The 138,102-nt window shown below is 53.1% G+C and overlaps 3 protein-coding genes across 4 annotated transcripts; all 3 read left to right on the top strand.

Annotated features, from left to right (window-relative positions):
* The first annotated feature begins 33,293 nt into the window (after positions 1-33,293).
* KIAA1671 (KIAA1671 ortholog) lies at positions 33,294-110,781 on the top strand. Its single transcript, XM_009909631.2, has 11 exons — positions 33,294-34,945; positions 35,944-36,037; positions 37,111-40,308; positions 42,171-42,293; positions 94,283-94,401; positions 102,234-102,489; positions 106,568-106,742; positions 107,589-107,716; positions 108,801-108,934; positions 109,445-109,527; positions 110,551-110,781. The coding sequence occupies exons 1-10, from the start codon at positions 33,342-33,344 to the stop codon at positions 109,521-109,523; spliced, it is 5,910 nt and encodes a 1,969-aa protein (XP_009907933.2). The 5' UTR covers positions 33,294-33,341; the 3' UTR covers positions 109,524-109,527; positions 110,551-110,781.
* Positions 110,782-118,505: 7,724 nt separating this feature from the next.
* On the top strand, positions 118,506-122,125 carry CRYBB3 (crystallin beta B3). Its single transcript, XM_054172984.1, has 5 exons — positions 118,506-118,607; positions 119,885-120,003; positions 120,124-120,256; positions 120,366-120,508; positions 121,960-122,125. Exons 1-5 carry the CDS (start codon positions 118,533-118,535, stop codon positions 122,123-122,125), a joined length of 636 nt encoding a protein of 211 aa, XP_054028959.1. The 5' UTR covers positions 118,506-118,532.
* Positions 122,126-130,016: 7,891 nt separating this feature from the next.
* CRYBB2 (crystallin beta B2) lies at positions 130,017-133,343 on the top strand. 2 transcript variants are annotated; one of them, XM_054172983.1, is made up of 5 exons: positions 130,017-130,087; positions 130,772-130,890; positions 131,730-131,862; positions 132,307-132,449; positions 133,060-133,343. In XM_054172983.1, the coding sequence occupies exons 1-5, from the start codon at positions 130,031-130,033 to the stop codon at positions 133,226-133,228; spliced, it is 621 nt and encodes a 206-aa protein (XP_054028958.1). In that variant the 5' UTR covers positions 130,017-130,030; the 3' UTR covers positions 133,229-133,343. The 2 variants fall into 2 exon arrangements, with proteins under 2 accessions (XP_054028958.1, XP_054028957.1); XM_054172982.1 differs by having other exon boundaries at positions 131,730-131,904.
* Positions 133,344-138,102: the final 4,759 nt, after the last annotated feature.

Genomic DNA, 138,102 nt, shown 5'->3' with positions numbered 1-138,102 from the left:
GGAGGTTAATCCTCTGGATTCAGGTGTTGACTTGACTTCTATTTCTGTGGTGTAATCCGGTGATTTGCATTTGTGAGTGAGGAATGGCATTAGGCGGCATCGCGCTCGGCAGATGGTGGAGCTCTCCCGGACCGCTCTGAGCGACCACAACCCTTCCATCGTCCCCAACCCCCCGGATGGGATTCCTCAGAGTTCAGTAACAAATTTCTGCTCAAGTATTGCTCCCGATGGAACGTTGGAGGGATTGCAGCCCCCAGCAGTGGCTATTTTGTCAGGAGTGATGTTTTATTCCACGCTGGTAACTGCAGCCCAGCTCGCCTGGTAGGCTGAAGAGGTGAACTACGTTTCCAGGGTAACTGCGAAGTTGTTTAGCTTCCTCCGAGGTACTTCGTGCCAGGAGTGAAGCTTTGCTGGTATTTTCTTTTCTTTGTCCCTCCTCTAGAAACGGGGAGGCTTCACATCTCTTTTGTTTTGCTAGCACATAAAAAAAAGAACCCCTTCCCTTTCTTTGTTTTTCTCTGACGTTCTCAGGGTGTGGTGGGGAAGCAGACAATGTATGGCAGAAATGCTCATAAACTTCCCTGGGCAGCTTCAGCTCACCTAAAGGCTTTCCCCAACAACTCTTGCAGCAATTTCTGTTGATAGATGTATATTTAAATTGGGTAGGATTTTGCTTCCCTGCATGCTGGGGGGGGGGGGGGGGGGGGGGGGGCGGGAATCGTTGAGGATCACACAGAATCACCAAGGTTGGAAAAGACCTCTGAGATCATCCAGTCCAACCTGGCACCCAACACCTCGTGGCTAAACCGTGGCACCAAGTGCCACCTCCAGTCCCCTCTTGAACACCTCCAGGGATGGGGACTTCACCACCTCCCTGGGCAGCTCATTCCAATGGCTAACAACTCTCTCAGGGAAGAACTTTCTCCTCACCTCCAGCCTGAACCTCCCCTGGCACAGCTTGAGACTGTGTCCTCTTGTTCTGGGGCTGCTTGCCTGGGAGAAGAGACCAACCCCCACTCCCTTCAGGGAGTTGTAGAGAGCAAGAAGGTCTGCCCTGAGCCTCCTCTTCTCCAGGCTAAGCAACCCCAGCTCCCTCAGCCTCTCCTCACAGGGCTGTGCTCCAGACCCCTCCCCAGCTTTGTTGCCCTTCTCTGGACACCTTCCAGCACCTCAACATCTTTCCTAACCTGAGGAGCCCAGAACTGGACACAGGACTCCAGGTGTGGCCTAAGCAGTCCTGAGTCCAGGGGCAGAATGACTTCCCTGCTATATTTCAGCCTGGAGAAGAGAAGGCTCCAGGGAGACCTCCTGGTGGTCTTTTGCTGCTTGAAGGGGCCAGTCACAGGAAGCTGGGGCCAGACTTTTGAGCAAGGTCTTATTGTAACAGGACAAGGGGTGAGGGTTTGAAACTAAGAGAGGGAGATTGAGACTGCAGAGAGGGAAGAAGTGTTTGACACTGAGGGTGGTGAGAGTCTGGCCCAGGTATCCCAGAGGTGGGAGATGCCCCATCCTGGAAGCACTGCAGGTCAGGTTGTTTGAGGCTGTGAGCAACCTGCTCTAGTTTCTGATTTCCCTGCTGACTGCAAGGGGGTTGGACTGGATGAGCTTGTAAGGTTCCTTCCCACCCAAACCATTCTATGACAATAAAGTTCACGTTCAATGTGGAGCCATCTGAGCCTTGAAACTCAGATAGTTTGGATCCTTCTGGCTGCTCTCAGTTAAGCTTTTAGTTTCTCTTCAGTCACAGGGGAAGCTTTAGTGCAAGGTGTCCCTGCCCATGGCGTGGAGGCTGGAGCTAAATGATCTCTAAGGTCCCTTCCAACCCAAACCATTCTGTAATTCCAGGCTATTTATTAGCCCAGAATATTTATTAGCCAGTAAATCTCTGAATGCCTTTCTCCTTCAGAATAATTACAGAGGTAGGAATCCTGAGTAAACAGAAGATGCAACCTGTAATTAGCTTTTGATAGCTGTACAGTTTGGTGCAAATAGACTCAGAAGCTTCATTCTCTTCTCTTTCAGACCAGGCTCTGGTCTTAATTCTAAGCTCAATGTTTCTTTTCCTGATGCATGCAAGTGACTCAAGTGCCATTGTATGGAAGAGTCCCTAAAGGGAGTCACAACACAGGGCTGCTTTCTGGCTGGGATCCTTGGCTTTGTCGTTCTTTGTTACTGTCTCCTTTTATACACAGCAGTAAACGCTGTGGACGTTGCCAGCCCAAGGTTTGTGCTCACGCTGCAGTTCTGGGGCTGAGAGGGCAGAGTACCTGCACCCTCCTGACCTGGGCTCTGAAATGACCAGGTCCCACCTCTTGAGGGGGAGGAGGTGGGGGGGGAAGGTAATTTCTGATGATGATTATGGTCTTTGGTTGTTTTTATTTCTTGTTTGTATCCTGTTCCCATCCGTGTGTCATCTTGGATGCTAATGGAGCCCCTCGTGTGCCTGCAGGCTCCTCTGGCAGTAGTTATCATGCTTCCTGGGTGCCTCATTTTCCCCAGAGGAGAACAATAACATCAATTATCACTTGGAAATAGATATTATTGAAAGGCTTTGCAGGCTCTGAGGGCTTGTGGGGGGGAGAGGCTTGCAGGGTCTGAGGGCTTGGGGGGGGAAGCTTGCAGGCTCTGAAGGCTTGTGGGGGGGGGAGAGGCTTGCAGGCTCTGAAGGCTTGGGGGGTGGGAAAGGCTTGCAGGCTCTGAAGGTTTGTGGGGGGGAGAGGCTTGCAGGCTCTGAAGGCTTGTGGGGGGGAAAGGCTTGCAGGCTCTGATACCTGCTCCATGAGCTGTAGGTGAGATGTAGACCACATGTGAGAGAATCAAGTCCTGCCCAGCAGGTCCCTGGTGGCAGGCAGGCAGAGCTTGGGGGTTGCACCTCCCGGGAGCCTCTGCAGGGCTCTGTGATTTTGCTTGGGTGTTGTCCTGGACTCTGCTCCATTCAGGGCTTCTGTTTCTCCGGCTACTCGATAATTTTGAAACCAGTCCTGTCACCTCCCTCCTCTTTCACACGTGCTTGCTTGCTGTGAAGTGAAAAAGGAGCTGGCTGTCCTCGGTGAAGAATGTGCTGCTGCATTCCCTGCCTGCTCCTCTCCTCGGGGTTAGTCCTTGCTGGCTCTTTGGCCACGGAGCTCTGTCCTTTCTGGCAGCTTTTGCAGGTATTGTCAGAGTCGAGCTTAGAGACTTGTCCTTGAGGGGGGGTAAGAAAACTTCCTCTGCTGCTGGTTCCAGGATGGTGGTGTTTGTAGGGAATGCTCTGCAGCTGAGGGACACCAGGGCTCAGGATGCCCTGGGAGAGGCTGGCTCCTTGTGTGTCAGTCCCAGGGACACAGCGCAGCTTTGGCTGCGCGGGGGGGGGGTGAAAAAAACTGTCCTCAGAGCCTCAGAAAGATTTTAGTTTGTTTGTTTATTTCTTCTTCCAAGGGCTTGGCATGTGTTCTGGAATGAATATTCCACAGAAAGTGGTAACTTGGCGCTGGGGAATTTCCCTCTGGCAAAGGGGTTTGCCAGGCTGAGCTTTGTGCTGGGTGGTTCCGTACAAATGTGAGCAGTCAGAGGAGGGGGGGCATGCCTAAATGTGCCAGCTGTGAGTGAGCTGCATCCAGGGACATCTCCTGCCACTGGTCTGCTCTTATTTTCAAGCTGTGTCTTCTTAGAGGACTCTGTTTTTTCCTGCAGGAGGAGATGGTTCAGCATAGAATTGTTAGGGTTGGAAGGGACCTCAAGGATCAGCCAGTTCCAACCCCCCCTGCCATGGGCAGGGATTCCTCACACTAGAGCAGGTTGCCCAGAGCCACATCCAGCCTGGCCTTAAAAACCTCCAGGGATGAGGCTTCCACCACCTCCCTGGACAACATGTGCCAGTCTCTCACCACCCTCATGGGGAAGAACTTCTTCTTGACATCCAATCTGAATCTTCCCATTTCTAGTTTTGCTCCATCCCCCCCAGTCCTGTCACTCCCTGGCACCCTACAAGTCCTCCCCCAGCTTTCTTGTAGCCCCCTTCAGACACTGGAAGGCCACAAGAAGGTCTCCTGGGAGCCTTCTCTTCTCCAGACTGAACAGCCCCAACATCCTCAGTCTGTCCTCACAGGAGAGGTGCTCCAGCCCTCTGCTCATCCTTGTGGTCCTTGGGAGTTGTTCTTTTATAGCTGTGTGAACATGGCACTTTGGGATGTAGTTTAGTGGCCATGGTGGTCTTAGGCTGACATTTGGACTTTATCTTGGAGGTCTCTTCCAACTGAAACAGTTCTGTGACTCTAGGAGCTATCCAGTGAGATTTTCTGCTGTTTTGTGTGATTGATTTATTTCCTAGCACAGGCACAGCCTGTTGGGACTCCTTGTTCAGTCCTTAAGTAGCAGGCAGCTTTGGTGGGGGGGAGGAAAGGACCTTCCCTGGAGTAGGAGATCATCCAGTTTGTTTGTGAGACTGAGGTAAACTCCTGAATCCTGCAAGCCCAGACATGAAGCCTGCAGAGATGCTGTGAGCACAGTCTGGATCACCTCAGAGTGTCTGATGCATGAAGGTGACTGGAGCCTGAGAGTGTTGCAATGGTTTAGGTGTGTGTTTTTTGATTGCTTTGCATGAGGGAATCACAGGGGAAAACCCCCACAGACTTGGTGCTTTTGCTTCAGCAGTGCATGTAGGGGAGTGCTCCCCTGCTTGCTGTAGTGGCCTTTGCAGTGCCAGCCACCGTGTGGTTGCCTTGGGTTGGCAGCCAAAGAGGTTGGAATCACAGCATCAGGAGGGCTGTGGAATCCCCTGGGCAGCAAACTGCCCTTGAATCCTAATCACAACCTTCTGAGTGACCACAGGCCTGGCAGATGGAAGAGCTCAGCTGGAAGACCTCATGCTTGAGAAACTCCAAATGCACCTGCCCTGTGCTGCTGGATGAACAAACTTCTCCTTACAGATGGACAGGAGTTTGTTGTTAGGCTCCCATTTATGTGCTGCCAGTGAGAGGTGGCTGCTGGAGCTGATTCTGGGCAGGTATTTGCTGCACTGAATAGACTAGAATAGAATAAACCAGGTTGGAAGAGACCTTTGAGATCAGCATGTCCAACCCATCATCCAACACCATCTAATCAACTAAACCAAGCACCCCATCCAGTCGCCTCCTAAACACCTCTGGGGATGGTGACTCCACCGCCTCCCCAGGCAGCACATTCCAATGACCAATCTCTCTCTCTATGAAGAACTTCTTCCTAACATCCAGCCTAAACCTCCCCTGGCACAGCTTGAGACTGTGTCCTCTTGTTCTGGTGCTGCTTGCCTGGGAGAAGAGACCAACCTCTGCCTGTCCATGACCTCCATTCAGGTAGTTGCAGAGAGCAAGAAGGTCTCCCCTGAGCCTCCTCCTCTCCAGGCTAAGCAACCCCAGCTCCCTCAGCCTCTCCTCATAGGGTTTGTGTTCCAAGCCCCTCACCAACTTTGTTGCCCTTCTCTGGACATGTTCTAGCAAGTCAACATCCTTCCTAAACTGAGGGGCCCAGAACTGGACACAGGACTCAAGGTGTAGCCTGACCAATGCTGAGTACAGGGGCAGAATGACCTCCCTGCTCCTGCTGGCCACACTGTTCCTGATATAGACCAGGATGCCATTTGCCTTCTTGGCTGCCTGGGCACACTGCAGGCTCATGTTCAGCCTACTCTCAACCTGCACCCCCAGGTCTCTTTCTGCCTGGCTGCTCTCAGCCATTCTGCCCCCAGCCTGTAGCGCTGCATGGGGTTGCTGTGGCCAAAGGTGCAGCACCTGGCACTTGGATGTGTTCAGTCTCATGCCCTTGGCCTCTGCCCATCTGTCCAGCCTGTCCAGGTCCCTCTGCAGAGCCTCTCTACCCTCCATCAGGTCAGCTCCTGTCCCCAGCTTGGTGTCATCTGCAAACTTACTGATGATGGGGTTGGTTTTCAATGCATCTGTACCAGAAGAGATTGCTGACAGGGATTGTCACAGTTCCTGAGCACCTTAGGATGATGTTGAAACAACAGGAGTTGAGTTTGCTTTTGATGCTCTTGATCTCTGCAAAACATGCTTGAATTAGCTTTCTGTACCCTTCCTCTCTACAAAACCCTCTTGAGAAGAGGAAATGAATTTGTTCTTAGGCTTGTGTGATGGTGCTGATGCAATTTAAGCAGCCTGGAACTACAGATGATTATTATCCCGGTGTTGCTTTGGTGGTGTTTTGAATCACGTCCCATGAACACATGCACTTAAAACACTGGGGGGGGGGGCAAAGGGGGAAGGGGGGCAAATCTGGGCTCCTTTAAACCACTTAGAGCCATTCATTAACAGTTCTTCTAAGAATTAAGTGCCCAAACAGGCAGTTTTGGGCTATAATGAATGTGTTGCACGCCTGAAGGCAGATGAGTGTGGGTCTCGCAGCGGTGTGTGAACTGGGAGCTTCTTACTACTGTAGTAATTATGAGTCAGGATGTTCATTAAGCCTGCTGCAACAAGGAGCACAAGATAACCAGACCTTGAGCAGCTGAATTGTTGTCAGCAGTGTTCACTTGGAGGGAAAACTGCTGTGTTCCAGCAATTCTCCAAAGAGTCTGTGTCTGCAGCATGCCAACAGCTCCAGCTTGGGGGTCACTTTGGGCTGAGGTTTCCAGCCTTAGCCTAAGCTCCGATGGGGGTTGTAAGAGATGGGGCTGGGTAGTCTAAGCTCTGATGAGGAGTGGCAGGAGATCTGAGCCTTTGTTTTTCCAGGTCAGAATACCCCTTTGATTTGGCTGGGGGCTGGGGACAGCATTGCCATGATCCCAGCAGCCCATTAAGTCCAGAGCTAGCCGTGACCCACTTACAGTCCGCCAGCAAAGTCCTGGGGCTCTGGCATTCCCAGGAAGCGTGTGTGTGTGTGTCTGGGAGCAGGCAACTGCAACTTGACTGCAGAAGCAGGGCTTGGAGACAAAGAAGGTGGATGCAAATAGGGAGGAAAAGGGACTTGGCTGCATTTTGGCCTTTCAATCTCAAATAAGTTGGTTTGGCTCACGGGAGGAGAGGCGAGGAAGGCAGCGATGCTCCCTTAGCTTTGCTTTAGGGGTTGAAACCAACTGTACCCTTCAGAGCTTCTGAAGGTCAAAAGCTGCCAGGGTTTCAGTGAAATATCAGTGAACATTAGTGAGTTTAGAAATAGTGCTCAACTCTTTTTGGAGGACTCTTTTTAGCCCTCAGAGTTCCTAAGGGTAAAAAGCCAGCAGCGTTTTGGTGAGATCCCTGAAGGTGGCATCTTGGTGGTGTCCTTCTTAGTGAACTATTTTACCCTTTCTTGTTTCTAAGGGCAAAAAGCCATCAGTGTGTTAATGAAATACCTGAAAGTGGCATCTTGGTGGCATCCTTTTTGGTGAACTATTCTACCCTTTCTTGTTTCTGAGGGTAAAAAGCCAGCAGTGTGTTAATGAAGTGCCTGAAAGTGAGCTTTTTGGTGGCAAATTCTAGCGCACTCCTTTACCCTTCGTGGTTTCTAAGGGCACAAAGCCACCCCAGTACCTGAAAAGAGAATATTTGGATGTGGTGTTAGTAAACTAATGGTGAAGTAGGGCCAGGAGGATGAGCAGAGGGCTGGAGCTGCTCTCCTGTGAGGACAGACTGAAGGAGTTGGGGCTGTTCAGTCTGGAGAAGGCTCCAAGGTGACCTCATTGTGGCCTTCTAGTATCTGCAGGGGGATACAAGAAGGCTGGGGAGGGACTGCTCAGGATGTCAGGGAGTGATAGGACTAGGGGGAATGGAATGAAGCTGGAGGGTGAGGAGGAAGTTCTTCCCCATGAGAGTGGGGAAGCCCTGGAATGGGTTGTCCAGGGAGGTGGTTGAAGCCCCGTCCCTGGAGGTGTTTAAGCCCAGGTTGGATGAGGCTCTGGCCAGCCTGATCTAGTGTGGGGTGTCCCTGCCCATGGCAGGGGGGTTGGAACCAGATGATCCTTGTGGTCCCTTCCAACCCTGACTGATTCTATGATTCTGTTATGCCCTTTGCTGTTTCTAATGGGTGAAAAGCTCTCAGTGCTTTAGTGAAATGCCTGAAACCAGAATATTTCTATGTGCTGTTAGTGAATATTAGTGAATATTAGTACATTTAGAACTGATAGGTAGTGAAAACTAATTTTTTTTTAGCAAAGTCTTTTGCCCTTCACTGCTCCTAAGGGTAAAAAGCTATCAGTGGTTTAGGGAACACCCTGAGAACAGAGTATTTACAAGGTGTTGTTGATGCCAGCAATGTTGTTGGTCCACACATGAGCCCCTTCTGTTGATTATTTTCCTGGCCCTGTTGGTATTTTCCTAGTGGCTGTTTGGAGCACAGCCCTGTGAGGAGAGGCTGAGGGAGCTGGGGTTGCTTAGCCTGGAGAAGAGGAGGCTCAGGGGAGACCTGAGCAGGCATCCTGGCCTGCAGCAGGAACAGTGTGGCCAGCAGGAGCAGGGAGCTCATTCTGCCCTGTGCTCAGCACTGCTCAGGCCACACCTTGAGTCCTGTGTCCAGTTCTGGGCCACTCAGTTTAGGAAAGATGTTGAGGTGCTGGAAGGTGTCCAGAGAAGGGCAACAAAGCTGGGGAGGGGTCTGGAGCACAGCCCTGGGAGGAGAGGCTGAGGGAGCTGGGGTTGCTTAGCCTGGAGAAGAGGAGGCTCAGGGGAGACCTTCTTGCTCTCTCCAGCTCCCTGAAGGGAGGTTGTAGCCAGGTGGGGGTTGGTCTCTTCTCCCAAGCACCCAGCACCAAAACAAGAGGACACAGTCTCAAGCTGTGCCAGGGGAGGTTTAGGCTGGATGTTAGGAAGAAGTTCTTCCCAGAAAGAGAGATTGGCCATGGGAATGTGCTGCCCAGGGAGGTGGTGGAGTCCCCATCACTGGGGGTCTTTAGGAAGAGCCTGGCTGAGGCACTTGGTGCCATGGTTTAGTTGATCAGATGGTGTTGGGTGATAGGTTGGACTCGATGATCTCTGAGGTCTTTTCCAGCCTGGTTAATTCTCTTCTCTTCTATCCTAAATGCAAGCTTTCTGTGCCTTTCACCAAGTGGCAGTGACAAAAGTGAACTTCTAAACCTCCTCATTCCTCCTGTTGTGCAGCACAGATCTTTATTTGAGGGCAGTGATGAGAGTCTGAGAGACATAAATAGGAGTGGAGTTGAGGCTGGTGTTTATTCTCCCCGCTTTTAATGAGCTCAGACGTCAGCTTGGATTAATTCTGGCTGCTTTTCCCAATTCATAGTATCAGTGACTCCTGGTAGGCAGTGAGCTGTGCCAGGACTCAAGAGGGATGTTTCTGTGCTGCGAGGACGTTCGACCATACAAGGCCTCGGGTGCACGGAGCTGTCTCATTCGGCCTGGGCTTGGAATCTTTGGCCACTGCCATGGTGCTTGATGGTTCATGAGAACACTCAGAAGCCCTCATTGAGCAAAATGAGCACAGAGCAGAGAATCCTAGAACGGGTTGGGTTGGAAGAGACCGAAGGATCATGTAGTCACAGCCCCCTGCCTATGGCCGGGCACCTCCCACTAGCCCAGGTTGCTCAAAGCCCTGTCCAGCCTGGCCTTCGACACCTCTGGGGAGGGGGCAGCCGCTGCTTCCCTGGGCAACCTGTGCCACTGTCTCCCCACCCTCACTGCAAAGAATTGCTTCCTCATCTCCAGTCTAAATCTCCTCTCTTCCAGCTCAAAGCCATTGTCCCTCATCCTATCACAGTGTCACTAAGGTTGGAAGAGACCTTGAGGATCATGGAGTCCAACCTGGCACCACAGACCTCATGACTAGACCATGGCACCAAGCACCCCATCCAATCCCCTCTTGAACACCTCCAGGGATGGTGACTCCACCACCTCCCTGGGCAGCATATCCCAATGACAAAATCACTACAATCACTACAAATCCTTCTAAAAAGTCTCTCCTCAGCCCTCCTGTAGTTCCCTTCAGCTACTGGAAGGCTGCTCTAAGGTCTTTCCAGAGCTGCCTTATCTTCAGGCAGAGCAGCCCTAACTCATTTAGCCTGTCCCCATAGAGGAGGTGCTCCAGCTCTCTGATCATCTTCCTGCCCTCCTCTGGACCCTCTCTAGCAGTTCCACATCTCTGTTGTGTTGGAGGCCCCAGAACTGGACCCAGTACTCCAGGCAGAGTCTTATGAGAGCAGGTGGGTTCGCACCGTGGACAGGTGGCGGCAATAGGCCAACCCTGCAGCAGGCAGAGGACAGGACAGGAGTGGAACAGAACACAACAGAACAGAATTAACCAGGTTGGAAGAGACCTTTGAGATCATCCAGTCCAACCTCTGACCCAACACCATCTAATCAACTATATATCATGGCACCAAGTGCCTCATTCAGGCTCCTCTTAAACACTTCCAGTGGTGGTGACTCCACCACCTCCCTGGGCAGCACATTCCAGTGGCCAATCTCCCCTTCTGGGAAGAATTTCCTCCTAACATCCAGCCTGAACCTCCCCTGGCACAGCTTGAGACTGTGTCCTCTTGTTCTGGTGCTGCTTGCCTGGGAGAAGAGACCAACCCCCTCCTGGCTACAACCTCCCTTCAGGGAGCTGTGGAGAGCAAGAAGGTCTTCCCTGAGCCTCCTTCTCTCCAGGCTAAGCAACCCCAGCTCCCTCAGTCTCTCCTCCTAGTGCTGTGCTCCAGACCCCTCCCCAGCTTTGTTGCCCTTCTCTGGACACCTTCCAGCACCTCAACATCTTTCCCAAACTGAGGGGCCCAGAACTGGACACAGGACTCCAGGTGTGGCACAGCCAGCGCTGAGTCCAGGGGCAGAATGACCTCCCTGCTCCTGGAGAATCACCGCACCGGCGCTGCTGGTCCCAGATGCCTTTAAGCTGAGTGTGCTGAAGCTGTGGAGCTCAGCTGGCTCATGCTTTTCCTTGGAGACCTTCAAGAAATGTCATTTCTGTTCTTTGTTGTCAAACAGTGCTCTGCCTGTGGGCACCATCACATGCCAGGTATTGGTAGGAATGTTTTCATCAACACAATTAATCAACTTATCTAAACACCAGCCTGTTCTGGCAGTTCACAGCTACACATGGCACAGGGTCTTTCCTTTCCCTCTTCAAGCCTTTAACAGCAGTCATGGCCAAGACAATAAATCTCTTGATTTATGCAAGTAATAGTAAGTGTTTTCTGAAGCATGTTTGAGTTTGCCTAACACCAGTGCAGGTGGCCATGAGCCAGCAATGTGCCCTTGTGGCCAAGAGGCCACTGGTGCCTGGGGGGTGCAGGTAGAAGAGCGTGGTCAGCAGGTTGAAGGAGGTTCTCCTCTCCCTCTACTCTGCTGTAATGAGGCCGCATCTGCAGTCCTGCATCCAGTTCTGGGCTCCCCAGTTCAAGGGGATCAAGGAACTACCAAAGAGAGTGAAGGCTCTGACGGTGCTGAGGGGCCTGGAGCAGCTTTGTGAGAAGCAAAGGCTGAGAGATCTGAGGCTGTTAAGCCTGGAGAAGGGCAGCCTCAGGAAGGATCTTCTCAAGGCTTGGCAAGAGCTAAAAGTTAAGGGAGCAAGAGAATAGGACCAGATTCTTCTTAGTGGTGCCCAGCAACAGGACAAGGGGCAGTGGGCACAAAGTGGAAGCCAGTAGGTTGCATCTGAATAGGAGGAGAAACTTCTTTGGTGTGAGGCTGCTGGAGCCCTGGGGCAGGCTGCCCAGAGAGGTTGTGGAGTCTCCTTCTCTGCAGAGCTTCCAAACCCCCCTGGCCATTGTGCTCCTGGGCAAGCTGCTGTGGGTGCCCCTGCTTGAGTAGGTGGGGGTGGGGGGGTTGACTGGATGACCTTCAGAGGTCCCTTCCAACCCTCACCATGGAAGGATTCAGTGATTCTCAGGGGCCATTGTGGTGTTCAGTTTGTGTTCTCCACAAAAGGGATGTGGAAGAACAAATTCCCTGCAGCTCCTGCAGGGAAGGAGAGGGCCAGCGAGTTGATGTGATGACAGGGGAGTTTCTGCTGCTTCAGACCTTTTGCTCCTCAGTACAACTTTACCAGGTAGGAGGGAGATGCTTGTGGTTTCTGTGTGGCTGTGTGCAGCTGCAGGAGAGCTCTGCTCTCACTAAACCTGCCAGGGCAAGGGCTATTTTCTTGCCTACTTCTCGGAGCTGAATCACAGCTCGCATAGGAAGGGCTCATCAATAGCTCCAGATCAGCATTTCAAGAAGGTCAGGGAAGCTGGTTTCTGCCTGCTGAGCATTATGCTAATTGGGCTGTTAAACATATTGGGACTGTGCTTCCTTTTGCTTCTGCAGCGCTGGCAGATTCCATCAGAGCCTTTGCTCTGTGCTCGGGGTGCAGAGGGTTCGCTTTGGGCAGGGAGAAGCTTTCAGCTGTCTTCTGCCCTGTGTTGTAATCATGTGTGAGACATGTCTGCAGAGCTCAGCTGGCATGGAGCTCTTCTCACCAGGTGTTTGCTTCCCTTGGGTCACTGTCCTCTTGATGCTTGTTTCTGAAGGTAGGGTCGGAGAATTGTTTGGCTCGGGAAAGATCTCCAAGGGTCGCTGAGTCCAGCCCAGCACCACCATGGCCACTAAACCATGTCCTGAAGTGCCATGGCTGCAGGATTTTATAGACACCTTCAGGGCTGGTGACTCCACCATCAGCATGGTTGGAGCCCTCCCACAAGTTGTTGGGCTAGGGCAATTTCTGCCCTGCTGGGGAGCTCAGGGCTGCTGGGGAGCTCAGGGCTGCTGGGGAGCTCAGGGCTGCTGGGGAGCTCAGGGCTGCTGGGGAGCTCAGGGCTGGTGACTCCACCTCAGCATGGTTGGAGCCCTCCCACAAGTTCTTGGGCTAGGACAGTTTCTGCCCTGCTGGGGAGCTCCTGCTCAGCATGCTTGGAGCCCTCCCACCAGTTCTTGGGCTAGGACAATTTCTGCCCTCCTGATGAGCTCCTGCTCAGGGCTGGTGGAGTCTGGGTTCCTCTTACTGCTTTAAAACCTTCGTAAACTGGGATCTGCTTGGGTTTTGCTTCTTGTGTAGGCTCACTCAAATGCTGAGGGGAAGCTGTCTCCTGGAGATCTGCATCTCAGCATCCTGGTAATTACACTGGCTCCAGCAGGACCTGGTTGTTGATGGGAGGGTGGAAGAGGCCTGTGTATGTGGGAGGGGCACCTAAACCTGGCATTTTGAGAATGTCTCTGGGAGTATGGAGAAGGAGGTGGTGAAGCAGATGGCAGGTCAGCATCTAGAGAGCTTCAAAACTGATCACAGCCTGTGCTGGAAGGCAAAGGATGCATTTGGACACTTGGCTGTCTGGCAGCCCCCTGCTCAGATGCTCCTCCTTGGGAGGGGTCACTGTGAGTCCTTGGCTTTAAGTCTGGTGGCCACTGCCAGGGCTTGATGGGCCCTGGTTTGGAGCTCTCTGAGGTTTGTGAGACCAAGGGTAGTAACTGCTAATGAAGCAGAGTCAGTACCTGAACTTAGAATAGAATAGACCAGGTTGGAAGAGACCTTTGAGATCATTGAGTCCAACCTATCACCCAGCACCATCTGATCAACTAAACCATGGCACCAAGCACCCCATCCAGGCTCCTCCTAAACACCTCCAGTGGTGGTGACTCCACCACCTCCCTGGGCAGCACATTCCCATGGCCAATCTCTCTCTGGGAAGAACTTCTTCCTAACAGCCAGCCTAAACCTCCCCTGGCACAGCTTGAGACTTTGTCCTTTAGTTCTGGTGCTGCTTGCCTGGGAGAAGAGACCAACCCCCACCTGGCTATAACCTCCCTTCAGGGAGTTGGAGACAGCAAGAAGGTCTCCCCTGAGCCTCCTCTTCTGCAGGCTAAGCAACCCCAGCTCCCTCAGCCTCTCCTCCCAGGGCTGTGCTCCAGACCCCTCCCCAGCTTTGTTGCCCTTCTCTGGACACCTTCCAGCACCTCAACATCTTTCCTAACCTGAGGAGCCCAGAACTGGACACAGGACTCAAAGTGTGGACTAACCAGTGCTGAGCACAGGGCAGAATGAGCTCCCTGCTCCTGCTGGCCACACTGTTCCTGCTGCAGGCCAGGATGCCATTGGCCTTCTTGGCCAGCTGGGCGCTCTGCTGGCTCCTGTTCAGCCTACTCTCAACCAGTCCCTCCAGGTCCCTTTCTGCCTGGCTGCTCTCCAGCCACTCTGCCCCCAGCCTGCAGCACTGCCTGGGGCTGTTGCAAAGAGAGACTGGAGAAGGAGTTGTTGGCCAGATTGGGTGGCTCTGCTTTCCATCACATCTGCAGAGAGGAGGCTGAGTGAGAAACTGGAGGCACGAGTGTGTGTTTCAAACAGAGCAATTAGCAGGAGGTTGTTTATCCCTCTTCAGCCAACGTTGGCTTTCGCTCAGCGCTCAAGACAGCGTGTGCAGTCGCTGGGGCTGGCTTTGCTTCGGCATCTCAGTCTGCAGGTTTGGCTTTTCCCTGCAAAGCAAACGGAGCACAGTGCCTGGGCTGTGGCTGGATTGGGTCAGGCAAGGTCCAGCTCTTTGAGCCATAGAACTGTTGGGGCTGGAAAAGCCCTCGAAGCACAGTGAGTCCAACCACCAGCCCAACACCACCGTGACCCTCAAACCATGTGCCAGAGTGCCCTGGCCACAGGTTTGTTGAACCCCTGCAGGGATGGGGACTCCACCACCTCCCTGGGCAGCCTGTGCCAATCCCTGACCACTCTGGCAGCAAAGAAATTTTTCCTCATCTCCAACCTAACCCTCCCCAGGCACAATTTCAGGACACGATGATCTTGAAGGTCTCTTCCAACCTGGTCTATTCTGGTCTATTCTATTCTATTCTGTTCTATTCTTCTATCACCTGATGGTAGGGAGATCGATTGCCCTGCTCTGCTCAGCATTGGTAAGGCCACACCTCAAATCCTGGGCTCAGTTTTGGGCCACTCTGTGGTGGTATTTAAACTTTCTTCACTTTTGCAATCCGTTTGTCTGAGTGTTTTATTCCTGCCCGTGGTGGGGAGAGAGGGGGCTGCCTCAACCCAGCACATTCTCACTTCAAGAAGGAGCTGGAGTGAGTCCAGAGAAGAGCAATGAAGCTGATGAAGGGTCTGGAGAACAGGGCTGGGGAGGAGCAGCTGTGAGAACTGGGGGTGTTCAGCCAGGACAAGAGGAGGCTGAGGGGAGACCTCATTGCTCTCTACTGCACCCTGAAAGGAGGTTGCAGTGAGGTGGGGTTGGTCTCTTCTCCCTAGTATCAGGTCAAGGGGAAATTGTGCCAGGGGAGGGTTAGGTTGGGGATTATTTGACCTTTTTTTATCCTGCAAGAGTGGTCAGGGATGGGAAGAGGCTGCCCAGGGAGGTGGCACCGTCCCCATCCCTGGAGGCGTTCAAGGGATGTGTGGCCATGGCACTTGGGGACCTGCTTTAATGGCCACGGTGGTCCTAGCTTGGTGGCTCAGCTCAGTGTCTTTCCCAACCTGAACAACTGTATAATTGTGAGGCAGCAGCAGAGGCTCCTGTGGCACCAAGCCCATTCTTGACAGGGGTTGGCTTTTTCTGGGTCTGTGGTTTGGGGCAGATTAGTGCTGCCTGATGGGTGGTGGCGCCCTGCTGCACGGCCCTGCCCTCCCCACCTTAATGATGCCTGGACTGTGCAAGGAAGACATCACAGAGCTGTCTGCAGATTGCTCACAGCCTGAGAAGGCAGAAGGATTAACTTCAAAGTGTGTAATTGTGTTGCAGGGCTGAGGATGACATAAGGAGGTTTGGCCCAGAGAGCCATAAATGCCACCAGGCGTTTGGCTTTCATAACAATGCTTTATTTGACTCCACACAGATCCACCCAGCTCTGCTCCAGTGCCTCTTCCACTAGTTATGGGATGTGAGTGCAGGTTGCAAAACTGATGGTGCTGTCTGTTTAGAATAATCAGGCTGGAAGAGAACTTTGAGATCATCCAGTCCAACCTATCACCCAACACCAATCAACTAAACCATGGCACCAAGGGCCTCATGCAGGCTCCTTCTGAACACCTCCAGGGATGGGGACTCCACCACCTCCCTGGGCAGCACATTCCAATGGCCAATCTCTCTCTCTATGAAGAATTTCTTCCTAACATCCAGCCTAAACCTCCCCTGGCACAGCTTGAGACTGTGTCCTCTTGTTCTGGTGCTGGATGCCTGGGAGAAGAGACCAACCCCCTCCTGGTTATAACCTCCCTTCAGCAAGAAGGGAAGCAAGAAGGTCTTCCCTGAGCCTCCTCTTCTGCAGGCTAAGCAACCCCAGCTCCCTCAGCCTCTCCTCCCAGGGCTGTGCTCCAGACCCCTCCCCAGCTTTGTTGCCCTTCTCTGGACACCTTCCAGCACCTCAACATCTTTCCTAACCTGAGGAGCCCAGAACTGGACACAGGACTCCAGGTGTGGCCTGAGCAGTGCTGAGCACAGGGCAGAATGAGCTCCCTGCTCCTGCTGGCCACACTGTTCCTGATGCAGGCCAGGATGCCATTGGCCTTCTTGGCCCCCTGGGCACATTGCAGGCTCCTGTTCAGCCTACTGTCAACCAGCACCCCCATGTCCCTTTCTGCCTGGCCCTCTCCAGCCACTCTTCCCCCAGCCTGTAGCACTGCCTGGGGTTGCTGTGGCCAATGTGTAGAACCTGGCACTTGGATGTGTTCAGTCTCATGCCCTTGGACTCTGCCCATCTGCCCAGCCTGTCCAGGTCCCTCTGCAGAGCCCTTCTATGAGTTGGAGCATTGGAGCAGGCTGCTCAGGGAGGTGGGGGAGTCCCCACCCCTGGAGGTGTTCAAAGAACCCCAGCAGATGTGTCACTTTGGGACATGGTCTACTGGCCATGGAGCTGTTGGGTGGAAGGTTGTAGCTGATGCTCTTAGAGGTCTTTTCCAACCTTGGTGTGAGTTTTAGTGGCTCAGTTGGTGCAGTGCAAGGCAGAATTGGAGTCCCAGTGATCCTCTTCATGGCTGTTAATAATTGACTTAGTCCCCACTGGGTCATCTTCCATGTCAAGCTTTCCAATTGCTGCTGCAGGAGGAAGAGCTTGGGCAAAGGAGGCCTTTTATCAGACAACCTGCCCTGCACCATAGGGAGTGCTGGGTAGGAGCAACTCAGGCTGGTGTTTTCCACGTGGGGGTTGGCCACCAGCACTGGTGCTGAAGGTGGATTTGGTCAGGTTGTTGCTGAGCACACTGGAAAATTTCCCCCATGAGCTGGTGCCAAAGCTATAAACCCAAGTCCAGCTCTACTCTTCCCTCCACTTTGCCTTAAGTCTGTTTGGGTTGTGGGGACACATCCAAAAGCTGTGTCAGGATCTGCCCCATCCTCTTGCCCCCCACAGGTCCTTTAGCTCTTGCTGAGCATTGAGCTCTAGATCCCCTCTCAGGCTGCTCTTCTCCAGGCTCAACAGCCCCAGGGCTCTCAGCTTTTCCTCCTCACAGAGATGCTCCAGGTCCCTCAGCATCTTTGCAGCCTCCACTGGACTCCCTCCAGTAGTTCCCCATCTCTCTTGAACAGAGGAGCCCAGAACTGGACCCAGGACACCAGCTGTGGCCTCAGAATGACAGAGGGGGAGGAAAACCTCCCTTGCCCTGCTGGCCACACTCTTCTTCACCCCAGGAGGTGTTTGCTGCAGTTCCATTCCTCGAGTAGTCCTTGGGACAAGTGTCTATGGGCTTTAGTGTAGCAGCTTGTTGACCAAGTTAGACCACATGCTTTTGTGATGACTAGCACAAATACTTGGCAGGTAGACTGGTGGACTGAAAGGGGACACTGCTCCTAGGCAATGCTGACTGTCTGTACTGGAAGGAAACAGGTTGTTAGCAGCAACCCCCCAGAGCTGCTGAACACAGGGCATGACTTCTCTAAGCAAGCAAGTGGAAATCAGCCCATGAAGACATCAAATGGCAAAGCTGGGAGGAGGGATGGAGCAGAACATAACTGTGGGTAGCAAGAGGCTACTATGGCAAAGTTCTTTTTAGCTAGCTGAGAGCTTAGAAGCAGCATAACCATGACAGCATCTCTGCATGAAGTGTTTTGTCTGTAGGTGGCACATCCTGTGCCAAATGCTTCTTAGTGGTGCCCAGCAACAGGCACAAACTGGAGCCCAGGTGGTTCCATCTGAACAGGAGGAGAAACTTCTTTGGGGTGAGGGTGCTGGAGCCCTGGAGCAGGCTGCCCAGGGAGGTTGTGAGTGTCTCCTCTGGTGAGCTTCCAGACCCAGGTGGGCACTGTGATCCTGGGCAGGCTGCTGTGGGTGCCCCTGCTTGGGCTGGGTGACCTTCAGGGGTCCCTTCCAACCCTCCCCATGGAGGGATGCTGTGAATGTGTGGAAGAATGTATGAGAGACTTGGCATTCAGGAAGCAGTGCTGGTGATTCCAGGGCAGCCACAGAAGAGCATGAGCTGGTTGCACTTTTTCTGCAGGAGGTTTACTGTGCCAGGGCCATAAATGAGTTCTTCCAGCGCTGGAAATCCTGTCAGAATGTGAAGAGGCAGATCAGAGGATTAGGAGCTTTGTCCTTCCTTACAGCCTCTCCTGACACAAAAGCACCTGCCAGGCATGAAGGCAAGCAGGAAATGTCTTCTCACATCCTGCTATTTCTGTGGCACAGTCACCTCCAGGAGCTCCATTGACATGCACTGAGCCATTCCCCTGAGTCCTTCCTGGGCTCAGGGGGTGGCATGTCAGGTTTATTTCTGAAGCCTCCATAACCTTTGCCCACAGGCAGCAGCTCTGTGAAGCCACTTGCCTATTTTTGTAATTAGTAGGTGGATTTGCTTCACTTCATTTCTTTGTTGAACTAAACCAAAGCCCACAGGATCTGTTCCACGAGATACTGTGACTTGCATGTCACTCCAGGTCAGCAGCAGCCTTATCTCCCAGGGGATTAAGAAGAATGTCTTCCCAGGGAAGGGCTCTCAGGCACGTGGAACAGGCTGCCCAGGGTGGAGTCAGCATCCCTGGAGGTGTTTCAAAGACACATGGATGTGTTGCTGAGGGAGTGGGTCCAGGGGAGGCCAGGAGCACCTCCCCTGTGGGAACAGGCTCAGAGAGCTGGGGCTGTTCAGCCTGGGGAAGAAAAGGATCCAGGGAGACCTTTAGAGCTGTGTTTCAGTATCTGAAGGGGACCTCCAGGAAGGCTGGGGAGGGACTGCAGTGATAGGAGGAGGGGCAATGGCTTTCAGCTTGAGGAGGGGAGAGTTAGACTGGCTATCAGGAAGAAATTCTTTCCAGTGAGGGTGGGGAGACACTGGAGCAGGTTACCCAGGGAGGTTGTGGATGTCCTCTCCTTAGAGGTGTTCAGGGCCAGGCTGGATGAGGCCTTGAGCAAGCTGGGCTAGTGGAAGGTCTCCTTGCCCATGGCAGGGGGCTTGGAGCTAGCTGATCTCGAAGGTCCCCTTCCAACCCAAAGCATTGTGTGGTTCTCTGTGTGTTTTGCTGCCCTGCCTTGCCCAGGGAGGAGTCAGCATCCCTGGAGGTGTCTCAGAGACCCACGGATGTGTTGCTGAGGGACGTGGTTCAGAGGCAGGGGCTTACAGGAGCTGGTGGGATTGTGAGCTCTGGCTGAGTGGTCTGACTTGGTGACCTCCAAGGTCTTTGCTCTGTGGCTCTGTGAGTGCTTGCACCTTTTGCCATTCTCTTTAGCCCTGCTTGCTCCCCGCTGTGGCAATCCTCCTCTGGGGGCGTTTTCTGAGGAGCTTCCTTTTAACTTCACATTCACTCCAGGGGGTAAACAGTTCCCCTCTCAATGCCCATGTCATGGGCAGTGTTTGGGGAGGAAACTGCCCCCCAACACATCAGTGCTGCTGCTGAAGGGTTTGCAGCAGCTGGTGGCTCTGGAGGCACGGTGAGCAGAACAGAACATCCAGACTTGGCATCTGCGTCCTGTCAGCTCTGAGGCTGGAGACAGTTGTCCTTTGTCTTCCCTTGTTGCCAAGAGGATGAGAAGTACAGACAGCTCCAGGACATACTTCCAGGTGTGGGTGGTTTCTGAGCTCCTTTTTCCCTGGTGAGGCATGGTTCTGGCTTTGGTATTCTGCAGGGGAGTAGCAAGTGGAAGAACGCCAAGGTGTTGGGGTGGGTTTTTTTTTCCAGCCCGGTATTTCTGTGCTGCAGGCAGCTGGCTCATGCATCTCCTTGCTCTCCTTCAGCTGTGTCCACGGTGTGCCTGCCAAATTGACAGCATTCCCACCCAAAGCTGGAGCCACTGGAGGGAGTCCAGCCCTGCCTTGCCTTTACGGGCTTCAGCTAGGAAGGGATGGTCCAAGGGCTGCCTGCTCGGGGTCAGGGGGATCAGCAGCTGTTTGATGTGTTGCTGAAACAACCAGGAGCCAAATGTCACCCCTTCTACAGCAAGGTCACAGAACCAGGGAGTTGTTTCCTTTGGAAAAACCTCCCAAGTTTCAGTCCAACCCTCAGCACCACCATGGCCATTAAACCCTGGCCCCAAGGGCCATGGCCACAGGTTTCTGGAACACCTCCAGGGATGGGGACTCCACCACCTCCCTGGGCAGCCTCTTCCCTGTCCCTGACCACTCTTGCAGCAAAGAGTCTCCAACCTTACCCTCCCCTGGCACACTTTCAGGCCATCAGTCTGAACATCCAGTCTGAACCTCCCCTGGCACAGTCCTCTTGTTCTGGTGCTGGTTGCCTGGGAGAAGAGACCAACCCCCACCTGGCTACAGCCTCCCTTCAGGGAGTTGCAGAGAGCAAGAAGGTCTCCCCTGAGCCTCCTCTTCTGCAGGCTAAGCAACCCCAGCTCCCTCAGCCTCTCCTCCCAGGGCTGTGCTCCAGACCCCTCCCCAGCTTTGTTGCCCTTCTCTGGACACCTTCCAGCACCTCAACATCTTTCCTAAACTGAGGAGCCCAGAACTGGACACAGGACTCAAGGTGTGGCCTGAGCAGTGCTGAGCACAGGGCAGAATGAGCTCCCTGCTCCTGCTGGCCACACTGTTCCTGCTGCAGGCCAGGATGCCATTGGCCTTCTTGGCCACCTGGGCACACTGCAGGCTCCTGTTCAGCCTACCATCAACCAGCACCCCCAGGTCCCTCTCTGCCTGGCTGCTCTCAGCCACTCTGCCCCCAGCCTGTAGCACTGCCTGGGGTTGCTGTGACCAATGTGCAGAACCTGGCACTTGGATGTGTTCAATCTCATGCCCTTGGACTCTGCCCATCTGTCCAGGTCCCTCTGCAAAGCCTCTCTACCCTCCAGCAGCTCAAGAGAGTGTTCATTTTTCTGTCACTTAGTAAAGGATCATCAAGAATCCATCACTGAAAGCCTGAAAGGTGCAGCTGAAAGGAGAAGAGTAACTAACCTGCTCTGCACAACAGCCAGAGCAAACCTGCCTACATCCAACCCCCCCTTTCAGTGAGTCCTGTTTGCAAATTCCACTGCTGGCTGTCAGTCCCTGGTTAAACACCCAGCTGGGGTTTTCCCCCCCTCACCCCCTCCACCCCTAATCTCAATGATTGCAATTTACTTTCCATGGCAAATCTCCCTTCTGTGACAAGAGCCTGGGGAGTGCCACCCCCGAGGAGCTGACCTTCAAACTGCTGATTTTCTTCTGTTCCCATCAAAAGATGACTTTGGCCATGACAAAGCAGTTTCCCCAGGACCTCCCCAGCAAAGGCAGGAGATTAGCTTTGGGCTTTAATTACATCCTTGCTGCAGAGACAAGGGGAAAGCAGCAGCCATTTGAATTTCAGCAGCAAGAATGGAGCTGGGATTTTTTTCCCCCCCTCCCCCATCAAAAGGATATTTCATCTTTGTGAGCAGATGCAGGTGGCTCCAGAAGGTTGGATTTATTTCTTCCCCCCCCCTCTTGAAGAGCTGCTACACTCTGGATGGATTTTTTTCCTAGGAAATCCATGCCAGGAAAAATCCTCCTCCTTCACTCAGGTGCTCAATGTGTTGGTGCCACCCTCTTGGCTACTTTGGGACAGGCTTTGAAGGGGGGTGGGGGGGAAGTCTTTGGGCCTCTCTCACCTGATCCTGTTTGATGTGTGTTTACCCAGAGCCTCCAGAACAAGAAGTGTTGGCATCCAATGGCCTGCAGGGAGCAGTGGTGAATTTAACACATCCAAGTGCCAGCTGCTGCACCTTTGGCCACAGCAACCCCCAGGCAGTGCTGCAGGCTGGGGGCAGAGTGGCTGAGAGCAGCCAGGCAGAGAGGGACCTGGGGGTACTGGTCCATGGTAGGCTGAACAGGAGCCAGCAGTGTGCCCAGGTGGCCAAGGAGGCCAATGGCATCCTGGCCTGCAGCAGGAACAGTGTGGCCAGCAGGAGCAGGGAGCTCATTCTGCCCTGTGCTCAGCACTGCTCAGGCCACACCTGGAGTCCTGTGTCCAGTTCTGGGCCCCTCAGTTTAGGAAAGATGTTGAGGTGCTGGAAGGTGTCCAGAGAAGGGCAACAAAGCTGGGGAGGGGTCTGGAGCACAGCCCTGGGAGGAGAGGCTGAGGGAGCTGGGGTTGCTTAGCCTGCAGAAGAGGAGGCTCAGGGGAGACCTCCTTGCTCTCTCCAACTCCCTGAAGGGAGGTTGTAGCCAGGTGGGGGTTGGTCTCTTCTCCCAAGCACCCAGCACCAAAACAAGAGGACACAGTCTCAAGCTGTGCCAGGGGAGGTTTAGGCTGGATGCTAGGAAGAAGTTCTTCCCAGCAAGAGAGATTGGCCATTGGGATGTGCTGCCCAGGGAGGTGGTGGAGTCCCCATCACTGGAAGTGTTTAGGGGGAGACTGGATGGTTGGTGCCATGGTTTAGTTGATCAGATGGTGCTGGGTGCTAGGTTGGACTGGATGATCTCTGAGGTCTTTTCCAAGCTGCTTTATTCTAAATCAGCAAGTTTGCAGGGGATGCCAAACTGAGTGGTGTGCCTGACAAATCTGAGGAGCCAGATGGCATGCAGGGGGACCTAGACAGGCTGGAGAAAGTGGGCTCAGGACAATCCTCAAGGACTGAGTATCTATAAGGCAGAGTGCAAGGCCCTGTGTGTAGGTCAGCAAAAGCCTTGATACTGGTCCAGGCTGAGGGATGATGAGATTGAGAGCAGCCCTGCAGCAAAGGACTTAGGGGTGCTGGTGGAGCAGCTGGGCATGAGCCAGCAGTGTGCACTTGCAGCCCAGAAGGTCAATGGCAGCCTGGGCTGCATCAAAAGAAGTGTGGCCAGCAGGTCAAAAGAGGTAATTCTGGCACTGTACCCTGCTGAGACCTTACCTGCAGTGCTGTGTCCAGCTCTGGGGCACCCAGAGGCCATGAACCTGCTGGAGTGGGTCCAGAGGAGGCCAGCTGAGGGCTGGAGCACCTCTGCTCTGAAGACAGGCTGGAAACATTGGGACTGTTCAGCCTGGAGAAGAGAAGGCTCCAGGGAGACTTCAGAGCTGCATCTCAGTATCTGAAGGGGACCTACAGGAAGGCTGTGGAGGGAGTGTTTAGAAGGGGCTGGGGGGATAGGAGGAGGGGCAATAGTTTGCAACTGGAGCAGGGGAGATTTAGGTTGGACATCAGGAGGAAGCTCTTCACAATGAGGGTGCTGAAAAACTGGAACAGGTTGTGCAGGGAGGTGGTGGAGTCCCCATCCCTGGGGACAGTCAAGGTCAGACTTGATGGGCAGCCTGCTGTAGCTGGAGATGTCCCTGCTGCCTGGAGGGAGGCTGGGCAAGGTGACCTTTGAGGGTCCCTTCCAATCTGATGCATTCTCTGATTTTTGTGGTTCTAAATGGGCTTATTTGTGGATCCTGTGAAATATTGATGGGAATACTTGAAAGCAAAGCCAGGACCTTACCCTCCTGAGTCTGCAGCCTGGAGCCAGCTTCTCTGCACACCACCACCCACCCCCCTGGCACGGTGAACTGCAGAGGTTTATTTCTGTCCTCTCCTCTCTCAGGCAGGCTGATGAACTCTCTTCACCTTCCCCCTTCCCTTTCATCTCTCAATCCACTTGAGATTCCATCTCTACTGCTCCCATGCTGCCTTAGTCCCCTCCGGGTCCACGACCTCTCCTGGCCAAAATAGTCACCTAACCCAATCAGCTTAGCAGAATCAATCTGTCCTTTCCACAGCCTCACAGACCCTAATGAAATTGCCCTCCCTCTGCCACTCCTTGTGCTGGGAAATGCCATCAATCAATCCAATCACAGCGCTCACATTCCCCGGATGCAGAGGTTTGGTAGAGGAGCAGCGCTGCTGAAACCAGGCTGACGTCCACAGGCGACTCCACAACCCCCCCAAATGAAGCTGCAAACCCCAGCATTTCTTGCAGTGCTGGAGAATGTTGTGGATTGATTGATTCTTTTTGTTTCCCCTCCTGTCATTCTGTGGTGGTTGGAAGAGGAGGAGGAGGAGGCACAGAGCTGCTTACGTGGACTAAGGCTTGATCCTCAACGGAACGCGGCGCAGGGAGTGTGCAATGTGGGACAGGGTCCTGGCTGACAGCACACAACTTGTTGCTCCAGCCAGCATTCCTAACCCACAGCTTACCTCTCTGAGATAGCTGCATGGTTCATTCTTAGGATCATAAAACTGTCAGGGTTGGAAGGGACCCCAGGGATCATCTAGTTCCGCCCCCACTGCCATGGGCAGGGACGCCTCGCACTACAGCAGGCTGCTCACAGCCACATCCAGCCTGGCTGCAAAGCCCTCCAGGGATGAGGCTTCCACCACCTTCCTGGGCAACCTGTGCCAGGCTCTCACCACCCTCAATGCAAAGAATTTCTTTCCAATCTCCAGTCTCAATCTTCTCTCTTCCAGCTCAAAGCCATTCCCGTTGTCCTGTCACTACAAGCCCTTGTCAAAAGTCCCTCCCCAGCATTTCTGTAGCCCTCTTCAGGAACTGGAAGGCTGCTCTAAGGTCTCCCTGAAGCCTTCTCCTCTCCAGGCTGAGCAGACCCAATTCTCTCAGTCTGTCCTCACAGGGAGGTGTTCCAGCCCTCTGATCATCCTATAGAATCATAGATCTGTTAGGGTTGGAAGGGACCTCAAGGCTCAGCCAGTTCCAACCCCCCTGCCATGGGCAGGGACACCTCACACTACAGCAGGCTGCTCACAGCCATATCCAGCCTGGCTGCAAACACCTCCAGGGATGAGGCTTCCACCACCTCCTCCCTGGGCAACCTGTGCCAGTCTCTCACCACCTCCTGGGGAAGAACTTCTTCCTCACATCCCATCTCAATCTCCCCATTTCTAGTTTTGTTCCATTCCCCCCAGTCCTAGCCCTCCCTGACATCCTCAAAAGTCCCTCCCCAGCTTTCTTGTAGCCACCTTCAGATACTGGAAGGCCACAAGAAGGTCTCCTCAGAGCCTTCTCCTCTCCAGACTGAACAACCCCAACTCTTTCAGTTTGTCTCCACAGGAGAGGTGCTCCAGACCATAGGAGAGGTGCTCCAGATCTTACATCTAGCCCTTAAATAACATTTAACTTGGAAGTTTGGACACTGAGGTATGACACAAAGTCTGAAGGTTGAGCTGGAAGATCTTCAAAGGTCTTTTCCAACCCAAACCAGTTTGTGATTCTTGTAGAGTTTCTCTGCTTCCAAGCAGCTCTTTGGTGTTGCAAAACTTTACTGATGAAACTTCTTAATATTGGAGATTTAGTGTAGTTTTAAGGCTGGTTTTTAGGATGAGGCTTCCACCACCTCCCTGGGCAACCTGTGCCAGTCTCTCACCACCCTCATGGGGAAGAGCTTCTTCCTAACATCCAATCTCAAGCCACCCATTTCTAGTTTTGCTCCAACCCCCCCAGTCCTATCACTCCCTGACACCCTCAGAAGTCCCTCCCCAGCTTTCTTCTAGCCCCCTGGAGGTGTTCAAGAAACCTGTGGCCATGGCACTGTGGGACGTGGTTTGATGGCCATGGTGGTGTTGGGCTGATGCTTGGACTCAATAACCTTAGAGGCCTTTTCCAACTTTAATGAAGGGGACCTCCAGGAAGGCTGGGGAGGGACTGCAGTGATAGGAGAAGGGGCAATGGCTTTCATCTTGAGGAGGGGAGAGTTAGACTGGCTATCAGGAAGAAATTCTTTCCAGTGAGAGTGGGGAGACTCTGGAGCAGGTTACCCACCTCCTTAGAGGTGTTCAGGGCCAGGTTGGATGAGGCCTTGAGCAAGCTGGGCTGGTGGAAGGTCTCCTTGCCCATGGCAGGGGGCTTGGAGCTAGCTGATCTCGTAGGTCCCCTTCCAACCCAAAGCATTGTGTGGTTCTCTGTGTGATTTTGCTGCCCTGCCTTGCCCATCAGCCACACACAGCCCCATTATTGACCTCACTGCTAATTCCTTTAAGCCTATTAGCACACCAGCAGCAGCAGCCTGCAGAGGATGTTTTTTCCACCCTGCATCACGTGGTGCTCCCCAACTTCCTCTCTCAGGCATAAGGAATCATTCGAATGCCACAAAGCAAAATGATCTCTAATCAGCCCCTGGCCCTTCCAGCAGATAAACAAACCCCCCCAGTCTGTCTTTGGTAGGGGTGGGATGCATAAAACTTCCACAGAGGGAAAAGCCTTAAAGCCATAACCCAAGCAAACAACAACAACAATCCAATGTATGGCATTGGAAAGAAGCAGAAAGTGTAGCTCCAGCAGGGACTAGCCCTGCCTGGTTGAACTAATCATCCCCCAGCAGAAAAACCACCCAATAAACACAAGGCATTTGTTCTTTAGGCACAATTTTACCAGCAAGTCTTCCAAGCAGTGTATCTATATCTTAAAACCGTGCCTCCCTCAGTGGGTAAATAGAGGAGGTGCAAACACAGTGATCATTATAGGCAGCACGAAGCAAGCCAAGGTTAAGTTCATGCCTTTGGTGTTTAAAAAAAAAAGGCTTCCCCAGATTGGAAGTGATTCAGCCTTTGAAATCACAGCTTTGTTCTTTGGGGTTTCCTTCCTCTCCTCTCTGACCACATTTGAGACTCTTGAAGGTGTCCAGAGAAGGGCAACAAAGCTGGGGAGGGGTCTGGAGCACAGCCCTGGGAGGAGAGGCTGAGGGAGCTGGGGTTGCTTAGCCTGGAGAAGAGGAGGCTCAGGGGAGACCTTCTTGCTCTCTCCAACTCCCTGAAGGGAGGTTGTAGCCAGGAGGGGGTTGGTCTCTTCTCCTAGGCAAGCAGCACCAGAACAAGAGGACACAATCTCAAGCTGTGCCAGGGGAGGTTTAGGCTGGAGCTGAGGAGAAAGTTCTTCCTAGGAAGAGCAATTGGCCATTGGGATGTGCTGCCCAGGGAGGTGGTGGAGTCCCCATCCCTGGAGGTGTTCAAGAGGGGATTGGATGGGGTGCTTGGTGCCATGGTTTAGTAGTCTGGAGGTGTTGGGTGACAGGTTGGGCTTGATGATCTTTGAAGTCTTTTCCAGCCTTATTGATTCTATGATTCATTCTGGCATCAGTCAATCATAAGGCCATTAAGGTTGGAAAAGGCCTCCAAGATCATCCAGTCCAACCATCAGCCCAACCCCACCATGGCCATCAAAACATGTCCCACAGTGCCATGGCCACAGGTTTCTCGAACACCTCCAGGGCTGGGGACTCCACCACCTCCCTGGGCAGCCTGTTCCAATCCCTGACCACTCTTGCAGCCCAGGAATTTTTCCTCATCTCCACCCTCACCCTCCCCTGGCACAATTTCAGGCCATTTCCTCTCCTTTTATCACCTGACACTGGGGAGAAGAGACCAACCCCCACCTCATTCCAACCTCCTTTGAGGGAGCTGTAGAAAGCAATGATGTCTCCCCTCTGCCTCCTCCAGGCTGAGCAACCCCAGGCCCCTTCCCAGGTGCAATTTGAGGCTGTTTCCTCTCACCCTGTCACTAGTTACACGGCAGAGGAGACCAACGCTTGCCTGGCTACAGCTTCCCTTTGGGGTGTTGTAGAGATCAATAAGCTCAGCATCCTTCCCTCCAGGAGAAGCATTCTGTTGCTGCTTCTTCCAGCACTGGGGAGAGTCACTGATGGGATCAGCTCTCTTAATTACTTAATCCAATCACTGACTGTGCACCTATGAAGAGGAGAGTGACTGGGCCACGTGTGTGAACCCCAGCACGAGCACACGGCTCACTACAGCACTGTCTAAGTAACAGAGGGAGAAGGTACAGCCAAGGGGTGCAAAGATGCTGAGGGGCCTGGGACTTCTCTCTGAGAGGTGGTGGTGGTGGAGTCACTGTCTCTGGAGGTGTTCAAAAAGGGATTGGATGTGGCACTTGAAGCTGTGGTTTAGTAGCCATGAGGTCTTGGGTGACAGGTTGGACTGGATGATCTTTGAGCTCTCTTCTGACCTTATTGATTCTGTGACTTGGGGCTGTTTAGGCTGGAAAAGAGCAGACTGAAGGGGGATCTCATCAATGCTGATCACTACTCAAAAGGCTGGGTGTCAGGAGAATGGGACCAGGCTTTTTTTTGGTGGTGCCCAGTGACAGGACAAGGGGTGACAGGTATAAACTGGAACATAAGAAAGCTGAGGAGGAACTGCTTGAATTGAAGGGTGAGGGAGCCCTGGAGCAGGCTGCCCAGAGACATGGTGGAGCCTCTATCTCTGGAGACATTCCAAACCCACCTGGACATGTTCCTGTGTGACCATCTCTTAGGTGCCCCTGCCTTGACAGGGGGGTTGGACTGGATGACTTCCAGAGGTCCCTGCCAACCCTTCCCACTCTGAAGGTATGTGTTCTGCTTCTCAAAAGTTAAAATTATCAGGTTGAGAGGTAAGAAGACATATTCCAACTCTCACATGACCAAGATCTTGCCATGGTCTAGTCATGAGGTCTGTGGTGGCAGGTTGGATTCAATGATCTTTGAGGTCTCTTCCCACCTTGGTGATACTGTGAGCTGCAGAGCTCCAGTACTGCTGTTCCAATTGCAATGTCCTTTCTCCATTCCCCTTGTGAAACCTACTTTGACTCCTCTCGGGGTTTGGATGCTTTTCAAAAGGACAAAGTTCTCTTCTTCTGTATCTTACAGGCCCAGCCCCATCACAAGGGTGAAATACTCTGCTCTGACATTTTCTCCCACTACAGAGGAAGATTAGTGTTTTGTTAGAGTGCCCAGCCTATAAATAGCAGCCTTTACAAGCACTTGTAAAGCTCTAATTGCTCCTGCCGGTGCCATTGCGTAACCATCACCGCTCCTCAGAGCTTCACCCAGACCTCAGGGTGCACTGGAGAGCAGAAATGATTTCAGCAACCCTTGTGAGTCCTTTGCTGCCACCTCAGCAGAGGTGAAACTTTCCTACCTTTGTGTTTTCATGCTCCTGGCACTAAGGTAAGGCACTTAAAAGCCAGGTGTTGGAACAGGCTGCCCAAGGAGGTGGTGGAGTCCCCATCCCTGGAGGTGTTCAAGAAATGAATCCTAGAACCAATAAGGTTGGAAAAGACCTCAGAGATCATGGAGTCCAACCTGTCATGAAATGTGTGGCCATGGCACCTGGGGACATGGTTTGGTAGCCATGGTGGTGTTGGGTGTTGCTGGCCTGGATAAGCTTAGAGAGCTTTTCCAGTCAAAACTCTTCTGTGGTTCTGTGAGGGGTAGTGAATCCTAAAGCACCACAAAGCAATTCAGTATTAATTCAGTGATTAATTGAGTTCAGTAATTACTGAATTACTTCAGTCCTGAGGCAGTAACATTGAGGTGCTGGAAGGTGTCCAGAGAAGGGCAATGAGGCTGGGGAGGGGTCTGGAGCACAGCCCTGGGAGGAGAGGCTGAGGGAGCTGGGGTTGCTTAGCCTGCAGAAGAGGAGGCTCAGGGGAGACCTTCTTGACCTCTACAACTGCCTGAAGGGAGGTTGTAGCCAGGTGGGGGTTGGTCTCTTCTCCCAGGCACCCAGCACCAGAACAAGAGGACACAGTCTCAAGCTGTGCCAGGGGAGGTTCAGGCTGGATGTTAGGAAGAAGCTCTTCTTAGAAAGAGAGATTGGCCATTGGAATGTGCTGCCCAGGGAGGTGGTGGAGTCACCATCCCAGGAGGTGTTTAGGAAGAGCCTGGATGGGTTGCTTGGTGCCATGGTTTTGTTGATTGGATGGTGTTGGGTGGTAGGTTGGACTTGATGATCCCAAAGGTCTTTTCCCAGTCTGGTCTGGTCTATCCTATTCTATTCTAGTCTAGTCTAGTCTATTCTATTCTAACTTCTGAAGTTCCCTTCCAACCCAAAGCATTTCATAATTCTACAGCAAGCCCAGCATTCCATGTAAAATCCCCTGGTGTGGCCACGTGTTGGACAACATAAAATCAGAGAATGGTTTGGGTGGGAAGGGACCTTAAAGATCAGGGGCTTCTGGAAAGACCTCCAGAACTTTCTGCCCTCACTTTGGGAGGCAGTCATGCCTGTTCTACAGATTATTAAGGGCAAGTACATCTTTTGTCAAGATCAACTTGGTGAAAACTGGGCTCTTGGTTAGGGCTTTTCCTCGTTGTACCTCATTGCCAGTGTGCTTTCCTCAAGAGAGAGATCCACCACGAGGAGAGGCTGCAAGAGCACGTTAGGCATTTCCTCTGACCTGCACAACCACCTCCTCACATCTTGTTCTTCCACAGTTCCCTTCTCCACAGCCCCCTCACTGACAGGACAAACTCTTTATCCCTTCCAGGTTTCCCAGAGGGGCTGATCTGGGTTTGTTGGGTATTTTTTTGGGGGGAGACCTGGCTAGAACAAAGCCTTAACAAAGGAAGACTGCTTTGAGCTGGTGGTGAATCCCCATGTTGTTTTTGGTACCAGATGCTCTGCCCCCTCACCCTCCGGAGTGAGTCACCTCTCCTTCCCAGCTAACACCCTCCACCAGGGATTCCACCCGGCTCCTTGGTGGGTGGGTATGTTCAGAAAGCCCAATTCTTTTGGCAGCTGAAGGGAAGAGCTGCAGCAAACCCTTGATTTCTGCCAAGGGAGGATGACATTCAGCAGGAACAACACGGAATTGCTGGATAGGGCTGGAGCCAAGCTAAAAGCCTGGCTGTGTGGAAGGTTGGGCTTCCCAGGAGACCTCAGAAAGCGCTGGTTTGCTTGCTTCTGTCATCAACCATTTGCTTTTGTGGGCAGCTTCAGCTCCTGTTAGGTATCATCCTCATAAATTTCACCCACAACCCAGCTCTGCAAATAACTTCCAAACCCCCCACCCCCCACCCCAACCATTAAAGGCAGTTTAGCAGGAGAGAGAAAAAAACCAAACAGGCATTCCAGAAACAACTGCATTGCGTGCCAGATGAAATATTAATGCTCAGGTTTGGCTGGGAGCAAGAAAAAGACACTGAAAACAAACCAAACAACCAAAAAACCTGAGTCTGTTGGAGGAAGACATCCAATTGTTTGAGGCGAGGCTCTCTGTTTCTTCTTGCAGCTCTCCCAAAGGTCAGCAGGGTTTACCGCCCTGACGCCACCCAGGGTGGGTGCTTCCCATTGCAAAGTGGCCAGCTGCTTCTCAGAGCTTTGCAGAATCGCTCTGAAATGCCTGGTTTGTTTGTAGCAACAGCAGGGGCTGCTGGCAAGAAGCTTGGCTTCACCTGTAGCTCTGGGGTTTGGTGAGAAGTTTTCTTCTCCTGCGCAGACATCTGCGAGGATCAAGCGAGCCCCCAGCTAAGGCTTTCTCCTCCTCTTATCCTGCACATCACAAACACAATGTAATTAATGACACACTGATTTATACCTCTTCTCAGCATGAGAACAAGTCTTAGGAGGAGCAGCTTGAGGGAGCTGGGGTTGTTCAGCCTGGAGAAGAGGAGGCTGAGGGGAGACCTCAGTGCTCTCTACAACGCCCTGAAACGAGGTTGGAGTGAGCTGGGGGTTGGTCTTTTCTGCATAGTATCAAGTAGAAGTGACCTGAAGTTGTGCCATGGGAGGTTTAGGTTGGAGTTCAGGAAAAATTTCTTTGCTGCAAGAGTGGTCAGGGATGGGAACAGGCTGCCCAGGGTGGTGGTGGAGTCCTCATCCCGGGAGGCATTCCAAGAAACCTGTGGCCATCCCCATCCCGGGAGGCGTTCAAGAAACCTGTGGCCATGGCCCTTGGGGACGTGGTTTAATGGCCATGGTGGTATTAGGTTGATGGCTGGACTTGGGTGACTTTAGAGGTCTCTCCCAAGCCAAACAATTCCATGGTTCAGTGAAATGGGAGTCAGCTTGTGTCCTTAGTGCTCAGGAAAACCGCCTGACGTGGTGTTACCGGCGTGGGGCTGGGTGTGCGCCGCGCTGGAACCTGAACGCTCTTTGTTTCTTTGCAGGAGAGCTCTGAGCATTGCTGCTGAAGCAGTTGCTTTCCCCTCACCTTTTCATGTCTTCTTGGTGACCAGGATCTTGCTTCCACTATGAGCAGTGAGTTGGGTTGCACGAGTTGGCTCCAGCAGGAAATGCGCGTGATGGTAAGTGGCGGCAAAGCTGTGTTTGAGATTTGGAGGATCTTCATTTGTTTCCCTTGTTTGATTGTAGACCTTAGCTAACAGAGAACAGAGAGGGCTGGAGCACCTTCCCTATGGGAACAGGCTGAGAGAGTTGGGGTTGTTCAGCCTAGAGAAGAGAAGGCCACAGGGACACCTTAGAGCAGCCCTCCACTACCTGAAAGGGGCTAGAGGAGAGCTGGGGAGGGCCTTATTACAAGGGGTGGGAGAACTAGGACAAGAGGCAATGGCTTTGAGCTGGAAGAGGGGAGTTTAAGAGTGGAGATTAGGTAGAAATTCTTTCCAGGGAGGTTGGGGGGACAGTGGAACAGGTTGCCCAGGGAAGTTGTGGATGCCCCCTCCCTAGAAATGGTCAGGTTGGATGGGGCCTTGAGCAGCTTGGGCTAGTGGAAGGTGCCCCTGCCCATGGCAGGGGGGTTGGAACTTAGATGATCTCTAAGTTCCCTTCCAACTCAAACCATTCTAGGATTCTATGAACACTTCCAGCCCCATCAATCTTGATATATTTTTTATTAGCTTTTCAACTACATTTTCACTGCCTCTGGCCAGCTGCTGTGAGAGGGAAGCTGATGTCTGAGTCAAAACCAAAAATGAGTTTTCTTATTTTGAAGTATCTCAGCCTTTGGAGCTTCCTCAGCTGAGGGGAACTTGGTGCTGTCCAGATGTTCTTGCAAGTTTTGGGTTGTATTTTCTGGTGGTTCAGCCTAATCAATGTCACCATCCCTGGAGGTGTTCAAGAGGGGATTGGACGTGGCACTTGGTGCCATGGTTTAGTAGTCATGAGGTGTTGGGTGACAGGTTGGACTTGGTGATCTTTGAGGTCTCTTCCAACCTGATTGATTCTATGATTCTAATAATGGTGGGGTTTTTTTGGCTGTGTTTTAGAGGAGGAGGAGGAACAGCCTGTCTTTCATCATGATCCACTCTGTAAACAGCATGTCTGAAAGGCACCTTAATCTGAGCTGAGCTGCCGTGTGAATTCAAATTGGAAGGATGTTGGTTGGTGCTCACGCTGCCTGTACATCAATATTTGCCTTTTCTTCTCTCTTTCTTTGCAGAGCCTTTTCCCTGCTTGGGTTTCTGCAGTTCTGCTGCATGTGTAATCACAGCTATGGCAACAAGAGTGGAAATCAATTCCACTTTGGCGTCGTTGACGACAGTGCCTGACTTGAAGGAAATCCGGAGCGAGGAGAAAGCGCAGCGCGTGTATGTCAGCGTGCTCTCAGATGCCAGTAACAAGACAAAGGAGGCCTCAGCATCACTGGCTCTTGAAGAGAGCAAGAAGTTTGGGAGTGCTTTGAGGTCTGCAACCATGCCATCACTAGGCTCCAGGCCAAGGCTCTTCCCAAAGCCTTTCTCTAAGGAGAAACCTTCAGATGCTTTTGCGAACGTCAAACCTCCCGTCCCAGCGTTCAGATCCAGTAGTCTGCTAAGAAAGGCCCCTGAAGAAACATCCTCTGCCAAGGGATTAAGTGGAAACATTCCTCCATTAGTAGATCAGAGAGTGATTGAAAGTGAGAATAAGGCTGGTGGGGAAATGGTCACCAATGTGACTTTCTACACTGGTCCCACTGCGAACACTGTCATTCTGTTTGAGGCAGCGGGCGCAGAGCAGTCCAAGGTGAGCCTGGCCCAAGGGAAAAGGGCGGCTGAGGACTGCAGGGTGTTTAGTTCTGTGCACACAAAGGAGCTTCAGTGCACCACGAGGCTGGAGAAACCATCTGAGACCTCCAGGGATGCCGAAGGGTCTCTTCACAGGCAGGTCTCGTTTTGCTCCAGCCTTAGGCCGGTCACTTGGAACTCCCTCAAAACCGGTGAAAAGAAAGATGCTCACGAGGCTCATCCAGGGGAGAAAAGCAAGGAGGAGGGGAACAGCAGCAGCAGCAGCAGCAAGGTTGATTTCTCTGCTGATGTGCAGCAAAGGCCAAAACACAGACCAGTTTCTGCTATTTTTCTGGAATCCTTACGAGATCAGAAGCACCGCGCCGGGGAGGCTCCCGAGGAAAAACCTCCTGCAGAGAAATCCTGGGCTAGAAAACCGAGACCTTTGTCCATGGACCTCACAGCTAAGTTCGAACAGAAGGATCCTCCTTCTTGCAAGAAGCCTTCTTCCCCTCATGAGAGCAAGGAGAACGTCGCCGTCGTTGCTTTGAGTGACGTGGGTGGTCACGGTCAGTCTGAAACGGGGCCAAAGAGTGAGGAACCTGAATTAGCTAAAAGCGGCTCTTGTAGAACCAGTTTGAGGTGCAGCAGCCAGGATGTTGGCATCCTAAATCATGGGAAGTACACATGGGAAACGAAGCTTCCATCCAAAAGTGAGCAAAGTGAGGCAAAGCCAGAAGTAACGACGAGCTTGCTGGGGTCTGAAAGGAGCCAGGAAACCACTGGTGAGAGCAGAGCTACGAAGGGGGGGAAAAGAGCAGATCAAAAGGAAACCTTCTTGTTTCTGGGCTCTGAAAGCCCTGCAGCTCCCTCAGAGAGAGAGAGTAACGCCCCCAGAGGCAGTGTCAAAAAACACCTTGGTCTGTTTGCTACAGAAAATCCCAGTGCCCCAGTGGATGCAGAGCTTCTCCCATCAGCTGCTGAGAAAGAAAACAGATGTGTGACCATCCAGCAGAGAATCAGAGAGCTGACAACAGAAACCGCTGAGGTTAAGCCAGGAAATCTGCGCAGGTCCCTTCAGTCCCGGCCACTTTCTGCAGACTTAACCAAAATGTAGGTTGCAGAGAAATTCTCTTTGATCCTCTTAGCTTCATTCAGTAGAGCTTGTGCAGCAAAAGAACTAAGCAGTTTGGTTCCACTGCATGCAATGATTCTTTGTGCTGTTGGTCTTGAGACGTTGCCTGGGTTCGGGTTTGGGCCCTTCGCCCCAAGAGGGACATCGAGGGACTGGAGCAGGTCCAGAGGAGGGCAACAAAGCTTGTGAAGGGTCTAAGAGAGGAGCAGCTGAGGGCACTGGAGTTGTTCAATCTGGAGAAAAAGAGGCTGAGGAGAGACCTCATTGCTCTCTACAACTCCCTGACAAGAGGTTGGAGGGAGGTGGAGGTTGGTCTCTTCCCCCGAGTGACAGAATGAGAAGAAATTAATCACACACTGATTTGTACCTCTGTTGAGCACGTGGTTCCCCATGAGAACAAGCCTTATGAGGAGCAGCTTGAGGGATCTGGGGTTGTTTAGTCAGGAGAAGAGGAGGCTGAGGGGAAGACCTCATTGCTCTCCACAACTCCCTGAAAGGAGGTTGCAGTGAGGTGGTGCAGCGGGTTGGTCGTGCACATTAACTGAGCACGACTAACTCGGCTGGAAGCGAATGGAAGATGGGTCTCTTCTTCCTAGCATCAAGTGATAGAAGGAGAGGAAATGGCCTAAAATTGTGCTGGGGGAGGTTTAGGTGGGAGGTGAGGGAAAACTTTCTTTGCTGCAAGAGTAGTCAGGCATTGGAACAGGCTGCCCAGGGAGGTGGTGGAGTCCCCATCCCTGGAGGTGCTCAAGATGTGACGCTTTGGCGTGTGGTTTAATGCTCGTGATGGTCTTAGGTTGATGGTTGGACTTGATCTTAGAGGTTTTTTTCTTATCCAAGCAATTCTATGAGTATGAAATAGTGATGGTTTTCCTTAAGAAATGCAATTTATTGGATCTTTGCTGCCAGCCTGCTTTGGTAGGAAGCAGTCCTGCTCCCTAATAGGACTAGGAGTAACAGAAGTCTCTTCTCTCAGGTTTTCAAGTCCAACGACAAGCAGTGAAGCACAGCCTGAGAAAGCTGCTGAGACCAGGAACAGCTCCACCAGTGACATGCAAGAAAAGCAAAAGGTCAGAAAACAGCACCAGGGGATGTGGTCTCCAGCAAGATTTGCATCCTGTGTCATTGTCCATCAAGGCCTTCAACCTGGGTCTGGAGAGAATGAAGAGTGACATAATCCTAAGAGGTTTACTTGTGTGAGGCTATCTTTAGGACATGCCTGGAACACAGGGGAGTGTCATCTCTTGAGAGTTTATCAGTTAAATATGCAGTGTGGTGGCAGAGAGTGCAAAGTATTTTATGTCCTATTTTAAAGGGACTTTTAATGCCTGAAACCCCTCCGTGCAATGACTGTGGCTGTTTGTGCAGCGATTAGCTTTTATTTGCCCTGAGTTGGAGCATTTCTACACCTAGCTCACAGCTCCTTGTTGTAGGGCTCATGTCTCTGTCCTGCTTAACATTTAACCTAGGAATCCGGACACTGAAGTATGACACACAAAGTTTGAAGGCCCTTAAATGTCTCTTCCAACCCAAACCAGTGCATGATTAGCCTTTATTTTCTTTGAGTTAGAGCATTTCTACATCTGGCTCACAACTCCTTATCAAATACCTGTTCACAGAATTCTTAGGGGTGGAAGGGACCTCAAGGCTCAGCCAGTTCCAACCCCCCTGCCATGGGCAAGGGCACCTCACACTAGAGCAGGTTGCTCATAGCCACATCCACCCTGGCCTTCAAAACCTCCAGGAATGAGGCTTCCACCACCTCCCTGGGCAACCTGTGCCAGTCTCTCACCACCCTCCTGGGGAAGAACTTCTTCCTAACATCCAATCTGAATCTCCCCATTTCTAGTTTTGTTCCATTCCCTCCAGTCCTATCCCTCCCTGACACCCTCAAAAGTCCCTCCCCAGCTTTCTTGTAGACCCCCTTCAGATATTGGAAGGCCACACTAAGGTCTCCTGTTCTAATCAGGATTCAGGAGCTGGAGCTGCTCGTTTGCTTAGGTGACCTGAGTGGCCAGAGAAGGTGGGTCAGTTCAACTTGTGCAGGCTGTTGCACAGAGTAGGGGCAAGTAAGGCTTAAACTAAACTTTTGTTACTCCTCTTTTAGATGAATTATCCTAACTGTTGGATTTTCTCCTTCCAGGGTAAGGAGGTCAAGCTGGCACCTGGCACGGATGCCACCGAAGCACACGCTGCCGGCAACCCGTGGAAAGCCCGGCAGGTTTTGAAGATCACAAACAAAGCTGATCCCATAGAGAGGAGAGGAAGCTTCCTTGGGGATGGGCAGCATTTTCCTCAGCAAGGTGAAACCCCTGCCTCATTCACAAGCAACCTGGAAAAAAGGTTAAAACCAAGCCCCCTTCATGAAAAACCCTGCGTTAAAACTGTCCGAGCCACCATGTTTGACCACAATGTTCAGAGGCACAGCGTTGCTGCTGGTCATCCTGGGACTGATTCTGCACTGAAAATGGGCAGTGAGCTGGAGGTGAAGCCTGAAGTGGTGACTTTGGGCCACAGCAGGCGGGCCTGGATGGGGGATGTGGAGGAAAGCACCAGTGTGAAGAAGGAGTATCACAAGCAGTCTGGTTCATTGAAACATGCAGATGTAGAAAGAAGTGGAAAGCCAGCTTGCTCAAGTGAAGACAAGAAAATGACTTCTGCAATTCTCTTGGAGAAACCTTTGGCTGAGAAAAGTGAGAAGCCCCCAACTAAAACTGCTGAGGACTCCATTGTTTGCCAGAGAGTTGAGCCCAGATACGAAATCTTTCAGACGTGTGGTGAAAGAGCTCTGAGTGAAGCCATTGCAATGGCTCCTGAGAAAAAGGCCATGACTCTCAGAACCAGAAAGTCATCTGTGAGAGAGAGCAAACTGGATGAGGATATCCTCCACGCTGGCCAGTCAGGTAGGGCAACTAGTAAAACCCTCTATTTGAGGGAGGAAAACATTATTTCAGGAGCTGGAGACACAAAGGTGCTTACGAGCAAGTCTGTGTTGAGAGAACCTAGTGATTTGTTCTCCAGTGAATGCACTTTACCTGAGCAGAAGAAAGACTCTGATAGGACTGAAGCTGGCCCCTTACCAATAGCTGAGAGAACACCTTATTCCACCAGCAGAAGTAAATGTTTGGGAGTGAATGAGAACGTGAGCAAACTGCCTTCTGAAATGAAAAGTGATCAGGGTGATGTTTCTTCCATGGAGAAACCAGAGAGGTCTAACATGATGAAATGCTCTTCTGAGAAAAGGAGTTTTAGGCCAGGTGGGACAGAGAGCTCTGAGTTCAGAACCAGCCTGGACTGGGAAGTTCTCTCAACAAGTGTGAGCAAACACGTGGCCCAGTCCTCTGCAGTGCTTTCCAGTGGGCAGTTCTGTAAATCTGCCAGTAGCCACCATCCTGAGCCGAAAGTTCTGCTCACCAACAAAGAGGAATCCAGGGCCTTTGGTTTAAGGAGAAGTCTGGAGTTAAATCACAAAGAGCAGGACTTCAGCTTAGGTAGCACAGCCCATGAAAAAATCAGGGTAATGGATCCAGAAGATAAACTCAGGAGAAGCAGAAGTAGTGTTTCTGACTTGAAGATTTCTGAGAGGTGGAGGAGGAGGACCTTGCCTCAGGATTCTGTCAAGACAGAAGAAGTTGTCTGGCTCGCTTCTGAAAACCTCAGGAGGCTGAGCCAGACAGATTCACTGCAGCTGGATGAAAGCTCACTGAAAAAGAGAAGCAAGAAAGGCAAAGAAGGGCTGGAAGGGCATGAGGCAAACCAAGCCCTTCTTGCAAGTCCTGATGATGGCTTGAAAAACCAGAGCTCTGCCTTTGAGCCAAAGGCAACTTACTACGCCGTGACTTATCAGCCCCCTGGTACCAAAAAGGAGAAAAGCCCTGGTGGTGCTCCAAGTACAAGTGAAATGAACTCAGGCTCAAGCGAGGGAGCAGCAACTCACCTGGAGCTTGGTTTTGCAGGGAGGTCCAAAGCTTTATTGCAGCACCCAGCTAAAAATGGGACGAGTACAAACTGCAGGGATGACTCCAGGGAAGGGCATTTCAGCAAGGATCGGGTTAAGGAAGATGACAAAGGCGATGTGCTCTCCAAGAACCTTGCACTGGGTAGTTTCCACGTGCCTAGGAAAGATAACCAGCAGTATCATGAAAGAGGTCTGGATCATTCCAAAGAGAACATTATAGATGTTGATGCTTTCCTCTTGAAACAGGATCGGGAAAGCACAACTCCAAGTGACCTGAAGAGTAGCAGAAGAAGAGTCTCCTCTTATCATGAGCCCAGGTCCCCTCCATGTTTTGCACAGTCCCCTAAAGACACTGAGCTGGTCCCCCAGAAAAGGAGTGAAAATGGTTGTGATTTACCTGGGAAGAAGGCCGAGGATGGGTACAGATCCCAAATTCTTGACATCGACGCGCTTATGGCAGAGTATAAAGAGGAATCGGCGAAGGCCATCGGCGGTCAAGACAAGCTCCCTGCAGGGCACAGTTCACTGAGCTGGGAGAAATCAAAGAACAAAAGAAATGTGTCAGATAGGACGAGTTCATCCTACAGCTGGAAAGAGTGGAAGGGGTCAGATCACTCTCCTGTTGCTAACAAGCCAGGGGATTGTGCAGGAGACTCCCACAGGCCGGAGAGAGGAATTGTGACTGAAAAGAGCAAGGAGAGGCTGGAATCCTGTAGCCCAGACTTTGAGAAACAGAAGTGCAAAGACAGGAAGTTCAGCCCTCCTTACTGGGGGAATCCCAGCAGCTGTTCTCCAGAGAAGCTTCTGAATCCCCCTGTGGAGTTCACTCGGAAGAAGACTTTCATCGTCGACGAGGATGAAGAGGTGAACCTGACGTCCAGGACTCAAAGCTCGAAGTTTGTGATTGAGAAGGTCCAGCCTGTCAAGCTGGTTGGCACAGACCAAAGGTGGGAAGTTAATTTTGCTTCCAAGTTGTCCATAAAGACAGATGATGGCCACTTCCAGAAGAGGCTGATCGCTACAGAACAGGCTTTGGAGGTGTCTCCAGAAGGCGACCGGAGCAAAAGCGCGTCGAGGAGCTCTGTAGCGAGGAGCAAAGACGACGTGAAGAAGACAGCCTGTGAGAGTGACTCTTCCAATGTGAAGGGTAAAACTGACTGGAGGAGCTACACAGCTGCTTTGGGAGGTGCCCCCACGGATCTGAGGCGTTCCTACTCGGAGAAGATCCGGCAAGGAAAAGACAGCCTGCCGCTCGGGCAGGAGGTGAGGGGAAGGAAGGAGCTGCACCGCTGCAGGCAGAGCCTCCCGCTGGAGAGCGTGGACAGCGGCTGGAAGCACAAGGTGTCCCCTCCCTCAGAGATCTTCTTCCAGGAGGACAAAAAGGTAACATTCTCCACAGTGAGGGTGTTGAGGCACTGGAACAGGGAGCTTGTGGATGCCCCCTTCCCTGGCCAGGTTAGATGGGGCCTTGAGCAACCCTGGGCTAGTGGAAGATGTGCCTTTGGCAGAGGGTTGGGACGAGATGAGCTTTAAGGTCTCTTCCAGCTCAAGCCACTCTGTGATTCCATGATTCTCTTGCCAGCTGGTGTCATAATTGCTTCCTGTAACTGGTGACAGGATTTAGTGCTTCCTTCAACTAGTGACAGGATGGGAGGGCATGGTGTGAAGCTGTGCCAGGGGAGGTTTAGGTTAGATATTAGGAAGCACTTCCTCGCAGGAAGGCTGAGTAGGCACTGGAATGGACTGCCCAGGGAGGTGGTGAAATCACCATCACTGGAGGTCTTTCAGAAAAAAGACCTGAGCAACCTGATCCAGTGTGAGGTGTCCCTGCCCATGGCAGGGGGTTTGGAACTAGATGATCCTTGAGGTCCCTTCCAACCCTAGCAATTCTCTGATTCTAAAAGATTGGCTGTGGCCCTTGGTGGCACGGTTTAGCTGATGTTGTGGTGTTAGGTCATAGGCTGGACTTGATGATCTCAGAGGTCTTTTCCAGCCTCAATAGTTCTGTGATTCTGTAAAATGGGAAGTGAGAAGCAGCTTTTCTTGTGTCTCTTTATTGGCTTTGCAGCTGGGAGCAGATCTGTGGAGTGCAACAGAGCTCATTTCTTTCTGGGTTCTGTTATCTGGAGGAATTTGGTCCTAGATGACCAGATTTTAGGTGTATAAATATTTATTGGTGTTTCCATGGAGAGCTTGAAACTAGTCCATGTTATTTTGTTCATGCTGCCAACCTAGGATGTGAAACTGTGAGCTCTGCAATTGGATAATGGTTTGAAAGGAAGCATCACAGAATCCCAGCGTGGTTGGGCTTCCAGTTTGTGCCCATTGCCCCTTCTGCTGTTGCTGGGCACCATGACAAGGCTCTGTCCCTATCCTTTTGCTAGAGTGGGCCCTGTAGCTCTTGCTGAACATTGAGCAGATCCCCTCTCAGGCTGCTCTTCTCCAGGCTCAACAGCCCCAGGGCTCTCAGCCTTTCCTCCTCACAGAGATGCTCCAGGCCCCTCAGCATCTTTGGAGACTCTGCTGGACTCTCTCCAGTAGTTCCCTGTCCCTCCTGAACTGCAAACCCAGTGCTCCAGACTTGGCCTCTTCAGGGCAAAGCACAGGAGGAGGAAAACCTCCCTTGACCTGCTAGCCACACTCTTCTTCATGTCCCCCACGAGACCATTGACCTTTGTGGCTAAGAGGGTACATTGTCGGCTCATGGTGAACTCGTCCAACATCACTCCCAGGTCCTTCTCTTTGGAGCTACTCCCCAGCAGGTCACCCCCTCCCTGGTACTGGTGCAGGAGGTTATTCCTCCAAAGGGGCAGGACCCTACATGTGTCCTTGTTGAATTTCATGAAGTGGCTCTCTCCCAGCTCTCCAGCCTGCCCACTTAACTTGGGTTTCATTTCATAAGCTGTCACCAGTGATCTTTCTGAGTTCTTTATGGCTTGTTTTTCATTGTTGTTGGTGGTTTTTTTCCCTGAGGGATGCAAATTATGACTTTTCTTTTTTTTTTTTCCCTTGGGTGGATGACCTTCATTTGTCCCTAGAACAGCAGATGGTGCAGTGCAAGTGCTGCCCTTAGCACAGTGGCACGTTAATGCTTTGAGGCATGGCCAGCTGGACCTCGATGGCTCTAATGGTTTTCTCTGTTGTGTTTTCCCCTTTGGACCTTCCCTGGTTTTTGATCTCAAGAGGACATTTTGTGTGTGTGTGTGTGTGTCAATGTGACAGCATCCATAACTTCATTTTAACAGGCTCCTAGGAAAGAGTGGACCAAGCAGAGTTCAGACAGACCAGAAGGAACAGACTTCTCCTTGGCCTCTACTCCGAGGAGCCGCCACAGTTTCTACAAGGAGAGGAAGGTGGACAATGGGACGGTAGGTGGAGGAGGCTCTTGGGCAGGGCTAAGGGAGCTGCAGCCTGGCTGGCTCCCTTCAGCACTGTTTTCCTTTCACAAATGGCTGGGAAAGAAAAATGTGTGTCTTCTGGAAGGACCAAATGCACTTCTCGTGGAGTTTAACTTCTGCCTGGGGTTCCAGCACCCTGCTCTGTGCCAAATCAGCAGACACAAAGCATTAAGCATGAAGTGTGTTGGTTTTTTTTCCCTTTCTAAGCAAAGAATTTTCCTCCTGAGCTCTGAAGAGGGGTTTAGATCATTATGGGGTTTTGTTTGTTTCTTGGTGTAGATAATGCAGAGTGGTTAGATTCTTCCAGAAGATCTTTCCTGGGAGATTGTGTGGACAAAGAGAACCTTGTCATAGTCTGGTAAACAATGGAGTTAATTTCCTTCCTAAGAGGGCTCTTTGTGTGAAGAATCACTGCTGATGTTCTTGATGATCTCATTTGTTTCTGATATACCTAATCTGTGTCAGAAGCTGTGGAAGCTCCAAGCCTGGAAGTCTTCAAAGCTAGGTTGGATGGGGCCTTGAGCAACCTGGTCTAGCAGGAGGCGGCCCTGCCCATGGTCCCTTCCAACCCAAACCATTGTATGAGAGATATATTAAGGGGAAATTCCTGCTTTAAGTTGTTGGGTGATACTGTCTGAAGTTGCAGAAGGATGCCCTTGACTTTAGGGCAGATGAATTTTACCTTGGGAATTAGCCTCCTATATCTACATGCTCTGAAATGCAAAGCTAAGGTCTAAACCTTTCCCCCTCATCCCCCCCCCCCCAAAAAAAAAAGCTACATGGTAAATGAAATCCCAACATTTTCTGTGCAAAATGAAGGATTTGAAACTCTTAAAACTGTAGAGAGAATGTGAGAACATTGCTGCTGCTGCTGCCACTGAAATCCTTTCTCACTGGAACAACTTGTTTGAAACCACTTCCAAGTGCTGCAGGGTTTGGGGGTGGTGTTGGTGTTGTGTGGTTTTGGCTTTATTTTTGATTTTGATTTTTTTTTCTCTTTGGTTTATTTTACCCTTGAGCATGTTAGAATAGAACAGAATTAACCAGGTTGGAAGAGACCTTTGAGATCTTCCAGTCCAACCTATCACCCAGCACCGTCTGATCAACTCAACCATGGCACCAAGCACCCCATCCAGGCTCTTCCTAAACACCTCCAGGGATGGGGACTCCACCACCTCCCTGGGCAGCACATCCCAATGGCCAATCTCTCTTGCTGGGAAGAACTTCCTAACCTCCAGCCTAAACCTCTCCTGGCACAGCTTGAGACTGTGTCCTCTTGTTCTGGTGCTGGTTGCCTGGGAGAAGAGACCAACCCCCACCTGGCTACAACCTCCCTTCAGGGAGCTGTAGAGAGCAAGAAGGTCTCCCCTGAGCCTCCTCTTCTCCAGGCTAAGCTTTGCTTAAGGTTTGCTACAGCGGAATAATGCTGCTGTGACCTCAGAGTGCACTCTCTGCTACCTCTACACTTGCACGTTTTCAGTTGCCCCACATCCTTTCAAAGCCCTTCCCCTTGTGTGCAAAAGAGGTGACTGAAAAGCATCCCCATCCCAGCGGTCCCAAGGTCGAGCCTCCTCTCAGTCTGCAGCACACTCGTGTGGTGACTGCCGTGTATTGCTCTCCACAGCAATGGATGTGCTCCAAACCAATGGGTTTGGAGTTCCTGAAACTGCTCTTTTAAGAGAGAACACACAAAAGGAGCAAAAAAGGATGGAACTGAGTGAGGGTTTTTGTTTTCTTTTCTGATGAAGGGGGTGGTGGTGGTGGAAATCCCACTCAAACCTGTCAGGAAACAGGCTCCTGTTGTTTCAATCCCACTCTTAAAACTTCATGGGAGGTATCCAAGGGTTGGAATCTCTTCTCTTTCCCATTCCTAGCATGGACTTCAGGTTGGGGGTTCACCGTGAAAGGAGGTTGAGGGCTCCTCATGAAAGGAATTTGAGGGTTCCTCCTGGAAGGAGATTGAGGCTTACGTGCAAGAGCAGACAATTATCATTCAGCCCCTAAAAAGTGGTTGTGTGCCATCAGCTTACAGTGTGAATATGGAAAGGTGGTTTTGAGAAGGTGGAATGTGTGGGAGGGAAGTGCTGTTAGAAACAGTGCTGAGATCATTGAATTATTTAGGTAACCCTTCCTTGAATAAATATGAGTGGTGTTCTCCAGCCTGGTTGTTAAGTCTGAGGTTACTCCAAGCAAACCTTTGTCTTCATCCAGGGGAGCTGGGAAGAGAAGGCTGTCAGCCCCATGAGAAGGGAAAACTCCACATGTTCAGCACCCACTGGAATTCAGGAGGCTCCAAGGGCTTTGCTCCTTTGTATGGCTCAGGAAAGCCTGATCATGGTGTACTTACTGCTCTGCTGTGCCATGGGAGCAGAAGCTCATCCTGGCCTTCAAGCAGATAGATCCTAGAATTGTTTTGGTGGGAAAGGACCCCTAGCATCAAGTCCAACTCTCAGCCTAAGACCACCATGGCCATCAAACCACGTCCCAAGGTGCCACATTCACAGGTTTCTTGAACACCTCCAGGGATGGGGACTCCACCACCTCCCTGGGCAGCACATTCCAATGGCCAATCTCTCTTGCTGGGAAGAATTTTTTCCTAACATGCATCCTAAACCTCCCTAGGCACAGCTTGAGACTGTGTCCTCTTGTTCTGGTGCTGGGTGCCTGGGAGAAGAGACCAACCCCCACCTGGCTACGACCTCCCTTCAGGGAGTTGGAGAGAGCAAGAAGGTCTCCCCTGAGCCTCCTCTTCTCCAGGCTAAGCAACCCCAGCTCCCTCAGCCTCTCCTCCCAGGGCTGTGCTCCAGACCCCTCCCCAGCTTTGTTGCCCTTCTCTGGACACCTTCCAGCATCTCAACCTCTTTCCTAAACTGAGGAGCCCAGAACTGGACACAGGACTCAAGGTGTGGCCTGAGCAGTGCTGAGCACAGGGCAGAATGAGCTCCCTGTTCCTGCTGGCCACACTCTTCCTGATGCTGGTCAGGATGCCATTGGCCTTCTTGGGCTTGGGCACACTGCTGCCTCATGTTCAGCCTACTCTCAACCATTACCCCCAGGTCCCTTTCTGTTTGGCTGCTCTCCATCCACTCTGCCCCCAGTCTGTAGCTCTGCATGGGGTTGCTGTGGCCAAAGTGCAGCACCTGGCACTTGGACTTGTTGAATGCCATCATGTTGGACTCTGCCCATCTGTCCAGCCTGGCAAGATCCTTCTGCAGAGCCCTTCTACCCTCTAATAGATCAACTGCTGCTCCCAGCTTGGTGTCACCTGCAAATTTACTGATGCTGGACTCAATCCCTTCCTCCTGATCGTCAATGAAGATATTGAACAGGATAGGGCCCAGCACTGATCCCTGGGGGACACCACTGGTGCCTGGCTGCCAGCTGGCTGTGGCACCATTCACCACCACTCTCTGGGCACAGCCCTCCAGCCAGTTCCTAACCCAGCTCAGAGTGCTGCTGTCCAAGCCAGGGGCTGCCAGCTTGGCCAGGAGTCTTTCCTAGATCCTAATGGTCCCATCCCGGCTGGCACCGGTCATTAATTCGCTGACGCTGGCTTTCAAGCCTCAACTCCTGCTGGAGTCATCAAGGCTTGATAGGAGTCCTATGAGTTAGAGCCTGAGGAATGTGTGATGTGCTCAGCACCCAGAAAGGAGCTGCAGCTTCACCTGCAGGTGGAGCAGTGACGGTGGAGAACCCAAACCACTGCTTTGTGTAGCTAAAGGCAGCCCTCTGGCGCTGGTGTAAGCCTCTGGCTGTGGATGTTACTTGGCTCACATTAAACTTTGGGGAGTTTGGCCTTTTTTGAGGAAAATCTGGTCTCCATGGTGATTTGTTTTGCATTCAACTTTGGGTTGGGTTTTTTTTTTGCCTTTTTTGGGGAGGAAAACCTGTTGTCCATGGTGGTATCCAAACTGGTGTGGGCATGAGATGATTTGAAGCTTCTGCTTATAGATTGTATTGATTTTTTACATGAAACTTTGGGGGGGATTGGCCTTAGGTGAGGGAAATTCATAGAAATAACTGATAGATTGGGTTGGGTTGGAAGGGACCTTCAAGGTCATCTAGATCCAAGCCCCTGCCATGGGCAGGGACACCTTCCACTAGCCCAGGTTGCTCAAGGCACCGTCCAACCTTACCTTGAGCACCTCCAGGGTGGGAGCATCCCTGACCATCCCTATAAAGTTGAGGACTGGTGTAGGCATGGATTGGTTTGAAGCCTCTAGTTCCAGATGTGATTTTATTGATTTGAGATTAAACTTCTCTCTTTTTGACCTTTGCTGAAGGAGACCTGGTACCCATGGTGGTATCCTGATAAAGCTACAAACTACAGGTGTAGACCTGAAGCCTGTGGTTATTGATTCTATTTGGTTTATATTAAACTTCAGGTATTTTTGGCCTGTGGTGAGGAAAACTCATGGAAACAATTGATAGACTTGTTTGGGTTGGAAGATCATCTAGATCCAAGATCATCTAGATCTAAGCCCCTGCCATGGGCAGGGACACCTTCCACTAGCTCAGGTTGCTCAAGGCATCATTCGACCTTGCCTGGAACACCTCCAGGGTGGGAGCATCCCTGACCACTGGTCTCCATACAAAGCTGAGGGCTGGTGTAGGCAAAAATTGGTTTGAAGCCTCTAGTTCCAGATGTGATTTTATTGATTTGAGATTAAACTTCTCTCTTTTTGACCTTTGGTGAAAGAGACCTGGTACCCATGGTGGTATCCTGATAAAGCTGCAAACTACAGGTGTGGACCTGAACTGTTTTGAAGCCTGTGGTTCTTGATTCTATTTGTTTCATATTAAACTTCAGGGGGTTTTGGCCTGTGGTGAGGAAAACTCATGGAAACAATTGATAGACTTGTTTGGGTTGGAAGGGACCTTCCAGATCATCCATGGGCAGGGACACCTTCCACTAGCCCTTGCATCATCCAGCCTCACCTTGAACACCTTCAGGGTAGGGGCATCCCTGACCACTGGTCTCCATAGAAAGTTGAGGGCTGGTGTAGGCAAAAATTGGTTTGAAGCCTCTAGTTCCAGGTTTGATTATATTTACTTGAGATTAAACTTCTCTTTTTTGACCTTTGGTGAAGGATATCTGCTACCCATGGTGGTATCCTGATAAAGCTACTAACTACAGGTGTAGACCTGAACTGTTTTGAAGCCTGTGGTCATTGATTCTGTGTGGTTTATGTTAAACTTCAAGGAGGGGTGGGTGTTTTGGCCTGTGGTGAGGGAAAAGATGGTATCCATGGTGGTATCTGTCTAAAGCTGCACTTGTTTTGAGACTGGTTTGTGTGGGTGGGGGAGGATTTGTTGAAGAAAAGCATGAGCTGACTCTTAAAAACCCATTTTGGGAATGAAGTGCAAGGGAGAGAAGGTAAATATTGTGCAAACATGTGCAGATGAATTCATAGTTTGGCTTGTCACAGTTCACCAGTTGCTTCTGGTCTCTCCTGCCCACTGAAAACCAAACCCACCTCATCTTCTGCTTGGGTAAAGCCTCTAAAGCCTCCTTCCCAGATGGAAGCAGATGTGCTGCAAAAGCCTCATGTGTGAATGGTTCTGTTGGCTATAGAAGTGAAACAGCCTGGAAGAGAATCAGAAGAAATTGTCAGCAGCTTTACAGGATCCTTCTGTATGGAAATCAGGAAAAGTGGGGGATGGAAATTTGCCTTAAATGGCCAGAACCTAAATTTCAAGCTAAGGAGGCAGTGGAGTTCTGGAGGGTTTTTTTGTGTCACCTCCATGTTGTCCCTCCCTAGGGAAAGGGGGAAGCTGGAGGAGTTCTGGGAGGGGGAAAGGCTGTGGGATCATCCCAGGACTGGGTCCTGCCTCTTGGCTTCCCTTTTCTCATCAAAAAGAAGAGGACATGGGTCAAAAAGAAGAGGACATGGGTCAAAAAGAAGAGGACATGGGTCGAAAAGAAGAGGACATGGGTCGAAAAGAGGAGGAACAGTTGGAGATGCATGAGGCCAGACTCTTCAGTGACAGGACAAGGGGCAAAACAGAGCCAGGAGGCTCCACCTGAACAGGAGGAAAAACTTCTTTGATGTGAGGCTGCTGGAGCCCTGGAGCAGGCTGCCCAGAGAGAGAGACCTGTGGAACCTCCTTCCCTGCAGGGCTTCCAAACCCACCTGGCCGTTGTGATGCCGTGGGTGGCCCCGCTTGAGCGGTGGGCTTGAACGGGATGCTCTCCAGAGGTCCCTTCCCACCCTCACTGTGGTGGGACTGTGTGTGTGAGTCTGTAAAAGGTTATGATGCTCTATTTTTTTCCCCCTCTTTTCACCACTCTTCAGTCATTCAGCTCCACTTCCTATTTCTAACACAGCCCAGAGGAGGGTGACCCTGTGTTGCTTCATATTTGGGTCTTGCTTCCTTTTTTGGTAATACTTGTTTGCTGGGCACATTCCAGTGGTGCCCAAAAAGCCACTCTGTGTCTGTTTCTTCTCCTTCACAGAAGGCATATTAAAAGCAGGAGCTTTTTCTTTCACTTCTTTTTTTTTCCCCCCTCCCCCTCCTTTTATTTTTCCCCCCCTTGCACGTTACTGAAAAACAAGGTCAGCCAGCAGCTGCTGTGGCTTTAATAGTGTTTCATAACCCAGCCTACAAACCCTGGGGGGTTTAGAAGCTTCTCTCTTCTTCTTATTTTTTTGCCAGATGAAGGTTTTTGGTTGGTTTCAGTGCAAACCCCACGGTGCTGTCGTTAATTCCAGCCTAACCCACTCCCGGGCTGGGAGAAGTCGGAGAGCGGTTAGATGCTCGATACCAAGTGGTTAAGTCACATGCTGCTGCTGGTAGCTCAGCTCCTGCTTCTAAGTAGCCCCAGCAGCTGTCTGAAAAGCTGTGAGCTCAGCCTGGTGACGTGGGACCCGTGGTACATTATTCATGTCGTATTTAATTGCTCCGCTCCGCTTTGAACTCCTGCTGGAGGCGGGGAGAGGAGCGCGGAGGTTGGCTCCGCCGAGGATGGGGTTGCCCTAACTTTGTGCTTGGGAAGATGGAGTATTATTACTGTCCCCGCTTGCTGAAGTTGCTGCAGTATTTGTGGGTAAGTGTGGCTCTTCAGTGTGGTTCTACTTGCCAAACTGGGGGGCTTTTGACTGCTTTTCAGCAGTCCTGAGGGCGTTCAGCTGTGGCGGCGCCTTCGCTTTGCAGCTTCCTCCTGGCCTTTCTGAGCGGTAAGGGAGAATTTGGGACTTGTGGTGGCTGAGAACAGCTATTTTTAATGCTCCCTTAGAAATGAGGAGACTGCAAACTGCTTGGACGTGCCTCAGAAGAGCTCCTGGTAGCTGGAATCTCTTCCTTGTTTGCTCTTAGGCAAGGCAGTTGCAGTTTTGCATTAGGAAGGTCCTTCCCCGTGCGTTGAAAAGCTTTCCCTGCACTCCGGGAGGCTGCTGCTTCCAGGAGCTCCTTCCCCTCTTGCCTGCCAGGATGTCTGGCTTTAGACCTCTGGGTATTTACAGTTCTTGCCTTTATGTTTGAGTTGGGTGTGTTAAGAGGTTTCACTCAGGGTGAGCACTTCCCCTTGCCAGCGCTCCTTGGCAACGAAAAGCTTTCTCCCAACCTGCTGCTCCTCTTGTAGGCTTCGAAGGGTTAACTCCTGCACGCTGGCTGCTGCTGGCCTGAGATTCTTCAGAGCTCTAAAAAGGTGGATTTGATTTTTTGACACCTTGAACCTAATTACCTTCTGGTTTAACCTGGCCTAATTAAATAGCCCTTTTCAGTTCTTGGTGGGATGAAGCAGTGACACGTTCAGCTGTAAATTCAGTGCACCAGCAGCACCGACACCTTAAACCTTTTCCTGGTAGCCGCCTGCTAGCGTGGTTTGAAACTCCAGCAAGTTGGAAGCTCACACTCTGAGCTGAGTTTTGCAATCCTTGCCTTGGATGTGCTTGGCTCAGCAGTGAGTTGAGGTGAGATTAGGTTGCCTGCTGTAAGTTTGTTGGGGGTTTTGGTTTTGGTGGCTGGGAGAGAAAACAATACTGGAACTGGGAATTTGCTTGAAGATCCTGAAGGTTGGACTTGATAATCTTAGAGGTCTGTTCCAGCCTTAATGACTCTGGGATCTTATAGAGCCATAGAACTGTTAGGGTTGGAAGGGACCTCAAGGATCAGCTAGTTCCAACCCCCCTGCCATGGGCAGGGACATCTCACACTAGCTCAGGTTGATCTTAGAGGTCTGTTCCAGCCTTAATGACTCTGGGATCTTACAAAGTCATAGAATTGTTAGGGTTAGAAGGGACCTCAAGGCTCAGCCAGTTCCAACCCCCCTGCCATGGACAGGGACATCTCACACTAGCTCAGGTTGATCTTAGAGGTCTTTTCCAGCCTTAATGATTCTGGGATCTTACAAAGTCATAGAATTGTTAGGGTTAGAAGGGACCTCAAGGATTAGCCAGTTCCAACCCCCCTGCCATGGCCAGGGACACCTCACACTACAGCAGGTTGATCTTAGAGGTCTTTTCCAGCCTTAATGATTCTGGGATCTTACAGAGTCATAGAACTGTTAGGGTTAGAAGGGACCTCAAGGCTCAGCCAGTTCCAACCCCCCTGCCATGGGCAGGGACACCTCACACCACAGCAGGTTGCTCACAGCCACCTCCAGCCTGGCTGCAAAAACCTTCAGGGATGAGGCTTCCACCACCTCCCTGGGCAGCCTGTGCCAGCATCTCCTGGCTGTAGTGTTGTAAAACATGGAAATCTTGGGATGCTTCTTAAATTTTGGGGGTTTATTTATTTCATTTTATTTCCCCTCCCCCTAGATTTTTAAAACATAGAATTCTTTAAACTGCACATTAAAAAAACCAGGAGGGAGATGTATCAGACTCCAGCATGATGAGGGGGTGAATGCTCTTGGTGGTTTGCTTGGTGAGAAGCCTAAAGAAAAAGCTCTCTGAATGCTTTTGCTTTCACATCTGCCTGCTGTTTCCCTATAAGGACAGGGGTGGGGGGGGGGAAAAAAAAACACAACAACCCAGCAACAGCAAAGCAAATGGTTGGATCAGCCCAAAAGGTCCTTGGGATGAGATCTAATACAGGTTGTGCAGTTTCAATCCAACTGTGTGCTGCTTTCTGTGTCACTGTGCTCTCCTGGAGGTCTTTATGTCCTTTTTTTCAGGCATTTTCCTTAGCCTGCAATCTCCTGATGCATTGCAAGGAGGTATTGGAAGGACAGGTGTGATGTTCATGATGCTGAATACCTCTTTTAAAAGCTATTTTAAAGGGGGAGGCTCTGCCTGCTCTGTGACTTTCTTTACTTGAGCTGCAGGCAACCAAGGAGATATTGATCAGCTCTTGCTCCTTCGCATCAGGGGTAACCAGAGATGTTTGGGCTTAGTTGACCAGCTTTGTGTTGAAGTCATTTAATCCATCCTGGGGAGCCAAGATCCTTTATTCATTAGGGAGACATACCTGAGGAAGCTGTAACTCTTAATTGAAAAAGCATTGCAGTGACAGCCCACTTTGAAAGCTGCTATAGCAAGTTATTGACAGGCTGCATCTCTTCTGCTGCATTTGTTTTACACCTCTACAGTAGTGGTGGAGTTGATGGGCTCCAGTGGACCCACTGAGTGCCAGCTACCTGCTAATTACTTGCTGAGTCCTCTTTAAAGAGGATGTTTGTTGTGATGTGTAGGGAAGCTGGAGGTGGGGAGATTCAGGCTGGAGGTGAGGAGGAAGTTCTTCCCCATGAGAGTGGTGAAGCCCTGGAATGCGTTGTCCAGGGAGGTGCTTGGGGCCCCAGCCCTGGAGGTGTTTAAGCCCAGGCTGGATGAGGCTCTGGGCAGCCTGATCTAGTGTGGGGTGTCCCTGGCCATGGCAGGGGGGTTGGAACCAGATGATCCTTGTGGTCCCTTCCAACCCTGACTGATACTATGGTACTACGAAGGTGTCAGAGGAAAACCTCTTAGTATGGTTTTTTTGAGCATAGCATAGAATCATTGAATTGTTTGGGTTGGAAAAAGCCTCTAGGGTCATTATTAGGAATATTAGGAAGAAATTCTCTGCAGTGAGGGTGGGGAGACACTGGAACAGGTTGCCCAGGGAGGTCATGGCTGCCTCCACCCTGGAGATGTTTAAAGCCAGGTTGGATGAGGCCTTGAGCAGCATGGTCCAGTGGGAGGTGTCCTTGCCCATGGCAGGGGGGGTTGGATCTAGATGATCTTCAAGGTCCCTTCCAACCCAAACCATTCCATGAATCTATGAATTATCAAGACCAAACAAGTGGTCAGCCCAAGTGTGTGTGAAATGATGGCTGAAAACCAAGAGGTGGTAGTCAGGGGTGTTGGGTGACAGCTCTGAGTTTCTGAAGGGTCAGCTTTGTGTCCAGCAAAACGTTTTGTTCCATAGGGTGGATGAGATACAGGCAGAGTCCTGTCCTGTAATTCAACCTGGAGCTCCCTTTCCAGCTTGAGTTGTGGTAATGAGGAGAGGAGTGAGCCTTATCAAACCTGGATCCTTTCCACTCATAATGAGGCACCCCCCAGGACTCTGAAATTCTGCAGCTTGCTCTTGGTTGGGGTTTTCTCCAGTTCAACATTGGCACAGGGATTGCTGAGAAGCAGGTTCCTGGGAAGGCTGAGCATCAGACTTTTTGGTGACAGAAGGGTGGCTAATGAGAATGGCTGCAGGGAAAAAAAGGAGAACAATAAAAGAGGAAGCCAAGAGTGCTGATGGAGCCTTCCAGGTAGCTGTATAAAGCTTGGATGAGTCTTTAGGATGGCTTGAAGTTCCTGGCTGGTGTGGTAACAGAGTCTGGTGTTGGGCTAATGGATGTTTCTTTGAGAGGGGAAAGAGCAGGACTCTGTTCCCCCTCAATAAATTGTCTCTTTATACTCTTATGTGTTCTTGTAGCTGGGAGAGGTTTCTCAGAAGCTTGTGGTTTGTGGCTCCAGCAGCATATTGATCCTTCTCTGGTTCTGACCATTCAGACTACAGATGGTGTGAGATGTAGCCTGTGTGACATGCAAGTGAGCTTTTGCTGAAGATAAGGGGTGGGGGAAAAGGGTCCAGGCTTCCTCTTAGGTCTGTCTGCAGCCCTTGGTAGGTCCACTGATGGTTGGTCCTGTGTTTTCCTGTAGTCTTCCAGTGATGCTGCTTCCTGGTGTTTCCAGAGCTGGCTGTTCACCACCCAGCTGGAATCAGCACTGATTCCTCTTGCTGCCCTTTCCATCAACCTGGAATCCAGACTTGCCAAGTTATTCAGTTGCAGACTGTACTTGGTACCTGGAAGCAGAGCACTGCGTGTTGAGCACCAGAGGCTTTACTTAGTACCTGGACCCCTTCACTCTACACACAGATGGGCATGAAGCAGAGCACTGCGTGTTGAGCACCAGAGGCTTTGCTTGGTACCTGGGCCCCTTCACTCCACACACAGATGAGCATGAAGCAGAGCACTGCATGTTGATCCCCAGATGCTTTGCTTGGTACCTGTGCCCCTTCTCTCCACACACAGATGGGCATGAAGCAGAGCACTGCATGTTGAGCACCAAATGCTTTGTGGTCATCTGTGGTTCAGAGACTGAGTCACAGCTCTCTGTGCTCCACATCATCACTTCCTTCTCTGCTCTGTCGTGTGCCTTCTTCCTAGCCATGATCTTTTCATCATCTTTAATTGCTTAATCATTGTAATTATGCATTCAGATGCCAGTCTTTCAGTGACTGTGCTCTATCTTTGTTGTGTCTGAGTATTTTCCAGGGTACATAAGGTGTTCATCATCCCTCTTCCAGCTGGTGAGGAGCCTTGCTGCAGCTGATGGAAGGCATCTTTAGGGCTGACTTGCATAAGAAGTCCTTTAGGTGCAGCTCACCAGTTGGCTGCCCAGCATTTGCACCAGTTGCACTGTTGAGCTGCTCAGCACTGGAAGATCTGTCTGAGGAGGAAAGGCTGAGAAACCTGGGGCTGTTCAGTCTGGAGAGAAGACTGAGAGGGGGATCTTATGAATGTTTGTAAATCACTGAGAGGTGGGTGTCAGGAAGAAGGGGCCAGGCTCTGTTCAGTGGTGTCCTGTGACAGGACAGGGGGCAATGGAGACCAATTGGCACCCAGAAAGTTCCACCTCAACATGAGGAAAAACCTCTTTACTGGAGCAGGCTGCCCAGAGAGGTTGTGGAGTCCCCTTCTCAGGATACTTTCAAGACCCATCTGGATGCATTCCTGTGTGACCTGCCCCAGCTGATCCTGCTTTGGCAGTGGGGTTGGAACTAGATGATCTTTCAGGTCCCTTCCAACCCCTACCACTCAGTGATTCTGTGAGTACATCAGGCATGCAACCACAGCAGGGAGGTTTCCTGTGCCTTTGAGCAAGAACCAGCTGTTTTGGTTGCTTGTGAACACAGCCACTCATGGAACACTCTCAGCTGGTTCTGTTCCTGCCCTTTGCCATCTCAAAATTGTAAAGCATCTCAAAATTCTTGCTCTGCCCCAGGGGATTTTGTGGGGTGCTGCAATTTTGATGATGTTATCTCCTCCTTGATGTCACCATGGGAGCATAGTGATAAACAATGATCTGGGTCACAAGCAGGACCAGGTAACATAAACCAGATGGGTGAGTAGAAGCCAAGCTTCTTGCAGTGAGAACAGAGCCAGCAAGAGATAGGAAAGCTCTGGATCTGTTCCAGGATGGGTGTAAAGGAAATGAACAGGAGCCCTGGATGACTTTGGGCAGGTCCTGCACTACTCATGGGGAGAAGAGCCCTGGGTGGCAGGATGTGAGCTGTGCAGGGAGCAGGTTTTGTGCCTTGGCCAGGAGCCATCTGAGACTCTGGTGGTTGTTTCTGCTGAGCCACCTTCAGAACGGTCCTGGCTGCTTTGATGATGGATGAGGGACCTGCCTTAGAGTGCTGGGTGGGCTTGCAGTGCTGAGGTGTTATCAATCACCCACCAAGGTCTTGGGGCTCGCTGGAGAGCATCCAGTCCAACCCCTCTGCCATAGCAGGATCACCTAGGGCAGGTCACACAGGAAGATGTCCCCAAAATCAAAAGGAGTTTGGGGTATTGAAGTGAGAACCTGGATCCAGACTTGGTGTTGACAGGATTTTAATTGCTATCCTGTAAGAGTGGTTTTGGTTCCTCTTTATCAGGTGCCCCTCCAAAGGAAGTGGCAGCTTGCTAATAGCAGGGCACTGTGACACAGTCACTGCAGGAGCAGTTTGGTGGCTGAGGGGAGGAAACCATAACTGTCATGTCACACACAACTGTGTGCCAGGGCTGGTGGCTCTCCCTGCTTGGAGGGGAAGGACCTTCTGGCTCTCTATAACTCCCTGAAGGGAGGATGGAGCCAGGTGGGCATTGATCTGTTCTCCCAAGGAACAAGTGATGGGACAGACAAGAGGGATAGCCTCAAATTGTTCCAGGGGAGGTTTAGGTTGGGCATGTGGAACAATTTCTTTCTCTTGAAGGTTGTCAAGGCCCGGCCCAGGCTGCCCAGGGCAGTGGTGGTAGAGTCCCCATCCCTGAAGGGGTTTAAAAGCCATGGAGCTGTGGTGCTGAGGGGCACAGTTAGAATAGAATTAAGCAGGTTGGGAAAGACCTCTGAGATCATTGAGTCCAACCTATCACCCAGCACCATCTAACCAACTAAACCATGGCACCAAGCACCCCATCCAGGCTCTTCCTAAACACTTCCAGAGATGGTGACTCCACCACCTCCCTGGGCAGCACATTCCAGTGGCCAACCTTTCTTGCTAGGAAGAAATTCTTCCTAACTTCCAGCCTAAACCTCCCCTGGCACAGCTTGAGACTGTGTCTTCTTGTTCTGGTGCTGGTTGCCTGGAAGAAGAGACCAACCCCCACCTGGCTACAACCTCCCTTCAGGGAGTTGGAGAGAGCAAGAAGGTCTCCCCTGAGCCTCCTCTTCTGCAGGCTAAGCAACCCCAGCTCCCTCAACCTCTCTTCCCAGGGCTGTGCTCCAGACCCCTCCCCAGCTTTGTTGCCCTTCTCTGGACATGTTCCAGCACCTCAACATCTTTCCTAAACTGAGGAGCCCAGAACTGGACACAGGACTCAAGGTGTGGGCTGAGCAGTGCTGAGTACAGGGCAGAATGAGCTCCCTGCTCCTGCTGGCCACACTGTTCCTGCTGCAGGCCAGGATGCCATTTGCCTTCTTGGTCCCCTGGGCACACTGCAGGCTCATGTTCAGCCTACTCTCAACCAGTCCCCCCATGTCCCTTTCTGCCTGGCTGCTCTCAGCCACTCTGCCCCCAGCCTGCAGCACTGCCTGGGGCTGTTGTGGCCGTGGTTCAGCGGTGCCCTGGCAGTGCTGGCTTCTGGTTGGACTTCAATATCTTTTCCAGCCGCAACAATTGCCTGCTCCTGCCGGGAGGCAAAGCCCCTTGCCGGGGACGAATCTGTTGGAGGAGCACTTCCCCGGCCCCTGCCTGCTGCTGTGGAGGAGGAGTTCTGCGTGGTGTGGCGTTGCCAGGAGCAGCCAGAGCCGCAGAGCCGGGGCAGGGAAGCGCATTCCCTGCGGGAACACGAGAGAGTGCTGTTCAGCCGCGGCTGGCAGCCTCCTGGCCCGCGTCCTCCTCGGCCTCAGAGCTCAGACGGCAAGCCAGGGAGCATCCAGGAGAGGCTGCTGGGCTTAGGGGTGCTGTGCAGTCTGATTTGCCAGAAAAGGCTTTTGTGGCATAGAACATGCCAGGGGAGCTTGGCACTGGGCTCCTCAGTTTAGGAAAGATGTTGAGGTGCTGGAAGGCGTCCAGAGAAGGGCAACAAAGCTGGGGAGGGGTCTGGAGCACAGCCCTGGGAGGAGAGGCTGAGGGAGCTGGGGTTGCTTAGCCTGCAGAAGAGGAGGCTCAGGGGAGACCTTCTTGCTCTCTCCAACTCCCTGAAGGGAGGTTGTAGCCAGGTGGGGGTTGGTCTCTTCTCCCAGGCAAGCAGCACCAGAACAAGAGAACACAGTCTCAAGCTGTGCCAGGGGAGGCTTAGGCTGGATGCTAGGAAGAAGTTCTTCCCAGCAAGAGAGATTGGCCACTGGAATGTGCTGCCCAGGGAGGTGGTGGAGTCCTCATCATTGGAGGTGTTCAGGAGGAGACTTGATAGGGTGCTTGGCTGCATGGTTTAGTTGATTAGATGGTGTTGGATGTGATGATCTCGTAGGTCTCTTCCAACCTGGTCTATCCTATCCTATCCTATCCTATCCTATCCTATCCTATCCTATCCTATCCTATCCTATCCTATCCTATCCTATCCTATCTCTCAAGGGCCCTTCCAGCCCTTCTGTGATGCTGTGAGCTTGGCACAGTAAGTTTGTGCTGGGTAAGAAGGAAGCACCTGAAGACTTAGTTGTTTTAATCTCGTTATGGTGCTGACGCTGTCCCTTCTGGGCTGGGAGCAGCTGGAGCTGGGGGGGGGACTCTCTGCTTCCCCCTCCACTATCCAATCATAGAATGCACTGAACTGGAAGGGACCTCTAGAGGTCTCTGCAGTCAGCAGGGTCATCTCTAACTAGCTTCAGCTTTTTCAGAGCCCTCAGCAAGCCTGACCTTGAATGTAGCCTCATCCCTGGAGGTGTTCAAGCCCAGGCTGGATGAGGCTCTGGCCAGCCTGATCTAGTGTGGGCCCATGGCAGGGGGGTTGGAACCAGATGATCCTTGTGGTCCCTTCCAACCCTGACTGATTCTATGATAGAATCAACAAGGTTGGATTAGGGGGAATGAAAAAAGAAAAAGATCTAAAAATGGGTGGATTCAGATTGGATTCTTCCCCATGAGGGTGGTGAGAGACTGGCACAGGTTGCCCAGGGAGGTGGTGGAAGCCTCATCCCTGGAGGTGTTTGCAGCCAGGCTGGATGTGGCTGTGAGCAACCTGCTGTAGTGTGAGGTGTCCCTGCCCATGGCAGGGGGGTTGGGGCTGGCTGAGCCTTGAGGTCCCTTCCAACCCTAACAATTCTATGACCTCAGAGATCATCAAGTCCTACCTATTCCCTAACACCTCATGACTAACTAAATAACCCCAGGGATGGGGCCTCCACCACCTCCCTGAGCAACCTGGTCCAGTCTTCCACCACCCTCACAATAAAGAGCTTCTTCCTAATGTCCAGTCTAAATCTGCCCTGCTCTAGTTTCAAACCATTAGAACCACACAACTGTTGAGTTTGGATGAAACCATTGAGATCAAGTCCAGTTATCCCTTGTGCTGCCATCTGCCCCTGAGGCAGTGAGTTCTGATGGGGGGGGGTGGGTGGTGGATTGTAGAACCTCATTTATCTCTACAAATCAGAGGGAACCTTGCTGCCCTCCCTACTAATATTTTGATGTAAAGTTGTTTTGACTCAGTTCCTGCTTTCCCATGTTGTTGTCTGGGTGGCTGATGCTGGGAGGTGGCCAAGTTCCCACTATTGTTCCTGTTCTTTCAGCAGTTGTGAGTTGTTGGTCCAGCCAGAGCATGTTTACTGGGCTGAAAGGAAGCAGCTTTGGAGGGGAGCAGCTTGAGCATGGGGAAAGGACTTCTTTGTGGTGGACTTCCCTCAAGGCATGGCAGGACTGTGCACTGAGGGCAGAGCTGCTCCTCAAAAAGACCTTGAGGTTCATCTTGAGCCTGAATGAAGCTGGGAAAGGAAGGAAGGAAGGATTTGGTTCAGTGAGGCGTGGTTGAGGCTGATAAATACCTGCCACGTCCCAGAATCCCCTTCCAACCCTCACCCTGCTGGGGTCCAGGACCTCTGGAGATCATCCAGTCCAACCCCCCTGCTCAAGCAGCTTGCCCAGGATCACAGCATCCAGGGGGGTTTGGAAGCTCTCCAGAGCAGGAGGCTCCACAACCTCTCTGGGCAGCCTGCTGCAAGGCTCCAGCACCCTCACACCAAAGAAGTTTCTCCTCCTCTTCAGATGGAGCCTTCTGGGCTTGTGCCCATTGCCCCTTTTCCTGTCACTGGGCACCACTGAGAAGAGTCTGGCCCCAGCCTCTTACTCACACCCTTCAGCTATTGATCAGCACTGATGCTTCCCCATCAGCTGGTGTTAGAAGGGGGCAGCTCCTCCGTGGGTGGGAGGGCTGGTGGCTGCCCCAGTGTTTTCCATGCTCCTGATCCTCTGCTGCAGGAATCTGAGCTCTGGGGCAACCCTGAGAAGGGCCAGGAAAAAAGGGGACCTGGCTAAGGAGATTCCTGCTCTTACAGGGTGGGGATGGATGGCCCCATCCAGCCCACATCGTGGGGTGGCTGCTCTGGTGGAAGGTGAGCTGCTGGCTGAGCTGTGATGCTTCAAGCCTTCTTAGACCACCTTTTGTGAGGGGGAGCAGAGTTTCCTGGTGGTATTTTAAGGAGGAGGAATGAAACTGGTGGGCCTGGTGTTGGCCCTGAGGTGGGATTTCGATGCCTTTGCAGGAGGGGGTTGGTGAGGAGGGGGTTTGGTGGCTGCTCACATGCAGCAGTAAAACTTTGTCAGGTAAAAGAGGAGGAAATGATTTTGAATGCCTCCTCCTGCCAGGTTGTCCATTCTCATTTGCACACAATTTGACTCTGCTTCCTGTTGGTGTTTGGAGCAGAGGTAGCCTGTTCCCATCCTTGCTTTCTTCCCCTTCACCTTCCTCCTTTGCCCTGTGAGGAAAGTCTGGCAGTTGGAGGTGTTTTAGACCATGTTCTGCCCTCAGGAAGTATCTCTTGAAGGTAGTAGCCCAGGGAGGTGGTGGGAGTCACTCTCCCTGGAGATATGTGGCCATGGCACGTGGGGACATGGTTCAGTGGCCATGGTGGTGTTGGCTTGATGGTTGGACTGGATGATCTTAGAGCACTTTCCTATGATGCTGTGTTCTGCAGTCTCCCCTGCTTAACCTGTGGGAGTCCATTAGGTGAGGTGATGGAGAGATGCCTGTCTCATGTTGGGTTTAATGAGCACTGAGCCATGGCACTGCTCTGTTCTGTCCTCCTGGAGCCAGAAAGTCCTTTGCCAGCCAAAGCTTTTGCCCTGTGGCTGCCTGGCATCTGAAGCAATTGCCCACCTGGAGGTGGGACCTTGGTTAAAGCAGGATCAATGGTGTGTTGGGATGATGCCTGTGATCAAACAGCAGCACTGCTCCTCAGAACACATCTGAGGCAGCCTGTGGTGTCCTGCTGCTTTGTGTTTATTTCCATGGCCATATTTTGATTTCCCTGTGCAAATGGCTTCCTCTTCTCCCATATCAGTTTCACATTATGCTGCTTGTTGACATGAGATACCTCCTGCTGCAGGAGAGCTCCTGCTTTTCCACAGCACCTTCCTTAGGTGATCCAAAAGCTGATCACAGGATGAAGGGACCTCTGGAGGTCATCCAGTCCAACCCCCCTTGCCAGGGCAGGGTCACCTAGAGAAGGTTGCACAGGACAGCATCCAGGTGGGTTTGGAATGACTCCAGAGATGGAAACTCCACCAGTTCTCTGGGCAGCCTGCTCCTGGGCTCCAGCACCCTTACATTCAAGAAGTCCCTCCTCATCTTTAGACTGAGCTTCTGATGTTCCCGTTGGTGCCCATTACCTCTTGTCCTGTCACTGGGCACCACTGGAAAAAGCCTGGTGCCATCCTCCTGGCACCCACATTTGAAGTATTGATCAGCTCCCCCCTCAGGCTGCTCTTCTCCAGCCTAGAAAGCCCCAAATTCCCTCAGCCTTTCCTCCTCACAGAGCTGTTCCAGTCCCCTCTGCATCTTTGCAGCCCTTGGCTGTTCCCTCTCCATCAGTTCCCTGTCCTTCTTGAATTGGGGAGCCCAGACCTGGCCTCAGTGCTCCAGATATGGCCTCACCAGGGCAGAGAAGAGGAGGAGGAGGATGAGAACCTCTCTGGACCTGCTGGCCACACTCTTCTTGATGGTCTCCTGGGGTGCATTTGCCTTCCTGCACCCAACCTACACTCTTGGCTTTGTGGTCATCCAATCCTTAGCTTCCTGCGAAGCTTGGAGCTAACTTGTTTGGGGTTTCAGCTCGCAGAGGGAGGGAATGTCTCCTGTTTGTTTGGTGATGTTCATCAACCAAACAACCTCCATCCTGGCTTTTTCAGTTGTGTTGAGGGGGGGGAAAGCCTGCAGCTCTCCATCCCTGGCTTGCTTGGATCCCCTTTGACGTCCCCACAATGTAAAGGAACCAACCGTGGTGGTTAGCGCTTCCCGGAGCGTTCGTGCCCTCGGAATTTCCTGCTTCTCCTTTGTTGTTCTGTTTTCCCTCCTCCATTGAGATGGAAGGGAAGTGCCAGATGATTAGGCCCAGGAGCTTTCAAACAGCCCAGGGTATTTTTAGCTCCTTCCCTCTGCTCTAAGGTTGATAGCTTTGTTTGACTCCGAAAACAATTCCGGGTAGGGGGGAAAAAAAAAACCCCTCCGGGTTCAGGATGTTTAACTGGGTCGTTCTCCAGCTCAAGAGAAAAGAGAGGCTGGGGGGGACAGGAGAAGGAGGGCTTTCCACAGCACTTGGCTCTCTGCTTAGTGCAGTTGTTGCTGGGAATGCCACTGAGGTTGGAGCTGTCTGAAGCCTCGGAGTGCAAGGGGAATTTCTCAGGTGCTGCAGGAGGTCAGCGCGCGGCGCTGAGGTCGGTGCTTGGCCTCAAAGCTCTTACGGTCATGGCGTGGTTTGGGCTGGAAGGGACCTTCAAGGTCAGCTAGTTCCAACCCCTCCTGCTATGGGGGCACCCTCACAACAAAGAAGTTTCTCCTCCTGCTCAGATAGGACCTCCTGGGTTCCACTTTGTGCCCACTGGCCTGCTGCTGGGCACCACTGACGAGAGCCTGGCCTCATCCTCTGGTCCCCCACCCTTATAGCTCTTGCTGAGCGTTCAGCAGCTCCCCTCTGGGGCTGCTGTCCTCCAGGCTCAACAGCCCCAGCCCTTCCTCCCCACAGCATCTTCAGAGCCTCTGCTGGACTCTCCCCAGTAGTTCCCTGGCTCTCCAACTGGGGAGCCCAGAGGAGCTTACCCCCTTAATGTCCCTGATGCCTTGCTGGGGTTGTAGACTCTCAAGCACCTCCCTCATCCTTGCTCCCCAATCCTCTAATGCTCTTTAGAAGTGGTCATTTGAGCCTTCATTTCCTGAGCCACCAGATGCACTTTCCTGCTTGGTTTCTGCCTCTCTCTCTCTCTCTCCAAGTCATTGTTACCCCAGATGAATGTACAGACTGGGAAGGTTGGGATGTCAGCAGTAAAGAGAAAGGAGGTGGGGGGGGGGGAGATTTCCTTCCTGCTATGCTGCTTGCAGAGGCTTTTGGAGACAAAATTCATGTCCTGTCATGGGGGAGAAGGGACAGGACAGGGACCACAGGCAGGGAATGAGCCCTGGAGAAGTAAGTTCTGCTTTTACCAGCCCCAAAGCATGGAGGCAGCAGCACCCAGCCCAAGGAACAACATTTCCATGTTCCCATTGCTCTGGGGACAGCTCACACCTGATCCCCAGCCTGGCTGGGGGTGTTCCAGAGGGATGCTGCAGGGTGCCAGCTGCACCTGGGGGTGTTCCAGAGGGATGCTGCAGGGTGCCAGCTGCACCTGGGGGTGTTCCAGAGGGATGCTGCAGGGTGCCAGCTGCACCTGGGGGTGCTCCAGAGGGATGCTGCAGGGTGCCAGCTGCACCTGGGGGTGTTCCAGAGGGATGCTGCAGGGTGCCAGCTGTACCTGGGGGTGTTCCAGAGGGATGCTGCAGGGTGCCAGCTGTACCTGGGGGTGTTCCAGAGGGATGCTGCAGGGTGCCAGCTGCACCTGGGGGTGTTCCAGAGGGATGCTGCAGGGTGCCAGCTGCACCTGGGGGTGTTCCAGAGGGATGCTGCAGGGTGCCAGCTGTACCTGGGGGTGCTCCAGAGGGATGCTGCAGGGTGCCAGCTGTACCTGGGGGTGTTCCAGAGGGATGCTGCAGGGTGCCAGCAGTGTTGGGTGGGTTTTGTTTCTTTTCACACATTGATTTTCTCTAATTCCCTCCTGTTTTCTTCTCCCTGCAGTCTGAGCCAGTCTCTTTCTGTACAAGACCTGCAGAAGCAAATGTGATTTCCTCCCTCCCCACCTCATTTCTCCTTCCTTGTTCCTTCTTATTGTCCTCCCTTAGCTGCTGCTCAAGAAGTTCCATGCAGTGACCATGAGCTGTTTGATTGCTCATGAAACCTTGGGGCAGAGCTTATTCATTGCTGCTGGGGAAGTGGCAAACCCTGTGCTGGAGCTCTGCAGGGAAGTTGGTGGCTCCCTCCCTGAGGTCTTTTTTTCTGGTGGGTAGGAATGTTCTGAGTGCTTTTCTGCCTCTGCATGAAGGGACTCTGTGATGCTTGCTATAAGAGAAGAAAGAAATATCATACAATCATGGAACTGTTTGGGTTGGAAAAGCCCTCTGAGAACACTTGAGTCCAGCCATCAACCCAACACCACCACAGCCATCAAACCAGGTCCCACAGTGCCATGGCCACACATTGCTTGAACACCTCCAGGGGTGGGGACTCCACCACCTCCCTGGGCAGCCTGTTCCAATCCCTGATCACTCCTGCAGCAAAGAAATTGTTGCTCATCTCCAACCTAACCCTCCCCTGGCACAATTTCAGGGCATTTCCTCTCCTTCTATCACCTGAGACTAGGGAGAAGAGACCAAGCCCCACTCACTGCAACCTCCTTTCAGGCAGTTGTGCAGAGCAGAGAGGTCTCCCCATGGCTCTTGTATTAATGTGTGCTTCTGTGAATAGAATTAACCAGGTTGGAAGAGACCTTTGAGATCATCCAGTCCAACCTCTCACCCAACACCATCTGATCAACTAAACCATGGCACCAAGTGCCTCAGCCAGGCTCTTCCTAAACACCTCCAGTGATGGGGACTCCACCACCTCCCTGGGCACCACATTCCAATGGCCAATCTCTCTTGCTGGGAAGAACTTCTTCCTAACATCCAGCCTGAACCTCCCCTGGCACAGCTTGAGACTGTGTCTTCTTGTTCTGGTGCTGCTTGCCTGGGAGAAGAGACCAACCCCCACCTGGCTACAGCCTCCCTTCAGGGTGTTGTAGACAGCAAGAAGGTCTCCCCTGAGCCTCCTCTTCTGCAGGCTAAGCAACCCCAGCTCCCTCAGCCTCTCCTCACAGGGCTGTGCTCCAGACCCCTCCCCAGCTTTGTTGCCCTTCTCTGCCCTCTGTTCATCTGCCCTGCCAGAGGAACATTGCAGTGACCCAGAGCCTCTGGCCACTGCAGCCCCTCCTTGCCCACCAGTTTGTGAAATAATTATGAATAATTATACTTGAAAATCATATAAGGGGGGAGAGGGGGTGGGAGGACAATCTGGCAATGGAACTTCCATCTCTTCTTTGTAGTTGGCTGTGTGCCCTTTCCAATGTCTTTAAAGTCCAGTTCCCTGCAGGCTGCCTCCAGTTGTGAGCAAGCAGAAGCTGGGGCTGTGTACTTGAGTTTTATCTGCTGAGTTTAGTTGGGCATTTAATTAGGAAGGGAAAGCAAATACTGAGTGTCAATATTGAGCTAGTCTGGGCTTCAGATTACAACAGAGATTGCAGCCTGTGTAGGCCCTGGCCAAAGTCCTTGGGCTGAAACACTTCCTCCAATCAACTGGGTTTGGTCCTCTTGCTTCATCCCCTCCCCCCCCATCCCACCTCCTCCTCCCCAGCTGTTTTCTGACCACAAACTGGGTTTTGGTTCTTGTGACAGGAGGAGAAGAGAAGGCTCCAGGGAGACCTTGGAGCTGCATTTCAATATCCAAAAGGGACCTGCAGGAAGGCTGGGGAGGGAATGTTTAGTAGGGCTTGTGGCAGTAGGAGGAGGGGAAATGGTTTGAAGCTGGAGCAGGGGAGATTGAGGTTGGACATCAGGAGGAAGCTCTTCACCATGAGGGTGGTGGAATGCTGGAACAGGTTGCCCAGGGGTGTGGTTGAGGTCCTATCCCTGGAGGCATTCAGGGTCAGACTTGATGTGGGTCTGAGCAGCCTGCTCTAGGGGAGGATGTCCCTTCTGACCACAGGGGGGTTGGACAAGATGACCTTTGGGGGTCCCTTCCAACCCGATGCTACCTGTGAAACAGTCCAGGTGGGTTGTGTTTGTCATGCTGCCATCAACAAGAGCCCAAGCCAGGGAAAACCCTCTCTGGCTTTGTTAACTGTCATGGGGATTCTTGGGTTTGAGGCATGGGGAAGCTCAGTACAGCAAATGGGATAAAGGGTGGAGTGAGAAGCTAACTTACCTCCATGACTTGGCATAGAGGCCATGTCCTGTCTGTGGTTTTGTGATGGTCTGTGTGATGCTGTGGGAAAGTCAGAGGAGAAGCCAGGCTTCTGTGGTCTCCAAGAGTACCTGTGCAGCAGTGCTGGCTTTGCTGGGGCTTGTGTCTTGAGTTTGTTCCAGTATGAGCACACAAGGCTCCTGCCTCGGTGCTGGTGATGCTCAGAGTTGTGAGTGTGAGGCATGCTGAGCCGTGGGACACAGTCCCCAGGCTGCTGGGGATCTTGGGCTGGACTGCTGGCTTCAAGGTAGAGGTGGATGCTGTGGTGTGATCACATCATCTCTACTCTCAGAACATGACTCAAATGGATTCACAGAGTCCCAGCATGGTGGAGCTGGATTGGACCTCTGGAGACCATCCAGTCCAATCTCCCCTGCTCAAGCAGCTTGCCCAGGATCACAGCATCCAGGTGGGTTTGGAACCTCTCCAGAGAAGGAGACTCCACAACCTCTCTGGGCAGCCTGCTCCAAGGCTCCAGCATCCTCACACCAAAGGATTTTCTTCTCCTGTTCAGATGGAACCTCCTGGCTTCCAGTTTGTGCCCATTGCCCCTTGTCCTGTCCCTGGGCAACACTGACAAGAATCTGGCCCCAGCCTCTTGCCCTCCACAGGTCCTTTAGCTCTCACTGGGCATTGATCAGATCCCTTCTCAGGCTGCTCTTCTCCAAGCTAAACAACCCCAGGTCTCTCAGCCTTTCTTTCTTGGGGAATGGAATGGAATGGAATGGAATGGAATGGAATGGAATGGAATGGAATGGAATGGAATGGACCAGGTTGGAAAAGACCTCAGAGATCATCCAGTCCAACCTATCACCCAGCACCATCTAATCAACTCAACCATGGCACCAAGCACCCCATCCAGGCTCTTCCTGAACACCCCCAGTGATGGTGACTCCACCACCTCCCTGGGCAGCCCATTCCAAGGGCCAGATGCTCCAGTCCAGGTATTTCAGCAGACTGAGTACTGAAGCATTTCTCTCTTGTTTTTTGCTTTAAATGAGAATTTGAAGTGGGAGCAACCTTTCTTATGGCATGTTAGGTGTGAGAAATGCAGCCTTGTACTTAGGAAGGCTGGCTGGTCCTTCTGTGAACATGACAATGCAGATGGCAAAGTGGAGAAGAGAGAGGCATCAATCTGGAGCAGATCAAAAGCAGAAGCTGTTTTGTGCTGTCTGAGGAACCCAAGGAGCAATTGAGTCTGGAGCCATGCAGCTGTGCCTTTAAATAGCCCATTGTGTCAGAGCCAACAGGTTAAATTCAGTTCTCTTACTAATGAACCAGAAAGAGGTGGTGTGGAATGCAGGAGCAGGACAGCCTTACATGGACAGGCTTTGCTTCTCCATGGCTGCTGAAGACAGGGCATAGCTGGGATGGACAGACGAAGAGGCTCAGGATGGAGCTGAAGCTATCCTGAAGCTTTGCAAGTCCTTGAGCATGGGATGCTGAGTCACAGTAAACACTTCAAAGCATGAATTATGGAGGAGAGTTGGCTAATTGAAGTGGAGCCATGGGGTGTGGGGTGGGAGCTTCAGGGGAATGGGCTCCTGAGCCAGGGTCCCACGAGGGGAAAGCCAAGGCTTCCTTTATTGCAGACTAACACTGTCCATCCTCCTCTGGCACCTCATCTGCTGCTGTGCTGACAAAGGATTGTTCAGGGATCCAGTCTAGGTGAAAACTAATCCCTGATATCCTTTGGCTATGCCCTCAGCTGGATTGTCTTCCCAGTTGCCTGACAGCACTGACCTTTCAGCTCATCCAGTCCGACACTTAGCCCAGCACTGCCAGGTCACCACTAAACCATGGCCCTCAGCACCACATCTCCACTGCTTTGAAACCCCTCCAGGAATGGGGACTCCACTACTGCCCTGTTCCAGGCCTGCACAACCCTCAAGGGAAAAGAAAATTGTTCTTCATGTCCAACCTAAACCTCCCATGGGGCAACCTGAGGCCATTTCCTCGTCCTAACATCGGTTCCTTGGGAGAAGAGAGCCCCCCTGGTTCTAACCTCCTTTCAGGGTGTTGTAGAGTGTCAGAAGGCTTCTCCATTCAGCCTCCCCAATCCCACTTCCCTCAGCTCCTGAGACTCTCTTTCTAGAACCTTCTCCAAGCATCTCTGGAGTCTCGAGCAGCTCCCACCCATCCTGAGGTTGGGCTGCAGGTTCCACCTTCTCCTGGTGTATGGATTAGGTGCTGTGCTCCAGGCAGCCCTGTGTGGAACTTGACCTCCCAAACCTGTACAGTCATTAACATAAACTAGCTGCATTTGAGAGCAGGTGAAGCTGCTAATGAGCTGAAAGGAGCTTGTGGGGGGCATAAAACGTGGCTACAGCATTCTCTTCGGCGGGGTGGGGAGGTGGGGTTGTAATTTGTTGGTGCAGGATCATGCTTGGGAGTTGGAGGTGGGAAAGATGTGGATGAAAGCATCCAGCAACGTTTGAATAACGAGGTCTCATGTGCTGCTGGGGTAATTAGTCATGCAGAGCTGGTTAGCAATGTGTGCTTGCTGAAGCTGCAAGAGCCTTGATGGATCCAGGGCTGGCTGCGGCGGGAGATAATCACCCCCTGTTTCTCCAGGCCAGAAGGTGGGCTTGCTCTGCTCTTGTTCAGCAGCAATTCCTTGCTGGACTGAAGGGGCTGGGGAGCTGAGAGCATCTGCACAGGCTGAGCTGTGTTCTGGTGGTTGGTGGCTCTCCAAGGTCCCATGGATTCACCAGAGGAGGAGTAAAGGGAGCCCCGTGCGGAACCCACACGCTGTTGTTTAATTAAAGCACAGTTGTGAGCTTTTGCCAGCTGGGAAGTTGGTGTGGAGTGCTGCAGAACAGCATGTTCTGGGGGAGCCTTGGGAAGAAAGGAGGAGAGCTGCTTGGTGTGCTCCTGGGGAGCCTGGGATTTCTTGGTCTGTTGTGTGTGTGTGCCCACAGGAGGCAGATCTGGTCCATGGCGGCGTGCGCTCTGACACAACGGAGTCCCAGCATGGTGGGGTTGGAAGGGGCCTCTGGAGCTCATCCAGTCCAACCCCCCCCTCCTAAAGCAGGGGCAGCCACAGCAGCTTGCCCAGAATCACAGTGTCCAGGTGGGTTTGGAATCTCTCCAGAGAAGGAGACTCCACAATCTCTCTGGGCAGCCTGCCCCAGGGCTCCAGCACCCTCACACCAAAGAAGTTTCTCCTCCTATTCAGATGGAGCCTCCTGGGTTCCAGTTTTGCCCCTTGTCCTGTTGCTGGGCACCCCTGGCAAGAGTCTGGCCTCATCCTCTTGTGCCCCACAGGTCCTTTAGCTCTTGCTGAGCATTGAGCAGATCCCCTCTGGGGCTGCTCTTCTCCAGGCTCAACAGCCCCAGGGCTCTCAGCTTTTCCTCCTCACAGAGATGCTCCAGGCCCCTCAGCATCTTGATTACCCCTGTAGGACTCTCTCCAGCAGTTCCCTTCTCTCTTAAACAGGGGAGCCCAGATCTGGACCCAGGTCTCCAGCTGTGGCCTCACTAGGGCAGAGCAGAGGGAGAGAAGAACCTTCCTCATCCTGATGGTCCCACTCTTCTTCACACATACATCTGGCTGCTTCTGTGGCTGTTGTGTCCCTAATTTGCTGTGAAGCTGCTTTGTGTCTGCCCTGGGCAGCCCTTTTGGGGAAGACATTGTTCCTCACATCCCAGCTAAACCTCCCCTGGGGCAACTTGAGGCTGTTTCCTCTCCTCCCATCCCTGGGATCTACAGCTGCCTCTCCTGGCAGCTTCTGATGTCTGCCAGCTTTGGTATGAAGCTCAAGCAGAACCTGGGGTCCCTTAGTGCCTTTCAGCTGAAGGGGTAGGCAAAAAAAATCTTCCCCTAGTTGTGTCTGATGGCAAAATTACATCTGATTATCTTAAACATTTTGCCATGAGGTTCATTGAAGTGCAAATCTAAGCACTAATTAAGATGCTGTGTGTACTCAAGCACCTAGCAGTGTCTTGATGAGGTAGCCAGAAGATGCTAAATTCAGTGCTGCAGATGGACCCAGAGCAGCAGTTCTCCACTCTTCTGAGGGTGGGAATGGTCAGTTGGGTGGAAAATCCCTTTTCAGGGGAGTTCTAACCAAAAACTGGACCCAGAGCAGCAGTTCTCCACTCTTCTGAGGGTGGGAATGGTCAGTTGGGTAGAAAATCCCTTTTCAGGGGAGTTCTAAGCAAAAAATGGACCCAGACCAGCAGTTCTCCACTCTTCTGAGGGTGGGAATGGTCAGTTGGGTAGAAAATCCCTAGTCAGGGGAGTTCTAACCAAAAACTGGACCCAGAGCAGCAGTTCTCCACTCTTCTGAGGGTGGGAATGGTCAGTTGGGTAGAAAATCCCTTTTCAGTGGAGTTCTAACCAAAAACTGGACCCAGACCATTGGTTCTCCACTCTTCTGAGGGTGGGAATGGTCAGTTGGGTAGAAAATCCCTAGTCAGGGGAGTTCTAACCAAAAACTGGACCCAGAGCAGCAGTTCTCCAGTCCTCTGAGGGTGGAATTGGTCAATTGGGTAGAAATTCCCCTTTCAGGGGAGTTCTAACCAAGAAATTGGACTATATTCCACAGTGCATTTTCAGATCCTTCAAGCCATGCAACCATCTGAGGAGGTCATGCAGTGAGCTGGAGGAAAGCCACCTTCTGCAGATCCTGGGTGGAATCTGGTTGTGCCTCTCCTCCCATCATTGTGACAGGCAACACACCAGAAGGCTGGTTAAATTCCAGCTGAGCTCTGCCTGTCCTCTTTAGAAGGTGAAGGAGCTGCTGACTAACTTGCATGGCAGCTACAGCCCAGAGCTCTCTGCTTGCTGTTTTGGGGGAAGGGATACCAAGTCAGACATAGCCCTGAAACCTTCCAAAATAGCAAAGTGCCTGGTGCAGGATCCCTGTGCTGCAGCAGGAGCTCTGCTTCTCAGTGCAGAGAGGTTTGAATTCTGGAGCTCAGATTGAACAGCACAAAAATGGGAGGCAAGTCTCAGATTTCAGCTGTGGGTGCAGGATCTCCAGGGAACATCATCCATAACTGGGTCAGAAGAGGTGGAATTCTCTTCTTGATCAGAAATGTGCAGCTTTTGGTCTGTGTGAGCAAAGGTTTCTGTCTGTTTCCATGTGACCCCCAACTCTGTAGCTCTTTAAAAGCAGAGCTAAGAGCAGGGGGGAAGGTTTTGTCTTTGGGCTGTGTTCCATTTTCACCCTGAGGAGGTTTATTAGACCGATTTGGGGCTGCTTGAAATGAACAGCATGTGGTCAAAGATGGAGAGTAGAATCATAGAGTGCTTTGGGTTAGAAAGGACCTTAAAGATTATCTAGTTTCACCCTCCCCTGCTCTGGGCAGGGACATGAGGAACAGCTGAGGGAACTGGGGTGGTTTAGTCTGGAGAAGAGGAGGCTGAGGGCAGACCTCATCCTTCTCTACAACTCCTCGAAAGGAGGTTGGAGCAAGGTGGGAGTTGATGTCTCCTCCCTAGTAACTAAGGAGAGGATGAGAGGAAGCAGCCTCAGGTTGCAGCAGAGGAGGTTTAGGTTGGATGTTAGGAAAGGTTTCTTTGCTCCAAGAGTGGTCAGGGATCAGAACAGGCTGCCCAGGGAGGTGGTGGAGTCCCCATCCCTGGAGGTGTTGAAGAAACCTGTGGCCATGGCACTCTGGGACATGGTTTGATGGCCATGGTGGTGTTGGGTTGGTGATTGAACTTGATGATCTTGGAGGTCTTTTTCAACCTTAATGATTCTCTGATTGTATTCTGGGATTCTCTAAGAGTAACACAGGGAATAAGATACAGAACCTTATGTTTTGTCAGCAAAGTTTTTTCTTGGGAGGTAAGTTACAGGTTGGTGGAGGTAGAATCATAGAATCAGTCAGGGTTGGAAGGGACCACAAGGATCATCTGGTTCCAACCCCCCTGCCATGGGCAGGGACACCTCACACTAGAGCAGGCTGGCCAGAGCCTCATCCAGCCTGGGCTTAAACACCTCCAGGGCTGGGGCCTCAACCACCTCCCTGGACAACCCATCCCAGGGCTTCACCACTCTCATGGTGAAGAACTTCCTCCTCACCTCCAGTTTCATTCCATTCCCCCTAGTCCTATCACTATCTGATATCCTGAGAAGCCCCTCCCTAGCCAGTCCCCTCCCCCACCACTCTTGAGAGCAGTGCTTAAAAGGCAGGACAACCATCCTGGCTGCCAGCATCATAGGTGTGTGTGTGCAGGGTGAAGCAGCACTTCTGAGGCAGCAGAACCTGGTGACAACTGTTCCATAAAAATCTTATCTGGAAGTGAACTCACTCCATCCAGTTAAATCTCTTCCTGGATGGTTTAGAGATGGGGAGGGTGATGCAAGAGCATGGTGCTTTGTATGGCAAATCAGGCAACAGCAGCTAAAACCTCTTGAATAAACAAGAAAGCGAGCAGCTTTCAACATGCCTTGTGGGCTTACCTCCAGACCTGTGTCTCTCCTTCCCCTTTGGTTCTGAGCCAGTCAGGTCTTGACTTTGGACACCTACTTCTGTGTATTGATTTAAAACCTATTGTGACAGTTTCAGGCTATGCCTTCAGAAAGTTCTAACCCATTACACCTTAGCTTTTGTTGCTGCTGTCCACCCATACAGCAGGTTCCCAGGCATTCCATGGCTGGTGGCATCTGTGACCTGCTTTTTAGTTGAGAGGTCCTCTCCTTCCCCCAACCTAGTGTGGGCTTTGCAGTGGTGGTAGCTACCTCATGGTGAGCCAGGTGAGGAGGAGGAGGGAGCAGAAGCGAAGGGCAGTGAGCCCTCACTTGCCAAAGTTAACAGTGATGAAAGCTGGAGGGGGGGAGGGGGGAAACCACCCCGGGCTTCAGATGGTCAGACCTGTTCAGCTGTGTTTTGAGCTTCTGGCTTAATCATTATCTGACCCAGCTTCCACAGTGACTACCTGGAAAGTGTCCTGGCTGGGTCTGGAAATCACATCATAAACCAGTTACACGTGATGGTGCTGCCCGAGCACCCCGTGGGTTGGCAGGGCCGGGGGGAAGGAGTTTTGTCCTCGCCTGCCCCATGCCGGTGGGGAACCTTCTGGGGTCGGGACGCTCCCTGGCGGGGACCTGGCTCCTGCTTTCTCCAGGAAGGGTTAAAATCAGCCGGGTCCACGTGACATATGCAAACTATGAATCATTCCAATGGATCTGTGCAACTCCTGCCTGCTCGGGCAGCAAGCAGATGCTGTTCCCCGGGTTGCCATGGTAACCCTGCCTGTACTCTAATAAAGCCCAGCCCAGCTCCTTCCTTGGGCAGCCTCTGCGGCTCTGTCACCTACCTCATTGTTTCCTCCTCTCTGGAGAAGAGGCCAGGCAGGGACAGAGAGGAGGGAACCCGAGCCGGGAGCCAGCGGCAGCTCTCGCCTGCCCTGTAACCCCTTGTTCCGGGAGCCTGCCGAGCATGGCAAGCCTCGCTGCTGAGACTGGGACCATGGCAAGCCTCGCTGCTGAGACTGGGACGGGCTTGCAGACAGCTGCGATGGGCAGCAGCGGCTTCGGAGCGGGTCTGCAGGTCGTCTGAGGAGAGGAGCTGTGCAGCAGGCTGGGGAAAGTCCGCTGGCCGCCGGCACAGCCTTTGCCCGTGGCCGGCATCGTTCCGCGGCTCCGAAGCCCTCCCTGAGGCAGGGGAGCTGATGTCATTCAGAAGATCTCTTGGCAGTAGCTGAGCCACCGGCAAGTCTGGGCTTGAAGGCAGCAGGTTTGACACTGTTCCCCTTCAGCCTCCGGTGCCTCGCAAGCTTGCGATCCGCGCTGCTGGAGGGGACGATCCTGGGAAGGGCTCGGGAGATGGGCAGGCTGCTGAGGAGGGGGTTCTGCTGACCCCCACAGCCACCTGCAGAGTGGGGTGTTGTTTTTGGGGGGGAGGGAGTGTATGTGGACAGAAAAGCATCTGGATTTGTTGCTCAGAAGATCTGATTGGTTTGCTGCTAAATGGATTGTCTGGAAGCATCAGAACTTTGTTTGCTCTCCTCTCACCTGAGAAGCTGCCGAGCCAGAAGAATTCGGGGTTGGGGTTGGTTTTTTTCCCCCTCCTTCTGCTATTTACAGCACACCCCCCCCCAAACTTGGGCTTCCAGAGGGAGTTGCTTTCCCAGCTTTGAGATGAGGCAGTAGAGAAACCCAGTTCCCTGCTTGCAGATGGACTCATTTCAGGTGGCTGTGGCTTGAAACCTTGATTTTTGTTGTATGGGTTCCTTTTTCCCTCCCCCTTCTCTTTGACGTGGCTGAATGCAAACAGCTTTTGATGGAACTCTGGAACTCCTGAGTGTAAGGAGGAAAAGGCTTTTATTTTGGGGGGGGTTATTTTTTTTTGGTGGTTTTTTTGGGGGGGCCCCCCCCCCCCCCCCCCCCAACTTGACAAACCTCCACCCTCACCTTGCTTTTAGTTTTGTTTTGGGGGGGTGGTTTTTCCTCTTGGGGTCAAAGAACAGAACCATGCTGCTGCTGGCTCCAGTTTCATGCTGAGACTATTTTTCAAGTGGCATCTCCCTGACCAAAAGAGAAGGAGGAAAAAGAAGAAGAAGAGGAGGAAGAAGAAGAAGAAGAAGAAATCAAATCAGGGCCGTGGAGGAGAATCTCTCTTTTACAGTAATTGCTACTGAATATTGATTTCTCATCTTCTCTGCTGGGCAAGTTGAAGGGGAAGGAAGCAAAATGGATTACCTCGGAGACAAACTGACAGTGGCACAGACTCACATGACCCAGTGGATGGGGACGGTGCGGAGATCCTTGCAGGAAGCACTAAATTTAGTCACTACTGCAGTTGCTCACGAGAGGACTGGTGGGGAAGGTGGTGGAAGCAGGACTCCCTCCTTCAAGAGAACCTCCTCCTTCAGGCACTTTGCGTCCCGGAGCAGAGAGTCCTTCCGAAGGTTTTCGGTGCGGAGCCAGCAGAGGTTTTCCTCTCTGAGGAAGAGGCAGAGCGGGGCAGAGCCGCCTGAGCTTGTAAGCTATCTGCCTTTTTGAGAGCCTCGAGGTAGATAACAGGGCAAACCACCTGGGTGTGTGGCAGCTTGTCACCTGTGGTCACCTGTGGCTGCCTGTTTGTGGTGCTTTAATTGCCATCGGGTATGGTTTGCAGCGACCTGCGGGTGGTGGGCCAGAGGAGGCCACGAGGGCAGACTGAGGGAGTTGGGGCTGTTGAGTCTGGAGAAGAGAAGGCTCTGAGGAGACCTTCTTGTGGCCTTCCAGTATCTGGAGGGGGTTACAAGAAAGCTGGGGAGGGACTTTTGAGGGTGTCAGGGAGTGATAGGACTGGGGGGAATGGAACAAAACTGGAAATGGGTAGATTGAGATTGGATGTGAGGAAGAAGTTATTCCCCATGAGGGTGGTGAGAGACTGGCACAGGTTGCCCAGGGAGGTGGTGGAAGCCTCATCCCTGGAGGTGTTTGCAGCCAGGCTGGATGTGGCTGTGAGCAACCTGCTGTAGTGTGAGGTGTCCCTGCCCATGGCAGGGGGATTGGGACTGGCTGAGCCTTGACATCCCTTCCAACCCTAACAGATCTATGATTCTGTAAGGTGATCAGAGGGCTGGAACACCTCCCTGTGAGGACAGGCTGAGAGAATTGGGTCTGCTCAGCCTGGAGAGGAGAAGGCTTCAGGGAGACCTTAGAGCAGCCTTCCAGTTCCTGAAGAGGGCTACAGAAATGCTATGGAGGGACTTTTGACAAGGGCTTGTAGTGACAGGACAAGGGGAATGGCTTCGAGCTGGAAGAGAGAAGATTGAGACTGGAGATTGGGAAGAAATTCTTTGCATTGAGGGTGGTGAGAGACTGGAACAGGTTGCACAGGGAGGTGGTGAATGTTCCCTCCCTGGAGGTGTTCAGGGTCAGGTTGATGTGGCTGTGAGCAACCTGGGCTAGTGGGTGGTGTCCCTGCCCGTGGCAGGGGGATTGGAACTAGATGATCTTGATCCTTCCAACCCAAACCATTCTCTGATGATGTCAGCTATTCAAAGTCCAAACAGCCCCCAAAGCACTTCCAGGTAGTTCTGTCTCCTCCTAGTTGGCTTCTGGAACACAGGTTGATGTTTTCATGGGCCAGAGAACGTGGGTCACCAGGGTTTGGGGAATTGGGGGGGAAAGTGGTGTTGATCTGCCCTAAGGTAGGGCAAATATTTGTCTAAAGTTAGAAAACTGAAAGTTCAGGCCAAAACTTGGCTTGTGTGGCTCATTTCAACACCACACAGGTCAGAGTGACTTTGAAGGTTCACTGATATGGGTGGGTTTTCAGGTCAAATAAAACGCCTGGAGCTGTGTTTGTGAGGAGAGTTAAAGGGCTGCCACCCTGCACTCAGTGGGGAAAATGGTCCCTGCTCTCCACTTGCATTGAAAAAGAGGGGATTTGGCTTCCTCTGATTGCTGCTTTGCCATGAAAGAGCAGCTATGGTGATCACTTGTGAGGGCTCTGCTGGGGCAGATGCAGGTTGTGACTCCATGGGAGCAAAGGAAGGCGAAGAGCCCACGGTCCGCCACGCCAGGTGCCAGGCAGAGTTCCCCCCACACCCCCACCCCCAGCTTCCCTTTCCCATTTCCTTTCCTGGTTTTGGGGTTGTTTTCAGGAAGGATGATCTGCATTAAATAATGGGGGAGGGTGCTGTGGAGGTGGTGTGGAGAAGAAGCCTTTTCCTGGTGGATGGGCTGCGGGTTCCTGGAGCTGGGCTGGGCTCTCCATGCTGCTGGCAGCCAGCGTTGGGCACCTCCTGGTTCCAGCAAATGCTGCAAAGCAGTGATGGTTTTAGGCTGTAATGTGTGAAAGGTGAATGTTTAGGGGACCTAAATGGGCTTGGAGCTGCTGGAGAGGGGATAGCAAAGGGCTACAAAGATGCTGAGTGGACTGGAGCATGTCTGTGAGGAGGAAAGGCTGAGCACCCTGGGGCTGTTGAGCCTGAAGAGCAGCCCGAGGGGGGATCTGCTCAATGCTGATCAATCCTTCAGGGCTGGGTGTCAGGAGGATGGGACCAGTGGTGCCCACTGACAGAACAAAAGGCAATGGGCACAAACTGGAACATAAGAAAGTCCAGCCAAAGATGATGAAGACCTTGAATTTAAGGGAGCTGGAGCCCTGGAGCAGGCTGCCCATAGAGGTTGTGGAGTCTCCATCTCTGGAGTCATTCAAAACCCTTCTGGACATTGTGATCCTGGGCAACCTGCTTGCAGGGGGGGGGGTTGGGCTGGATGATCTCCAGAGGTCCATTCCAACTCAAATCATTCTCTGATTCTGTGAATCCAGTCTATTCTGTTTTATATCATGGGGAGGAGCCTGAACTGCTGATTTGACTTGTGCCTGAAATGGATGATTTAAGCCTCAAGCTCTAGGAAATGGGGCTGCTGCGGTTGACTTGAGGTGGAGCTGTCGGAGCAGGAAAGCCTTGGGACCAGGACATGGGTAAATCCTGACCAGCTAGCTCTCCAAAAGGGCCTCAAACGTTGTTTTGCTTTTTAAATGAAGTGGTTAGTCAGTGTGAAGTGTAGCTCTGTGAAGTTCTGGTGTGGCCTCGCAGGGGTTTGTTGGCTGCCTGGTGGAAGGTAGAGTCACATTCCTGGGGCAGGTGTGGCTGCTGTGGCCAGGCTCCTTCCAGAACTGTTTTCTTTTTCTCAGTTAGGGTTAATAAGATTCCTCTTTTTTTGTTTCTGTCCTGGCTTGCTCTTCATCTCCTGTTTGACTCTACTGGGAAAGGAAAGATTGTTGTCATGTGAGCAAAGGAAAAAAGAATGAGGAGGGAAATATTTGGTAACCACCGCTACGGTGTCGGCACGGGGGAAGGCCTGCCGGTGCCTCTCCGGAGCTGGCATCCCCCCCCTGACTGGAGCTGGCTGAAGGAGTGAGAGACTGAAAACTGGGAATGTGGAACCTGCAGAGGACAACTGCACTGCTGCCCTCCCATTGCACTGCTTGCAAGAGCAGAAATCATGAGACACAGGGTCACCTTTCCAGGGAAGTCACTGGAGACGACCAGGGGAGCTGCGGCTCCGCTCTCCCAGCCGCAGTTTGGCGTGGGCTTGGCTGTAGGCTTGAAGTTGATTTAACTTGTGCCCAGCCCCTGTGCTCAAACTGAAGGTCTTGGCACTTGTGAGAGTTCATAGCTGTGCCATTATGCCTTCACAGAACAACTTGTGAACACAGCCCTTGAGCTATTAATCTTTTCTCTGGCTGGGACGGGGTTTTGCTTAGTCCTCGGAGCTGCTGGAGCTGCAGAGCAAGCATGGAATGGGTACAAAGCATCTAATCCATCATAAAGTGACATCTTCATTGTCTTAGGGGTGTTCTGCAGAGCAGCCATGGTGCTCTGATGCTTCAGTGGTGGAGTTTTTGAACAAGGAGCAGCCAGCCTGGCTGGCTGCTTGGTGAGCCGGCTCCTGCCGTGGGTGGACCCAGCATGTGTTGGGGGCTTGCAGTCCTGTCTCTGCTGTTGCTGCTGGCCACTGGTTGAGAACTTGGCATTGGAGAAGAGCAAGAAATCTGTCAAAACTCAGTCAAACAGCACAATTTAACTCAGTGTGAGGTAGCTTGACACTGAGGTTGAAAGCCATGGAGGTGTGAGAGTGCCTTCTGCTGCGCCAACGCAGCTGTCTGTTTGTCCCCTCATGATGCTGATGGACTTCCAGATGAAATACCAAGGGAAATAATAGGTTAGTGTTTGGATGGACCTCCTGCCACTGCTTCAGGCATCTTCTGGAGGAATTAGAGAGTTTTTAAAGCACTGATACAGTCATGGAATGGTTTGGGTGGGAAGGGGCCTTAGAGATCGTCTAGTTCAAACCGCCTGCAGTCAGCAGGGACATCTGCAATCAGAGCCCCAAACAACCTGAGCCGGAATGATTACAGGGATGGGATATCTCCCACCTCTCTGGGCAACCTGGGGCCAGGCTCTCATCACCCTCATAGAACCAGAGAATTATTTTGATTGGAAATAAGATCACTGAGCCCAGCTGTCACCAGGAACTTCTTCCCAACATCTGACCTCCATCTCTTCTCTTTCCAGTAAAAAAACCCCATAGAATCAATAAGGTTGGAAAAGAGCTCAGAGATCATCCAGTCCAACCTGTCACCCAACACCTCATGACTAGCTAAACCATGGCACCAAGTGCCATGTCCAGTCCCCTCTTGAACACCTCCAGGGATGGGGACTCCACCACCTCCCTGGGCAGCACATTCCAATGGCAAATTCCTCTTTGTGTGAAGAACTTTTTCCTCACCTCCAGCCTAAACCTCCCCTGGTGAGACTGTGTCCTCTTGTTCTGGTGCTGCTTGCCTGGGAGAAGAGACCAACCCCCATCTGTTTCAACCTCCCTTCGGGGAGTTGTAGAGAGCAAGAAGGTCTCCCCTGAGCCTCCTCTTCTCCAGGCTAAGCAACCCCAGCTCCCTCAGCCTCTCCATGTAGGGCTTGTGCATTTCATCCTTTACTGGCTGCCTGGGACTTCCAGGCAATGCTTGGGCTCAGAAATGGTCTTGTTTGCTGTTTAGCTCCATCCTGTGCATGGAGCAGGTTCTGTGGCACGGGGCTGAGGCTGGATCCCACCGTGGGAAAACTCGGGGCTGCTGCCGTAGGCGCAGTTCCCAGTTGCTTGAAACGTGGGGAAAGTGGCAGATCAGCACCTTGTTAGCAGCATGTTTCAGCTGGGAACTTCTGCAGCTGGGCAAAGCCTCGTGGCTAGCACTTTTCATGGTTATTCTATTTTGTGCTGGGCTGTAGGAGAGATTTTTATCCCTTCCAGAGGAGCTTTGGGATTGGGGCGAAAGGGATTTGACGTAATCGCTGATTTCCTCGCTGGAGGCCATCAAAGTAGGAATCAAGCTGTGAGAGGGAGAGACAGGGGAAATGATCTTCTTTGCCAGCTCTTTAACAGCTCGAGGATTCACTCTCTCTCTGTTCCCTTTCTTTCTGTTCATACCTTGTCACATTTCCCTGCTCCGTGCCTGGCGGGGCTGATTTCCCCAAGCCCAGCCCCATCTCTGCTGCTCTGTGTTTCGAGGTAGGATCAACAGGGAGGAGGTTCCTCAGCAGATTCCTGGGGCTGGGAGCTTGGGTGGATCTACCTCATCGTGCTCTAGATCTTATCTGGGAAACAGCCTTTAATAACAGGACACTGTGAATTTAATCTGAGGTTTAGAAAAAGCCTCCACGTTTTCCCTTTTCTCCTTTTTTCCCCCCTTTTCTCCTTTTTTCCCCCCCTTTTCTCCTTTTCCCCCCCCTTTCTCCTTTTTTCCCCCCCTTTCTCCTTTTTTCCCCCCCTTTCTCCTTTTTTCCCCCCCTTTCTCCTTTTTTCCCCCCCTTTCTCCTTTTTTCCCCCCCTTTCTCCTTTTTTCCCCCCCTTTCTCCTTTTTTCCCCCCCTTTCTCCTTTTTTCCCCCCCTTTCTCCTTTTTTCCCCCCCTTTCTCCTTTTTTCCCCCCCTTTCTCCTTTTTTCCCCCCCTTTCTCCTTTTTCCCCCCCTTTTCTCCTTTTTTCCCCCCCTTTTTCCTTTTTCCCCCCCTTTCTCCTTTTTTCCCCCCCTTTCTCCTTTTTTCCCCCCTTTCTCCTTTTTTCCCCCCCTTTCTCCTTTTTTCCCCCCCTTTCTCTCTGTTTTTTTCCTTCTTTTTTTTTGCTTTTTCATCTCATTTTCTCCATTGTTCTTTTTTCCTTTTCTTTCCCACCCCCTTCTCAATTTTTTTACTTTCCCCCCTGTTTTTTCTTTTCTCCTTTATTCCATTCTTTTTTTGCTTTTTCCTTTTTCCCCCCCTTCCTCCTTTTCCCCCTTCCTCCTTTTCCCCCTTCCTCCTTTTCCCCCTTCCTCCTTTTCCCCCTTCCTCCTTTTCCCCCTTCCTCCTTTTCCCCCTTCCTCCTTTTCCCCCTTCCTCCTTTTCCCCCTTCCTCCTTTTCCCCCTTCCTCCTTTTCCCCCTTCCTCCTTTTCCCCCTTCCTCCTTTTCCCCCTTCCTCCTTTTCCCCCTTCCTCCTTTTCCCCCTTCCTCCTTTTCCCCCTTCCTCCTTTTCCCCCTTCCTCCTTTTCCCCCTTCCTCCTTTTCCCCCTTCCTCCCTTTCCCCCTTCCTCCTTTTCCCCCTTCCTCCTTTTCCCCCTTCCTCCTTTTCCCCCTTCCTCCTTTTCCCCCTTCCTCCTTTTCCCCCTTCCTCCTTTTCCCCCTTCCTCCTTTTCCCCCTTCCTCCTTTTCCCCTTCCTCCTTTTCCCCCTTCCTCCTTTTCCCCCTTCCTCCTTTTCCCCCTTCCTCCTTTTCCCCCTTCCTCCTTTTCCCCCTTCCTCCTTTTCCCCCTTCCTCCTTTTCCCCCTTCCTCCTTTTCCCCCTTCCTCCTTTTCCCCCACTATTTTCCTTTTTCCTTATTTCCATTATTTTTCCTTTTATTCTATTTTTCTAAAAATTATTTTTATTTTTCTTTTTTTCCCCTTTGTTTTCATGTTTTCCATTATTTTCTTTTGCCCCCCCCCCAATTATTTTCCCCTTTCCCCTTTTTTTATTTGTTGTTTTTTTTTCCCTTTCTTCCTTTTTCCCTTTCCCCCCTATATACCTTAAATTACACCTGGATAAAAAATGCCTGACATAGAGCAATCTGATTCTGAGTCTAGAGGAAGAACAGCTCTGCTTTTAGGAATTGTTTAAATCCTAGGACAAATGAGGCAGAGAGCTGAAGCTATTTTAGCTTCTGCTTCTCAAACCTACAGCTGATCAGTCAGAATTTAATATATCACAGCATCCCAGCCTGGTGGGGGCTGGAAGGGACCTCTGCAGATCATCCAGTCCAACCCCCTTGCTCAAGCATGGTCACCCACAAGCAGCTTGTCCAGGATCACAATAGCTTTGGAATCTCTCCAGAGAAGGAGACTCCACAACCTCTCAGGGCAGCCTGCTCCAGGGCTCCAGCACCCTCACAGCAAAGAAGTTTCTCCTCCTGTTCAGATGGAACCTGTATTGTTGTCATAGAATCAATAAGGTTGGAAGAGACCTCAAGGATCATCAGGTCCAACCTGTCACCCAACACCTCATGACTACTAAACCATGGCACCAAGTGCCACATCCAATCCCCTCTTGAACACTTCCAGGGATGGGGACTCCACCACCTCCCTGGGCAGCACATCCCAATGGCTAACAACTCTCTCTGGGAAGAACTTTCTCCTCACCTCCAGCTTCAACCTCCCCTGGCACAGCTTGAGACTGTGTTCTCTTGTTCTGGTGCTGCTTGCCTGGGAGAAGAGACCAACCCCCACCTGGCTACAACCTCCCTTCAGGGAGTTGCAGACAGCAAGAAGGTCTCCCCTGAGCCTCCTCTTCTCCAGGCTAAGCAACCCCAGCTCCCTCAGCCTCTCCTCCCAGGGCTGTGCTGCAGACCTCTCCCCAGCCTCATTGCCCTTCTCTGGACACCTTCAAGTGTCTCAATGTCCTCCTTAAATTGAGGGGCCCAGAACTAGACACAGGACTCAAGGTACTCAAGTATTCATTCATCATTGAAATCAAATCCTCTTTGTCCTGTCCTGGTTCACAGCCCAACCTCCTGAGCTCTGTTTTCCTCATCAGTGGCTGTTGCCCATCAAGCTTTTCCTTCCTCTCTTTTTTGCCTGGCTGCAGCCTGTTCCTGTGGCCGTACCTTCAGAGCTCCTCATCAGCCTCTTTTTGTTTCCACAGGATTTGAGTGCTCTGAGCTAATCTTCTGCAAATAGATGCAGTGCAGGCTTCTCAGGTTCAGCTGAAGGGGGGAAAAAGGTGTCACTGTGGGCTGGAGGAACTTGCTGCCTGCTGCACCCTGCGCCTTGCTATCGCCGGTCATGTGCAGGGAAAGCTGTCCCCACACAATGGCATGGGAGCATCACTGTGGCCAGTTCTGGGCCTCTCAGCTTAGGAAAGATGTTGAGGTGCTGGAAGGTGTCCAGAGAAGGGCAACAAAGCTGGGGAAGGGTTTGGAGCACAGCCCTGGGAGGAGAGGCTGAGGGAGCTGGGGTTGCTCAGCCTGGAGAAGAGGAGGCTCAGGGGAGACCTTCTTGCTCTCTGCAACTCCCTGAAGGGAGGTTGTAGCCATCTGGGTCTTGATCTCTTCTCCCAGGCAAGCTGCACCAGAACAAGAGGACACAGTCTCAAGCTGTGCCAGGGGAGGTTTAGGCTGGAGGTTAGGAAGAAGTTCTTCCCAGAAAGAGAGATTGGCCATTGGGATGTGCTGCCCAGGGAGGTGGTGGAGTCCCCATCCCTGGAGGTGTTTAGGAAGAGACTGGATGGGGTGCTTGGTGCCATGGTTTAGTTGATGAGATGGTGTTGGGTGATAGGTTGGACTGGATGATCTCAAAGGTCTTTTCCAACCAGGTCTGGTCTATTCTACTCTACTCGACTCGACTCGACTCGACTTGACTCTACTCATACTGAGATGGGATCTGGGAATCTGTAGCTGAGCTTGCAGAAGTTGTTACTTTATACTGAAGCCTTGCAAGTGGAAGCTGATTTTTCTCCTAGGTGGTTTTATTGGAAGCTTTTTCCCAGTTTTCATCTCATGTCACAGAATCCCACTATGGTGGGTGCTGGAAGGGACTTCTGGACATCATTCAGTCCAACCCCCCTGCTCAAGCAACCCACAGCAGCTTGCCCAGGATCACAATGGCCAGGAGGGTCTGGAATCCCTGCAGAGAAGGAGACTCCACAACCTCTCAGGGCAGCCTGCTCCAAGGCTCCAGCACCCTCACAGCAAAGAATTTCCTCCTCTTGCTCAGATGGAACCTCCTGGGTTCCAGCTTGTGCCTCTTGTCCTGTTTCTGGGCACCACTGAAAAAAGCCTGTCCCCAGATGCCATCAGCTCCATGCCTTTGCAATAGGAGCAGTGATACTTTCATTAAGCATGGCCTGTGTTTAATCATGGTTCTATTCTAGGTGTCATATCTGGTTTCATGGCCACACCATTGGTTCCAGAGCTCCATTTGTTGCCATAGATGAAAAGCTGGGTGGTGGTTTCATACCCTTCCATTCCTTAGCTGCCCTTTCAAACTGCTATTAAAAGCTGTGCAGCTTTATTGCTTTGAGTCCTCCATGGGCAGCAGAGCTGTGATGAACTTCAGAGCTTGTTCAGGTTCTTTGGAAGGAGATTGTGAGATAGAAGCAGCTCTGTTAGTTCTGTGACTGCTTGGACCAGGAGTGGTCCATGGCTTCAGTGTGGGTTACTCTGCTCTGTGCTAAGTGTCACAGCAGAGAGTGTTTCAGCTGTGTTCTGGTTTCTGCTGTGCTGCTCAGGTGATGGAAGTGGGTTTTGCCTTCAGGCTTCATCTGGCAGCATCAGTTCTCTTTGTTTGGATTCAGGTTTAATAGTAATGCAACATAAAGATGGAGATTGAGCTGGCTGAGAGCCCTGGGGCTGTTGAGCCTTGGGAAGAGCAGCCAGAGAGGGGATCTGATCAACACTCAGCAAGAGCTAAAGGAGCTGTGGGGGACAAGAGGCTGGGGCCAGACTCTTGTCAGTAGCACCCAGGGACAGGACGAGGAGCAATGGGCACAAACTGGAACCCAGGAGGTTCCGTCTGAACAGGAGGAGAAAATGCATTGGTGTGAGGCTGCTGGAGGCCTGGAGCAGGCTGCCCAGAGAGGTTGTGGAGTCTCCTCCTCTGGAGAGCTTCCAAACCCACCTGGCCATTGTGATGCTGGGCAAGCTGCTGTGGGTGCCCCTGCTTGAGCCGAGGTGGTGGTGGTGGTGGTGGGGGTTGGACTGGATGAGCTCCAGAGGTCCCTTCCCACCCTAACAATTCCATGACTCTATGCATCAAAAGCAGACCAAACTGCTCTCAAAAATGCCATGTTTTGTACTGGCAGGGGTTGGAATTTTATCTGTCCCTTCCCGAGGGCTGCTCTGGTGGTGTGGGAGACCGCTGAGGGCTCTGGAAAGTGAATTGTTTGTCCTGTGGCAGGGCTGGTTTTGGGGGGGGAGGGAAGAGCGAAGCTGTTCAGTTTAATTAACGAAAATCCCAGGGCCAGTGCTGAAACAGTTCATGCTTTCTCCTTCCTAATAACTTCCCTTTGGTTTAACAGGCCATGAACATAGCTGGCAGCCGTAAATCTGGGCCACAAACTCGCAGTGATGGGCTTTGAGGAGCCTGCCTTTGTCGTCCCCCTTCTTATGCTGACAGGGGTAATCAACTTGGACAACTTCACTCTGTGGTTTAAACTGAGGTTGGCTGCTAGAGGTCGATTGTTTGAGCTTGTCTTCCCCCGCGCCCCCTGCCTTGTTCCTTCAAGCAGCAGCAAAGAACATAAATACATTTGGAGCTATTCAGAGCTTCACTCTGTGCTCAGTTGGGCTTAAAAACTCTTTTAAGTGATAGCAATTTGCTTTGAGGAGGAGATAAACGGTGTTAAACCCCTCATTGAACACAGCTCCTAGCAGTGGCAATCTTCTTTTATGGAGATGCTTGCAGTGTTGTGAGGGTTCCAGGGATTCCTGGTGGGGTTTTCTTGCTCTCTGCATTTTGTTTGCTCTCTTCTGTAACACCTGGTCTACCTGGACTTCAGCAAGGCCTTTGACACCGTCCTCCACAGCAAACTGCTGGCTAAGCTGTCAGCTCGTGGCTTGGACAGCAGCACTCTGAGCTGGGTTAGGAACTGGCTGGAGGCTGAGCCCAGAGAGTGGTGGTGAATGGTGCCACAGCCAGCTGGCAGCCAGGCACCAGTGGCGTCCCCCAGGGATCAGTGCTGGGCCCCATCCCCTTTAACATCTTCATTGATGATCTGGATGAGGGCATTGAGACAGTCATCAGCAAGTTTGCAGATGACACCAAGTTAGGAGCAGATGTTGGTCAGTTAGAGGGCAGAAATTCTCTGCAGAGGGACCTGGACCGACTGGACAGATGGGCAGAGTCCAATGGGATGGCATTCAACAAGTCCAAGTGCCAGGGGCTGCACTTTGGCCACAGCAACTCCATGCAGAGCTACAGGCTGGGGTCAGAGTGGCTGAGAACTGCCAAACAGAGAGGGACCTGGGGGAGCTGATTGACAGCTGCCTTAACATGAGCCAGCAGTGTGCCCAGGTGGCCAAGATGGCCAATGGCATCCTGGCCTGCATCAGGAACAGTGTGGCCAGCAGGAGCAGGGAGCTCATTCTGCCCTGTGCTCAGCACTGCTTAGGCCACACTTTGAGTCCTGTGTCCAGTTCTGGGCCCCTCAGTTTAAGGACACTGAGACTCTTGAAGGTGTCCAGAGAAGGGCAACAAGGCTGGGGAGAGGCCTTGAGCACAGCCCTGTGAGGAGAGGCTGAGGGAGCTGGGGTTGCTTAGCCTGGAGAGGAGGAGGCTCAGGGGTGACCTCATTGCCTTCTACAACTACCTGAAAGGTGGTTGTAGCCAGGAAGGGGTTGGGCTCTTCTCCCAGGCAAGCAGCACCAGAACAAGAGGACACAGTCTCAAGCTGTGCCAGGGGAGGTTTAGACTCGAGGTGAGGAGAAGGTTCTTCACCGAGCGAGTCATTCGTCATTGGGATGTGCTGCCCAGGGAGGTGGTGGAGTCCCCATCCCTGGAGGTGTTCAAGAGGGGATTGGATGTGGCACTTGGTGCCATGGTCTAGTCATGAGGTCTGTGGAGACAGGTTGGACTCAATGATCCTCAAGGTCTCTTCCAACCTTAGTGACACTGTGATCTTCCAGGTTGTCTGAGATGGAGTCTCCAAAGGGCTGCCTGTGGTTGTCAAGAAATGCCTCTCAGCTTCTGTGCATCTTCAAAGCTAGACTTTCAACTAAAGCACACTCTCTTTTTTTTGTTGTTGTTGGTTTGGGTGGGGTTTTTTTTCCATCCCCCTCCCCCTTCTTTTCTCCTCCCTAAGAATGTTTGTTTGAAGTTTTAACTTGTGTTAAAACATTAGCTCTGCAGAAGAGCTGTGAAATATAAAGTCTTTTGGAGTGGGAGGTGTGGGTTCCAAGGATGGAGCTCTGGAGGAAAAGGGGGAGGCAAAAAAAACCCCAAGCCAACCCCAAAGCAAATCTATTCCCTTCCCAGCATCTCAGCACAGAATTGTCTGGTCCTGGCTTGTGTCTCTTGTAACGTTGAGGAGGGCAGGCAGGCTTTGTTCAGCTCTTGGTGCCAGCTTCTATTAGTGCTGATGAGGTCTACATGTGCCCTCTGGGAGCCTCTGAATTCCTGAGCCTCTGAGGTAGGACAGCACTGTTCTGCTCAGCATCTCCTGGTGGCCAGGCTGGCGTGCCTCTGGCACTGCTCCTGCTCTCTTTGCTTGCTCAGGGTTTCATTTCTTTTTAGCTAAAGTGCCTAAGCCCCTTGGGATGTGGCCAGGCTGGGTTGATGGGCAGTGGGATGGGGTTTCTCTTTTTTCCTTCTTTGTGGACAGGCTTGGAACCAGAACCAGAATTAACCAGGTTGGAAAAGACCTCAGACATCATCGAGTTGGACTGGAGGCTTGGACTGGATGATCTTTAAGGTCTCTTCCAACCAAAACCATTCTGTGATTCTGAGGCTGAGAGGACAACTCAACATGCTGATACAGGAAGGACTTTAAAGGTGTTCCCAGCTATCTCCTCCAGCCTGCTGGAGGGGAGAAGGTCTGTCCAGAGAAGGGCAGCAAAGCTGGGGAGGGGTCTGGAGCACAAGACCTGTGAGGAGAGGCTGAGGGAGCTGGGGTTGCTTAGCCTGGAGAAGAGGAGGCTCAGGGGAGACCTTGCTCTCTCCAGCTCCCTGAAGGGAGGTTGTAGCCAGCTGGGGGTTGGTCTCTTCTCCCAGGCAAGCAGCACCAGAACAAGAGAACACAGTCTCAAGCTGTGCCAGGGGAGGTTCAGGCTGGATGTTAGGAAGAAATTCTTCACAGAGAGAGAGATTGGCCATGGGAATGTGCTGCCCAGGGAGGTGGTGGAGTCCCCATCCCTGGAGGTGTTTAGGAAGAGCCTGGATGAGGCACCTGGTGCCATGGTTTAGTTCATCAGATGGTGTTGGGTGAGAGGTTGGACTGGATGATCCCAAAGGTCTTTTCCAACCTGGTCTATTCTTATTCTAGTCTTATTCTTTCTTTCTTATTCTATTCCTAGTCTTACTCCTATTCCTAGTCTTACTCCTATTCCTAGTCTTACTCCTATCCTATCCTATCCTATCCTATCCTATCCTATCCTATCCTATCCTATCCTATCCTATCCTATCCTATCCTATCCTATCCTATCCTATCCTATCCTATCCTATCCTATCCTATCCTATCCTATCCTACTCTCCCATGCTCAGAGGAAGCTCTGCTGTGGCTCACTCAGCCCTGGCAAGGTGTATATTTGCAGTTAGGTTCTTGCCTGCTTCTTTGCACATCAAATCAACCTCTGCTCTGCCTTCAGCCTTGCTCTGGAGCCACACGATCCGTGCCTGGTGAGCGTTCACAGCCAGTCAGCACAGCTCTCTTTTCAGGGTACAGCAGCCATAAATAAATAAAGGACAAACTCTGAAATGCCTTTGAACTCCTCAGTGGAGCAGGGAGGTTCACCCAGAGGCTCTGCCAAGGCAGGGAGCAGGTCCCACGGGGTGATGGTAACCAGATTCCTGACTTCATCCTGATTCACTTGGCTGCACTGTCTGTTGTGGCCAGAGTCAGCTCTAGGTGGACTTCTGAGGTCTCTTTGCCTTCCCAGTCATGGGTTTCTTTCATAGGGTCATAGAATTGCTAGGGTTGGAGGGGAACTGAAAGTTCCTCTAGTTCCAGCCCCTTCTGCCATGGGCAGGGACACCTTCCACTAGCCCAGGCTGCTCAAGGCCTCATCCAGCCTGGCTTTGGAACATCCCCAACCTTTCTGGGCAACCTGTTCCAGTGTCTCCCCACCTTCACTGTAAAGAATTTCTTCCTGATCTCCAGTCTAAATCTCCCTCCTTCTTGGCTGGAGCTGGCTCCTGGGTGGCATGGCAGAGCTGGGACTTCAGAGTGAGGGATCCATTAATGGAGAAGAAATGATGAGCTAAGGGCTGGCAAGCAGGGGAAAGTCAGTTTGTGTGTTCAGATGGTGTGACAAGTGGCCTCACTGTGGGGAGCTGTGGTGTTTTCAGGTGTCTTGGAGGCTCAAGTTTGGGCTGGAAAGGTGTTGCTGGGAACATGTTGGTTAGAATCATAGAAGCATAGAAGGGCAAGGGTTGCCAGGGACCTCTGGAGGTGGTCTAGTCAAGGTCAAACTTGAGTGACTCCTTCATCCCTGATGATCACCCTGCCTCCTTTTCTGCTGGGGGGGATGCTGAGGAGGATCCCCATCAGCTCTGCACTAAGCCCCTCCTCAAATCATGTGTAGTTTTTAGGGCTGTGGCTCAATTTGGGTGTCTGAAGGTGAAACTATTTCTACCCCAGCCCCAAGACAGGTGCAGGTTCCAGAGGAAGGCTGCTTAAATACAACAGCTTTGGCTTTGTTTTCCCTCAGTTCAGATGCAAGACTGAAGGACAGGGTTTGGCATCTCAGCTGAAGGCTGGTGCTCCTATCTGCAAGGTCCTAGGACTGGGGATGTGAAGTGTTGTGGGTGTCCTGTAAAGGTGTCCTATAAAGGAGAGCAGCTGAGCTAAGAGCACATGGGGGGAGAGCAGCTCAGGCTGTTCCCTGCTCTCCCCACCCAGCTCCTCGTGGTGCAAGCTGTGCACAGCTTACTCCTGGCAATTACTCCCTGGGGTGAGGCCTGGAAGGGAAGGTTAGAGAGGGTTAGGTTGGAGATTAGGAACAATTTCTTTGCTGCAAGAGTGGCCAGGGGTTGGAACAGGCTGCCCAGGGAGGTGGTGGAGTCCCCATCCCCAGAGGTGTTGAAGAAACCTGTGGCCATGGCACTTTGGGAGATGGTTTGCTGGCCGTGGTGGTGCTGGGTTGATGGCTGGGCTGGATGATCTTGGAGGGCTTTTCTAACCCAAACAATTCTATGATTCCTTTTCCCCTTTCCTCCTCTTGCTGCAGATTTCTGCTTGTCTGCAGTGTTTGGGGTATTTTTTGGTTGGTTGGTTGGGATTTGGGGTTTTTTTTGCCTTTCTAGGGAGCAAGAGGTGGAGATTCAGACCTGCCCATGAAGCTGGGAAGGTGGAGAGCAAAGCAGTCACCTTCTAAAAACAGCCTCTGTTTCATGAGGTCACTGCTGTGGCTCTTACCAGGGGAGATATAATTGGGCTGTTGGTTGTATCCCCATGCTAGGGGTAGAGGAACCACATACGGCTGAGCCAGCCCAGGGTTGCATAGCAACAGTGAGGATGTAGTGGCTGAGAGCATTTATGGGAATGTGGGACTTGGGCTCTACTCCTCTGCACTTGGAGACATTAAACATTTATGACTTGAAGGGCTGCTTTTTTTTAGAGTAGCTGCAGTTTCCTGGTTAGAGCAGCTGGTCCTCTCCAGCTCAGGAAGACACGGGGGCTGGTGGGATGTTCCTCCTGAGCAAGCACACCAAGGGTGCTCAGAGCACCTCCTGACCTGCTGGCAGCAGTGGGGGTGGAGTGGGGGGGCTGCAGCATCTCTGCTGTGAGGCCAGGCTGAGAGAGTTGGGGTTGTTCAGCCTGGAGAAGAGAAGGCTCCAGGGAGGCCTTTCAGTGCTTAAAAGGGCTGAGCAGAAAGCTGGGGACAGAACTTAGAGCAGGGGCTGGTGTGACAGGGCAAGGGGGGATGGTTTGAAAGTGAAAGAGGGAGATTCAGGCTGGAGAGAAGGGAGAAATGTTTGACACTGAGGGTGGTGAGAGCCTGGCCCAGGGTGCCCAGAGAGGTGGGAGACATCCCACCCCTGGCACCATTACAGGTCAGGTTGTTAGAATAGAATAGGATTAGAATAGAATAGAATGGAATGGAATAGGAATGGAATAAAATAGACCAGGTTGGAAGAGACCTTTGAGATCATTGAGTCCAACCTAGCACCCAACACCATCTGATCAACTAAACCATGGCACCAAGCACCCCATCCAGTCTCCTTGTGATGGTGACTCCACCACCCCCCTGGGCAGCACATTCCAATGGGCAACCACTATTTCTATGTAGAACTTCTTCCTAACATCCAGCCTGAACCTCCCCTGGCACAGCTTGAGACTGTGTCCTCTTGTTCTGGTGCTGCTTGCCTGGGAGAAGAGACCAACCCCCACCTGGCTACAACCTCCCTTCAGGTAGCTGTAGAGAGCAATAAGGTCTCCCCTGAGCCTCCTCTTCTCCCGGCTAAGCAACCCCAGCTCCCTCAGCCTCTCCTCCCAGGGCTGTGCTCCAGACCCCTCCCCAGCTTTGTTGCCCTTCTCTGGACACCTTCCAGCAGCTCAACATCTTCCCTAAACTGAGGGGCCCTGAACTGGACACAGTTTGGGGCTGTGAGCAGCCTGCTCTAGTTGCAGATGTCCCTGCTGAGTGCAGGACTAGATGAACTTGAAAGGTCCCTTCCCACTCAAACCATGCCGTGATTCTATAAGAACATTGAAGCCCTTGAGGCTATGAGATGAGCTCAGTTCTTCTTGTCACTTGTCTTGGGCTTGGTCCAGCACTTGTAAAGTGCTCCTTGGTTTGCAGAGCCTGTGCTGAGCAGGGTGTGTGAGAGGGCTGAGGAAGCCATCCTCATGTCTCCATGCCTGGAGGTGGAGCCTGCTCTGGAGGTCTCTTTCCTCAGCAGTTAGGTCAGAGAAGGGGGGGGTGGAAAGTCCAATTCCTGGAACTGTTTATCTGTGAGTGCAGCATGGAGGGTGGGGTGGGAGGCAGAAGGTGCTGCCTCCTGCCTGGGGCCTTAGGGCAGTTCCTCCTTTCCCCAACTCAGTTAAACACAGAGTTGGTGAATCCTCTTGCTGAGAGCTAACTGGAGCCTTGCTCTTCAGCCATGACTTACTCCTTGTGGGCAGCACTCATCCGTCGCATAGTAAGTGTGGGAATGTGGGGAGCACAGCCCTGTGGGGAGAGGCTGAGGGAGCTGGGGTTGCTTAGCCTGGAGAAGAGGACGATCAGGGGAGACCACCTTGCTCTCTACAACTACCTGAAAGGAGGTTGTAGCCAGGTGGGGGTTGGTCTCTTCTCCCAGGCAAGCAGCACCAGAACAAGAGGACACAGTCTCAAGCTGTGCCAGGGGAGGTTCAGGCTGGATGTTAGGAAGAAGTTCTACATAGAAATAGTGGTTGCCCATTGGAATGTGCTGCCCAGGGAGGTGGTGGAGTCCCCATCCCTGGAGGTGTTTAGGAAGAGCCTGGATGAGGCACTTGGTGCCATGGTTGAGTTGATCAGATGGTGTTGGGTGACAGGTTGGACTGGATGATCTCAAAGGTTTCTTCCAACCTGGTTAATTTTCTTCTCTCGTCCTTCTCTCGTCCTTCTTCTCTCGTCCTTCTTCTCTCGTCCTTCTTCTCTCGTCCTTCTTCTCTCCTCCTTCTTCTCTCGTCCTTCTTCTCTCCTCCTTCTTCTCTCCTCCTTCTTCTCTCCTCCTTCTTCTCTCCTCCTTCTTCTCTCCTCCTTCTTCTCTCCTCCTTCTTCTCTCCTCCTTCTTCTCTCCTCCTTCTTCTCTCCTCCTTCTTCTCTCCTCCTTCTTCTCTCCTCCTTCTTCTCTCCTCCTTCTTCTCTCCTCCTTCTTCTCTCCTCCTTCTTCTCTCCTCCTTCTTCTCTCCTCCTTCTTCTCTCCTCCTTCTTCTCTCCTCCTTCTTCTCTCCTCCTTCTTCTCTCCTCCTTCTTCTCTCCTCCTTCTTCTCTCCTCTGTATCCCCAGGTGCTGGTTCCACAGGGTCAGGCTTTCCACCTTCAATATTGGCTTTTGGCTACTTAGAGAGAAAGAAAAACAATCCTATGGCTTGCGAAACTTTGTAGGGTTTCCAAGGCTTCCTTCTGGGGGTGGGCTGGTTGGGTTGACTTTGTTGGGTTCTTGGCTGCTTTGATGTGATGTGATGTTCTTGGTAATTCTGTCAGAGGTCCAAAATAAATAGTTTGGCCTCTTAGGAAGAATCCTTAGAGTAACTGTGGAATAATTCAGGTTAGGAAGGACCTCTGGAAGTCATCCCACCCAGCATCCTGTTGAAAGCAGAATCAGCTCTGAGATAATGAGAGGAAATGGCCTGAATTTCTTTGCTGCAGGAGTGGTCAGGCACTGGAAGATGCTGCCTAGGGTGGTGGTGGAGTCACCATCCCTGGAGGTGTTCAAGAGGGGATTGGATGTGGCGCTTGGAGCCATGGTTCAGTCATGAGGTGTTGGGTGACAGGTTGGACTGGATGATCTCTGAGGTCTTTTCCAACCTTATTGATTCTATGATTCTGTGACATGGCACTGTGGGACCTGGCTTGATGGCCATGGTGGCGTTGGGTTGATGATCTGAGAGGGCTTTTTGCAACCCAAACAGTCCTCTGATTCTATAATGGAGTGGCATTCCAATGGAATAAGGTGCCTGGCCTTCTTCCTGGTGTGTAGCAGGGGAGCAAATTGGGGGTGGTTTTCAGTATTTCCAAAGACTTGGCTGAACCCTCCTGAAACCTGAGTGTCACACTGAATCATAGAATCCACAAGGCTGGAAAAGACCTCAGAGATCATCCAGTCCAACCTGTCACACAACTAACTAAACCATGGCTCCAAGTGCCACATCCAATCCCCTCTTGAACACCCCCAGGGATGGGGACTCCACCACCTCCCTGGGCAGCACATCCCAATGGCTAACAACTCTCTCTGGGAAGAACTTTCTCCTCACCTCCAGCCTAAACTTCCCCTGGCACAGCTTGAGACTGCGTCCTCTTGTTCTGGTGCTGGCTGCCTGGGAGAAGAGACCAACCCCCACCTGGCTCCAACCTCCCTTCAGGTAGCTGTAGAGAGCAAGAAGGTCCCCCCTGAGCCTCCTCTTCTGCAGGCTAAGCAACCCCAGCTGGGGTTCAGAATATGGGCAATCTGACCCAACTTCTGACTTGGATTATACAAAGAAGAGAGAAAAAGGGGGAGGGAGAGGAAGAAATTAGCCAACCCCCCCCACACCCCAAGCCCCTTTTCCCTTGGAGTTTGGCTGAGGGTGGCAGCTGATCGCATTTCCACCCCACTGTGCAGCCCCTCTTTGTGTCCCATTCCTGCCAGCAGGTTTTTTTAGCTTCCCTTCTTGCACCTCCAGCTGGGAGGTGTCATCTTGGCTGTCTGATGGCTGTCTCTCTTGTGCAAACAGAGGCTATTTTTGAAGCTGTCTGTGCAGACTCTGACTCATGAGATCTCTCCGCCGGTGTTCCTCATCCCCCAGCTCTTCCTTTCACGTCGGGGCAAGGGAGGCTTTTTCCGTCCCCCCCCTTCCCCCCTCTCCCCCTAGATTCTTAGTTAGGGTTCATTGTTTGGGGTTTTTTTTTTTGTGTGTGTGTGTGTGCTGGGAGAACCATTCTTGTGTGTGCATCATTTTCAGGAACTGCAAATTGCAGGAGCAATCAGCCCTGGATTTTTGCCAAAGCCAGCTGAATTCCGAGGCGGCCCTGAAAGAGCCAGAAGCACAGAATCAGGCAGGGTTGGAAGGGACCACAAGGATCAGCCAGTTCCAACCCCCCTGCCATGGGCAGGGACACCCCACACTAGAGCAGGCTGGCCAGAGCCTCATCCAGCCTGGGCTTAAACACCTCCAGGGATGGGGCCTCAAGCACCTCCCTGGACAACCCATTCCAGGGCTTCACCGCTCTCACGGTGAAGAACTTCCTGACGTCCAGGGGGCATGGAAAAGATTCATTCTGTCATTCTGTGCTCTTAGAGGCCTTTCCCAACCAAACCAAAGAAAGATCTGGATGAGTCAAGGTCCTTCAGGTGAAGCAGCAGAGTTGATGTCTCCCTTGTACACCTGCAGGGCTTAAATGCAGCCCCCAGAAGAACTCCTCGTGATTCCGCTCCCTTCCGCCGGGAGATTCGCCTTGGCGAGGCAAACCTGCTGAGCCTTGACCCCCTGGGCTGCAGGAGTGCTGAAATGTTCCAACTCTTCCCTTGCAGGACCAGCTGAAGCAGTGCTTCAGCAGGCAGCCCCCGGGAGCGAAGGACACGGACACGCTGGTGCAGGAGCCCGACAGCCAGTACGGCACCTGGAGCGAGCAGCGGCACAGCGGCGACAGGTGAGGCCCCGGGCAAGGAGGCTCCTGGGCTCAGGAGCCCCAACATCCCAGCACTGGGAGCTCTGCAGAGCCAGGCTGACCAAGGGCACCCACAGCAGCTTAGAACAGAATGGGATAGGGATGGAATAGGAATAGGATGGAATAGGAAAGGAATAGGAATAGGAAAGGAATAGGAATAGGACGGAATAGGAATGGAATGGGAATGGAATGGGAATGGAATGGGAATGGGATGGAAATGGGATGGAATAGGAATGGGATGGAATAGGAATGGGATGGAATAGGACGGAATAGGAATGGGATGGAATAGGAATGGAATGGAATAGGAAGGAATAGGAATGGAATGGAAATGGAATGGGAATAGGATGGAATAAGAATGGAATAGAATAGACCAGGTTGGAAAATACCTCAGAGATCATCGCATCCAACCTCTCACCCAGCACCATCTAATCAACTAAACCATGGCACCAAGCACCCCATCCAGGCTTTTCCTAAACACCTCCAGGGGTGGGGACTCCACCACCTCCCTGGGCAGCACATCCCAATGGCCAATCTCTCTTGCTGGGAAGAACTTCTTCCTAACATCCAGCCTAAACCTCCCCTGGCACAGCTTGAGACTGTGTCCTCTTGTTCTGGTGCTGGCTGCCTGGGAGAAGAGACCAATCTCTGCCTGGCTACAACCTCCCTTCAGGGAGTAGGAGAGAGCAAGAAGGTCTCCCCTGAGCCTCCTCTTCTGCAGGCTAAGCAACCCCAGCTCCCTCAGCCTCTCCTCCCAGGGCTGTGCTCCAGACCCCTCCCCAGCTTTGTTGCCCTTCTCTGGACACCTTCCAGCACCTCAACATCTTTCCTAAACTGAGGAGCCCAGAACTGGCCACAGGACTCAAGGTGTGGCCTGAGCAGTGCTGAGCACAGGGCAGAATGAGCTCCCTGCTCCTGCTGGCCACACTGTTCCTGATGCAGGCCAGGATGCCATTGGCCTTCTTGGCCAGCTGGGCACACTGCTGGCTCCTGTTCAGCCTACTCTCAACCAATCCCCCCAGGTCCCTTTCTGCCTGGCTGCTCTCAGCCACTCTGCCCCCAGCCTGTAGCACTGCCTGGGGTTGCTGTGGCCAGTGTGTAGAACCTGGCACTTGGATGTGTTCAGTCTCCTGCCCTTGGCCTCTGCCCATCTGTCCAGCCTGTCCAGGTCCCTCTGCAGAGCTCTCCTACCCTCTAACAGCTCAACTCCTGCCCCCAGCTTGGTGTCATCTGCAAATCTACTGGTGATGGACTCAATCCCCTCATCCAGTTTGTGCCCATTGCCCTTTGTCCTGTCCCTGGGCACCACTGACAATAGTTTGGCCTCATCCTCTTGTCCTCCACAGGTCCTTTAGTTCTTGCTGGGCATTGATCAGGTCCCCTCTCAGGCTGCTTTCCTCCAGGCTCAACAGCCCCAGGGCTGTCAGCCTTTGCTCCTCACAGAGATGCTCCAGGCCCCTCAGCATCCTAAATCCATAGATGAAGAACCATCTCCTCAATGTCTGCACGCTGCAGTAAGGTTTGAAATTTAAACTCCATCCTCTGGTAGGAATGGAGTGAGTTGGGATTGGTCTCTTCTCCCTGGTATCAGGTGTTAGAATGAGAAGAAATGGCCTGGAGTTGTCCCAGGGGAGGGTTAGGCTGGAGATGTGGACAAGTTTCTTTGCTTCAAGAGCGGTCAGGCATTGGAGCAGGCTGCCCAGGGAGGACACAGTCTCAAGCTGTGCCAGGGGAAGTTGAGGCTGGAGGTGAGGAGAAAGTTCTTCCCAGAGAGAGTAGTTGGCCATTGGAATGTGCTGCCCAGGGAGGTGGTGGAGTCCCCATCCCTGGAGGTGTTCAAGAGGGGATTGGACGTGGCACTTGGTGCCACGGTTTAGTCATGAGGTGCTGGGTGACAGGTTGCACTGGATGATCTTTGAGGTCTCTTCCAACCTTGATGACTCTGTGGTGGAGTCCCCATCCCTGGAGGTGTCCAAGCAACAAGTAGGTGAGGGACTTTGGAACATGTTCTAGTGGTCATGGAGGTGTTGGGCAGAAGGTTGGAGTTGATGATCTCGGAGGTCTTATCAACCTGAACGATTCTGTGATGCTGCCTACCCTGTGTGAGCAACACCCTGGCTGCTCAGCCAGGGTGCTAGCAAAAGAGCATTTTTGGGGGCTGCTTTTAATGCTGTGCTTGTTGAGCTCCTACAGCAGACATTAATGTCACTTGTGTTTGGTGTGTGCTGCACTTGAGAGCTGTGTGTTATAAATATTGTATTGCTGGGAGATCAAGCTTGAAGCTCCGTGAGCGAGGTGACATGCCAACAGTGACATCCAAGGCTCCTGTAAAATTAACTCTGACTTCAGTGTCTTCTAGGCATCATCTGAAATCACTTTCCTAACCAAGTCTCTTGTCTCAGCTTGCAGAACAGGCAAACAGAATCTCAAGAGCTGCCTGGGAGGAAAAGATCTCGAGCTCATCCAGTCCAGCTTTAACCCAGCATCTCCCTGTGCACAGCTGTCAGACTGTTAGACCTGCTAGTGAAACTCTTAGACCTGGCACAGGTTGCCCAGGGAGGTGGTGGGAGCCTAAAAGCCAGGCTGGATGTGGCTCTGAGCAGCCTGCTGTGGTGTGAGGTGTCCCTGCCCATGGGTTGGAACTGGCTGAGCCTTGAGGTCTCTTCCAACCCTGACAATTCTGTGATGTTCCCTAAGTTCCTCATCCTCCAGGCATGGTGACTCCACCACTGCCCTGGGTAGCCTGTTCCAGTGCCTGAAGCTGTGCCAGGGGAGGTTCAGGCTGGATGTTAGGAAGAAGTTCTTCCCAGCAAGAGAGATTGGCCATTGGGATGTGCTGCCCAGGGAGGTGGTGGAGTCCCCATCCCTGGAGGTGTTTAAGAAGAGCCTGGCTGAGGCACTTGGTGCCATGGTTTAGTTGATCAGATGGTGTTGGGTGATAGGCTGGACTGGATGATCTCAAAGGTCTCTTCCAACCTGGTTAATTCTATTCTATTTTTTCCTGTTTTGCTTTGGTGTCCCCACCCCTCCCACCCCCCACATTTGAGCCTTCTTTCAAACCTGGAGGCTTCTTCCTGATTGGAAAAGCTCCACCTAAACAAAAAAATCTCATTTATGGAAGTACTGAGCTTTACCCTCAGGGCTTGGGATTTCCTTTCCACTCTAAGAACTGTTTAGTTTTTCCCCTTTGGTTTTTTTTCTGTCTCACAGCACAGTGAATCTTGAGCATTTCAACCCCCTCCTGCTCTGTTTTGTCTTGACTTAGGGACTTTTTACAGGGACTTGGAGTGCTAGGACAAGGGGCAATGGCTTTGAGCTGGAAGAGAGGAGATTTAGACTGGAAATTAGGAAGAAAGTCTTTCCAGTGAGGTTGTTGAGACACTGGAACAGGTTGCCCAGGGAGCTTGTGGATGCCCCCTCCCTGGAGGTGTTCAAGGGCAGGTTGGATGAAGCCTTGAGCAACCTGGGCTAGTGGGAGGTGTCCCTCCTCATGGCAACAGAGTTGGAACTAGATGATCTTGAAGGTCCCTTCCTGCAGGGGAGCTGGAACTAGATGATCTTGAAGGCCCTTTACCTGCAGGGGAGCTGGAACTAGATGACCTTGAAGGTCCTTTACCTGTAGGAGAGCTGGAACTAGATAATCTTAAAGGTCCCTTCCCTGCAGGGGAGTTGGAACTAGATGATCTAGAAGGTCCCTTCCCTGCAGGGAAGCTGGAACTAGATGATCTTGAAGGTCCCTTCCAACCCAAACTGTTGCATGATTCTTTGGTTCGTGGCAGGGGAATTGCTGATGCATTCATTCAAGCCCTTGGAGAGGACTGAGAGTGCTGAGCTCTTCAATATTGCATTTGGTAATGGACATCTTCCTGGCACTGCCTTTTGTTTGCAGTTTATTTGTTATATCCTCTGCCAGGGGGAGTGCAGCCCTTCTCCTCTTGCCATGGGTGATTCCAGCAGGTCTCTGTGTCTGCTCAAGACCATTGTCTCCTCTGCCAGCTCCAGGGGCAGGAACTTCCAGCAGCCTCAGATAACTCAGCTTTCCTGTTTAGCCTGGGTCACTTCCCCTAGGCTTTGTGCCTGGCCAGCTGTGTGGGCCCCAGTGGTCTGCTCCTCACACAGCCTGACACCATCCTGGTTGGTGTTTTGCCATAAGCTGACCCCCCCCCAGCTGAGAGACCAGCAGGGGAACAGACACCATGGTGTGGGAGTCTCTTTCCCTCCCTGGACTGAGAGAGACAAGATTGAGTCTCTTACACATGGGTGAGTATCAGGAAAATAGAGTAGAACAGAGTAGAATTAACCAGCTTGGAAGAGACCTCAAAGATCATCAAGCCCACCCTATCATCCAACACCATCTGATCAACCAAACCATGGCCAGTCTCAGAATCATAGAATCAATAAGGTTGGAAAAGACCTCAGAGATCACCAAGTCAAACCTGTCACCCAACACCTCATGACTACTAAACCATGGCACCAAGTCCAATCCCCTCTTGAACACCTCCAGGGATGGGGACTCCACCACCTCCCTGGGCAGCACATTCCAATGGCTAACAACTCTCTCTGGGAAGAACTTTCTCCTCCCCTCCAGCCTCAACTTCCCCTGGCACAGCTTGAGACTGTGTCCTCTGGTTCTGGTGCTGCTTGCCTGGGAGAAGAGTCCAACCCCCACCTGGCTACAACCTCCCTTCAGGGAGCTGTAGGCAGCAATAAGGTCTATCAGTGGTGCCCAGTGCCAGGACAAGGGCTAACAGGCACCAACTGGAACATAAGAAGTTCCATGTAAAGATGAGGAGGAACTCCATGAGTTTAAGGGTGCTGGAGCCCTGGAGCAGGCTGCCTAGAGAGTGGTGGTGGAGTCTCCATCTCTGGAGTCACCTCAACCCCTCATGGACACCACCCTGTGCAAGCTGCTGTGGGTGACTCTGCTTTAAGAGGGATGTTGGACCTGGTGATCTCCAGAAGTCCCTTCCAACCCCCACCACGCTGGAATGCTGTGCATGAGGATGTGAGAGGGAAGAGGCTTCCTGGAGATGAGCAAGCCAGGGCCCTCTCAATGCACACCTTGGCTTCCACGGGAGGTGCTAAGCCTGCAGGTTGTCTTTCACCTCCACACTCTTCCATATTCTGCTGGCTCTGAAGCCCCACGCTGCAGATACCAAATGTCTTACACAACCACACTAGACCACAAGTTCCCCCTAGGAGCTCATTAGTCCCATTTGTTAATTATCCTGGGGCCCACTGCTGAAGGAGGGCAGAGGCATTCCCCCTCCTTGCGTGCAGGCTTCGCTCTGCCAGGCTGGGGATGATATCATCTGCTGCAGCGTGAGGATAGCAAACTGTGACCCAGCAGCAGAATCCCAAGTGTCTTCCTGCCAGGATTGTCCCTGGGGATGGCACCAAAGCCTCTGGTTTTGTTGTTTGAACAAGGTGCAGGTGTTGATCCTTGTGGTCAGGGGGTTTGGGGGGGAGGCTTTGGAACAGTGTTCCTGCAGAGAAGATGCTTAGTAACAAGAGATTCTTGTTAAAAAGGGAGGGGAAATGAGTCAGAATCCTGAAATACTTGAGGTTGGGGTTTTTTTAAGCTAGAAATTCCTAAAATTAGGAGCAGGGGAGCCCTGACAGCAGAGTCTTTCTGGGCTTCCCACCTCCTGCTGCTCTAAAGGAGCCTCCCAAGCTATGTGACCGCACACGGCTTTCAGCCCTGACACCACAGCCCGCTCCTGTCAGCCCAGGGAATGGGAATCTTCTTCAGGAACAGACCAGGAGCATCACCCCGCAGGGATGCCAGCCCTGGCTGGTCTCCCCTGGAGCACCCTGAAAGCTGCTGCTTGTGGAGCTCTGCCTTAGGCTGCCACCTGCTGCCGCCTCTCCCTTCCAGCAGCCGTGAAGGATGAAAGCCCTGTGGCTGGAGGGCTGGGCAGCTCTCTCCCGTATTCCCCCGAAGGTAAAAGAGAAGCTCTGTAGGAAGGGGTTGGTGCTGGCAGCCAGTTCTGCAGTGGGCATCTCTGGCTCTAGTGTCCAGGCTAGGAAGGAGCATGGTGGAGGAGCACAGAGTGTTTGTCACTATTGCTGTCCCCAGGCATGGAATCACAGAGTGCTTTGGGTGGGAAGGGACCTTTAGAGCTCATCCAGCCCAAGCTCCTTGCCCTCAGCAGGGACGTCTGCAATTAGGGCAGGTTGCTCAAAGCCTCATGGCTTTCAGCATGGGATAGTTCCAGGGATGTCTGGAGGCACTGGCTCAGCTTCTCCCTTGCAGAGCTCTCTCTAGTGATTTCCAGCCCTCTTCTAGCCCCTTCCCAGTCCTCTTTGCATGCTTTAAATCCACCCACCCTGAAACCAGCAGAGGAGGAGGCTCAGAGGAGACCTTCTTGCTCTCTACAACTACCTGAAGGGAGGTTGTAGCCAGGTGGGGGTTGGTCTCTTCTCCCAGGCAACCAGCACCAGAACAAGAGGACACAGTCTCAAGCTGTTCCAGGGGAGGTTTAGGCTGGAGGTGAGGAAGTTCTTCATAGAAAGAGAGATTGGCCATTGGAATGTGCTGCCCAGGGAGGTGGTGGAGTCCCCATCCCTGGAGGTGTTTAGGAAGAGCCTGGATGAGGCACTTGGTGCCATGGTTTAGTTGATCAGATGGTGTTGGGTGATGGGTTGGACTGGATGATCTCAGAGGTCTTTTCCAACCAGGTCTGGTCTGGTCTGGTCTATCCTATCCTATCCTATCCTATCCTATCCTATCCTATCCTATCCTATCCTATCCTATCCTATCCTATCCTGTTCTGCTCCTGCCTGGCAGGAGTCCATCAAGCCCTTAGCTCTTGTGTGTGATCACATTGTCACTTAAACTGCTAAACCTCCCAGCAGGATCTGATCCACCTAATCATTCCCTGTCCTCTCTGCTCTTGCCCATCTCGATTCAGGAGTTACTGCTGCTTGTGTTCCTTGTCTGTTGTGGAGCAAAGCTAGAGGCAGTAAGAGAAGCACAATCTAACAGAAGTCACAGGGAGGAGCTGTTGGTCTTGGGATGACAGCAGCAGGGACACTTCTTCCTGTCAGAGCACAGGGATGGGATTTCTTTGTTTGTTTTAAGTCCAATTTCTGTTAGCCCCTGAAAATTGCATCCCAAAATGTTCTGCCCTGCTGAAGGTGCTTTGGTTTCCTTGGAGGGATGTGAAATGGGGATGGCACTCGCTGCATGGTGTGCATGCAGTCATTGAATTGTTTGGGTTGCAAAAGCCCTCTAAGATCACAGACTCCAACCATCAACCCCACCATGGCCATCAAACCACGTCCCCAAGTGCCATGGCCACAGGTTTCTTGAACACTTCCAGGGATGGGGACTCCACCACCTCCCTGGGCAGCCTGTGCCAATCCCTGACCACTCTTGCAGCAAAGACATTCTTCCTCCTCTCCAAGCTAACCCTCTCCTGGCACAATTTCAGGCCATTTCCTCTTGTTCCACCACCTGATACGAGGAAGAAGAGACCAACCCCCACCTAGCTCCAGCCTCCTTTCAGGGAGTTGCAGAGAGCAATGAGGTCTCCCCTGAGCCTCCTCTCCAAACTACAAATCCCAGCTCCCTCCCTCCTCCCCAGCCCTGTTCTCCAGACCCTTCCCCAGCTTTGCTGCCTTTCTCCGGGCCCGCTCCAGCCCCTCCACCTCCTTCTTGCAGCGAGTGAGACCCAAACCTGCCCCCAGGCTTTGAGCTGTGGCCTCACCAGTGCCCAGCAGAGGGGCACAGTCTCTTCCCTGCTGGGTCACCCAAACAACTCTCCCTGCCCTGGTTCACCCTGGAGTCTCACAGCTCTCTTTTTGGTTTGCAGCTTTGCGGCCGAGTCTCCCTCCTCAGAGAACGATGGCATTTCCAGCAGGAAGCTGCCCCCAGGTAGCCACCCGTCCTCCCTGTCCTCTCAGACAGAGCCTGCCTCCCTGGCTGACCACCATGACTTCTCCAAAGACCAAAGGAGCACAAGCCTGGACCGTTCCAGCACGGACATGGACTCTACTGATGGGACTGATTTGCCTCCCGCAGGAGACGCTTGCCCGGACGAGAAGACCACGGATTTCTCTTTCATCGATGTAAGTTACCCTGCTGGGCACCACAAGTCCTCCTCCCATGCCAGCTGCATCTTCTGGAAGCTTCACCCTCGACCTTCTGCCCTTCCTGTATCACTTGGGATTTTCCTGCCTCAAAAAATTGGCCTGCCTTTTCTTGGCCACATTTGAATCTTTCTGCCTGAAAAGCTGAAGATCAAAGGCACCAAGTCATAGAATCAGCAAGGGTGGAGGAGACCTCAGGGATCATCAAGTCCAACTTATCACCCAACACCTCATGACTACTAAACCATGGCACCAAGTGCCACATCCAGTCCCCTCTTGAGCACCTCCAGGGATGGGGACTCCACCACCTCCCTGGGCAGCACATCCCAATGGCCAATCTCTCTTGCTGGGAAGAACTTTCTCCTCACCTCCAGCCTAAACTTCCCCTGGCACAGCTTGAGACTGTGTCCTCTTGTTCTGGTGCTGCTTGCCTGGGAGAAGAGACCAACCCCCACCTGGCTACCACCTCCTTTCAGGGAGTTGTAGAGAGCAAGAAGGTCTCCCCTGAGCCTCCTCTTCTGCAGGCTAAGCAACCCCAGCTCCTTCAGCCTCTCCTCCCAGGGCTGTGCTCCAGACCTCTCCCCAGCTTTGTTGCCCTTCTCTGGACACCTTCAGGAGTCTCAATGTCCTTCTTAAATTGTGGGGCCCAACTTCCAGTTCCTCCTAGATCCTACAGCCTTAGGTTCTGAGGGATCCCAAGAAGCCAGTGGCCTCAGCTCTCCTTTGCTAGTGGCTTGCTGAAGCTGCTCTTTCTCTTTCTGCTCCTTGATGAGCTCCAAGAGGAGAGCTAAATGACTTTATGAGCATGGGAAGCATAATTAAATCCCACAAGTAGCTGCTGGCTGCTGTGCCATGAGCTGTGCAAGATTTAAGGCTATGAAGACATTTACTAACAGTTTCCTTATTTACTCACCCTGTAGTAGCTTGCAGTTGCAGTGGAAAGGATGCTTTGGGGTTTTTTTTTCCTTCTCCTGCTTAAAGATCTTGCAGCTGCTCTTTTCTGGCCATATGCTGTCAGAGGAGGTTTGGTGTTCTCTCAAGGCACTGCCACGAGGAGTTTGTTCAGCTTCTAAGAGGGGCTGCTTTCTCTTTGCTTAAGGTTGGTTCACCACCACCTTTTGCTCCACTAGTGGCAGATAGGCAAGGCTTAGATGAATCACAACCATGCTAGGAAGGTCTCAGATGTGCTGCCGAGTCATAGAATCACAGAATGGGTTGGCTTGGAAGGGACCCCCAAAGGTCATCCAGTCCAACCCCCCTGTGGTCAGAAGGGACATCCTCCCCTAGATCAGGTTGCTCAGAGCCTTGTCAAGCCTGAGCCTGAATATCTCCAGGGATGGGGCCTCAAATACCTTCCTGGGCAACCTGTGCTGGTGCTCCAGCACCCTCATGGTGCAGAGCTTGTTCCTAACATCCAATCTATGTCTGCTCTTCTCTCCTTTCAGACCGTTTCCCCTCCTCCTGTCACTGCAGGCCTTTGCAAACAGTCCCTCTGCAGCCTTCTTGTAGCCCCCTTCAGGTACAGGCAGGCTGCTATTGGGGTCTCCCCAGAGCCCCTCTTCTCCTCTCCAGGCTGAACAACCCCAGCTCCATCAGCCTGTCCTTGTGGCAGAGGTTTTTCAGACCCCTGGGCATTTCTGTGGCCCTCCTCTGGACCTGTTCCATCAGGCCTGTGTCCTTGTGTTGAGGGCTCCAAAGCTGGGCACAGAGCAAGTCTTTCATTTGTGTCCACCTCCCCACCCCCCCCAAAAAGACTGAAACTGCAGGCAATAAATGCTGTGCTTGAGATGCTTCCTGAGGAGCAGAGGGCAAAAGGAAGGCTATTTGAGCCACACACATGGAATCATAAGCACCATGTTGCCTCCTAAAAGAGAGTCACAGAATTGTTTGGGTTGGAAAAGCCCTCTAAGATCATGGAGTCCAGCCCCACCATGGCCATCAAACCCTGTCCCCAGGTGCCATGGCCACAGGTTTCTTGACCACCTCCAGGGATGGGGACTCCACCACCTCCCTGGGCAGCACATTCCAAGGGCCAATCTTTCTTGCTGGGAAGAACTTTCTCCTCACCTCCAGCCTAAATTTCCCCTGGCACAGCTTGAGACTGTGTCCTCTTGTTCTGGTGCTGGTTGCCTGGGAGAAGAGACCAACCCCCACCTGGCTACAACCTCCCTTCAGGGAGCTGTAGACAGCAAGAAGGTCTCCAACCTAACCCTCCCCTGGCACAATTTCAGGCCATTTCCTCTCATCCCATAACCTGACACTAGGGAAAAGAAGGCAGACTCCAACCTCCTTTGAGGTAGCTGGTAGAGGGCAACGAGGAACTGAGGAGCAGGTTGCCCTACAGAAGGTCTGTGCAGGAAGCAGCTTGGTCTGGAGCAGCAGAACTGACTGTTCACAATATCTCAGCTGCTTCCTGTGGAGGCTGTTCCAGTGTGCTTCCAGCCAGCTCTGTTCTCTACTGGTGTTGCCATCTAGGAGGAGCTGCAAAAAGCTGTGCTTTGCCAAGGCAGGTGCTGCTCTCCTCTTCCAGCCCCTGCCAGCTCTGAAGCAGAAACCACCCTGGGTGCAGCATTGCTTTGAGGCTCCCTGACTGCGCATGGCTCAGCTGTGGAATCAGCTGATAAGCCTTTGGCAGGACAGCCCAAGGGCACTTGTGGCAGCCTAAAGGAATTGTTGGTGCCCACAGCAGCATGGGCAGCATCTTTGTCTCTGTCCATCAGTGGCTCTGCAGGTAGTGGAGATGGTCCTGGACAGCTGAAGGTGCCTCTTGAAAGCACTCATGGCTTAGCTACAGCTGGGGGTAGGCTGGTTTAAGGAGTGGCTTATTCCTGCCCTGAAATCTCCTTGAAAAGAAGCAAGGCCACAGCTGAAGAAGAAGCTGATGGAGGTCTGCTGACTGCAGGCAAAACTCTGCCAACAAATGGCTTTAGAGAAACAACTCAGCTGCAGCTCCTTCTTTGCTCTCAAAGTGGGTTTGCCTTGAAGTGGCTGATCACAGACCTTTTCTGAGTGCTGTGACACTTAACTTTCAGCCTCCTTGTTGCTGGTGAGTGGCTTGAAACTTCTGCAGGTGTCAACCCATCAGAACAGGGCTCTGCAGCACTCTGCTTCAAGAGGGTTTTGTGTAGCTGCTCTCTTGAGATGCAAATCCTCTTGCTGACCTTCAGCCACTGCCAGCTAGTGAGGCCTCTATTGCTAAAACACTCTGGGAACCCAAAGTCCTCTCTGTGGCCATTACTTTGGAGTGATTTGGTGACAAGACCTTGTGCAGATCAGACATGTCCAGCCAAGAGAGATCAAAGAGCCAGCACCTCACCCAGGTAGCCCCCATGCAGCACATCCTCATCAGGAAATCTCTTTAACAGAGTTTGAAGTGACATGATTAATGCTGATAATCAGATTCATTAAGAAATGGTGTGGTCAGCAGGAGCAGGGAGCTCATTCTGCCCTGTGCTCAGCGCTGGTTAGGCCACACCTTGAGTCCTGTGTCCAGTTCTGGGCTCCTCAGTTTAGGAAAGAGGTTGAGGTGCTGGAAGGTGTCCAGAGAAGGGCAACAAAGCTGGAGAGGGGTCTGGAGCACAGCCCTGTGAGGAGAGGCTGAGGGAGCTGGGGTTGCTTAGCCTGGAGAAGAGGAGGCTCAGGAGAGACCTTCTTGCTCTCTCCAACTCCCTGAAGGGAGGTTGTAGCCAGGAGGGGGTTGGTCTCTTCTCCCAGGCAAGCAGCACCAGAACAAGAGGACACAGCCTCAAGCTGTGCCAGGGGAAGTTTAGGCTGGAGGTGAGGAGAAAGTTCTTCACAGAAAGAATTATTTGCCATTGGAATGTGCTGCCCAGGGAGGTGATGGAGTCCCCATCCCTGGAGGTGTTCAAGAGGGGACTGGATGTGGCACTTGGTGCCATGAGGTGCTGGGTGAGAGGTTGGACTGGATGATCTCCGAGCTCTTTTCCAACCTTGTTGATTCTCTGATGAGCTCTACATAGCTGTGTGAAGGGGTGAATGCACTGGAGGAGGTGAGGAAATGGTGGAGATGACTTCAGGCCTTTGCTTCTCTTCCTAGCAAACCGCTGTCCTGGACTCCAGCGCGCTGAAGACTCGCGTCCAGCTCAGCAAGAAGAGACGCCGCCGGGTTCCCGTCTCCCACTCCCTCAGAAGAAGCAGGGGGCTGGAGTTTGAGAACAGGTTTTCTTTGACAGAGGAGCCAGATAATGCCTGGATGTTTAAAGATTCCACAGGTATCCCTCCACTCTCTGAAAGGAGCATTTCAGTTGGAAGAGACCTTGCAGCTCATCCCGGCCGGCCCTTAAGCCAGCGCTGCCAGGGCACCACCCAGCCGTGGCCCTCAGCACCACAGCTCCATGGCTCTGAAGGGATGGGGACTCCACCACTGCCTTGGGCAGCTTGGGGCAGGCCTTGACAACCCTTACCATGAAGAAATTGTTCCTCATGTCCAGCCTAAAGCTCCCCACTGGGAAAACTTGAGGCCATTTCCACTTGTCCTATCCCTTGTTCATTGGAAGGAGAGACAGGCTCCCAGCTGGCTCTGACCTCCTTTCAGGGAGCTGTAGAGAGCCAGAAGGCCTCCCCTCAGCCTCCTTTTCTCCAGGCTGCAAACCCCACAGTTTCCTGAGCTGCTCCTCACAAGAGTTACCAATATCTGAAAGCCTCTGGGGGACCTTCTTGTAACTTCTCAGTGCTTAAAGGGGCTGAGAAGAAAGCTGGGGATAGACTTTTGAGCAGGACCTGTTGTGACAAGACAAGGGGTGATGGTTTAAACTAAAAGGAGATTCAGACTGCAGAGAAGAAATGATTTGACACTGAGGGTGGTGAGAGCCTGGCCCAGGGTGCCCAGAGAGGTGGTTGATGCCCCAATCCCTGGCACCATTGCAGGTCAGGTTGTTTGGGGCTGTGAGCAACCTGCTCTGGTTGCAGATGTCCCTGCTTGAGCGCAGGGGGTTGGACTGGATGAGCTTGAAAGGTTCTTTCCCACCCAAACCAGTCTACGATCTAGAGCAAGGTATAGATGAAAAGGCTCTTGTCTGAGGTTTTGTTTCCCCTCTGCTTTTGTTTTTAACCATTAGAAGAGAAGAAAACTATGCAACAGGAGGATTCTGAGGAAGAAGAGAGGATCCACCGGAGCGGAAGATCCTCATCCGTACACGCCCAGAGGCTCCCCGTGTTTCCCGGGATGGACCACTCTGTCCTCAAGGTGACCATGGGCAGAGCACACCAGAGGAGACTCACAGAGCCTCAGGAGCTGCAGAAGCTCTAGGAACAGAGCTAGGAACCTCTGCTGGAGATGACAAAGTTGTTGGGATGGTGTGGCAGAGGGCTGGGGTGGGTAATGGAATTAACCAGGTTGAAAAAGGCCTTTGAGATGATGGAGTCCAACCTATCAGCCAACACCATCTCATCAACTAAACCATGGCACCAAGTGCCTCATCCAGGCTCTTCCTAAACATCTCCAGGGATGGGGACTCCACCACCTCCCTGGGCAGCACATTCCCATGGCCAATCTCTCTTGCTGGGAAAAACTTCTTCCTAACATCCAGCTTGAACTTCCCCTGTCACAGCTTGAGACTGTGTCCTCTTGTTCTGGTGCTGCTTGCCTGGGAGAAGAGACCAACCCCCACCTGGGCTACAACCTCCCTTCAGGGAGCTGTAGAGAGCAAGAAGGTCTCCCCTGAGCCTTCTCCTCTCCAGGCAAAGCAACCCCAGCTCCCTCAGCCTCTCCTCACAGGGCTGTGCTCCAGACCCCTCCCCAGCTTTGTTGCCCTTCTCTGGACACCTTCCAGCACCTCAACATCTTTCCTAAAATGAGGAGCCCAGAACTGGACACAGGACTCCAGGTGTGGCCTAACCAGTGCTGAGCACAGGGCAGAATGACCTCCCTGGCCACACTGTTCCTGATGCAGTCCAGGATGCCATTGGCCTTCTTGGCCAGCTGGGCACACTGCTGGCTCATGTTCAGCCTACTATCAACCAGTATCCCCAGGTCCCTTTCTGCTTGGCTGCTCTCAGCCACTCTGCCCCCAGCCCTAGGTAATGTGTAGAGAAACCTTGTGGTTATCTTTCTCACTTTTAACTGAGTAGAAATATGAAGTGATCTTGGGGGTGGGGGGAAATTAGCTGTGCCACAGCAAAACCTGCTCCAGAGCTGCAGGGGGTTGTGAGGAGTCCTCCTCTGATTTCATCATGGACCTTTGGAAGGCTGAGTGATTTTGGTTTGCATCTTAAAAACCCTCTCAGAGCTGCCTTTCAAAAGTTCCCTTTCCTTTGTTTGCCTCATTCAGGCCCAGCTGAGGAGAAGACATGAGGCTGAGAGTCCTGGTGAAATAAGTTCTGCTCAGCTCTTCAAGTCCCCAAAATCCCAGCTTGGAACTCCTGGCAGCAGAGTGCTGCCCTCCAGTGTGGAGAAGGAGGAGAGGTGAGAAGCTTCCATCAGCCACAGGAGGATGCTGATGCTTGTTTGAGTGGCAGAAAAAACCCACCCCAATCACAGAGCTGTTGAGGTTGGAAAACACCTCTGGCATTGAGTCCAACCATCAAGCCAACCCCACCATGGCCACTAAACCAGGTCCCAAAGTGCCCTGGCCACAGGTTTCTTGAACCCCTCCAGGGATGGGGACTCCACCACCTCCCTGGGCAGCCTGTGCCAGTGCCTGACCACTCTTGCAGCAAAGAGATTTTTCCTCCTCTCCAACCTAACCTTCCCCTGGCACAATTTCAGGCCATTCCTTCTTGTTCCATCACCTCATGGAACCAACCCCACCTCGCTCCAGCCTCCTCTCAGGGAGTTGTAGAGAGCAGTGAGGTCTCCCCTGGGCCTCCTCAGTGCAAGGCTGGAGGGGAAGTTGCACATTTCTTCAGTTTTTATTTCTCTTAATGAGTTTTCATCATTAAAGAGTTTGTTTGGTGGGTTTTTTGCATGTCCTAGGTCAGAAGAAAAGTCTCCTCAGTGGCTGAAGGAGCTGAAATCAAAGAAGAGACAGAGCCATTATGAGAATCAGGTTTGAAAAGGTACCTTTGGACAGAATCACTGGGTTGGGAGGGACCTCCAGAGTGGCCATCTAGACCCAACCCCCCTGTAGTAAGCAAGCAGGGACATCCCCAACTAGATCAGGTTGCTCAGAAGAAGGGGTTTGTGACATGAGAGGACACAGAGACAAAAATCCCCCATGGAAGACATCTCCTTAACGCTGCCACAGCTCTGGGAGCACCAGCAGGGCAGCAGCCTCCCACCAGGCATGGGCCCAAGAGGAGGCAGAGGAGGTTTTTGCAGAAGAGAAGTTTCCATTCCCAGCTGCTCTCTGTGACTTGTGGGGTTTCTCTTTCCCTGGCTCTCTGCAGATCACTTTGTTTGAACAGCACTCAGCCTGTTTGTGCTGTGATTTCATGGTGCTTCCACCCAGCAGGAATGAGGCTCTGGCTGGCTCTCACCCGTTGGGAAAATCTTGGTGTGGGTTGTTCCAGCGGTTGTCTGAGCAGCCCTGGAGCACTCAGGGCATGAAACAGGACAAGGCTGAGCTGCCACTGCAACACTGATATGGGAAGGGACCTTTCAAGCCCATCCTGTCCAATTGCCCTGCAGTCAGCAGGGACATCTGCAGCTAGAGCAGGTTGCTCACAGCCCCAAACCACCTGACCTGCAATGGTGCCGGGGGTGGGATGTCTGCCACCTCTCTGGGTAACCTGGGCCAGCCTCTCACCACCCTCAGTGTCAAACATTTCTCCCTTCTCTCCAGCCTGAATCTCCCTCTTGCAGTTTCAAACCATCCCCCCACCTTGTCCCATCCCAACAGGCCCTGCTCAAAACTCTCTTCTATTAATTCCACTTTAATTATTGAAAGGGTGCTACGAGGCCTCCCTGGAGCCTTCTCTTCTCCAGGCTGAACAACCCCCACCTCCCTCACCCTTCCTTCAGTTTGTGGGCCTCTCCTCTCACAAACCCTGAGAAGAGGGGTCTCTGCTGCTTCTTTGCCCACCTTCTGCTGTCACTCCGTTGCCTCAGTTTTGTTTGGTGTTTCCTTTGGGTCCTTCCAGATGCTGACGCTAACTAGAAGAAGATACAGAAGTCTAACAGAAGCCTTAACTCATCTGAACCTAAAACTTCACGTCATGTTGCTGCTGTTTGCTTCCTGCCTCAACTGCTATGTGCATGGTGCCTTCCTGTTTCGTGGAGAAAGCTGCTTAACGTTCATGGTCAAATACAAAGCTGGGTCGGTGTCGGATGCGGGAGGAGGAGAGGAGAAGAGGACTGGGGGAGGAGGAGAGGAGAAGAGGACTGGGGGAGAAGGAGAGGAGAAGAGGACTGGGGGAGAAGGAGAGAAGAGGACAGTGGGAGGAGGAAAAGAGAAGAGGATGGTGGGAGAAGGAAAGCAGAAGAGGATGGTCTCCCCTTGGCAGAAGATCTCCCAGGCAGCACTTCCCCCAAGGCAGACCCGTCGGCTCTTCAGCTAGGAGCGCCGCCGCGGGAGGAGCTGCGCCTCAGCTCCGCGCCTCGGCCTGGGCTGGAGGCATCGGAGGTGGAACCTGGGGCTTTGTGTTTGCTTGTGGGGGGGAAAAAACCACCCAACCACCAATTGGAAATCCAATTTTAATCCTGTTGATTTGTTTGGGGGGAGGGGGGCAAAGTTACAAAACAAAAAGCTGTTTGGAATGAAGTTTGTGGAAGGTGAGAGTGCAAGAGAACAAATCCTGTGTTTGCTGCCATACTGCCAGAGGAAAACTTGAGTAGTTTTTTTTTGGGGGGGGGTCAGATGTATTTTTTTTGGGGGGGGTGTTGGCTGATAGAGATGGGAAGGGGGGTGGGGGGAAAGGGGAGTTTTTGTTTAGGTGAACAAAAAAAGACATGTTCTGCTTTGGTTTCTTTCCTCCTTTGGGGAGGGGCGGCGCTCTGCAGCAGCGATAGGATCCTGTGCGTCGTCAGCCTGTGGAGTAATTGCTTCAGTAGGATGTCTTTGCTGAAAACAAACACACACACAAAGAAAGGATCAAGCAATAATGTCAAACCCAACACCCCCCCACCCCCAGTTCTCTTTAAAGTCAAAAAGCAACACCCCTCCCTCCCTCCCTCCCTCCCAACCCCCTTCCCCCCCCCCGACCATAGTGTAAATATTGTTTTTATAACCAAGGAAGGGAAGGGGGGGTGGGGAGGGGAGGGGAGGGGAGGCTGTTCCACTCCTATCAGGGTTCCAGCTCAGTGTTGAATGTCACTTTAGTAGCAGTTTGGGTGAAGTCCCACTTCAGGTTTTTATTCGTTGAAGCTTGTAAATACCAGGTTGAAGTTTTGGGGTCTGTTGGCTTGCTTTGGGGCTTTTAGTTTGTTTTCATGCTGCTTTGGTTTCTTCTTTTCCTTCTTTCCTTGTCCTTTTTTTTCCTTGTCCTTTTTTTTCCTTGTCCTTTTTTTTCCTTGTCCTTTTTTTTCCTTGTCCTTTTTTTTCCTTGTCCTTTTTTTTCCTTGTCCTTTTTTTTCCTTGTCCTTTTTTCCTTGTCCTTTTTTCCTTGTCCTTTTTTCCTTGTCCTTTTTTCCTTGTCCTTTTTTCCTTTTCCTTTTTTTGTCTTTTCCTTTTTTTGTCTTTTCCTTTTTTTGTCTTTTCCTTTTTTTGTCTTTTCCTTTTTTTGTCTTTTCCTTTTTTTGTCTTTTCCTTTTTTTGTCTTTTCCTTTTTTTGTCTTTTCCTTTTTTCCTTTTCCTTTTTTCCTTTTCCTTTTTTCCTTTTCCTTTTTTCCTTTTCCTTTTTTTGTCTTTTCCTTTTTTTGTCTTTTCCTTTTTTTGTCTTTTCCTTTTTTTGTCTTTTCCTTTTTTTGTCTTTTCCTTTTTTTGTCTTTTCCTTTTTTTGTCTTTTCCTTTTTTTGTCTTTTCCTTTTTTTGTCTTTTCCTTTTTTTGTCTTTTCCTTTTTTTGTCTTTTCCTTTTTTTGTCTTTTCCTTTTTTTGTCTTTTCCTTTTTCCTTTTCCTTTTTTTGTCTTTTCCTTTTTGTCTTTTCCTTTTTGTCTTTTCCTTTTGTTCTTTTCCCTTTTTATTTTCTTTTATTCTTTTCCTTTTTACTTTTCCTTCTTTTCCTTTTTTCTTTTCCTTTCGTTTCTTTTCCCCTTTTGTTTCTTTTCCTTTTCCCTGGGATAACCTCAAGGTGATCTTCAGCTCCTCAGATGCTTTTCCTTTCCCTTGGGTCAAACTGATGTTCTGATAGTGGTGTAGCTATCTCCTGCATAACCCAGGGGTGTGATGAGTATCACTAACAGCTCAGCTATGTTGATACCTTTGAATACAGATTCTGAGATACCAACCCAGACGTCCACTTCAGACAGACTTTTATTGTTTCCCCTTCCTCCCTCTTCCCCCTCCTCCCCCCCCAAATAAGTGCTCTTCTCAGCAAACCTTGAAAAAATGTAGCCTGAGGAGGGAGGTGGTTGTGTCTCCTTGGGGTTCCTCAGGGCTCCACTCAGAAAGCAGCCATGTGCAAGGATGAAAGGAGATCAAGACTGAAGCTGTCTCCTCCTTGGTGCCCTCCTGGACTTGGCAGAGCTTCCAGCCACCCTAAAGCCACGTGGGATAGCCTGGCATGGGGACAATGTGGTGTTGGGACAGCGTGGCCTGGGGATGATGTGGGGTTGGGGCACCATGGTGTGGGAGTATCATGGGGTGGGAACACTGTGGTGTTGGAGCACCATGGTGTGGAAACATTGTGATGTTGGAGCATCATGGTGTGGGAATATCATGGTGTGGGGGCACCATGGTGTGGGAATATCATGGTGTGGGAGCATCTTGGTGTTGGGGCACCATGGTGTGGGAACATCTTGGTGTGGGAGCATCTTGGTGTTGGGGCACCATGGTGTGGGAACATCTTGGTGTGGGGGCACCATGGTGTTGGGGCACCATGGTGTGGGAACATCTTGGTGTGGAAGCATCTTGGTGTTGGGGCACCATGGTGTGGGAGCATCTTGGTGTGGAAGCATCTTGGTGTTGGGGCACCATGGTGTGGGAACATCTTGGTGTGGAAGCATCTTGGTGTTGGGGCACCATGGTGTGGGAACATCTTGGTGTGGGAGCATCTTGGTGTTGGGGCAGTATGGCAGCCACGGGACTGGAGCTGGAGCAAGTGCTGCTCCTCACGTCACACTTCCCTTGTCCTGCAGATGGGCTTCTCTAGACATTAAAGACAAAGCACCAGCACTTGGACTCATTTCCTGTCTTTTAATTGGTGATCAGTGTTACAGCAAGCTTGATTTACCTGGGGTTACCACCATGGTGCATCTGGCATGCCTGGGCTGCTGTCTATCGAGCTGGTAGCTGCCAAAACCTTGTGCCAATTCTTCTCATGGAGGAGTCTCAGATGAGGTGATTTTTTTATGAGATATATATATATATTTCCCCCTCCCCCCAGTCCCAGTCTGCTGCTAGGAAATAGCAGCAGAATGGCAGGAGACGAGTCCCATATGTGCATCTCTGTCTCTTTCCCACATTCAGTCCCAGGAGCAGCTCCCTGTAGGTGATGGGAGATGCAAGGAGTGCGTCCCTCTTACGTAAAACATCTCTCCCTTGCTGCTGTGCCCTGTTTCACACCACACTCCCACAGCCCCTTCTGCTACCCATTAAGAAATGACCACCCAAGCGTCTGGCTTCTAACCCTGGGCGATGGTGGAGCTGCAGCAGGCAGGCTGCTGGCGAGCTCCTCTCTAGCTGACTTTCAAGATGTTGCACAGATTTCCTCCTTCCCTCTTCCTGAGATGGTGGTGGAGAAGGTGACTCTCTGAGCCAAGCTTGGCAGATGTGTCTTCTGGGGGTATCTTTCTCGTGGCAGCGCTGGAGGGTCCCATCAGCTGTCAGCCGGGTGTGACCCTGAGCAAGGCTGTTTGGGTGGGGGTGAGAGAAGGGTGATGCTTCTGTGAGGAGGATGGTGGTGGTGGTGATGATGATGATGGCTTTCCTTCCTCAGATGAAGCGGGGCTTACTGTAAACAGTGTCTAGAACCCAGGTGAATTCCCCCCTGCCCTGCTCATCAGGGGCTCCGTTTCCCAGGTCAGCAGCGTTGTGGTCACCGACAGCTGAGGGATTTGATGCTTTTTTTTGGGTCTAATCAATGAAGGCCAGAAAAATTCTGCCTGGTGTTGCTGCTGGGCTGGAGGGAGCTGAGGGGATGAACCCTCTGGGGCTTGCCTTGAAGCCCTCAGAATGTGTCCACATTTCCACCCTTGCTTGGACAATGCACTGAAACTTGACTGTACTGAGTAGTTGAACCTACTACTGAGTGATGTTTAATGCTTCAATGTCCAATTAAAAAGCATCTTTAGAATGTTTGTTGAGTGGGGAAGTCTTCTTTTTTTTCCCTCCTGCTCCAGCTCCTCCTTGTGTTGTACCTGGGTTCAATATTGATGTCCTTCAGGTTGTAGAATAAAGGCTCTGTCAGTGATGGCGTTCAACAAGTCCCAAGTGCCAGGTGCTGTACCTGGGCCACAGCAACCCCAGGCAGCGCTACAGGCTGGGGGCAGAGTGGCTGAGAGCAGCCAGGCAGAAAGGGACCTGGGGGCACTGGTTGAGAGTAGGCTGAACATGAGCCTGCAGTGTGCCCAGGGGGCCAAGAAGCCCAACGGCATCCTGGCCTGCATTAGGAACAGTGTGGCCAGCAGGAGCAGGGAGCTCATTCTGCCCTGTGCTCAGCACTGCTCAGGCCACACCTGGAGTCCTGTGGCCAGTTCTGGGCTCCTCAGTTTAGGAAAGAGGTTGAGGTGCTGGAAGGTGTCCAGAGAAGGGCAACAAAGCTGGGGAGGGGTCTGGAGCACAGCCCTGGGAGGAGAGGCTGAGGGAGCTGGGGTTGCTTAGCCTGGAGAAGAGGAGGCTCAGGGGAGACCTTCTTGCTCTCTCCAACTCCCTGCAGGGAGATTGTAGCCAGGTGGGGGTTGGTCTCTTCTCCCAGGCAAGAAGCACCAGAACAAGAGGACACAGTCTCAAGCTGTTGAAGCTGGAGGTGAGGAGAAAGTTCTTCCCAGAGAGAGTTGTTAGCCATTGGAATGTGCTGCCCAGGGAGGTGGTGGAGTCCCCATCCCTGGAGGTGTTCAGGAGGGGATTGGATGTGGCACTTGGTGCCATGGTTTAGTAGTCATGAGGTGTTGGGTGACAGGTTGGACCTGATGATCCTTGAGGTCTCTTCCAACCTTATTGATTCTATGATTCTATGTTTTCTTCCTTGTGAGAGGACAGCCCAGGGATACAATTCTATTTTTATTCCATATAATGCTTGTAGAATCTCTTCTGGTTTCACCTTTTGCAGAATCCCAGCGTGGTTGGGGGCTGGAAAGGACCTCTGCAGATCATCCAGTGCAGCCCCCTGCTCAAGGAGGGGCACCCACAGCAGCTTGCCCAGCATCACAATGTCCAGGTGGGTTTGGAAGCTCTCCAGAGAAGGAGATCCCACAGCCTCTCAGGGCAGCCTGCCCCAGGGCTCCAGCAGCCTCACACCAAAGAAATTTCTCTTCCTCCTGTTCAGTTTGTGCCCGTTGCTCCTTGTCCTGTCACTGGGCACCACTGAGAAGAATCTGGCCCCATCCTCTTGCTGAGCATTGAGAAGATCCAGGAGCCAGAGGAGCTGCCTGGCCAGAGATCTGCTGGTCCAAGCACAGGGGAACTCTGTGGGACTCCAAATTAGGGAGAATCTGTAGGGGAGAGCATCGTGGACAGGCTGTGTCTGGCTCAGAAAGGATCATGATGCCAGGCCACCAGCATCCTGTGTGCCATCAGCAAGAGTGTGGCCAGCAGGACCAGGCCAGGGATTGTCACCATGTACTGGGGACTGAAGGGGCCACACCTTGAATCACTCCAAGATGGACTTTGAGGGGCTGGAGTGTGTCCAGAGAAGGGCAACAAAGCTGGGGAAGGGGCTGGAGAGAGCAGGGTTGGTAAGGAGCAGCTGAGGGAACTGGGGTTGTTCAGCCTGGAGAAGAGGAGGCTCAGGGGAGACCTCAGTGCTCTCTACAGCTCCCTGAAAGGAGGCTGCAGTGAGGTGGGGTTTGGTCTCTTCTCCTAAGGAACAAATGCCAGGAGGCAAGGGCCTCAAGTTACCCCAGGGGAGGTTTAGGTTGGACACGAGGAACAAGTTTGCCCCCTTGAGGGTTGTCCAGAGCAGCGCCGGAGTCCCCATCCCGGGAGGGCTTTCCCGTCGCAGCCCCAAGCGCAGGGCCGGCTGCCCGGCTGCGGCTTTTGCTGCGCACGGCGCTGGGGTTCCCAACCCCTCCCCGTGAACTGCTGATGGGCAGAGTTTTCCAGAGAACCTGGCAAGAAGCAGCCTGAACCTGCTGATGTGAGGTTCCCGCTTAATCTGCCCTAAAGCGGGCGGCAGGGTTTTCAAGGGCCGGGCGGGAGGGGTGTGAATGCCGGCCGCGGCGCGCCCCGCTCGCCCCCGCTCGCCCCCGCTCGCCCCCGCTATTGAGATGAGGTCTCATGGATGGAATTCCGTGGACGCAGCTGCTGCATCAGCGTCCAAACAATCTGCTGGGCTGGGCAGAAGCGACACAATAAATAGCAGGGCGGCCCCCCGCCGGCCGGCACAGCCGGAACGCGCCGCGACAGGTAGTGCCCGCGCCCCGCTCGGGCGCTTGCGAAGGGCTTCCCCCGAGGCTTGGCCTGGCCTGAGCCTGAGGTCTTGCTAGGGGCAGCCTTGGGTGGTGATGGGCAAGAAGTGGTGCTGAAAGGCTTTGGTTATGTGGAGGCTTGGGAGGGGCTTTCCAAGACAGTTAGCCTGTCCTGAGCTGAGGTCCTGCTGGGGACAGCCTCGGGTGGGTGATGGGCAAGAGGTGCTGGTGAAAAGCTTTGGTTGCTCTGGAGACCTGGAAGGGGCTTTCCAAGAGAGTTGTCATGTCCTGAGTTGAGGTCTTGCTGGGGACAGCTTCGGGTGGGTGATGGGCAAGAGGTGCTGGTGAAAGGCTTTGGTTACTTGGAGGCTTGGAAGGGGCTTTCCAAGAGAGTTAGCCTACCTTGAATTGAGGTCTTGCTAGGGACAGCCTTGGGTTAATGCTGGGCAAGAAGTGGTTGGTTGAGGACATCAAACTTGGAGACTTGGAAGAGGCTTGAAAAGAGAGGTAGTGTGTCTTGAGGTCTTGCTGGAGACAACCTTGGGTGGGTGATGGGCCAGAAGTGGTGCTGAAAGGCTTTGGTTACTTGAAGTCTTGGAAAGGGCTTTCATAGAGTTAACATGCCTTGAGTTGGGGTGTTTTGAGTTGGGCTCTTGCTAGAGCCAAACTTGTGTTGATGATGAGCAAGGGTTGATGCTGCTTTGGTTGAGCACATCAAACTTGAACACTTGGAAGGGGATGTCATAGAGAGTTAGACTTGTCTTGAGTTGAGGGCTTGCTAGAGCCAGCCTTGGGTTAATGATGAGAAGTGGGTGAGCAGTGATGCTTGCAGGGCTTTGGCTGAGGGTGTCAAACACAGGTTCTTTAGTTCATCTAAGTAACCTCTTGACAGCCCTGTGGGGGAGGACTGTTTGGATTGGGTTTCCTATTCCAGTAGGAACCCTGGGAGATGTTCCTGGAGAGCAAGGAGAGGGACACTGATGATCTCAGAGGTCTTTTCCAACTGAAGCTATTCCATGGTCTTGGTCCTGTCCTACCAGCCAGCGTGGTGGCTCCAGGGTCTGATGTCCCTCAGGATGCTGGGCAAAAGCTTCACATTTCTCTTAGTGGGGAAAGATGCTGGAAATGGGCAAATTCATCCTGGAAACACAGGCCAGGGTCAGAGAGGCATCCTGGGGCACCTGGGAGATGCTTTGGTTCAGCCATGGGCTCTCCAGCCCCACGGTGATACCTGGGTGAGGACGCAGGGCCCGTGAGGGAGAGGAGGATGGACAACAGAGCCTTCTAGCCTGGACATCCCTAGGGATTTACAGCTGCTGCCTTTGGTGGGGCCTGCAGTAAGCTTTGGTGCCCTTTCCTGTGCCATCTTTGGTGGTTTGTTGAGTATCTGGTGGTTGGAGGGCTGGCACTGATGCACCACCACCACCTTAACCTCCTGCTGTTTGGGTTTTCCAGGCACAATGACTGAGCAGCAAAGTCCTCCTGAGCAGATGGCGACTGGGGAGGGTGCTGGCGAGCGAGGTGGCAATTACAAGGTATCCTGGGGGCAACTGGTTGGACTGGATGCATTGTGGGTGATGCTGTAGGGTCACCAAGCAAGGCTGGCACCAGTGTCAAAGCACTGCAGGTCGTACTGGGGGAGAAAGAGGTCTCCAGGTTCCTAATGCAGCAGCTCTGATGAATTTGCTCCTCAAGCACCGAGCTGGGCTGTGGGCTGGGGAGGAAAACGTCCCCTGGGGGGAGATGCTGCTGCCTGGCAGGAGGAGGTGCTGCATTTGGGGCTGCCAAGTCCCTTTGCCTGCTGGGCTGGTGTGCAGCTGCAGAGAGATTGAATCCAGGAGATAAAACGCCCCAGCATGGTGGGATCAGCTGTAGCTTTGAGCAGTGGAACTCCCTGGGTGGCTCTTGGCTTCTCATTCTTGCACTGGGAGATGGTTTGGAGGTAAATCAGTGGTGGGTGTTGGGATGGGCACAGCCCTTGCTGCAGCCTGGGGAGCTGGGCAGAGCTGCTCATGGTTTGGAAAAGCTGGAAGTGGGAGCAGATCCTGCAGCTGGGGCAAAGAGGGTCTGGGAGCTTGGGCTGCTGAGTGCTTTGGGATGGAAAGAAGTCGCTGAAGATCATGAGTGTCATCTCTGTCCCTTGATGCTCCCTGTCATGCAATGTCTGCAGGAGGCTCTGCCCTTGTCCTGGGAAGGGGCTGGGAGGTACCTTCCTGCTGTGCCCCCCTCCTGGTCCCCAGATTGTGCCAGGCACCCTGGACCCTGCTTCCTGCTGCGCTCCAGCATTGGCTCAAACTCATCCTGCAGCCCAGAGCAGGAGGTCCCACGGAGCTGCTGTGGTCTCTGCACCTGGCAGTGTTTAGAGGAAACACCAAACAATGAGCTTGCTGCAGTCCAGGCCAGGAGAAGGAATGGCTCTGGAGGAGCAGCAATGGGCTGTGGCCAGGCTGGGGGCAGAAGGACACAGCCCACGGGCCCTGGAGGTCTCCCAGCACAAACCACCTCCATTTCTGATGCCATGTTTGAAGCAGTGACCTTGTCTGCAGCTCCTTCACAGAGGAACCATCAGCCTGTGCTTCACCTAGCAGATGTCTGGGGCCAATGCCTGGCTGCAGAGCGAAGCCCAGGAGCTGCCTGATGGCTCAGGGGCAGGTGGCAGGAGCAACACCAGCACAGGGTGGCATGGAAGGAGGGGATGCAGCTGGACCGCTTCACTCTGCTGCTGCTGGTGTCCGCCAAGGCGGGGTCCTGCACCGGGGCAGGGGACATCTGCCCCAGCAGGGCTGCAGCACAGCATCTTTCACCCTTTCAGATTACCATCTACGAGCTGGAGAACTTCCAGGGGAAGAAGTGTGAGCTGACAGAGGAGCTCCCCAACATCGCCGAGAAGGAGCTGGAGAAGGTGGGCTCCATCCAGGTGGAGTCTGGCCCGTAAGTCCGGGGCGTGGAGGATGGATAACGCAGGGAGGGGGAGGGGGAGCACACAGGGAGAGCACCTCCTGCCTCCTGCTGGCGGGCAGCGGTCCTGCCCGGTGCCCACCCCCCCCGCAGGTGGCTGGGCTTCGAGCGGCAGGCCTTCGCCGGGGAGCAGTTCGTGCTGGAGAAGGGAGACTACCCCCGCTGGGACTCCTGGTCCAACAGCCACAACAGCGACAGCCTGATGTCCATCCGGCCCCTCCAGATCGTGAGTGGGGGCTGCCCTGCCCACGGGCACCGAGCCCCGCGGGGGCCAGCGGGCCGGGCTGGGGCGCTGGGGGCGCGCGGAGCAGCCCCTCACCCGCTCTATCCCCCAGGACAGCCCCGAGCACAAGATCCACCTCTTTGAGAACGCGGGCTACACCGGGCGGAAGATGGAGATCGTGGACGACGACGTCCCCAGCCTCTGGGCCCACGGCTTCCAGGACCGCGTGGCCAGCGTCAGGGCCCTCAATGGAACGTAAGGATGGTGGCACCGGGGGCAACACGTGGGCACCCCAACAAGGTCCTGTCCCCTGGCACCCTGGCTGGTCCCCCCCGGGCGGTAGCACCTCCACAAGGTCCCATCCCGTGGCGCTGTAGTTGGTCCTGCCCAGGACGGTGACACCCTGACGAGGTCCCGTCCCATGCCACCGTGGTGGCAGAGCTGCCTGGCACAGCTGAGCCACCTGTCCCTACAATGCTGCTCATGCCCATCATGTCTCTCACTCCCTCTCCTCTCCCGGCCTGTCCCTATCCCACAGCAGTGTCACCAGGGCTGTGTGACAGCTCTCTGCCCTGGCTCTGCTGGGCATCATGGTGGAGCCCTGGCCCCTTCTCTGCCTTGGGCACCATGGCATTTTGCAGCTGGGCTCTGCAGCTGCAGCTGCAGCCTGGCTGGCGATGCAGCACTTGGTGGTGATGGAGCAGTGGTGATGGAGCAGTGGCCATTGGTGATGATGCAGTGGTGACCCTGAGCACCATCACATGGCACTGCCACAGCCCTTGGAGTGGTACAGGGATGCTGCCCTCCCATCAGGCCTGGATTGAGCATGTGCCCATGGGGTGAGGGTGGTACAGGGATGCTGCCCTCCCATCAGGCCTGGATTGAGCACGTGCCCATGGGGTGGTACAGGGATGCTGCCCTCCCAGTCAGGCCTGAGGTGAACACGTGCCCATGGGTTGGTACAGCGATGCTGCCCTCCCATCAGGCCTGGGGTGAACACGTGCCCATGGGGTGGTACAGGGATGCTGCCCTCCCAGTCAGGCCTGAGGTGAACACGTGCCCATGGGGTGGTACAGGGATGCTGCCCTCCCATCAGGCCTGGGGTGAACACGTGCCCATGGGGTGGTACAGGGATGCTGCCCTCCCAGTCAGGCCTGGATTGAGCATGTGCCCATGGGGTGAGGGTGGTACAGGGATGCTGCCCTCCCATCAGGCCTGGATTGAGCATGTGCCCATGGGGTGAGGGTGGTACAGGGATGCTGCCCTCCCATCAGGCCTGGGGTGAACACGTGCCCATGGGGTGGTACAGGGATGCTGCCCTCCCATTCAGACCTGGGGTGAACACGTGCCCATGGGGTGGTACAGGGATGCTGCCCTCCCATCAGGCCTGGGGTGAGCATGTGCCCATGGGGTGGTACAGGGATGCTGCCCTCCCATCAGGCCTGGGGTGAGCACGTGCCCATGGGGTGGTACAGGGATGCTGCCCTCCCAGTCAGGCCTGGGGTGAGCACATGCCCATGGGGTGGTACAGGGATGCTGCCCTCCCATTCAGGCCTGGGGTGAACATCTACCCATGGGGTGGTACGGGTATGCTGCCCTCCCAGTCAGACCTGGGGAGAACACGCGCCCATGGGGGTGGGAAGGGGTGGGGTGGGCAGAGGTGACTTGGGGGGGCACTGCTGAGAGCCGGCTGCGCCCCCTTGCAGGTGGGTGGGCTACGAGTACCCCGGGTACCGGGGCCGCCAGCACGTCTTCGAGAAGGGGGAGTACCGCCACTGGAACGAGTGGGACGCCAACCAACCTCTCATCCAGTCCGTGCGCCGCGTGCGGGACCAGCAGTGGCACCAGAGGGGCAGCTTCGAGAACAGCTGAGGGCCGGCCCTGCCGCCCCCCCCCCTGCCCCTCTCACCCCCTGCTAGCCCCCACCCCACGGGGGGCTGAGCCGTGATGCCGTGACCTTGGCCTCTCCTTCTGTCGGTTGGGTTTTGCTTTGGGGCTGTTTGGTTTCTTCCGGTGCCTAAAACCTCAATAAAGCTCTGAGCTGGAGGCTGCCTGGGCCCCGCTGCCTGCTCCTGGATGGGGGTGGTCAGGGTTGGGGGGTTGAGCTTTGGGGGGGGGGGTGTGTGTTTGTTTTGGGTGAGTCAAGGGGTGGTCCAAGGTTGGTGGTGGATGAGGGGGTGGGTTTCACGGTGCTGCACTGAGGTTCTCTTCAGGTTGCTGAGGAATTGTTGAGGTCCTCCTAAAGATTTGGAGGTTTCTCCACCAAATTTCAGGGGGTTCCACCTCAAAATTTGAGCTTCACCTGAAATTAGTGAGGAAGTGTGGAGGTTCTTTGGAAGTTTGGAGGTTTCTCCACGGTATTTTGGGGGATTCCACCAAAAAAGTTGAGGTTCAGCTGAAATTAGTGAGGAATTGTGGAGGTTCTTTGGAAGTTTGGAGGTTTCTCCACCAAATTTTGGGGGGGTTCCACCCCAAGATTGAGCTTCACCTAAGCTTACTGGAGGTTTTCTGACAGTTTTTTGAGGTTCTTCTAAAGATTTGGAGGTTTCTCCACCAAGTTTTGGGGGGTTTCCACCTCAAAAGTTGAGGTTCAGCTGAAATTGCTGAGGAATTGTGGAGGTTCTTCTAAAGTTTGGAGGTTTCTCCATGATATTTTGGAGGTTTCCACCTCAAAATTGAGGTTCAGCTGAAATTACTGAGGAATTGTTGAGGTTCTTCTAAAATGTGGAGGTTTCTCCACCAAGTTTTGGGGGGTTTCCACCTCAAATGTTGAGGTTCACTTAAAATTACTGAGGAATTGGTGCGGTTCTTCTAAAAATGGGGAAGGTTTCTCCACCACTTTTAGGAGGTTTCCACCCCAAAATTGAGGTTCACCTAAGATTACTGGAGGTTTTCTCATGCAGTTTTTGGGGTTCTTCTAAAGGTTTGGAGGTTTCTCCACCAAGTTTTGGGGGTTTCCACCTCAAAATTTGAGGTTCAGCTGAAATTACTTAGGAGTTGTGAGGTTACTCTAAAGTTTGGAGGTTTCTCCACCAAATTTTGGGGGGGTTCCACTCCAAAATTGAGGTTCACCTAAGATTACTGGAGGTTTTCTGACAAAGTTTTTGAGGTTCTTCTAAAGATTTGGAGGTTTCTCCACCACGTTTTGGGGGGTTTCCACCTCAAAATTTGAGGTTCAGCTGAAATTGCTGAGGAATTGTGGAGGTTCTGTTGAAAATGGGGAAGGTTTCTCCACCAGATTTGGGAAGTTTCCACCAAAAAGTTGGGGGTTCAGCTGAAATTAGTGAGGAATTGTTGAGGGGCTGAAAATGGGGAAGGTTCCTCCATCACTTTTAGGAGGTTTCCACCCCAAAATTGAGGTTCACCTAAGATTACTGGAGGTTTTCTGACAGAGTTTTTGAGGTTCTTCTACAGATTTGGAGGTTTCTCCAGGATATTTTTGAGGTTTCCACCCCAAAATTGAGGTTCTTCTAAAATGACTGAGGAGTTGTTGAGGTTCTGTTGAAATTGGGGCAGGTTTCTCCACCACATTTAGGAAGTTTCCACTCCAAAATTGAGCTTCACCTAAGATTACTGGAGGTTTTCTGGCAAAGTTTTTGAGGTTCTTCTGAAGATTTGGAGGTTTCTCCACCAAGTTTTGGGGGTTTCCACCTCAAAATTTGAGGTTCACCTGAAATTGCTGAGGCATTTTTGAGGTTGTTCTAGAAAGGGGGAAGGTTTCTCCACCACTTTTAGGAGGTTTCCACCTCAAAATTTGAGGTTCACCTAAAATAACTGAGGAATTGTTGAGGTTCTAAAGATTTGGAGGTTTCTCCACCAAGTTTTGGGGGGTTCCACCTCAAAATTGAGGTTCACCTAAAATTACTGGAGGCTGACAAAGTTTTTGAGGTTCTTCTAAAGATTTGGAGGCTTCTCCATGATACTTTGGGGGTTTCCACCTCAAAATTTGAGGTTCAGGTGAAATTGCTGAGGAGTTGTGGAGGTCCTTCTAAAGTTTGGAGGTTTCTCCATGATATTTTGGAGGTTTCCACCTCAAAATGGAGGTTCACCTAAAATAACTAAGCAATTGTTGAGGTTCTTCTAAAGATTTGGAGGTTTCTCCACCAAGTTTTGGGGGTTTCCACCTCAAAAGTTGAGGTTCACCTGAAATTGCTGAGGAATTGTGGAGGTCCTTCTAAAGTTTGGAGGTTTCTCCACTCAATTTTGGAACTTTCCAGCCCAAAATTGAGGTTCACCTAAAATTACTGGAGGCTGACAAAGTTTTTGAGGTTCTTCTAAAGATATGGAGGTTTCTCCATGATATTTTGGGGGGTCTCCACCTCAAAATTTGAGGTTCACCTAAAATTATTGAGGAATTGTTGAGGTCCTTCTAAAAAGATTTGGAGGTTTCTCCACCAAATTTTGGGGGGTTCCACCTCAACATTGAGCTTCACCTAAAATTACTGAGGAATTGCTAAGGTTCTTCTAAAAATGGGGAAGGTTTCTCCACCACTTTTAGGAGGTTTCCACCCCAAAATTGAGGTTCTTCTGATATTATTGGAGGTTTTCTGCCCAGTTTTTGAGGTTCTCCTAAAAATGTGGAGGGTTCTCCAGGATGGTTTTGAGGTTTCCACCCAGAAGCTGAGGTTCACCTAACATTGCTGGAGGCTTTCTGACAAAGTTTTTGAGGTTCTCCTCAAGATTTGGAGGTTTCTCCACCAAATTTTGGGGGGTTCCACCTCAAAATTTGAGGTTCACCTGAAGCTGATGAGGAATTGTTGAGGTTCTTCTCAAGATTTGGAGGTTTCTCCATGATATTTTGGGGATTTTCACCCCAAAATTGAGGCTCACCTAAAATTACTGGGGGTTTCTCCACCAAATTTTGGGGGTTTCCACCCAAAAACTGAGGTTCTTCTGATATTATTGGAGGTTTTCTGCCCAGTTTTTGAGGTTCTCCTAAAAATGTGGAGGGTTCTCCACCAAATGCCCCCCAAAAGTTGAGGCTCACCTAATATTACTGGGGGTTTCTCCACCAAATGTTGGGGGTTTCCACCCCAAAAACTGAGGTTCTTCTGATATTATTGGAGGTTTTCTGCCCAGTTTTTGAGGTTCTTCTCAAGATCTGGAAGGTTCTCCACCAAATTTTGGAGGTTTCCACCAGAAAGTTGAGGTTCCTCTAAAATTACTGGGGGTTTCTCCACCAAATTTTGGGGGTTTCCACCCAAAAACTGAGGTTCTTCTGATATTATTGGAGGTTTTCTGCCCAGTTTTTGAGGTTCTCCTAAAGATTTGGAGGGTTCTCCACCAAATTTTGGGGGGTGCCACCCAAAAGTTGAGGCTCACCTAACATTACTGGAGGTTTCTCCACCAAATTTTGGGGGGTTCCACCCAAAAACTGAGGTTCTTCTGATATTATTGGAGGTTTTCTGCCCAGTTTTTGAGGTTCTCCTAAAGATTTGGAGGGTTCTCCACCAAATTTTGGGGGGTGCCACCCAAAAGTTGAGGCTCACCTAACATTACTGGAGGTTTCTCCACCAAATTTTGGGGGTTTCCACCCAAAAACTGAGGTTCTTCTGATATTATTGGAGGTTTTCTGCCCAGTTTTTGAGGTTCTCCTAAAAATGTGGAGGGCTCTCCAGGATGGTTTGGGGAGTTCACCCAAAAGTTGAGCTTCTTCCTACAGTTTGGAGGTTTCTCCACCAGATTTCTGGGGGTTTCACACCCACACCCCCCCCCCCCCCCCCCCCCCCAAAATTGAGGTTCTCCTAAAGATTTGAGGGCTTCTCTACCAAAGTTTGGGGGTGTGCCAACATGTGTTGAGTTTGGGGTTGTTTTTCCTCACCCACAATTGAGATTCTTTGTGTGCAGCCAGAGGAGGGGAAGGAGCAGGAGCTGCAGCGTTATGCAAAGGCTGCAGCTGTCCTCAGATAACCCCTGGCTGTGCCATGGCTTGGTGCTGGCATTGCCACTGTTGCTGCTAGGGGGAAACCCACCCCCTGGGGGTGCTCTTGCTCTTACCAAGGCTTTTTGCCATGACTCTTCCCCTTCTCAAAGCATCTTTCTGGGCTAAAGGAGCACTTCTCATGGATTCTTTCCCCAGCCCTGGCTGCTCTACCGTGGGAGGGCGTCCAGCCCCGAGGCCATGGTGATGGCTGCCAGGTCTGGGGGTCCTGGGCATCCTCAGGAGTGGTGGTGGGGCTGAGGTGGTCCCAGCAGTGGTGGGCATGTGGAGAACAGTTGTCCCCAGGTGGCACTGGGTCTTGTGCACCCTGAAGTGGGACTCATGCCTTGGGGTGAGAGCTGTGCCTGGTCCCAGCACCTGCAGGGACCCCAGCCCAGCTCCAAGGAAGCTTTCCACAGGGACCTGTGGCTCCCTGAGGATGATCTCTGACACGTGGGGGGTCTGGTTTGGTTGCCAAGGCAGAGGCCAGAGGTCCATCTGGGCTTGGGGACCAGTGAGGGCTGGTGGCAGAGATGAGAGCAGGTCACTTGGTGCCAGTCACCAAACAGCCACTCCAGAGCTTTTCTTCCTGGGCTATTAAAGGAGATTTTGTGGCCCTGGGTGACAAAAGCTGCCTCCAGGGCAGTTGGTGAGGCTGCCAGGGCTGTGGGTTGTTGGGGCATCACTTGTACCCATGCCTGAGATGGGCTAAAAACCAGCCAAGGGGAGGGAATCACAGCCTGGCAGGAGCTGTGCCGAGCACTGTGTCTGCCACTCATTGGGATGTGCCTGATGGCAGCCCAGGGGATGCAGATGCCCTGTGCTGGGACCTGGGGCAGCTCCATGGCTGGATCCTTGGCTGGGGACCCCCCATATGAATGAGCTCAGGAGGATGAGGAAGGCAGAGCCTGGCTCCCTGGAGGCACAGGGAGCAGGGAAGGCTGGAGGCATCTGGGAGATGTGCGGGCACTTGCTTACAAAGCAACCCTGCCCACCCTGTGCTTGGCATGAAGTGACTTCCCAGGGGTCACCTGTGGCCCCCACAGCCCCATGAGACCCCCCCCCACTCACAGCCAGGGCAGCCAGGACCGTGGGAACTCTCTCCTCATTATGTCACAGCCTGGGCAGGCTCCGTGGGCAGCAGTGACTCCCTGTGTGGCCACCCTGGGTGCTGGGTGAGCAGCCAGAGGTGCTGGAGCACCTCACTGGGGACCCCCATGAGATGTTGTGTGCAGAAGGGAGCTGGTCTGGGCCATGTTAATGCTGGGTGGCATTTGCTGGGGTGACAAGAGGGATCTCACTCACCCCAGGGTAGGGAGTTGGAGGGGGCTGTGGGTGCTGCAGAGCATCCAGGGGCTCTGAGAGCTTTGCTGTGTCCCTCCTACCCAGAAACTCATCTTCTGCAGTCAAAATCATCCCACAGCCCTGCTGTCTCCCCAGGCCACCCAGCAGCCAGGTGCCAGCAAAGGGGTTTTGCTGCTGCCCATGACCCTCAGCTTGTCCCCCGGATGGGTGCTGTCCTTGCTGGGCATGACCCAGCTATGGGGACACATCTGAGGCTGTGAGACCCCAGCACTGACCCTAGCTTTGTCCTGGGGTGGTGGTGGGGCTTCCATGCTCCTGTTCCTGCTGCTCCATGGGGCTGGGTGCTTCCCAGAGACCCCAAAAGGGTAGGAGTGGTAACAGAGGAGGAGCCAAACAGGTGCCCTCATGCTTAGGTTGAGGATGCTGCCCCACTGTATTGTGCCACCAGCTCCTGCCCTGGTTTGGACTAGATGTTGGGAAGAAGTTCTTCAGTAGGAGGCTGGTGAGACACTGGAACAGGCTGCCCAGGGAGGCTGTGGGTGTTCAAAGCCAGGCTGAATGGGGCCTTAAGCAACCAAGTGTAGTTGAGAGGTGCCCCTGCCCATGCTGGGGAGGTTGGGGTGGATGATCTCTGAGGTCTCTTCCAACCTAAGCCATTCAGTGACTCCATGATGACACAGCAGACCCTCAGTACCCCCAACCCCAGGAGCCTGGCAGGATCATAGAATCAATAAGGTTGGAAGAGACCTCAGAGATCATCCAGCCCAGCCTGGCACCCAACACCTCATGACTAAACCACGGCTCCAAGTGTCACCTCCAATCCCCTCTTGAACACCTCCAGGGACGGGGACTCCACCACCTCCCTGGGCAGCACATCCCAATGGCCAACAACTCTCTCTGGGAAGAACTTTCTCCTCCCCTCCAGCCTCAACTTCCCCTGGCACAGCTTGAGCCTGTGTCCTCTTGTTCTGGCGCCGGTCTCCTCCTCCGGAGACCTTCCAGCCCCACCTCGGGCTGTGTGAGCTGTGCTGTAGCAGGGGGTCGGGGGGGTCGGGCCGGCCGATGCCCGGAGGAGCCGCGGGGCTGCGCGCTGAGCGCGGCGGCGCTGGCAGGCGGCCGCGGGCGCGGCTGGCCGGGGCGGCAGACGGGCAGAGCCAGACGGGCAGAGCCAGACGCTCACCACCGCTTCCATCACGCTCGGGAAGAGCCAGCTTCAGCAGATTTCGGCGGGGGGCGGCTCGCTGGGCGGGGGGGAGAGCGCCGGGGTGGGGGGATGGGGCTAAAGTCTCTGGCTCCGAAACTTCTGAAGCAGGGCTTGGCAGGGGCTTTGTTTGCAAGGGCTGCCGTGGGCCTTGGCATGCATTCGGCTGATGCATGCAAACTCCAAATCTCCTTTGCCAGCGGGCCCGACAAAGCGGGCCAGCCGAATGTGAAAGCTAATGAAATACCTCCCCAACTTGGGGTTTTGGGGAGACAAAGGCTGGGGCTGATCAGCTGACCCTGGTTTTCATTGCCCTTTAATCCAGCATTCTCGCTTGGCCTCCTGCTTTACCCAGTTTGTAAATAGTTTTGGCAGCGCCCTGGCCGCGGCTCGGTATAAATTCCACCTCCCAGCCCCAGCCCTTCACTGGCTCAAGAGGGTACTGGTAGAACTGGTAAGACTTTTTTTTTGGGGGGGGGGGCGGGGAGGGGAGGGTTGCTATTTCTCATCCTCCTTTTTGGTGCTGTGGTGGTTTTGGTTTGGTCGGTTTGGTTTTTGCTGGTGTCTCCTCCTGGTCCTCCCCGGAGCTGTGGATGTGGCGCCGGGATGTGGGCGCCCTGAGAGTGAGCTCCAGGAGATGGTTCTGCCCCCCACCCCCTGTAGCCCAAACCCTGGTGGCCAGCTCGGCAGTGTTGGTGTCCCTGGCTGTGGCTTGGGTTTGGTTTTCCTGGGAATGAGCTGTTTGGAAGCTGCTTGGACACAGGGGGGTCCCACTGAGGCTTGAGGGTGAGGGTTGTGGAATCAGAGAGTGGGTTGGGTTTGGAAGGGACCTTAAAGATCAAAAAACAACCCCCTCTGGGACACCTCCTGCTGTGCACACACAGCTGGGGTGGGTGGTGGGAGCCCCAGTGCTTCTCCTCATCACCCCAGGGAGGACAGGGACTGCCCAGCTGGCACTTGCTGGGCAGGGACAGTGGGAAAAGCCTTGGCTGCAGGAGCTGGGCTCCCTAAGAATGACTTTGGGAATGCCCTGGGTCCCCCCACTCTGGGCTGGAGACCCTTTGCAGGTCCCATCACGGGTGATGCTGCACTGGGACCATCACTTGGGCTGAACCATGACCCTGGTGCTGAGCAGTTCTGAGCAGGGATCGGCCCCAGTGAGCCCATTCTGTGCCCACCCCTGCCCTGGCGCCTTTGTTCCCTTTTCCATGCAACTCAGCAGCCAGCAGCTGGGTGCTGGGTGGGATGTGGGGGTCCAGATGTGGGTCTGTGAGCCCTGCCCTGGCTCCATCCTGGGTGGCAGCTTTTAACCTGCTGAGTTTTCCTCCCAAGGCAGCGGACAACCCAGCTTATGATGGCTTCCGAGCACCAAATGCCAGCCTCCAAGCAGCAGCAAGCCAGCTCCAAGGTCAGTGTCTGGTTTCTCCTCCACTCTGTGTTGAGACAGAGGCACCCTCAACCTCATCAAGCACCCAAATCATGGCCCTTGGACATCCCAGGGCTCTGGCCAAGCTGGGAGCAGCTGAGCTGCTGTCATGCATCCCCCTCAGCAGCCCCCTGGTGCTGAGGGACGAGGGGCTGGGCAGTGGCGGGGGAGAGGAATGGGATTTTGCTGGTGTCCCACAGCAGGGCTGGGAAGGGATCAACTCCTAATCTCCTGCCACCTCTGCAGACTCAGCAGATCTGTCCCTGCCACCCACTGACCCATGAAATCTGTGCTGAGCTGGCAGTGCTCAGCCCCCAGGGCTGACTGACCCCAGTGCATCCCCAGTACCTCCCCAGCGTGTGCTGAGCACCCAGCTCGCTGCGTCCCACCGCCAGCTGCGATGCCCCAGCCTGCAGTGAGCGTGGGCATCCCCCTGTGGGCAGCGCCAGGGTGCTGAGCTGGCACCCAGTAGGGACTTGCAGCCACCCTGGACCACAATCTGCGTGCTCATGGGGCTGGTTCGTGCTGGGAGATGGCCAAAAGCCACCAGCGTGCAGGCTTCGGGGGGCAGTGTGACGCTGGGGCTGAGCTGGTGGCTGGGGACAGCGTGTGCCCCGCCGTGATGGGGCTCTGGGGGCGGCTCTGAGGTGCCCATTTTTGTTCCAGATTGCCATCTTCGAGCAGGAGAACTTCCAGGGCCGCTGCCATGAGCTCAGTGGTGCCTGCCCCAACCTGAAGGAAGCCGGCGTGGACAAAGTGGGCTCCATCCTGGTGCACTCCGGACCGTACGTGCCAGGGGGGCTGAGGGGTGGCTGAGAGGCAGGGGCTGGGCTGTGGAGGGGATCTCTCCCCCCCCACTGCTGCTGGTACCTGCATCACAGCCTGGGTTTCGTGTGGCCACGGCTGCTCTGGGTGCCAGTGGGTGGGCAGGGGGTGACAAGGTCCCCTGGGTGGGCTGGGCTGGTCTCCCCTAACCCTGCTTGGTGGGAGGGGAGTGGGCATGGGTGTGGATCGTGGTGTTGCCCCCTGGTTTGGTTTTATCTCTTCTTGGGCACAGGGACAGGTGGAGATGGCACCTTGGCAGTGCACGGCGCTGCTGGTGGCAGCTCCTCTCCCCATCTGCCTGCTGACCCACGTGTGTGGTCCTGGATGGGGACGGTGGTCCCCAGTCTGGGGGGCTATGGGCAGCCCCTGAAAACCACCTGGGGAGGTGCCAGGTGTGTTACCTGCACCCAGGAACCAGGGGATGGCTGTGGAGCACCCTGGCAGGGGCACAGCCCCACTGGGGCCGGGTGGGTGATCCCATGCCTTCTGCAGGTCCCCAGGCACCAAGGGTGGGCGGTCGCCGCCTTGGAGCCTCCACACTGGCAAGTCCTGTGGTGCCATTGCCAGCAGGGCCATGGGACTGGCAGTGCCAGGCAGTGCCAGGCATTGCTCTGCAGCAGGGCTGCCCACTCCAGCTCTGGCACAGCCGCTGGCACCTCACCAGGCACCACGGTGCTCAGCTCCATTCTCCAACAGGGAGCAGAGGGGCTCAGCCTGAGGGCCGGTGCCAGGGCTTGGTGCCAGCCCCCCTGCCGCTGCCCCTTCTGAAGCTCGCCCTCTCCCCCCTGCTCTCTTGCAGCTGGGTGGGCTACGAGCAGGCAAGCTGCAAAGGGGAGCAGTTTGTGTTTGAGAAGGGGGAGTACCCCCGCTGGGACTCCTGGACCAACAGCCGGAGAAGCGACAGCATCACTTCCCTGAGACCCATCAAAGTGGTGAGAGCACCCAGACAGCCACTACCCACCCGCCAGACCAAGGTCTGCAGCCAGAAGGTCTTCCCCAGCCTTCCCCCGCCCTCCCCAGCCCCGCGGGCCTCCGGAGGGGCACCCCCTCCTGCCCACCCTCGCCCCAGCCCTCGGGGCCCGGGGAGCCGGTGGGGGGTTCGGAGGGAGCGTGGGGACGGGGGCACTGGCAGGTGACCCCAGAGGAGAGGACGTCTGTCGGTAAGTCTGGCAGTGCCCGGGCGGGCGCCGGCTCTCGGAGCTGGATGGAGGGATGCGGAGCAGCCCCCGGCATGGGTGGGAGCAGCGGCACACGGTGCCAGCCCCTCGCCCCGGTTTCCCCAGAGCCCCGGGCTTTGCCCCCGCCCTGCCCGGCCCCAGGCGGCGGCGGCAGCTGATGCTCTCCCCCCCGCCCCGTCTCTGCTCTGCCCGCTGCAGGACAGCCAGGAGCACAAGATCGTGCTGTACGAGAACCCCAGCTTCACCGGCAAGAAGATCGAGATCATCGACGACGATGTGCCCAGCTTCCATGCCCACGGCTACCAGGAGAAGGTCTCCTCCGTGCGGGTGCAGAGCGGCACGTGAGTACCGGGCCGGCGGGGCCGGGGCGATGCTGCAGCATCCCGGGGCAGGGGGAGGGCTGAGCGCCCCCTCCTGTGCCCACGGCTGCCGGGCTGCGGGCGGCACCAGAGGAGGGGTCACAAAGATGCTCAGAGGGCTGCGGCGCCTCTGCTGTGGGGACAGGCTGGGAGCGTTGGGGCTGTTCAGCCTGGAGAAGAGAAGGCTCCAGGGAGGCCTTAGAGCTGCAGCTCAGTGTATCTGAAGGGGACCTGCAGGAAGGCTGGGGAGGGACTGTTCAGAAGGGCTGTGGGGATAGGCTGAGAGGCAATGGTTGGAAACTGGAGCAGGGCAGATTTCGGTTGGACACCAGGAGGAAGCTCTTCACCGTGAGGGTGGAGAGACCCTGAAACAGGTTGCCCAGGGCTGCGCTTGAGGCCCCAGCCCTGGCGGCGTTCGAGCTCCAGACTTGATGTGGCCCTGGGCCACCTGCTCGAGCTGGAGGTGTCCCTGCTGCCTGCAGGGGGGGTTGGCCGAGGGGACCTGTGAGGGATCTCTCCAGCCCAGCGCCTTCTGGCACTCCGTGGTGGTGCCTGACCCCCGTCCCCTCCCCCCCCCGCTTTGCCTTGGCAGGTGGGTGGGCTACCAGTACCCCGGCTACAGGGGCTACCAGTACCTGTTTGAGAAGGGGGACTACAAGGACAGCTCAGACTTCGGCGCCCAGCACCCCCAGATCCAGTCGGTCAGGCGCATCCGGGACATGCAGTGGCACCAGCGTGGTGCTTACCACCCCACCAACTAGAGCCCCCCCCGGCCCGTGCTGGGGTGCGGGGAGCGGAGCAAGCGTTCCCCCCGGCCGCCGCTGACCCCTCCCCCCCCGTGGCCTCACCTCCCACCTCCCTCCGTGTGATGCCCGCCGCTGCCAAAGCAACCGAATAAAAGCTTGGAGTTTCAAAGTCCTGCCTCTGGCCCCGTCATTCCCTGGGGCTGCGAGCGGCACCACCCCCAGCAGTGGGATGTTCGTCCTGACCTCCTGCTCCTGGGGCAGGGGGGAAGGGGGGGAGGCAGTCGCTGCATCCTCAGTGCCCTTTCCCACCCACCTCCCAGCCCCCTGCTCCTCACCGGAGCTGGTAGGGTCACCCAGCTGCCTGGAGATGGGAGCTCAGCAGGAGGGATGGGAGGTGCTCATCTTCTCTGCAGCCTTCACCCCTCAGGGGGTCGCAGAGTCCCTGAATCCCAGCACGGCTGGGGGTTGGAAGGAACCTCCGATGTGCTCAGGCAGGGGCAGCCCCAGCAGCTTGCCCAGGATCCCAATGTCCAGCTGGGTTTGGAGTCTCTCCAGAGAAGTAGACCCAACCACGATGTCTGCAGGGCTCAGCCCTGTCCCGGGGTGCATGGCCAAATGTCTTGCTGTGGCCAGCAAAAGGCATCCCTGAAGCACCACGGTGCCAGGCCAGGGGCTGTGATGGGTGAGGGGTTCACCTGCTTGGTCAGGACACCTCCAGGCCAGACAGTTGCAGGACCTGTTAGAAGCTGTGAGCTTCGTTAGCAAGGAGAGGTTAATTCAGCATTAATGGTGTGTAGAATGCTTGAGGTCCTTCAGCAGAGGAAGCTGTGGAATGGCAGCTCCTGCAAAGCAACCACAGCCTGGGAGGGGGCCTGGGGCAGTGGTGACACTGAAGATGGAGGAGCTGGGGGAGGAGGTGATGGAGGAGCTGGCAGAGAGGGTGGTGGAGGTAGAATTGGAAGTGATGGAGGCTGCAGTGGAGGAGGTGGTGGTGGAGGAGGAGGTGGTGGAGGTTTCCTGCTTTGGCAGGGTTTTGGACTCAGTGATCTCCAGAGGTCACAGAATCAACAAGGTTGGGTAAGACCTCAAAGATCATCAAGTCCAACCTGTCACCCAAGACCTCATGACACCAAGTGCCACGTCCAGTCCCCTTTCCAACCCCTACCACGCTGGGATTCTGTGACTCTGTGAGGTGGTGGTGGTGATGGTGGAAGTGCTGGCTGAGGTGATGATGGTGGTGAAGATGATGGTGGTGGTGGAGGCTGCTGAGCCATCTCAGTCCCCTCCACCAGCAGAATGCACCCACGCTCTCCCCACTCAGCTGCTGCTGGGTGAGCTCTGCCCTGTCTGGGTGTTTGGGCTGGGAGCTGTCAGCAGGGAACAGCATCCTCTGGAGGTGGAACCTGCTAAGCTGGAGAGCAGAGACCCACAGCCCCTGCAGGGGGACCAGGGCAGCCCCTCGGGGAGCTCCTGAGGGGACAAGCACCAAAAGCAGAAGAGGAAGATGTGAATGAGGCCGGAGGTGACTCCTCTGAGGGTGGTAGGGGAATTCCCACACCTGGTGGCTGGGTGCCCTCAGGTCACCTCGATGCTCTCACGCTCTGCTGAGGTGATTGTTTTCCACTCCCTGCCCCCAAGCTGCTTCCTGGGGCATCAGGAGCCACCACGCTGCCCCAGCTGCCATATCAAGGGGACTCTGTGATGCCCCAAATCCCCCCTGGGGCTGGAAGGGACTTCTGGAGATCATCCAGTCCAATGCCCCTGCTAAAGCAAGGTCACCCACAGCAGCTTGCCCAGGATCACAATGTCCAGCAGGGTTTGGAATCTCTGCAGAGGAAGAAGGAGACTCCACAACCTTTCTGGACAGCCTGCTCCAGGGCTCTGAATCCTCACCCCAAAGATTTTTCTCCTCCTCTTGAAAGGAAACATGAGGATGGACCCTGAGCCAGAGAAGGGAGGGAGCTGAGGGGCCGTGGCACAGGCAGGTGCTGGCTGTGGGGTGGTGGTGGGACACAGGGGAGGGTGGTTTGAGCAGGGGCTCACATAGCAGGGGATGTGGTTTCCTGCCCGAGTGAAGGCTCCTCCTACGTGGCAGCTGCTCCTGTTCTGACTCACAGCTGCTCACCAGTAACCCCAGCCCCCAAACCTGCCCTCAGCAGAGGAGGTCACAGCTCCTTCTGCCGACTGTTCTGCTGGATGTTGTCACCCCTGGCACACAGCTGTCTTTGGCCAGAGGTGCTGGGACACCACTTTGTTCCCACTCTGTTCCCACTGCCCAGGGAAGGACCCTGAGCTGCAGGGGTGGCAGTTGGGTGGCTCTGTGCCACTGGGCACTGGGGTTGCCAGTTACAGAATCACAGAATCAATAAGGTTGGAAGAGACCTCAGTGATCATCCAGCCCAACCTGTCACCCAGCACCTCATGACCACTGAACCATGGCACCAAGTGCCACATCCAGGCCCCTCCTGAACCCCTCCAGGGATGGGGACTCCACCACCTCCCTGGGCAGCACATCCCAATGGCTAACAACTCTCTCTGGGAAGAACTTTCTCCTCCCCTCCAGCCTAAACTTCCCCTGGCACAGCTTGAGACTGTGACCTCTTGTTCTGGTGCTGGTTGGGTGTGGACATAGCCATACTGCTGGCAGGTGCCCAGCTCTCCTCTCAGGTGGGAAGGGTGTCCTTGCCTGGTGATGCTGGGAGCCTGTCTGCTGCTCCCAACTGGAACGGGCAGGGGTGGCTCTCTCCAGAGCCAGCCTCATCTGGTTGCATTTTGAGGCAGAGACAGATGACAAATGGGAAGCCATCTGCCTGGCACTGCAGGGTGGGCACATCTCCCAGTCTTCCCAGAGCCATGAGCCAGGTCTGGTCTGGGGAAGGCAGACAGAGACATGCAGCATGGTGTCACCAGGGCAGAGCTGGTTCTCTGCTCTCGTGTCACCGTGTGCCAAGCACTGGGATGGGAGCTGTCAGATGCCAGCACATGGCCAGGAGCTGATGGAGCTCTGGCTGCCACCCAGCTCACCCACAAGGCTCAGGAGGTGATGGCACAAACAACCCTTGCACTCTCTGTGCCTGCCTCTAGCCTTGCTACCCACCTATGGGGCTGGTGGGATGGGGGGGCAGAGGACAAGGCACCCCTGGCTGCAGAGGCAGGGGAAGCTGGGGGTCAGCCCTTGGGTGTCCCCTCACTGGGATCATTTATTAGCCAGCTATGAAGTCTGGATCCACCAGCCTGCAGCATGGGGCCGGAGAAGGCAGCGTGGGCTGCTGGCTCCAGCTTTGTGTCCTCCTCTGGGATGTATCCTCCTCCCCCTCCTCCCATCTCTCCTTTTCCTTTTCCTCTCAGAGGAACCAGAGAAGAGGAGGAGCAGAAATTTGAGACTTGGAGGACGCTCAGCTTGGCAGTTAAATAGCAAAAGCCACCAGCTGGCACTCGAAGCTGAAAAACCAAGTGAGGAGCCAGGGCTGGCTTGGAAGATGAAGGTAACTGATGGAGGTGAGGACCACCCTTGGCTTCAGACAGCTGTGCCACCATTAGGTGCCATCACCACCATGCCAAAGGTGTCTTTGCCCAGGGCAGGGGGGGGTTGGAGTAGATGATCTTGAAGCCCCCTTCCAACCCAAACCATTCTGTGACTCTATGAATAGAGTAGAATAGAATAGGAATAGGAATAGAATGGGAATAGAATAGGAATAGAATAGAATAGGAATAGGAATAGAATAGAATAGGAATAGACCAGACCAGGTTGGAAGAGACCTTTGAGATCAAGTCCAACCTACCACCCAATACCATCTAATCAACTAAACCATGGCACCAAGCACCCCATCCAGTCTCTTCCTGAACACCTCCAGGGATGGGGACTCCACCACCCCCCTGGGCAGCACATCCCAATGGCCAATCTCTCTGAGAAGAATTTCTTCCTCTCCTCCAGCCTGAATCTCCCCTGGCACAGCTTGAGGCTGTGTCCTCTTGTTCTGGTGCTGGTTGCCTGGGAGAGAAGACCAACCCCCACCTGGCTACAGCTTCCCTTCAGAGAGTTGTAGAGAGCAAGAAGGTCTCCCCTGAGCCTCCTCGTCTCCAGGCTAAGCAACCCCAGCTCCCTCAGCCTCTCCTCCCAGGGCTGTGCTCCAGACCCCTCCCCAGCTTTGTTGCCCTTCTCTGAAGAAGTGTTTTGGGAGATGTGGTGCCCCCAAAGGTGCAGCTGCTGCTGGGCACAGCTGAGGTGGCACTGGTACTGCCCACGGAGAGGGCGCTGGGGCTGGGAAGAAGGAGCTGTGCTGGGAAGAAGGAGCTGGGGCTGGGACTAAGTTGCTGGGGCTGGGAAGAAGGAGCTGGGCTGGGACCAAGGAGCCGGGGCTGGGACCAAGGAGCCGGGGCTGGGACTAAAGAGCTGGGCTGGGACCAAGGACCCGGGGCTGGGACCAAGGACCCGGGGCTGGGACCAAGGACCCGGGGCTGGGACCAAGGAGCTGGGCTGGGACCAAGGACCCGGGGCTGGGACCAAGGACCCGAGGCTGGCACTAAGGAGCTGGGCTGGGAAGGAGCCGGGGCTGGGACCAAGGAGCCGGGGCTGGGACCAAGGAGCTGGGGCTGGGCTGTTGGCTTTTTTTCTCCCTTCCAGTTTTTAATTTCCACTCGATCCAAGAGGCACCAAGTGCCTCCATCCCACGCCAGCGGCCGAGGGGCCATCTGCCGCCCTCCATCCCCGCCCCGGCGCGGCCGCGGCTGCGGCCCCCGGAGCGTCGCCCTCGCTGCGGGGGCCCGGCGGGAGCTGTCAGCGGCGGGCGCTGCTGATATTTGAGCGGTGCCACAGCTCTGCCAGCGGGTGGGTGGCTTTGCTGCTGTGCCAAGAGACAGGAGAGCTAAAGCTGTTCTCCAGACTGGCA

The sequence above is a fragment of the Dryobates pubescens genome, chromosome 25 (genome assembly GCF_014839835.1).
Source record: "Dryobates pubescens isolate bDryPub1 chromosome 25, bDryPub1.pri, whole genome shotgun sequence".
NCBI classification, from domain to species: domain Eukaryota; kingdom Metazoa; phylum Chordata; class Aves; order Piciformes; family Picidae; genus Dryobates; species Dryobates pubescens.
This window is presented reverse-complemented; position numbering and strand designations above follow the sequence as displayed.

Excerpts from the sequence above, each read along its gene's own strand:
- KIAA1671 (XM_009909631.2), top strand. The coding sequence starts at position 33,342 with ATGGCAACAAGAGTGGAAATCAATTCCACTTTGGCGTCGTTGACGACA. Across the intron at positions 34,946-35,943 it reads TCTGCAGACTTAACCAAAAT|GTTTTCAAGTCCAACGACAA; the intron begins GTAGGTTGCAGA and ends CTCTTCTCTCAG. Across the intron at positions 42,294-94,282 it reads GGAAGGTGGACAATGGGACG|GACCAGCTGAAGCAGTGCTT; the intron begins GTAGGTGGAGGA and ends CTTCCCTTGCAG.
- CRYBB3 (XM_054172984.1), top strand. The coding sequence starts at position 118,533 with ATGACTGAGCAGCAAAGTCCTCCTGAGCAGATGGCGACTGGGGAGGGT. Across the intron at positions 118,608-119,884 it reads AGCGAGGTGGCAATTACAAG|ATTACCATCTACGAGCTGGA; the intron begins GTATCCTGGGGG and ends TCACCCTTTCAG. Across the intron at positions 120,257-120,365 it reads CCATCCGGCCCCTCCAGATC|GACAGCCCCGAGCACAAGAT; the intron begins GTGAGTGGGGGC and ends TCTATCCCCCAG.
- CRYBB2 (XM_054172982.1), top strand. The coding sequence starts at position 130,031 with ATGATGGCTTCCGAGCACCAAATGCCAGCCTCCAAGCAGCAGCAAGCC. Across the intron at positions 131,905-132,306 it reads TACCCACCCGCCAGACCAAG|GACAGCCAGGAGCACAAGAT; the intron begins GTCTGCAGCCAG and ends TGCCCGCTGCAG. Across the intron at positions 132,450-133,059 it reads GTGCGGGTGCAGAGCGGCAC|GTGGGTGGGCTACCAGTACC; the intron begins GTGAGTACCGGG and ends TTGCCTTGGCAG.